At 45.7% G+C, this 106,744-nt stretch overlaps 5 protein-coding genes and 2 long non-coding RNA genes across 22 annotated transcripts; 3 read left to right on the forward strand and 4 right to left on the reverse strand.

Annotated features, from left to right (window-relative positions):
* The first annotated feature begins 1,729 nt into the window (after window positions 1-1,729).
* On the forward strand, window positions 1,730-22,468 carry Smarcc2 (SWI/SNF related, matrix associated, actin dependent regulator of chromatin subfamily c member 2). Of its 5 annotated transcripts, none has more exons than XM_048807514.1 (29): window positions 1,730-1,918; window positions 2,672-2,757; window positions 3,203-3,284; window positions 3,385-3,477; window positions 4,597-4,666; window positions 4,899-4,968; window positions 6,863-6,938; window positions 7,087-7,218; window positions 7,320-7,435; window positions 7,808-7,932; window positions 9,845-9,904; window positions 10,050-10,087; window positions 10,330-10,460; window positions 10,731-10,802; window positions 14,080-14,193; window positions 14,756-14,909; window positions 15,599-15,691; window positions 15,924-16,043; window positions 16,135-16,197; window positions 16,559-16,817; window positions 17,024-17,185; window positions 17,456-17,520; window positions 17,724-17,856; window positions 17,936-18,102; window positions 18,852-18,986; window positions 20,010-20,391; window positions 20,709-20,792; window positions 21,070-21,135; window positions 21,692-22,468. In XM_048807514.1, the coding sequence occupies exons 1-29, from the start codon at window positions 1,745-1,747 to the stop codon at window positions 21,766-21,768; spliced, it is 3,399 nt and encodes a 1,132-aa protein (XP_048663471.1). In that variant the 5' UTR covers window positions 1,730-1,744; the 3' UTR covers window positions 21,769-22,468. The 5 variants fall into 5 exon arrangements, with proteins under 5 accessions (XP_048663471.1, XP_048663476.1, XP_048663484.1 ...); XM_048807519.1 differs by having other exon boundaries at window positions 15,927-16,043; XM_048807527.1 differs by lacking the exon at window positions 21,070-21,135.
* Window positions 22,469-23,866: 1,398 nt separating this feature from the next.
* Window positions 23,867-28,013, reverse strand: Myl6 (myosin light chain 6). 3 transcript variants are annotated; one of them, XM_015483233.2, is made up of 8 exons: window positions 27,999-28,013; window positions 26,961-27,011; window positions 26,702-26,729; window positions 25,692-25,835; window positions 25,295-25,468; window positions 25,123-25,200; window positions 24,777-24,821; window positions 23,867-24,057 (listed from the first exon to the last, which is right to left on the reverse strand). In XM_015483233.2, exons 2-7 carry the CDS (start codon window positions 26,961-26,963, stop codon window positions 24,793-24,795), a joined length of 456 nt encoding a protein of 151 aa, XP_015338719.1. In that variant the 5' UTR covers window positions 26,964-27,011; window positions 27,999-28,013; the 3' UTR covers window positions 23,867-24,057; window positions 24,777-24,792. The 3 variants fall into 3 exon arrangements, with proteins under 3 accessions (XP_015338719.1, XP_015338718.1, XP_048663534.1); XM_015483232.2 differs by lacking the exon at window positions 24,777-24,821; XM_048807577.1 differs by lacking the exons at window positions 24,777-24,821; window positions 26,702-26,729; window positions 26,961-27,011; window positions 27,999-28,013 and adding an exon at window positions 26,492-26,511.
* On the reverse strand, window positions 27,323-31,357 carry Myl6b (myosin light chain 6B). Of its 2 annotated transcripts, none has more exons than XM_015483231.2 (8): window positions 31,223-31,357; window positions 29,812-30,028; window positions 29,092-29,119; window positions 28,724-28,867; window positions 28,235-28,408; window positions 27,746-27,823; window positions 27,569-27,606; window positions 27,323-27,428 (listed from the first exon to the last, which is right to left on the reverse strand). In XM_015483231.2, exons 2-7 carry the CDS (start codon window positions 29,980-29,982, stop codon window positions 27,578-27,580), a joined length of 624 nt encoding a protein of 207 aa, XP_015338717.1. In that variant the 5' UTR covers window positions 29,983-30,028; window positions 31,223-31,357; the 3' UTR covers window positions 27,323-27,428; window positions 27,569-27,577. The 2 variants fall into 2 exon arrangements, with proteins under 2 accessions (XP_015338717.1, XP_048663512.1); XM_048807555.1 differs by having other exon boundaries at window positions 29,812-30,009; window positions 31,223-31,300.
* Window positions 31,358-41,653: 10,296 nt separating this feature from the next.
* On the reverse strand, window positions 41,654-55,377 carry Esyt1 (extended synaptotagmin 1). Its single transcript, XM_015483234.2, has 31 exons — window positions 54,791-55,377; window positions 52,699-52,740; window positions 52,376-52,510; window positions 52,200-52,273; window positions 52,009-52,081; window positions 51,779-51,868; window positions 51,574-51,629; window positions 51,047-51,170; window positions 50,778-50,954; window positions 50,569-50,651; window positions 50,275-50,323; window positions 50,056-50,142; window positions 49,868-49,960; window positions 49,570-49,641; window positions 49,344-49,430; window positions 47,355-47,504; window positions 46,710-46,856; window positions 46,417-46,593; window positions 45,876-45,958; window positions 45,703-45,751; window positions 45,507-45,596; window positions 45,283-45,378; window positions 44,950-45,021; window positions 44,772-44,858; window positions 43,869-44,009; window positions 43,564-43,718; window positions 43,360-43,458; window positions 43,146-43,277; window positions 42,964-43,069; window positions 42,707-42,756; window positions 41,654-42,514 (listed from the first exon to the last, which is right to left on the reverse strand). The coding sequence occupies exons 1-31, from the start codon at window positions 55,184-55,186 to the stop codon at window positions 42,475-42,477; spliced, it is 3,312 nt and encodes a 1,103-aa protein (XP_015338720.1). The 5' UTR covers window positions 55,187-55,377; the 3' UTR covers window positions 41,654-42,474.
* Window positions 48,455-74,072, forward strand: LOC125618043. Its single transcript, XR_007349252.1, has 3 exons — window positions 48,455-48,581; window positions 69,902-69,913; window positions 74,062-74,072. It is a non-coding gene; the product is annotated as an uncharacterized LOC125618043 (long non-coding RNA).
* On the reverse strand, window positions 48,469-98,301 carry LOC107140188 (proliferation-associated protein 2G4). Of its 9 annotated transcripts, XM_015483237.2 has the most exons (30): window positions 97,800-98,077; window positions 94,217-94,368; window positions 93,236-93,422; window positions 92,421-92,546; window positions 91,726-91,791; window positions 91,464-91,582; window positions 91,217-91,358; window positions 90,706-90,819; window positions 90,490-90,610; window positions 88,315-88,388; window positions 88,050-88,140; window positions 87,590-87,795; window positions 87,250-87,382; window positions 86,765-86,855; window positions 86,392-86,546; window positions 85,975-86,028; window positions 85,604-85,739; window positions 84,512-84,631; window positions 84,079-84,177; window positions 83,688-83,873; window positions 83,370-83,525; window positions 83,049-83,124; window positions 82,729-82,875; window positions 82,532-82,629; window positions 82,251-82,439; window positions 82,034-82,105; window positions 81,525-81,831; window positions 79,182-81,348; window positions 70,289-70,299; window positions 48,469-48,549 (listed from the first exon to the last, which is right to left on the reverse strand). In XM_015483237.2, the coding sequence occupies exons 1-28, from the start codon at window positions 97,879-97,881 to the stop codon at window positions 80,822-80,824; spliced, it is 4,026 nt and encodes a 1,341-aa protein (XP_015338723.1). In that variant the 5' UTR covers window positions 97,882-98,077; the 3' UTR covers window positions 48,469-48,549; window positions 70,289-70,299; window positions 79,182-80,821. The 9 variants fall into 9 exon arrangements, with proteins under 9 accessions (XP_015338723.1, XP_048663429.1, XP_048663426.1 ...); XM_048807459.1 differs by lacking the exons at window positions 48,469-48,549; window positions 70,289-70,299; window positions 87,250-87,382 and having other exon boundaries at window positions 80,646-81,348; window positions 87,553-87,795; window positions 97,800-98,079; XM_015483238.2 differs by lacking the exons at window positions 48,469-48,549; window positions 70,289-70,299; window positions 79,182-81,348 and having other exon boundaries at window positions 81,593-81,831; window positions 82,034-82,119; window positions 97,800-98,078.
* Window positions 77,963-78,713, forward strand: LOC125618045. The gene is made up of 2 exons (XR_007349271.1): window positions 77,963-78,152; window positions 78,282-78,713. It is a non-coding gene; the product is annotated as an uncharacterized LOC125618045 (long non-coding RNA).
* Window positions 98,302-106,744: the final 8,443 nt, after the last annotated feature.

Genomic DNA, 106,744 nt, shown 5'->3' on the forward strand with positions numbered 1-106,744 from the left:
CCCCGCCCCCACCGCTGTGCCCTCTGTCCCTGTTTTTCTCCACTGTCGGATGCCTGCAGCCCACCCTCCCTTAAGCCATCGCCTTCACGGCTTTCCCCAGAGAGACTGCGGGCCGGGGGTGGACGAGGTGCCGAATGGGCGCCTTCCCCCTCCTCTCCAGTGTACCCGCCACTGCGCCCGCCAGGGCTCCCTACGGAGCCAGGTACCAGCGGGGCTAAGGCCTCCCTGGTGCTTTGTGTATGTTCTGAGAGAGATGATGAAAGCAGGAGGGTAAACAGCCACAGAGCAGGCCGAAAGGGTCTCTACCCGGGTATCACCTGTCTCCATGGCTCATCACCCACCTCGCCTCCATCTAAAGGGCAACAAAACCTCCCAGGGGGAGGGGTACCGAGTTTCTGGGCAGTGGTCCCTTCTAAGACCAGTCCTAGGCTTCACAAAGAAGTCACCGGCAGCCTAGATTTGCATTGCTTTGGGTTTAGGGTCCAGAGGCACAGATAAGCTTTATATCTCCAGCCCCCACCCCATAACTGGGGATAATGAAGTAGTGAACAAAAAAAAAAAAAGCTTAAGAAACCTTACCTGTCTTCTACCAGGCCTCTTCCTGATGCCTTCTTTGTGTCTAAGCCCGATTTTTTCTGTAGATGGCCTGCCTGTCTTCCTTCTCACTGTCCCCAGTTATGGGTTCTTTTTCCTAGCTTTTTTCAGCTCCCCAATTCTTACTGCCCAGCTTTGTTGCCTGTCAGAAGTGTGATGGGTGATTTAGGAGAACTCCACACTAATCCTGGTTATGAGCCTGCCCCTGATATCCCTCCAGGTTTCGCTGGAGTCAGAATCCTGACAAACAGCTGCCAGGCTGTGGCTTGTCTGTACCCCAATGTGAGGCTCTAGTTCCCAGACTTCTGAAACCTTTAACCTTTTGAAGGGAGATCAATCAGTCTAGGGGTTTAGACTCAGCCCTGGGGGGATTGAAAGCTTGTGACCTGGTTCATCTTTCATGCTTTTAGCTCTTTGTCATTTACCTTTCCCTTTACAGATCTTTTTATACCTCCCACTGAGAGGTGTCCTTTTCTCAGTGGAAACAAGGGTCAATAGGTAAAGAGAAAGTCTCCTGAGTTTTAAATTAGAACAGAAGGCTAGGATGCTATGTAGTATGATAGGGAAGTTTTTAAGAAGGCCCAAGGTTGCTTGTCTTGGATATAGCTTCCTCAGGATAGACATCTCCTCATCAGGCTTGGGAGTAGATAGTCCTTCCCAGCTAGGAGGGCCTAGGAAGACATTTATGCCCAGGTCTAGCAGAAGCAGAATGCACAAGCTCACTCAGCTTGACCTACCTTACTTCCTTGCTTCTTTTTCTTTAGACTACATGGTAAGGGTAATTGTTGCATTCTCAAAGTTCCCCTAAGAAATACACTGTTGTCCTCACTTAGAGCATCTAAGGGGTGTTGCTTCTCTGGCCTGAACTTAATAGTTTTAGAATTTTACAACCCTCTGTGCTGTTGGCTGGAGATCAGATGCCAAGATAACAGGATCCTGCAACTCCAATTTCAGGGTGTAGCTGAGGAAGAGTAGGACGCTTTCCTTACTGTCAGCATCCAATCCTGGCAGCCTAGGCTAGTAGCAGCAGAATCCAGTTTTCTGGTTAAAGGTTTCTAGGGTCTCCTTTCTACCATATTCTTTGGAAGAGAAAGACACCATTTTCTATGCCCCAGAGTCTTCCAGAGCCCCTGGGGAAGAAATATGGGAGATGATAAACCATTATCTGGGTCTATTTTTCTTTCCTTTCTCTGCCTTTTCCCAGTATATACAAGCTGAACCACCTACTAACAAGTCCCTGTCTAGTCTGGTCGTACAGTTGCTACAATTTCAGGAAGAAGTTTTTGGCAAACATGTCAGCAATGCACCGCTCACTAAACTGCCGGTGAGTGCAAAAAAAGGAGATCAGCCCTCCAAATAGGAGAGGGAATTGTATTTGTGAAAATATTTGAAATTTTCATTATTTTTAAAATTGGGGTTGTTACCTATTACAGTCTCTATCCTTGGTCAGGGTATGGTGGTTTGGCCTTGTCCCCAGTTTACTATTCCCTTAGTAATAGTTGTGTAACAAGTTACCTTGCATCTCTTGATATAGTTAAAAGGGTTTAAGATTGAAATTTGCACAGGTTTGTGTTCAAATCTTGGCTTTGCCATTTGATGGCTCAGTGATCTTGAGCAACCTTTGTGTGTCTTGGTTCCTTCATCTCTAGATGGAATTAATATACTTACTTATAGGATTTCTGCAATAGTAAATGAGGTAACCCAGTAAAGTGGTTGGCACAAGGTGGTGCTTTGTATACATTGGTTTCTTTCTCTTCTAGGCCATATAACCCTTTATATTGTCTCAAGGGTTAAATAATTCCAGCTTTAAGAGGGAGATCAGTTCAACATGAATTTTTTAAAATATTTTTTAGTTGTTGATGGTGTCCACATGGTGACACCATACCTTTATTTTATTTTTTATGTGGTACTGACATAAAAATAATTGAACCCAGTACCTCACATGTACTAGGCAGGTGCTCCACCATTGAGCCAAAACCTCAGCCCTCAACATGGGATTTTGAGAAAGGATTTTTAAGTGATAAAGAGAATTTACAATTTAACTCTCATATACTTCTTCCCTGTCTGGATTTTATAGATCAAATGTTTCCTAGATTTCAAAGCAGGAGGCTCCTTATGCCACATACTTGCAGCTGCCTACAAATTCAAGAGTGACCAGGGATGGTGAGATGCCTTATCTCTATGCTTCTTATATTTAGATTAAAGAGAAACTCCTATTTCAATTCCCTGGGGTCTTTCTGGGGTGGGGGAACATAGGTAGAAATGCTATGTGTCTCTTATTTTGTTAGATCAGTCAGAAAAATAGTTGGGAGCCAGAGCAAAAAGAGATTCCAAGAGTGAATGTGGGTGTGTCTATGTGTGTATCTCAGCATGTATGTTATAGAGAAAGAGAGATTCTTAGGTTGGTATCTCAAGCTTTTCTTCACTCTTTTAGACTAAGTATAGAAGGATTTATGGAGTTGAGATCAGGAATCCCAGATCTCGGGTTCTTTTGGCAACATCTGTGACCAAGAGTACCTCCTAATTTCCCATGTTAAGGAGTTACATACCCTCACCTTATCCCCAGACATGAGCTATATCACTCACTAGATTATTGTCTCTTCACAAGGCGGCGTTACGATTTCCAGAATCCATCACGCATGGACCGCAATGTAGAAATGTTCATGACCATTGAGAAGTCTTTGGTACAGGTAATACTCACGAACCTTCCCCATGCATCATCTTCCCTCAGTGAGAATCCAAAGGACTCCTTCCGCATAACCTCATCTCATCTATTTCTTCATCCCACAGAATAATTGCCTGTCTCGACCTAACATTTTTCTGTGCCCAGAAATTGAGCCTAAATTGCTGGGGAAATTAAAGGACATTATCAAGAGACACCAGGTGAGTGGCAGGTCAGGAGAGGTTTCAGAAATTCCATGACTCTTTTCCTACTATTTTCCATATCAAGAAGCAGCTCCAAAAAAGACAGTAGAATGACTCGGACATAACTTTTCTATGTTCTTATATGATACACTACCAGTATAACTCTGCATCATGTACAACCACAAAAATGGAAAGTTATATTCCATCTACAATATGTCAAAATACATTCTACTGTCATATATAACTAAAAAGAACAAATCAAAAATAAAGAAAGAAATCGTAGGAAGTAATGTTAATTAAAAATACTTTTTAATTGTCAAAAAAAAAGCAACACTTAAATACCACTTTCTACTACATAGGTGGATTTCTCTACTTGGCAAAGACTAGAGTTAAAGCATTGAGCTTGGGCTGGGGATGTAATTCAGTGTTAAGAGTTCTTGCCTAGCATTCATGAGGCCCTGGGTTCAATTCCTAGTACTAGAAGAAAAAAAAAAAAGTATTGAGCCTTTTATTCCTGTTTCTCCCATTTCCCAATGCTGACACTTTTGATCACTGTTCCTAGAGACTGAATTGGCCTGGGGGAAGAAATATCCACTTCCACTAAACTAGAGATTGCCTGATTTCATACAAATGAAATCTCTGTTCTTTAGAACTAAATAATAACAAGCAGATGCCATTAATATGAACATTTAGTCAACTTAAAAATTTCCCCGGTGTGGATTATCTATTCAGAGGATTATCTATAGCAATACTTTTTTGTATTGGTATTTTTTAAAACATTTTTTTGTAGTTGTTGATTTACAGAATGCCTTTATTTTATTTGTTTATTTTTATGTGGTGTTGAGGAGTGAATCCAGTGCCTCACGCGTGCTGGGCAAGCTCTCTGCCACAGAGCTATAGCCCCAACCCTGTATTGGTATTTTTTGTAGCAATATTTTTTAAATTTTTCTCCTTTAACCATAATCCCAGGTGTTTTCCTCTGCCCCTCAACTGGTGTGTGCTAGGAACTAACTTTAATACCACTCTAAGCAGAGTATTAAGCAGACACATCTATGGTTACATCTTAAATTGGTTTATTTACACTAAAGATTAATTCAAATAGAACTATATTGATCTGCTTCTCCTTATGCCATTCAGGGAACAGTCACTGAGGATAAGAACAATGCCTCCCATGTTGTGTATCCCGTCCCAGGGAACCTAGAAGAAGGTAAGACCTGGGTTTTACTGGCCTCTGCAGTGGACAGCTTGTACTAGGAGGTGAAGGATCACCATGTAGCACCTAGGCTTCTCTCTCTTTTCAGCCCTGAATCTTCCTATCTTAAGTTCCTATTACCAAGTCCCCTGCTGCAACTGGAGAGTGCTCAGTTAGACTTTTTCCAGAGTTACTTTTTGTGTTCCCCTTTAGCTTACTTGTCTCCCTTTTCTCTCTCTATCCCCAGAGGAATGGGTACGACCAGTCATGAAGAGGGATAAGCAGGTTCTTCTGCACTGGGGCTACTATCCTGACAGGTGAGGATGGGTTCCTGGGGCAGGTTTAAGTACAAGAGCCAGAACCAGAAGTCCTAGAACATATTGAAGAGCGAAAAAAGCACTCTTTGGAGGTTATTTTTAGGTAACTTAATTTGTTCTCCAACCTAATATGTGAGTCCTCTGTCTTGTGGGAGATTTAGACTTATTGGACAAGGCTTAGGCTAAAAGGATTTGAGCTTTATGTGTGAAATGATTATCTGTGTGTGTGTGTATTTTGGATGGTTTTCTTTACTTGAGTTCTGGAAACAGCTAAGCAAATTCCATACCACTGAACTATACCCCCAGTTCCCCAGTATAATTTCTGATAAGTGTTAAAATAATCTGACAATAGGAAAATGTTTTAACAAATTTGTATATCTACTCAGTGGGCTATTATATGGCCTTTAAGGTGATATAAAATAATATGGATAATTTATAGATGAAAATAATGGCAAAAAGTAGCATGTAAGTCAGGCACAATGGTGTGGACTTATAGTCCCAGCTACTCTGGAGGCTAAGGCAAGGGAATTATTTGAACCCATGAGTTCATAAAGCCCCACAGCAAGACCCCATCTTATAATAAATAAATAAATCTAGGGGCTGATTTTATATAGCTCATGAGGTCTGAGTTCTATCCCCAGGATTACAAAGGAACTGCAACAAAATAATATCTACTATGATACAATTGTGTAAAACCAAATTGGTACAGGAAAGTGTTTCCAGGAAAAATATGTATACTGAGTGTCAAGAGTAGTTATATTAGGTTGATTCTTTTTGTTTGTTTTTGTTTTAATTTGGTACCTGGAATTGAACTCTGGGACACTTAACCACTGAGAAACATCTCCAACCCTTTTTATTTTTTATTTTGAAACAGAGTCTTACTGAGTTGCTTAGGGTCTTGCTGAGTTGCTGATACTGGCCTCAAATTTGCAGTCCTACTGCCTCAGCCTTCCAAGTTGCTGGGATTATAGGCATACACCACCATACCCAGATCATTCAATTTTTTAAGTCTACTTTTAGTTGATAAATTACAATTGTACATGTCCATGGCATACAGAGTTTTTTTGTTGTAATTGTTGTTTTGCAGTACTGGCTGACACATGCTAGCAATCTGCCATTGATTTACACCACAGCCCTTTAAAAAATATATTTTTTGAGTCAGGCCCAGTGGTACAAACCTATAATCCCAGGTGCTTAGGAGGTTGAGGTAGGAGGGTTCCAAGTTCAAGGCCAGGCTGGGTAATTTACTGAGTCCCTGAATCAAAAAATAAAAAGGGCTGGGGATGCCAGGCATGGTGGGCACACACCTGTAATCTTAGCAGCTCGGGAGGCCAAGGCAGGAGGATCGGGAATTCAAAACCAGCCTCAACAACTTAGTGAGGCACTTAGCAACTCAGCGAGACCCTGTCTCTAAATAAAATATAAAAAAAGGGTTGCGGGGTATAGGTCAGTGGTAAAGAGCCTCTTGTAAAGATAGAATGAAATAGCATAGAATACAATAAAATTTTATTTTATTTTATTTTGAGACATTCATCCAGACTGGCCTCAAACTTGTAATCTTCCTGCCTCAGCCTCCTAAGTAGCTGGGATTATAGGTATGCACCACCCCACCTGGCCACAATGTGTTATTTTGACATACATATACAGTGTACACAGATCAAATTAGGATCATTAGCATATCCATCAACTCAAACATCGTTGTCTATTTTTTAAATGTTTTACAGTATGCTTCTATTACTTTATAGTGAAAAGAATCCCAACATTAATTGTGAAATAATTGTATCCAAAAAAAGCCAACAACCCAATACTTTTTTGAAAAATATAAAAATCTGCACTTTTCTATTTTACAACTCCATTCCATTAATTGTACTTCACACTCAATTTTTCCCGGCAGTTATGACACATGGATCCCAGCCAGTGAAATTGAAGCATCTGTGGAAGATGCCCCAACTCCCGAGAAACCTAGGAAGGTGAGTTTTTCTTATACCCCCTACCCCAGGAAAAATGCTAGGACCAGACCACTCTGGAGGTAAAGTGAGGGCTCTGTCCTCTTAAGGGTCGCTAGATAGAGCTGTGACTTCTAGGCTGTCTCCAACAGAGTCTGCTTTTGTACTTTAGGTTCATGCTAAATGGATCCTAGACACAGACTCCTTCAATGAATGGATGAATGAGGAAGATTATGAAGTAAATGATGACAAAAACCCTGTCTCTCGCCGGAAGAAAATTTCAGCTAAGACATTGACAGATGAGGTGAAAATTCTATTCTTTCCAGGAGCCCTTAGCCTAAGTCTCAAAACAAATCTTCACTGAGGATTATAGACTGACATTTGTCTCAATTCTTTGTCCTTCAGGTGAATAGCCCAGATTCAGATCGAAGGGACAAGAAAGGAGGGAATTATAAGAAGAGAAAGCGCTCCCCCTCTCCTTCACCAACCCCAGAAGCTAAGAAGAAAAATGCTAAGAAAGGGTATGCCGACCCCTAACCTGTCGCCACTTTCACTGTTCTTTCCACACCATGTCAAAGGAAAAATGGATAAATCCCTTTCTATAATCCCCGGGCCCTGACCTGTGTATGCCATAACACTACAGCTGTACTGAAAGAAATAGATGAGATTTTTAGGGGCCCAGTTGTTAGTTCTAGTCCCAGCCACCAGTAAGTTTAAAAGAGGTCTTAATCACCAAATAAAAAGGCTTTGCCATCTCCCATCACTCTGCAGTTACTGATTTCTGTTTGTGCTCAGCTCTACCCTTGGGATTCTCTCTAGTTTCCCTTCACTTGAGCCCCAATTTTCAGGGGCACTTTGTGCAAGGATGACCAGGTATTTTCTTTCATTCTCAGTCCCTCAACACCTTACACTAAGTCAAAGCGTGGCCACAGAGAGGAAGAGCAAGAAGACCTGACAAAGGACATGGATGAGCCCTCTCCAGTCCCCAATGTAGAAGAAGTGACCCTGCCCAAAACAGGTACAGGCCAAGCCAAGCTCCTGGGACCCATACCTACTCCCTATCCTACCACTCCAGTGCCAAACTCCTGAGCGGGCTGATTTCCCAGGTTTAGCTCCAAGTCTACAAGTTGCTTTCCCTTCAATCTAGCTGGTTATTGAAATTGTTATCATTACCATGGAAAATCCTCTCACTTCACATTCATATATGGTTGTGGACTTGTTTTGTGCCTAGTAATAGCTGTCTCCAAATACACACACACACACACACACACACAAACTCTCTCTTTTTTTGGTGCAATCATGAGTATCAAATCCAGGGCCTCACATGTGCTAGGCATATACTGTAGTGCTGAGCTACATCACTAGCCCTTACATGTACTATTAAGCCACTACTTTGGAACCATTATAAAACACATGCAAATATTATCTTGAAAAATGGAAAAGTGGGTACTAGGGTTGTAGCTCAGTGGTGGAGCGCTTGCCTCACACAAGTGAGGCACTGGGTTCAATCCTTGGTACCACATAAAAAAATAAAATAAGGTAAAGAAAATAAAGGGGCTGGGGATGTGGCTCAAGCGGTAGCGCGCTCGCCTGGCATGCGTGCGGCCTGAGTTCGATCCTCAGCACTACATACAAACAAAGATGTTGTGTCTGCCGAAAAATAAATATTAAAATTCTCTCTCTCTCTCTCTCTCTTAAAAAAAAAAAACCCTCTATAAAAAAAAGAAAAGGTATTGTGTCTATCTACAACTAAAATAATTTTTTTAAAAAATGGAAAAATGTAAAGGATAATAAAAACAAAGGTAAAGACAAGTTCTAATAGTTTCTTCCTATAGGTGATCCTAAAGTGGATCATCTTTTGTGTCCTACCGGAGAATCCAACTTTGGATACCATTGCTCTATAATACTGGTTTATAATCTGTATTCCATAGACTAGCCCCAAGTATTCCAGAAATATATCTGAGGGATAGAGTTTGGAAAGTTGCTGAGAGAGAAGTATTCCCCACTTCTTCCCTCCTCAGATCAACTCACCTCTGTATCTATGTTTTGTCCCAAGATTTTGTCTATAAATTTAGTTTATGAAACTCCTCTGCTTTCAGAAATGTTTGAGGTCTGGCTGGGGGTGTATCTCAGTGGTAGAGCATGTTCCTATCACGCATGAGGCTGGGTTCAATCCCCTGAACCAAAAAAAATAGAGCGGGGATAGTCAAGATCACAGGATCACAATTAGTAGGCAGGGGATAAGGTTTAGTGGTAGTGTTTGCCTAGCATGTGCAAGACCTTGAGTTCAGTTCCTAGCACCACAAAAAAAAAGAAATTAAAAAAAAAGAAAGGTGAGAAAAAAAAGTTTTAAGATCTAACCACTTATTCCCCTACAGAGTGACTTTGTTCAGACTCTGTCTCAGTCCATTAAGAGTAAGTGAGTTTAGCCGGGTGCAGGGTGATATGTGCCTATAATCCCACAGGCTCAGGAGGCTGAGGCAGGGGGATCACGAGTTCAAAGCCAGCCTCAGCAAAAGCAAGGTGGTAAGCAACTCAATGAGACCCTGTCTCCAAATAAAATACAAAATAGGGCTGAGGATATGGCTTAGTGGTTAAGTGCCCCTGAGTTCAATCCCTGGTACCAAAGAAAAAAAAACAAAAGTGAGTTTATAGATATATAAGTGATAGAGATAAGGATCTATCAAAGACAAGAATGACTTTTACGTATACATAGATAAAGAAGTTAATTGAATTTTTGGTTGAAGACATGAGTAAAGTAGCAAGTGAGTTTCAAGCTCTAGATTGATTGTAACCAGAGGGCGTTAGTATATTTTGTGATCAAATGGAGAAAATTATTAAGAGAAAGTGAGATCTCTAGAACTATTAACAGTGGAGGATAAGATATTGGTTTTGGCAGTGTCTGATAAAATGACTTTTTCTTCTGGCAGTCAATACTAAGAAGGACTCGGAGTCAGCCCCAGTCAAAGGAGGCACCATGACTGACCTAGGTAAGATGGGAGCTGCAGCAAGGCAGGCACGAGGCTCCAGTAGGGCTCAGCTGCCACCTTCCCCTAACCTGACAAGGTTTTCCATTAGGACCCTCCTGCCCCTTAGTAGGCTCCAGCCTTACATCTTGCTCTCTTTCTCTTTCAGATGAGCAGGAGGATGAAGGCATGGAGACCACGGGCAAGGTGGAGCCAGTTTAGAGAGGCCCTACCTCTCTATGTGATTCTGATTTGTGATTATAAGTTCCTTCTACCACCATAGACTAATCCTAGCTGTTGCTCAAAACTCTTACCCCTTCCATGTCCTGGGGCCCATTATGCTCAACCTATCACCCATTCTCAGTGTCCACATTCCTGGGCTGTGGGAACAGCAAAGGGTTGCTGGGGGGAAGTGGGAATGTTGTGTCCAGCAGCCTCCATACTCATAGGATGAGGATGAAAGCAGTACGGGGAACAAGGGGGAGCAGACCAAGAATCCAGACCTGCATGAGGACAATGTGACTGAGCAGACCCACCACATCATCATTCCTAGCTATGCTGCCTGGTTTGATTACAACAGGTATTATCATTAGGTTCTTATTTTCCTTCTTCCAGGGGTCAGTGGGTTGTTTTTTCCCCCTGCCTTATCCAAACAAATATTTTCTTCCATGAGATAGACCAGGGTGTGCTTCAGTTTTAGAAAAGCTCCTGGTTTCTTGAAAATTCTCAAGTTTCTCATTTCTTCCTAGTTTTGAACTGTTTGCCTCCCCACCTTGTAGACTTTTCCTCCTTTTTGGACTTTTCTCCCTCCCCCCGGCACCTTCTGAATCTATCTTGCCTTCTCTTGCAGTGTTCATGCCATTGAGCGGAGGGCTCTCCCTGAGTTCTTTAACGGCAAGAATAAGTCCAAGACTCCAGAGATGTAAGGAAATTTCAACTCATGATTTTTTTCTTCTTCCTATCCCCATTCATCCTTCCTTATCCAGACTGTTCAGTTAAGCAAACTTTTCTTGAACTTCATCTACCTCAGGCATTGTGCTAAGCTTATGAAAACATGATACCTGCTGTAGCCCAGCACTTAGATGCATGTTCTTTAGAAGGGTTTACCTAAGGATGATGGATTTTAAAGTGTATTCTTCTGTGTAAAACAAATGCCTGTTCCAGTGCTTCAAATTCTGTACAGGGTACAGAGCTTTTAAATCCAAAAATCATGTATAACCGTAGCATAGGCAATAGCTTTGACTAAAGGGTAAATGTTTATTATCAGGCTGTCTCTGAGAATAGTTTTTTTTTTTTTTTTTAGTTGTAGATGGACACAATATCTTTATTTATTTATTTTTGTGTGGTTCTGAGGAATCGAACCCAGTGCCTCACGCATGCAAGGCAGGCCCTCCACCACTGAGCCGTAGCCCCAGCCCATATGAGAGTATATTTTGCTAGGAAAAACAAGAGAAGGAACCAAGGGAAGACCAATCTGTGAATTAAGAGATGAAGAGTGCTCTCTGAGAGAGAAATATGTAAAGTACAGGCTTGGGGCTCAGGAGGATTTATCTCCTTTAAGGTTTGGCTATGTCAAACTGGCTTTAGATGAGATTTGGCAATCTTCCGAGGTTGTGGATACTTCAGAATAGATATATGATGAGGTGGATGAGAGCCAGGGGATCTACCACTGGCCCACATCTCTAGCCCTTTTTATTTTTTAAGAAAGTGTCTTGCTAAATTGCCCAGGCTGTCTTTGAACCTGTAATCCTCCTACCTCAACCTCCCAAATCGCTGGGATTACAGGTATGCATTACCACACCTAACTTGGAGGCGGGGTCTGGCCTCCAACTTGTGGTCCTCCTGCCTCAGCCTCCTGAGTCACTGGGATCACAGGTGTGCACCACAAACAACCAGTTTTTTCCTTTTTGTAAGATATTGGGGATAGAACCCAGGGCCTTGTGCTTGCTAGATAAGCACTCTACCACTGAGCTACATCCTTAGCCTTTTTTTTTTTTTTTTTTTTTTTTGGTACCATGAATTGAACCCAGGGGTGTTTAACTGCTGAGCCATATCCCCAGCCCTTTTTATTTTGAGACAGGGTCTCTTTAAGTTGCCTGGGGCCTCACTAAATTGCTGAGGCTGACTTTGAACTTGCCAGCCTCCTATCTCAGCCTCCCAAATTGCTGGGATTACAGGTGTGTGCCATCATGCCTGGCTATCCTCAGTCCCTCTTAAAGGCTTTCTGTATTTTGAGATGAGTGTCACTAATTTTCCCAGGCTGATTTCTAACTTTTGATCCTTCTGCCTAAGCCTCCTGAGTTGCTGGATTATAGGCATACTACACTGCACCCAGCCATTAATTTAATCTTTTTTTTTTTTTTCTTGGTCCCAGGATTGAACTTGGGGCACTTGGCCACTGAGTCACATCCCCAGCCCTAATTTGTATTTTATTTAGAAACAGGGTCTCACTGAGTTGCTAATTAGCGTCTTGGTGCAATTTCTGAGGCTGGCTTTGAACTCACGATTCTCCTGTCTCAGCCTCCCAAACCTCTGGGATTACAGGCGTGAGCCACTGTGCCCGGTCAGTCCTATTTTTGTATTTTATTTAGAGACAGTGTCTTACTGAGTTGCTTAGTGCCTTGCCATTGCTGAGGCTGGCTTTAAACTCACGATCTTTCTGTTTCAGCTTCTCAAGCTGTTTTGGTTACAGGTGTGTGCCACCACATGCAGCTAATTTAATCTTTACATTAACCTCAGAGGTGGTTACTGTTATTACCTCCAGTTTACAGATTAGGAAACTAGGGTATAAATATCTACGTCACTTGCAGGTAAGTTCACAGTCAGTAAAACCGGAATCCGTATCCTTTAGTCTGGTTTTATTCTCAAACTTTACACTGTACCTTATAACAGCTACTAATTTTTGAGCTCCTGCAATATATCAGACACTATACTAGTACTTTACAGACCTCTTTAATCCTCAGTGGACATTTCATTTTATAGAGCGGCGGAATCTGAGTTTCAAGAAAGAGCAGTAATTTGCCAAGACCATCATAGTAGATTGGGGATTTGAATGTAAATCTTTCTAACTTCAAAGCCTAAATTCTTTCTCTGAAATCATGCTGACGACCTGGATGCATGGATAAAAACTTCATTTTAACATCTGATTTTGGAAACAAAGGCACTTTTTCTTACTTTTAGGTTCCTTGTTCAAAAGTTGGGTAAAACATCCCCAATTATAACTAAGTTAATAGTTCATTAACCTAAAAAAATCCCACAAAGCCAAATGTGATGGTAACTTAATTAAAATCTTGTGTCAAAAAATAGAAAGGGTTGAGGATGTAGCTAGGTGTGGTGGTGCATTCCTGTAATCCTAGCAACTTGGGAGACTGAAGCATGAGGACCACAAGTGTGTGGGAATGTAGCTCACTTGTAGAACATTCTTAGGTTCAATCCCTAGTACCCTAAACAAAAAAGTAAATAAGGCTGGGCACGGTGGAGCATGCCTTTAATACTAGCAGCTCTGGAGATTGATACAGGAGAATCACAAGTTCAAAGCCAGCCTCACAATTTAGCAAGGCACTTAGCAACTCAGCAAGACCCTGTCTCTAAGTAAAATATTAAAAAGGGCTGGGGTAGGAAAAATGGTAGAATGAGATGAACATCATTACCTTAGGTACGTGTATGACTGCTCTTATGGTGTGACTCCACATCATGTACAACCAGGGAAATGAAAAGTTGTGCTCCATTTATGTACAATAAATCAAAATGCATTCTGCTGTCATGTATAACTAATTAGAACAAGTAAAAAAAAAAAAGTTTGAATCCCTTGCATTTAACATATAGCAGGCACTCAGTATTTTTTTTATTTGTTCTTTTTAGTTATACTTGATGGTAGAATGTATTTTGATGTATTATACATATATGGAATATAACTTCCCATTCTTGTGGTTGTACACGAGGTGGAGAGGCACTGTTTAAATACTGGCACTCCAGTATTTATTGACTCAAAAAATCTACTCTTTTCCATCATTCTCATGCAGAATGGGTCTTTAGTTTTGTTCTTGTTGCAGATTGAACCTAAGGCCTCACACATGCTAGGCAAACATTCTACCACTGAACTACATCTTCAGCTGAGTCATTAGTTCTTATCATTTTTCCTACCCTTCAGCCCTCACCCAGCATTTATTTTTCTTCTTGTTTTCTCTGTCTCTTGTAAGCTACCTGGCCTATCGAAACTTCATGATTGACACTTACCGACTGAACCCTCAGGAATATCTCACCTCGACTGCCTGCCGTCGGAACCTGGCAGGTGACGTCTGTGCCATCATGAGGTAGGTCTTGCAGCTGAGGCAAAGGGGTATGGGAGTATGTCTCCCTGTGGATGTCTTGGCAGAACTAGAGATGCCTGCAAGAAACATAGGGGAACCAGCAGGAGAGTACCTCTAGAGAAAGACCAAGTACAGGATAGAGGAATAAGTGACTTGAGGGATTGGAAATGTAGAATAGAAGGAGAAAGAAGGAACGTGTTTGTAGCTGAAAGATAGTGGTTTGGGGTTTTTTGGTTTTTGTTTTTGTTTTTGTAGTTGTAAATGGACAGAATGCTTTTATTTGGTTATTTTTATGTAGTGCTGAGGATCAAACACAGTGCCTTGCACATGTTAGGCAAGTGCTCCACCACTAAGCTACAGCCCCAACCTGTGGTTCAGTTTTACTAGTTATTAATTGGTAGTTGCTATGGAGGAGGGTCCAGGGTAGAGTGAGTGCTTAGGTGTCACTGGTGAATGATGGGAATAGAATGAACAAAGAACAGGGTAACGGGGAGAGGCCTCCAGCCTCCTCCTCATGTACCTTTCTGACTATGCTGTGTAACACTGACTGTCTTTCTTCTCATAGGGTCCATGCCTTCCTAGAACAATGGGGTCTTATTAACTACCAGGTGGATGCTGAGAGTCGACCAACCCCAATGGGGCCTCCACCCACTTCTCACTTCCATGTCTTGGCTGACACGCCATCAGGGCTGGTACCTCTGCAGCCCAAAACCCCACAGGTAGGGTGAGGGACTGTGGGGACAGGATAGGGGTGGGTAAGATTGGGTCTCTTTGGACTTTTCTTTTTCTGGTTTATAGGGTAATGTTTCAGGAGTGCTTTGAGGCTTCTTCCTTTTCCATGGTATGCACAGGGCCACAGGAATCAGCCCCATGTGTTTAGCACCTTCCCTCAGCCTCAGTATTTAAGGCCATGAGGACTTGCTGAGGGAGAAGAGTCACTTCGTGTCCTCAGGAAGCAGACAGGCTAATGTAGGGGATGAAGCAGATAGAGAAAAATGTCTCAAAATTAGTATCTCAAAATTAACTTGTGTGAACTTTTAAAATTTTGTCATTTTCCACATTTTTTTAATTTTTGCCTCATAATTATTACCACCTCCATTTTTTTTTTAACATTTCCATTTCACTGAATACAAAATTTAAGAGGAGAAAGGCTATGTGGCTTGCCCAAGGTCACAGAGTATCAAATCTAAGATTTGAACCTAATTGTCCAGCTCCTAAGAGAACCTATAAAGGTACATGTGAATTCAAGTGAATATCATGCCAACTACCTGTGTAATTAATCATGGAGGGAGCTTGGAACAGTGGCATGAATGCCCCCATGAATGCCCAGCATTGGTTTTGAGGCCTCCAGGGCCTTGGCCTGGCCATTTCCTGCCCAGCCTCCATGACGCCAAGCTCTGTCCCCCAGGGCCGCCAGGTTGATGCTGATACCAAGGCTGGGCGGAAGGGCAAAGAGCTGGATGACCTGGTGCCAGAGACGGCTAAGGGCAAGCCAGAGCTGGTAGGTGGGGTGCAGACCCCGCTGGGCTTCTTATTTGCCCCTTTATTGGGGGGGCCCTGCCTGGGAAGAAGAGACATGAGAGCAGAGGAGCTACAGCAGTGAGGGAGGAAGTCCCACCCAGAGCATCCCTGGCTTTGGGAAGGAAGCTCCTTCTGTCTGTTTTCTCTTTCTGTCTGCCCCTGGCTCCCTGTGGTCACCTCCACTCACCTCTTTCTTTCCCCTCCACAAATAGCAGAGCTCTGCTTCCCAACAAATGCTCAACTTTCCTGACAAAGGCAAAGAGAAACCAACAGACATGCAGAACTTTGGACTGCGCACAGACATGTACACAAAGAAGAATGTTCCCTCCAAGGTATGAGTTGTGGCTAACCTGGGGTAGAGGACCTTTCCTCCCCACAGGTCCCAGGCTCCTCTCTCCTGACCCGTCCATGTTTCTCCTGTAGAGCAAAGCTGCAGCCAGTGCTACTCGAGAGTGGACAGAACAGGAAACCCTGCTACTCCTGGAGGTAATTGGGGCAAGAAAAGGAGAATTCTGCAAAAGCAAAAATGGCTGGGGTGCCAGTCATGCTTGTGAGTGAGGAGGGCTTATAGAATCTGCTGTGAGCCGAGAAAAATTGTGCCCTGGTCCCCCGCATCCCACTACCCGTAGCATCTGCCCAGGAATGGCTCCAGACCAAGGATTGGAGCCATTTTACTAACTTTATATCCTTTCTTAGTGCTACTTGGAGATCCCCTTTGGACCCAGCAGAGTACTCAAAAAACAGAACACAGAGAGCTTTGAAGCCAGCTGCCCTTAGTAGGATGGGGGTTTTGACCTTCGAGAAAGTGGCTAAGTAAATGGAGTTGTGTCTCCACCACTACCACCAGGCCCTGGAAATGTACAAGGATGACTGGAACAAAGTATCCGAGCATGTGGGAAGCCGTACGCAGGACGAATGTATCTTGCATTTTCTTCGCCTTCCCATTGAAGACCCCTACCTGGAAGACTCAGAGGCCTCCCTGGGCCCCCTGGCCTACCAGCCCATCCCCTTCAGTCAGTCGGGCAACCCTGTTATGAGCACGGTTGCCTTTCTGGCCTCTGTCGTCGATCCCCGAGTCGCTTCTGCAGCTGCAAAGTCAGCCCTAGGTATTTGGGGGTGGTGGTGACCCAGCCTTCTTAGTTTGCTTTGAAACCCTCAAAAGTTTGGCTGCCCTGCTGACCTCAGCTTAGGAACCTGTCTAGGCTCTATTCTGGTCTTTGAAGAAAAGCTGGGCTTGTGAGGAAGCTTTCATAGGGATAGCTAGAACTGCCCACCTGGGCCATCTCAGCCTTATCTCCTCTGGGTCTTACAGAAGAGTTTTCCAAAATGAAGGAAGAGGTGCCCACAGCCTTGGTGGAGGCCCATGTTCGGAAAGTGGAAGAAGCAGCCAAAGTGACAGGCAAGGCTGACCCAGCTTTTGGTCTGGAAAGCAGTGGCATTGCAGGAACCACCTCCGATGAGCCTGAGCGCATTGGTAAGGCCTGGCAAGTTTCTAGGTTTCTCCCCTTTTCCCAAGAGTCAGAGTCACCTTGCATCCCTATGTTGTCCCTGCTCCACCGTGGCATCAGGGCACAATTCCAGTGGGAGAATTGGTGGGGTTTTTATTTTCCCCAGGATTTCACGTTAGGGGCTTTGGCTACTACTGGTCCTCTCACTGAGATTTTGGCTGGTAAAGGGTTGTTGGAAAAGTGTCATTCGCATGCTTTGACACCTCCCCTTTCTTTACCTTTCCCCTTGGGCCCAGAGGAGAGCGGGACCGATGAGGCACGGGCAGAGGGCCAGGCCACAGATGAAAAGAAGGAGCCCAAGGTATAGAGGGATTGACCTCGAGCTGGGAGGGGGTGCCAGGCACAGCTTGGTGGTGATGGGGAAGCTGGTGGCAAGGGCAGTCTCCTAAAGCCAGATCACCCCTGAAGTAAAAGGAGTAAAGTCAGTCCCCAGTCTAGGCCCTTTGTATAAGAGCTAGTCTCCCCAGCTCCTTATGTCTTTCTTTTCTTCTGCTGGGATGTCAGGAACCCCGAGAAGGAGGGGTTGTAGAGGAGGAAGCAAAGGAGAAAACAAGTGAGGCTCCCAAGAAGGATGAAGAGAAAGGAAAAGAAGGCGACAGTGAGAAGGAGTCAGAGAAGAGTGATGGGGACCCGATAGGTAAGCCTCCCTGAATGGTGGGTGTGGGTACAAAAAGATGTAAAGGTAGAGGGCTAACGCAGTTCTTGTCCTGGTCCAGTTGACTCTGAGAAGGAGAAGGAACCAAAGGAAGGACAGGAGGAAATATTAAAGGAAGTGGTGGAGTCGGAGGGGGAAAGGAAGACAAAGGTGGAACGGGATATTGGTGAGGGTAACCTCTCCACTGCTGCCGCTGCTGCTCTGGCTGCCGCTGCAGTGAAGGCCAAGGTGAGACCAGTTCCCAAAGATCCTGAGAAGAAGTGGCCCACTTCTCTAATCATTTCGCTTAGAGGAAGTCCTTCCTTGCTCATCCCTTAAACAATTTTATTTTCCGTTTTATTCTGAGAGTTAGTCATCTCTACTCTAAGCATTTTAAAGCTCTTAATATTGGGCCTGTTTCCAGCTCTGCATTTGACTTTGTCTTATCCTTATCACTCTATTTTTCTTCATGCTGGTTTTTTTTTTCTAAGATTTATTTTTTTGTTGTTGTAGTTGGACACGATACCTTCATTTTATTTATTTATTTTTATGTGGTGCTGAGAATTGAACCCAGGGCTGCACACATGTGATGCAATCACTCCACCGCTGAGCCACAACCCCAGCCCCTCTTCACGCTGTTTTTAAAAAAAAAAAAAAAAAAATCAAGCCTGGGTTGTGACCACAGAAATTAGGGTGGGATTGTTCGTTTGTTTGTTTTGGTACTGGAGATTAACCTAGGAGTGCTTTGCCACTAAGCTACATACTCAATTCATTTTATTTTTTATTTTGAGATAGTGTCTCACTAAATTGCTAATGCTGGCCTTAAACTTGTGACCTTCCTGCCTCAGCCTCCTGAGTCGCTCGGATTATAGGCATATGCCACTATGCCCAGCCAAGTTCATTCTTAAACCTACCAGCATCCACCCTACCCTGTCTCCCCAGAAACGTCTGCAGCTAGGTTCTCCCCTTGACATACTATACCACCCCTCCTTGTCTAGCACTTGGCTGCTGTTGAGGAAAGAAAGATCAAATCTTTGGTGGCCCTGCTGGTGGAGACCCAGATGAAAAAACTGGAGATCAAACTTCGACACTTTGAGGAGCTGGAGACAATAATGGACCGGGAGCGGGAAGCAGTGAGTAGCCTCCCCTAGGGGGTCATCAGGAGCTTGGAACCACATCTAGAGACTGAACTGGGTGTGAGAGAGAAAAAGGAGGAGAGAGGGAGAGGGAGAAACAGTAGGGTAGAAAGCCTGAGAATGACAAGGCTCTAAAGCAAAAGGGAGAGCAGCAGGTCAAGGCAGAGAGAGCCAGTCTCAGGCAATCAAGGAAAAGTGGCCTCATACATGAAGCTGTAGACTGAGGTCCTACAAAAGTCAGCTCCATGGAACAGAGATGCCAGTCAGGCTTTTTGGTTACTGCATCTCCAGGTCCTAGAACAGAGTTTGGTTTGCCCCATAGTAGACTCAATAAATCTTTGTCAAGTTATTGAATGGGTTGGAGAGATGATGAGAGGTTGGGGATTTCAGATTCAAAACATGAACTTGGAAAGGGAATGGGCCAGACAGGTTATTGAACCAATTTGTTTCTGAAAGGACTTTAAAAGAAATAGAAGATAGGGATCCTACCCTCAGAATTTTAGTTGGAGACATCAAATGTATGATAGGGAGACATCTGAAACAGTTAACAATGCTTAAAGTATCTGGCCAGTTCAAATTGAGAGGTTTCGTATACAGTATATAAGCCTGAGAAATCACAGAAAAAAAGTCAAAGCTCAGAGGCTAGTGAATTGAGCTCGGATGGCTTCTTAAAAATAGTAAGTTTCTAGCCAATTTTGGAGGAAGAAAAGAACTTCAGTTGACAAGAACTGGAAACATTTTCCAAATCAAGTTAAAATTAAGTTAAAAGTTTGGGAGCTGAAATGAGCCAGGGCTACCACCAGAGTGACTAGAATGCAGTAAGAAGTGATGTGGGCAGCAAGGAGACAAAAAAGGTCATGGAATTTATAGGAGGTGAAATGGGGAGGGACAGAGGAAGCACAAGGGTTAGATTTGGGGAAGCACCAGCATGGAGATGGGGTCTTTGAGAAAGCAGAGGGTGAGACATTTGCCTAGGGGTCATATGAAAAGCCAATAACAACATTGAATTGCCACTGGCAGCTGGAGTATCAGAGGCAGCAGCTCCTAGCAGACCGACAAGCCTTCCACATGGAGCAGCTGAAGTATGCGGAGATGAGGGCACGGCAGCAGCACTTCCAGCAGATGCACCAACAGCAGCAGCAGCCACCACCAACCCTGCCTCCAGGCTCCCAGCCCATACCCCCCTCAGGGGCTGCTGGGCCACCCACAGTTCATGGCCTAGCTGTGGCTTCAGCCTCTGTGGCCCCTGCTCCTGCTGGCAGTGGGGCCCCTCCTGGAAGCTTGGGCCCTTCTGAACAGATTGGGCAGGCAGGACCAACAGCAGGGCCACAGCAGCCACAACCAACTGGAGCCCCCCAGCCTGGGGCAGTCCCACCAGGGGTACCCCCCCCTGGACCCCATGGTAAGTGGTAGGTTTGGGAACTGGCTCCCTAGGAGCCAGGTGAACATTACAGTTGCCCACAGAGGGAAGACATGATGGGCCTAGAGATAATGGATTAGCTTTTTCCTATAGATGGTCCTACTTCTATTATGTCCTTAAGCCAGCAGGCATTTCTCCCCAAACCCAGACCTTTGGAATTTTGTTCTAAGAGTTACCCTTTATTCTAGTGTCAGGAAAATGGAACGTGGCACCAAGCAGTGGCTAGAGTGTCCTTGTTGTGAAAGTGAATAGGTGAGTGAGATTTTACTCCTCTAACCTTCCTCTCTCTTCATTGCCAGGCCCCTCACCGTTCCCCAACCAACAAACTCCTCCCTCAATGATGCCAGGGGCAGTGCCAGGCAGCGGGCACCCAGGCGTGGCGGGTAATGCTCCTTTGGGTTTGCCTTTTGGCATGCCGCCTCCTCCTCCTCCTGCTCCATCCATCATCCCATTTGGTAGTCTAGCTGACTCCATCAGTATTAACCTTCCCCCCTCCTCCTAACCTGCATGGGCATCATCACCATCTCCCGTTCGCCCCGGGCACACTCCCCCCACCTAACCTGCCTGTGTCCATGGCGAACCCTCTACATCCTAACCTGCCGGCGACCACCACCATGCCATCTTCCTTGCCTCTCGGGCCGGGGCTCGAATCCGCCGCAGCCCAGAGCCCTGCCATTGTGGCAGCTGTTCAGGGCAACCTCCTGCCCAGTGCCAGCCCACTGCCAGGTGAGAAGGGGCTAAGAGGGGAGAAGGGTGAGGGAGAGGGGTCCACATGGAGGGAGGGAGGGTTGGTGCGGAAGGGGTCAGGTACTAGAATTTCCACAATCTTTTTTTGAATATTCTGGTAAAATTAGAATGCAGGAGGAAGGGCCTTTCTGGCTGTCCTCTACCATTCCCCAACCTGGCAGCTGCCAACTCTGGGATGACGTTGGGGCCTTTCACTGGTGGGTCACGGAGGAGTCCTGTGGCAGAGAGCATCTCAGTCGTAAACTTGAAACACAGCTGTCTGTTTGCATGATGATTAGCATCCCTTGGCTTGTTCCCATCACATTCAATGCCCCATTTAGAGTTCCTTTTGGGGCAAGAAGATGACTTAGGGTATTATCAGTTTTTCCAATGGTGAGGTAGAAGAGGGTTTTGGGAAAAGGAAGTTGTACACTGTGGGTACCTCATTCATCTACCCACCCACTGCATGCCCTGCCTGGTTGGTTGTATGTGGAACCTGGGTCTATATCCCTCTCAACTGCTTATCCCAACTGATTCCTCTTCCTTTTCTCCACAGACCCAGGCACTCCCCTGCCTCCAGACCCCACGGCCCCAAGTCCAGGGACAGTCACCCCTGTACCACCTCCACAGTGAGGATCCAGCCAGACATCTCTCCCCCTTGCCCCCCACGGAGATCACAGTTCCAGGAACAGCCCTTCCCCACTGGGACCCTTCCCCAGCTGGAGAGTTCATCACTACGTAAGGAAAGCTCCTCCTGCCCCTCCACAGCCCCTTCCATGCCCAGCAGAGGCATGTACTTTTATATTGGATTATTCAAGGACTTCTGTTTAAAAGATGTTTCTAATGTCTGGGAGAGAGGATGGGATGGGATTGCTGCCCTCAAAGGAAGGAAGGGCCGGGGAAGGGTGTTTATACAAGGTTCTACTTAACCACTTCTAAGGGTGCACCCCCCTCAAAACTACTGCATTTTTTTACAGATAAAAAAAAATTAAGCCCTTCAAAAGGAAGATTTTAAAAAGCCACATTGGAGCTCCCTTTAGCTCACTAAAAAACAACCAACTTTTACACTTTTTTGAGGGGGGAGGGTAAGTTTTAAGAAAGGGAAATTATGGTTCTAAGGGGAGCTCTGGGGATGGAGTAAGGTTCCAAACCTTTCGCCCCAAGCCCCTTGGGAATAACTGAGTCAGCTCCCCTCACCCACTGCCTGATCATTCGTACCCATTCTCTCCTGCTTCCTCAGTGTGGCTGATTAGGCCGCCCTAACTCAGCCACTGATCCCTTTCCCTCTGAATGTCAGTTTCGTGTTTGTTTTAAAAGTCACCTGCTTAGTTGATGTCAGCGTATGTGTATTTGGTGGGTAAATAATTTTGGGGGGGACTCCTGTGGTAGGTAAAAGAAGAAGAAAGGGCGCTAGGAGCTGTTCTTCCTCCCTTCTCCGAGTTGTATCCATAAGCTTCTACGAGGTATGGAAGGGGGAGCTGTAAGACAATGGGAACTTTTTAAAACCTGAAGATTTCGAAAAGCACTTAAGCACCTCCTTCTTAAGACTTGGCTGGGGCACTCCCAAACTCTGCCCTCTCCCACCAAGACTGGCAGACCTCACTAATAGGGTTTCTCCAGATGAGGACCCAGGTTTGGGAACATCACAGCTTGGCTTCGCTCCCTGGATTCCAGTGCCTCCCCATTCCAGGTGCCCCCTCCTCCCCCTGCCCCTTGATATGGAGGCAAGTGGGATTCCAGGCTCTACACCAGTTCTTGGTTCCTCCTACCAGGCCCTTTGTTCCTCATGTCCCCATGTTTCTCTTCCTGTGCATCTTGGCACCTTTCTTCTGTTCAAAGTTTTCTGTAAATTTTCTCTTTTCTTCCCTTTTTTTTTTTCTTTTTTCTTTTTTTTTTTTTTTCTTTTTTTATAAATTAATTTGCTTTCAGTTCCATCTTGTGGATGCCTCTGTGTTCTCTTACCTGTGACTGTTAGGCAGGGGGATCGGGCTGGGGGTAGCATTCCTAGAGTCCCTCACAGGGGCATTCACCATTCATGGGGCTGGAGAGGCACTTTGCAAACTACAAGGCCTACAGACACTGTGCGGTTCTCCACTGAAGGCAGACGAGCTGTCAGGACTGGGCACTGCTGTAGCAGCAGAGACTCTCACCTGCCCTAAAAATAGCTGCTTGAGACTTGGAAGGACATGCCCATAACATAGAGATTTTGTATCTTTATCCTTTAGAAGTAGAAGCTTCATTCCTTCCCTTATTAGGGAGGAAGCAGTCTCTCACTTCTGTTGTTATTGGCCCCCAGCCCAGTGTGATGGACACGCTCAGGAAGTGCTAACATGGCTTGGCTTTAGCCCTAGTCAACAATCCCAGGCTCCTCCCACAAAAAGCCTTCCGTGCTTGGAAGGGTGGGGGATAGGTTTAAGGAGCCTGAAGGCTAGAAGATTCAGCCTGATATGGGATGGAACTGAAGGATTCCCTCCCCTGCCAGAAAAAAAAAAGGCAAAAAAAAAAGCCTTGGTCCAATAAGGATTTAGGGATCTACAGCTTTCCTGATCCCCAGGGGGGGTTGCCTTTGCAACATGCAACATTTCAATATCAGTACAAGGCTCTTTCCAACTTTCCCCCAAACTCTGGCCCACTGTTCTTGGGCTCTGGGCTCTCTGTCTCAGGGCAGAAATCATCACCATCTCACCTTTTCCCCATTTAACCCTGCTTAGGAAGAAAAGTAGAACTGAAATGTGGGCCAAAAAAACAGGTTTATTTGGTGAATGCTGATGGCAAACATCATCCATGAAAGACCAGGTGGGAAAGGTGTTTTGACAGGGGAGCCTAGGAAGCCTCCAGGGTCACCATACAAATACAGGGCAAGGCACAGGCTCAGGGAATACCAGCAATGTCCTCAGCCATTCAGCACCATCCGGACAAGCTCTGTGGAAATGAAAGGAGGGGTGAGCCCAGGTAACAGGGCTGGGGAGGGGTTACACCATGGACCAGGAGACTACAAGACCATGAAGGTAGCATGAGAGGGAGCATGCCCACAGCAACCAACCTTGGGGTCAGTTTGCAGAAAAGCCACCTTAAGTCTAACCAGTTCTCTCTGGCCCTGGCTCCCCTCCCACCAGCTGTTAGTCACCCACCCCACCTTGAGCAGCAAGAACACAGCAGAGGCAGAAAGGTTCTCAACTACACCTACAGCTACTATCAGCCACTGGAGGGAGGAGAGGATAGTTTTGGGTTAGGGTACCTCTAAGCTGCCCAGCAGAGGGATGGGGATAGGGCTGTTCAGCTATAGCAGCAGAATGGGGCAGGCAGCCTACCCACCTATGCCAATTCTCCATGCTCCAGGGCCAAAGGACTACCCGAAAGCAAGATTAGCTACAGGCTGGTATGAGTTCCCAGACACCAGTACCCAGGGCCCTATAAGCAAAACCTCAGACCATTCTAGGAGAGAGGTGGGAGGTACCATACCCCCAAGCTGCCTTCCTCTTTGAGGAATCCCTCCCCTCCCTAGCCAGCTCCATGCACAAACATGCCAGAAAGAAGTCAGATGGTAGTAGGGTAAGGGCAAGGGCTAGAGAGCAGTTTGGGAAGAAAAAGAAACACTGGGGGAGATCATCTACAGAAGGAGAGGCTGGGAGGAGCCGTACCCGCCCCACGGGCCCGTCACCCCGACAGGATATGCCTCACAAACGCTGCAGGAAGGAAGAGACATTAAATGGTGAAGACAAGACAGACATGGGGTGAAGGGTTCAGGCAGTGGGGAAACAGACATTCCATTTACTTCCCATTCCTTTGCCCTTCATTATCCCTTACTTTCCCGTTATCCCTGCCCCCGCCCCCTGCACAAACTCCCCACTCCTGGCTGGGCTGGGCCCTGCCTCTTGCCTCCTGGCTCTTTTTGGAGCCCAAATCCAGGGACAAGGAAAGCCCCAGAAGCTGTCCATAACATGCCCGCTATATGCTAACTGTGAAAGCCCCCAATTTACCCCTCACCTTCATAGTTGATACAACCATTGCTGTCCTCATGCCCTGCCACCAGCATCTCCACTTCTTCCTCTGTCATCTTCTCACCTACAGAGGGTGAAAGTACATTTTTGGATCTGGGTGGGAAGTGAAGTACCCCAGGGTGGCACCTTAGTTCCAGGACAAGGGCACAGGGCCTTACCCAGTGTGACAAGGACATGACGGATTTCAGCGCCCATGACAGTACCATTCCCTTCCTTGTCAAACACCCGAAGACCTTCAACATAATCTTCATAGGTTCCCTGGTCCTTGTTCTTGGCTACAGTCTGCAGCATGGGCAAGAAGTGCTCAAAGTCCAGCACCTTTACATTCATCTCTGCCATATGGGAAGTGGAAAAGTGTCAGCCAGAGAAGTCACAAAATTCCCCAGGAGAGGGAATTATGGGGGTCCACAACAGATGTTCCCATCCAAAGAGGAATTCTGTGGGATTTACTAATCAAGACAAGATTTGGTTGAGCCTGGGTCCTATGGCAATAAAGTTCAGCTGAAGTACTGTGGACCTACTACACCACACTGAATTGTTCATAAGGATGCTCACCATCACTCTTGGGGTTCCCCAGGACCTTGAGAACCTCGGCGTTGGTGGGGTTCTGGCCCAGAGCCCTCATCACATCCCCACACTGGCTGTACAGGATCTTGCCATCACCTGTTCGGTCAAACAGCTGGAAGGCCTCCTTGAATTCTGAGGATTCAAATGAACATGAGCACTTGGAATGAGGGGTCAGCTCAGATCCTACTTCAGAGATCTGCTGCCTGGTCAACTTTGATCACACTCTGGAAACCAGATACTACCCTGCTGCACTCACAAGTCAGCTAAGAACGATCTACTTCTCCCAACTCAAAATGTCCCAATTAAAAATACAGTCTTTCTCCTATCCCCACCTTGTCAGCACGGTAATATTATATATACACCCCCCTCTGCCTACAGCAGGTCAGGCCCAGCCTCTTCACTACTACTACACAGGGCAGGAATTTGCCACCGCCCCATCTGGGTCCAGACCTTATAAGGAAGTGAGAACAGTGGCCTGGGGTCATTCTAGCCTGCCACTTCCCACCCTTCCTCTACAAAGAGACCTTCCAGAGGGTGGAGCTGCAGTTAATCCTTAGCATACTCTCCCAGTCCCCAACTTCACAAAAATATTAGGTCACTCTTTGCAATCTTCACAAATCCAAGCTGGGAGAGGAGGACAGTTGCCAACAGGACAACAGAAGAAGCAGAAGTCACTGATTAAGGGACAGAGGAGCACAAACAGCTTAATACACCCTCCCCAAATCTCACATACATCAGGCATTAGGTAACTCAAGTTGTTTCACATACCCACAGCACCTAAAACTCACCCAGTGCTTGGGGCTCAGATCTAGAGTGGAAGGGGAAGGAAGAAAGAATGAGAAAAGAAAATGGAGGACGCAGGAGGAAGGGAGAAGGGAATCCAGGAGGTACTTTCCTGGGGAGTGCGAGAAAGATGACAGGTTGGGGTTAGAGGATAAGTGCCAGGGGGGTGTCCCTCTCCCTAAGGGCGACCTCAGTTGTGATCAGAGACTGCCTACCTGCGGTCTGATCCTCCGTGAAGTCACACTGCTCGGAGAAGAAGGGAGTGGTCAGCATCTGAATTCCAGTCCCACAAGCGAACATCCCAGTCCCACAAACTCCTGTTGTTCACGCTGGAGACTCTCTTCCCCGCAGGACTGGACCCTAAACTTTCCAACCCCATCGCCAACCTTTCAAGCCCTCAGGCCCCTTTTGCCCCCGACCCCTGCCTCCCCTCCTCGCCCCACATCCCGCTTATCCCCAGGCCTCGGGCCCCACCATCTTGACGGCTCAGCTCTGCGGGACCTTTTCCTGCAGTAATGGCTCCGACTCCAAGGCCAACCCTAGTCTTAGTACGTCCTAATGACGTCACCCTCCTCGAATTCAGCCAATAGGAACCCCGGGCCGGATTTATGCAGATGACAATGCTGCATCTGTAATGAGGTGGGCGGGCCGGCTGTGGTCCCTTCTGCGCTGCAGCCCTACCTGGGCGCAGAAGCCGCGCAAGGGGGTGGGGTGGAGTGCACAGTGTCCGCTTCTCCGAACACCCTAAAGATCCGAGGATGTCAGCTTTGGGAGAGGAGAGGGCCCACCCTTTACTCCTACCCCGTTCCTCTGAAGAAAACAAGTCTGAGACCAAGCAAGGAACCATGTCTTTATTTTGACACAATAGGTGGCCGCCTAGTGGCAGAAACGTGCCTCCGTCTGCCTGGGAGAGGGAAGGCAAGTGTCCGGGCCCCACAGGATCTGTGGAAAAAAATGAAAGTTGCCAAGCCCTGGCGCTTTCGCAGTGATTGGACAGGAAAACGCACTCCCCTGCTTTCGTGCTGGCCGAGGGAAGAGGAGTCTTGCCCCTCAAGCCGAGCTGGGGAGGCTGGAGGGCCTACCTGTAGAGCTCAGACACTTAGGATGTGCTTCAGGAAGGCTGCAGAGAGAGCAGGCAAGAAGGCTTCAGAAGCAGACCCTTGGATAATCCATCCAACTGTAGGTAATCCAGGATGCCCCGCTCCCACCGGGCACTCCTCTTCCACCCCTGGACCCTCTGCGCCTCTGACTACCCTTACCCTCATAGTTGATGCAGCCATTACTGTCCTCATGTCCTGCCAGAACCGTCTCCACCTCCTCCTCAGTCATCTTCTCTCCTGAATCCCAAACACAGCATTGGAGCCCCCTGCCTTTCCTCCCTCTCTTAACCAGGCCAGCTCTTCCCACCCTGCATCTTGCTTTCCATATCGCCAGCCTGAACACAGGGTCTAGGACCCAGTGAAACCTTTGACAGGAAATTGAAGCCCCAAGGATTGACTTAAATGGAATCACAGAGCACAAGTATTGCTTCCAAAGCTAGAACTTTAGGGCTTCCACCACATTCTCTTTCTGTCCCTTTTAGAAAGCATTTTAGTCTTGAGAAGTCCCTCAGATTCTGCCCTCATGGATTTGACCTTCTCAATCTACTGTCTATGACCTGCAAGATAATAATCCCCTCCCTGGCTCTGCCTAGCTTGCCAACCTTCTTACTGATCTACTCTCTCCTCAATTTCTGGTCCCTGCCTTACCCAGGGTGGTGAGGACATGTCTGAGCTCTGCGCCCATCACTTTGCCATTCCCCTCCTTGTCAAACACCCGAAGCCCTTCCAAGTAGTCCTCATATGTGCCTTGGTCCCGGTTCTTGGCCACTGCTTGGAGCATGGGCAGGAACGTCTCAAAGTCCACACGCCTGGTCTTCAGCTCTGGAGGTCAGAAAGAGGTGAGAGAGAGGTCATTGTGGTATCACCCAGGACCCAGCTCTCATCCCTACCACATCTTTCATCCCCTTCAGCATTCAGGATGTTTTTCTGCCCCTTTGTTTAAGTTTTTGAAGTCCTGAGGTCCACCCCAGCATTCTTTGTCACCTTACCAACATTCTACCATTGCAAATTGATGACTGAGTATGTAGCTCAGTGGTAGAATGCTTGGGTAGCATGAATAAGACCCTGGGTTTGATCCCCCAGAGGTCCTGCAAAAAAAAAAAAAAGAATACCCACTTGTTCCAAAGCTCCTCTTACCATCACTCTTGGGATTCCCCAGGACCTTGAGCACCTCAGCGTTAGTCGGGTTCTGACCCAGAGCCCTCATCACATCCCCACACTGGCTGTACAGGATCTTGCCATCACCTACTCGGTCAAACAGCTCAAAGGCCTCCTTGAACTCTGAGATGTAAGGAGGGATCAGTGTTGATCAGTGGTGCCCATTCCTCCACCCCCCCTCAAGGAAGGATCAGAAACGGTGTGGTAGACCTGGGTGCAACAAAGTTGGAAAAAGGACTAGTGTGGGAGGTTTCAAGGTCGGGACTGGAGTTATGGGAACAGAGAAGGGATCTGAGCAGGGTTGCTTGGGACTGGACAGTGGGCTAAAGGAACCAGCTTCTCCTCACCCTCCAGCTGGTCCTTGTTAAACTCGATCTGTGGAAGAAAAGAGCAGGTGAGGAGAGATGACAGGGTTTATTCAATCCCTCTCCAGCACTCCTCCCAACCAGCTGGCAGCCACTTCTGGGGAGGGGCCCAAAGGGACCAAGCTGGGAGCCCAGCCACCTCAGTCCCATTCCCAGCTCTGGGCCTTGGGAGAATCCCAAGAGGAGGAATTATAGTGGGGAGGGTTTCCTGGGAACAGGGTTAATCCCATGCCACCTGTTTCCCTCCCTCCACTGCCCTGGGCCCTGCATCCCTCACATAACTGGGGGCTGAACAAAGGCTAAATTTACCCCTGGCCCCCAGCTGTGATTGTCTAACAAGCCTGTCCTCTTCAGCCTCCCCTCCTGGGGTTCAAATCTGAGGCCTTTTGAATTGAATAGCCAGCCAGAAGCAGGCAGCAGCTCCTTGCTTTCACCTTGAAACTGTCCCCAGAACCCAGGTGTTCCCCACCTCACAGTCCCTGCCTCCACCAGGGGGTCAGCAAGTATGTACATATGGTACACATATGTCATAGGATAAAAGGACAGACGACAGTAAAGACAACAGCAGAATCATAAGCCCAATAGGGGACTGCAGGGAACCCCCAATCTCATTCATCCCTACCTTCTATGTACTCCCTAATCCTCTAGGCAGAATCAGACCCTGAATTACTCTCTCCACACTGTCGCTTTCTGGGGACTCACCACCACTTTGGAGAGATCCACAGGGGGCTCCTGGGTTTTCACAGGCGCCTGGGGAACAGCAGGCTCAGCCTTGGTCTTGGCTGGAGGGGCCCCTGCTGCTGGCTTGGCAGCAGGCTTAGAGATGGAGGGCCCTGCTGGTTTCTTCACGGGAACATCCTTCTTGGGAGGCATGATGTCCGGTGACCAAAGGACAGTGTGCTGATGGGGGCACCCATCTCTGTTTAAATAGCCAGGGAGTCTGGGATGTCAAGGGGCGGGGGCAGGGGCAGGGAGCCAGTTGGCGGTGGTGAGGGTGAGGTAGGAGAGATATGCCTGCCTGTCCTCACTCCCCTGGCCTACTATGGTTCAGAACTCCTGCCCCAAGGTTTTCTTTCCTCTGCCCACTCCTCCCTAAAAGATGACCAGAATATTGTTCCCTTTGGGGGCAGAGGGAGTAAGCCAGAGACTGCCCAGAATGAGGGAGTTAACCTCCGGGGTAAGGATAGGATGCTTGCCAGTGACACTGAGATAGGGGTGAAGCAAACAAGTGAAGCCAGAAGTTCTAGACTCTAGAAAGCTCAGGGAGGGGTGGGAGTCGGGGAGGCGGGAGAGCCTGGAGAGGTTTGTGTGAAGTGGGAACATTTAAAGGGTGATCTGGAAACAGTGAAAGGTGAAAAAACAAGCAGCCTGTCCAGCCCCCCTGACCATGAATGAGGGGCAGGGATAGCTGACCCCATAGTCTAATAATTCCCAGTACTTGTAGTCTCTGGGCCCCCCAGTCTAGGCCTGAAACTGTGCATAGTAATAGGGGAGTGTGAGGCTCTCCATTGTCTCCTGTATCTAGTACTGATTTAGGGGTGGGGGTACAGCTAAGAATCAGGTTTAACACCCACCACCCACACCCATACTTTCAAAGAAGGAATCTTCTTCCACAAGCCCACAATCATTCAAGTCAGACAAAAGGCAGGGTGCCTGCTGAAAATGGTGGCACCTGGGGGTAAGGGCCGCTCTAGGAGACAAAAGGCCTAGATTCTGTAATCCAAAAGGATATGGAAACTCCTATGGGCTCCATGAGTACTCATCCCTGACTCTGGCTCCAGGTTACAAAACCTTGCGGGGTGCGGGGTGGGGCAGAGAAGAAGGGACAAAGTGGGGGGTGTGAGGAAGGGGTGCTGGCCACTTTTGTTCTGGGAAAAAAGGAGAGGATTTAGGCAGCAATCTGAGGAAGAGAGTAGTGATTCCACTTGGGCCCTGGGGTTCAGATTGATGCTGGGTTCCCATTTGCAAAAAAGCCTCTGAATCTCATTACAGCAAATTGTCTTAATTTTGGAAAATAAGAAATCATTCCTCCCACAAATAATACATCCATCTTACGCACGCATATCCCTAAGCCTTAAAGGAAAGAAGCCCTCCCCAGTCCCCCAAAACTCACCCTGCAGGGTCCGGGTAAGGGGCGGGGACCGAAGGCAGCGCGGCTCCGGGCCCTGAAGGGTTAATTCCGTCAGCCGCGGAGCATGCCGGGAGTCGTAGTCCGCCCGCGGGCTCACGGGAAACTTTCCAACTCTGAAGTGACGCGAGGGTGTGGGCAGGGCATCCGGACCGCGACCGCAGTTAGTGACTCAGGCTCTGCGGAGCGGACTTATCTTGAGCAGTCCCCTCCCTTGACCCTAAAACGTTGCGGGGCTGCTCAGGATATCCGCTGTGCCTAGCCCTGTGGTGAGTTTAGAGCGGCAAGGGTGTTTTTCTGCATCTCACCAAAGGTGAGAGGACTCAAAACCAGAGGAAAAATTGCAGCCGGCGGTTTGAAGATCAGATAGCTGAAAGCACTGTCCCGCAGAGAGTAGCTGTGATGTCTTTCGCTTCCTCGAGCAATTTGATAGAGGGAAAACAGGCTAATTGTTGTGTGGCTTGGAGCAGTTAACTTTCAAAGTGTATTTTTATTTTTGAAATAAACTGGTCGCTGAGGTAAATGAGATTTACAGTTAAGCCCGGTCACCTTCCCTCAGACTCTCCGAATCGAAGCTTCTGCCTCTGCAGCCACTTTTGCACCATTCAGTGCCCTGGCGAGGCACCTCGCGCTGGAAGCCAGGGCTATGGGTATGCAAAGAGTGGCTCAGAATAGAAAACCGACCGGATCCCCAGAGTGAGGCCCAAGTGAACTTTATGGGCTGTAAGTGAAGTTTACTGGTTGGGGAAAGCTTCTCAGAAGAGTAGAAATGGAAGGGTTAGGGATATGGCTCAGAGGTCCTGGCTTCGATCCACCACCCCCCAAAAAAAGAAGAGTAGTAGAAAAGTTCTGTAGGACACAAATAACCTGATGAAGCCAGGCTGGGGCCAGAGGATGGCAGATTTAAGGCCAATCTGGAATGATATAGTTAGAAACCACTCTCGAGAGCTAAATTAGAGAAGCAGCATTGGTCCACTCTCATTAGAATCTGTAAAATAGAAGTTTTAAGAGAACCCATGTTTGGAGGGGCAACACCATAAGGGACTTGTGTCTTTCCAGGGGCTGGTGGGGCTCAAACCCAGGACCTCCTTCTTGCTAGGCATGTGCTGGACCACTGAACTACATAACCTGCCCAATTTATTTTTTCTTGTTTTGCAGTACTGGGGATTGAACTGAGCTACATCTCCAGCCCTTTTTATGTATTATTTTTAAAATTTTTGAGATAGGGTCTGGCTAAGTTGCTGAGACTGGACTTGGATCATGCCATCCTCCTACCTCAGCTCCCTCTCCCCCAGTCTCTGAGATTACAGACAGGTGTCACCACACCTGGCTTCTGTCCAATTTCAAAGATGTGGGTCTACCTATTTTTTTTTTTTTTTTTTTTTTTTTACTTACCCTCCTTTCCTCTAGCTGTGGTCCACTTTAGGCATTTGCCTAGTATGAGATTTATGGCCTCAGTGGACTTGCTACAATTTTCTGTTTGCTTTATAGAGAAGTAGTGCAAGGAGAAGAGACAAAGACCATTGACAAATAGATTGAAAAACTATCCTCGTGTGTGCACGTGTGCACGTGTACACACATGCACACACCATTCCTGCTTTTTTTCATTTTTAAATTTTTGAGACAGAGTCTCACTACATTGCCCAGGTTGCCCTCGAACTTTCCATCCTCCTGCCTCAGCCTCTCAAGTAACTAGCTGGGATCACAGGTGGGTACCACCATGCCCAGCTCAAGTTATATTTATAGACCTGTACTAGATGCAAAATATAAACAGAAAAAATAGTTTTATGGTAAGTAAAGCTAGCTTCATATTTGTAATGTTCTTTACTAGTAGTTCACAGATTTAGCTACTTTTCAGAATCTCCTAGGAATTTGTAAGCAGACAGACTTCCAGACTCTCTCCTCTGAATTTCTAGGGAGTGGAAATGTTTTTGTGGGGTGTGTGTGGGTATGTGGGTGTGTGCACAGTGATTGAGTGCCCCTGGTGATTGATTATCTTTTTTTGATAAAGATTTAATCCTGAGGCTAGGTATAGGTGAGAGAGAGCTTCCCTAGCATGTGCAAGACCCTGGGTTCAAAACCCATCACTACACAAAAATAAATAGAATCACTCTTTAGTGTCTCACAAAAGCACTCCTTTTTTGTAACAGCCACACCTACCAGCTTGCAGTATTTCATACATGTCCTGTGTCCTCATTGCTCAGGTTCCCTTTCTATTATGATCCTATACACCTCCCCATCCCCACACATATGGTATATCCAGGGCCAGGCAGAACCAAGCACATATTAAGTTCTGAAATATTTGTAGAAAGAATGCATATCTCAGTGAAGGGGAAGAGTCAAGGATGGACACCCATACTACTAAGTCAATAGGAAGGTACGTTGGAGATTAAAGGGATTGAGAAAGTTCCCATTATTGAACTCTTTATTTTTACTTTGAAATGGAAAGTGAGCCAGGTGTGGTGGCACACATCTGTAATCCTAGCAACTCAGGAGGCTGAGGCAGGAGGATCACAAGTTCAAAGCCCGCCTCAGCAACTTAAGGCCATAAGCAACTTAGTGAGACCCTGTGTCAAAATAAAAAATAAAAGGGCTGAGGATGTATGTGACTCAATGGTTAAATGCCCCTGGGTTCAATCCCTAGTATCAAAAAGAAAAAGAAATAAAAGGTGAAATGATTTGATTTGCTAAGAGAAGTAGGAGATAAGTTGAGAAAGTAGTAAAGATTTGAGGTAGGTATTGTAAAAAATGGGAAATGACTTATTTGTTTAGTAAACATTTACCAAGTGCTAAGCACTTGTACTAAGCACTTGTACTTCATGCTGAGTAGCATGAAGAGTAGTTGCAATGGAAAATCATGAATTTGCTTTTTTTTTGGGGGGGGTGGTTTTGGGGGGTTAAACCCAGAGCCTTGCACATGCTAAGCAAGCGCTCTCTCACCAAGCTCCATCCCTAGCCTGTAATTCCTGCCCATGAATTTGGAATAGTGCCAGTATATAAGGTGCTAAGTTCCTTCTTCCAGCAGCACTTTGCCATGTGCACAATTGAGCCAGATAAAAGAGTCAACTGGAATGGTCAGATCTTGGCATTTTATGGAATAGGGACAATGGATGAACATGAGATAAAGGGAGTTGAGATTCTAGGTAAAAATAGGGTTTATGGTCTAGGCCCCAAAGAGAAGGAATAAGTATAGAGGAGTGGGCTGTTAGATTGAGAGAATATAGAGAGTCATTACAGGCAGAAATTTCAGTGAGGTTGAATAAGTAAGATAGTTGAGCCTGGTGCAGTTGTACACGCATATAATCCAGGCTACTGGGGAGGCTGAGGCAGGAAGATGGCAAGTTCTAGACTAACCTCAGCAATTTAGTGGGACATGGCCTCAAAATGAAAAATAAAAGGGGCTGGGAATGTAGCTCAGCAATAGAGCATCCCTGATTCAATTCCTGATACCACTTTAAAAAAATGAGATAGTTGAAGACATTAGTGTTGTAGTGAAGAAAATAGTGCATTTGAGATTAAAATTTTGAAGAATATAGTGGAAGCCAGGAACCAGGGTGAATGGCTATGGGTAGAGATGATTGAGAGATGAATGGGGTGAAGGTTATTAGTTTTTTTTGTTTGGTACCTGGGGTGCTTAACCCCTGAGTCACATCCCCAGCCCTTTTTATTTTTTATTTTGAGACAGGATCTCACTAAGTTGCTTAGGGCCTCGCTAAATTGCTGTGAGGCTGTCTTTGAACTTGTGATCCTCCTGCCACAGCCTCTTGAGCTGTTGGGATTACAGACGTGCACAGCCACACCCACACGGTCATTAGTTTTGATAAAATCCGTTAGTGTTCTTTCAATTGAGAGTTTCAAAAATCTGGCTAAACAATAAGGGGATTTATTGGCTTATGTAATTGAAAAGTCAAGAATCGGGTAGGCTTTAGATTTATTTTGACCCAGGAATTCACAACAAAACAAAGGGATTCATTCTTTAATACTCTTGGCTCCCTCCTCCATGTGTCAAGAGAATGAACTTCTCAGTTCCTCCAGCACTTATTTTTTATTTTGAGACAGAGTCTTGTTAATTTTCCCAGGCTGGCCTCAAATGTGAGAATGAACTTCTTCTGACCATTGGAATAAATTCCTGGATTTTACCTTGACTGGACCCACTTGGAAAAATGCCCATTTACCCTTGAACTAATTGCTCTGGCAGGATATGTTTTGATTGGCTTAGGCATGGCTTATTGCCCACCCCTGTAGCAAGGTAGATGGTGTGTTCTTCTGATTCACTTAGGCCACTTAAGGTGTGTCCCTGACACTGGAGGTAGATTGGGGTCAATCTAAATGGAAAGGAGTGGAAAGAATACTGGCGAGGAAACCAACAATGTCAACCACAGTGAGGAACTGTGATGCTAGTTATTGAATAACCGCCTATGCTGTGCACTGAAGGCGGTAGGAGGGTAGCAAGATTTTGAATGCCAAACCCATCAGTAAATACTGAGGAATAACCAAGTTTTTAGTGAATAACAGAAATGACAGAAGACGGAAACAATATATAATTCTCCCATCATCTCCAAAAGAGCTGAGATTTTTGCTGACCTGAGAGTAATGATGAAGAATCTTCTTTGAGGAGCAAACTGCCCCCATTGCAGGATAAATATATGGGATTCAGGATAAGGAGCAACCCCTAGAGGGTGCTACAGGTGAACAGAATCTCTCCAGAGGTGAGCCAGGTTTAAAGGGAGGCTGGAATAAGCTTGTGTCAGTACAGTTAAAGAATACCGGGTAGATAGAGTGGGTGGGAAGTGTTCTGTGGAACGAGGCTTGCAGAGGGCACAGAGGTAAAGTTTGAGGGGAAGGGGAACAGAAGGAGATTATTTTAGGGCCCTTCAGCTGCTCTTTTAGGGCATCTTTATTCTTTATTCCTTTCTTATGTTCAATTATTTACTATAGTTTTACTTGCCTAAGCACCCTACTCCTTTTCGTTTGGGGTTTATAGTTTTTTTAGGGTAGGCAGTCTTGCTTTTTTTTTTTTTTTTCTTGTACCAGGGATTGAATCCCAGGGGCACTTAACTTACTGAGTCCATGTCCCCAATGTCCCCAGCCCTTTTTATATTTTATTTTGGGACAGGGTCTTGCTGAGTTGATCAGGGCCTTGCTAAAATTCTGAGGCTGGCTTTGAACTCATGATCCTCCTGCCTCAGCCTCCCAAGGCCCTGGGATTACAGGCATGGGCTACTGCATCCAAGAGTACTTGTCTGGCATGCTTGAAGCTCTGGGTTTGATTCCCAACACTGCAAAACAAAACAAACCCTGTATATTTCCAGTAGCACCAACTGTGAAATACTACACAAGTTTTATGGAATTCCATCCAAATATGAGAAAATTAGCAGGTAGATTACTGCTGGAGAAAGGGCTTGACTGACATCAACAAGAAAGGACAGTTGTTAGTCTCACTGTGAAGGAAGACTTAGGAAAATCTATAAAAGTAAAAATTTACACATCCATTGGCATGATTTTCATAATATTCAGGATTGGAGAGAATATAGGAAAGCAATTTTCACATGACAAAGGCACATATGAGATACATGCATTATAATCTTCTTAAATTGCAGTTTAGAAGAATGCAGTAAATGTCATTAAAGTACAGTGGTTGAGAGCTGGGGTTGTGGCTCAGTGGTAGAGCACTCCTCTAGCACGTGTGAGGCACTGAGTTCAATCCTCAACACCACATAAAAATAAATAAATAAAATAAAGGTATTGCATCTAACTACAACTAAAAAAAAATTTTTTTTAAAGTACAGAAGTTGACCCAGTAATCCCACTTATCCTAATTAAAGCATTTGAGGGGGCTGGGGATGTGGCTCAAGTGGTAGCGCGCTCGTCTGGCATGCGTGCGGCCCGGGTTCGATCCTCAGCACCACATACCAACAAAGATGTTGTGTCTGCCGATAACTAAAAAAATAAATAAATATTTTAAAAAAATAATAATAATAAAGCATTTGAGACATATATAAATATTGTTTGTGTCTATTGCCAGTGATTAGCAAAATATTGGGAACTATCTTTATGCCTCACAATAGATCAGCGAAACTATTCATTCTGTGGCATTATATACAACTATTATATATTTTTTTCATGATACTAAGAATTGAGTTGAACCCAGGTCCTTACGCATGCTAGGCAAATACTGTACTACTGAGATACATCCTCAGCTGTATACATTATGATTTCAAAGAATAGTTTATGAAGTATAAAAATGCTTCTGTGCTAAGTGAATAAAGTAGGTTATACTATGATCCTAATTTGTAAATTTGTATTCCTGTAATCATGTTAGCTTTCCTTGTGTGTTGGTCACTTTTTGGTCTTAAAATAGGTTGCTAGCCAGGCATGGAAGCACATACCTAGCTACTTGGGAGGCTAAGACAGGAAGATCACAAATTCAAGCCCAACATGGGCAACTTAGTGAGATCTGTCTCAAAATAAAATGAAAAGAACTGGGTATATAGCTCAGTTAAAAAAAAAAAAAGTGCTATAGTTCCAGACATCACATCCTGATACTAATGACCTAAAAAGGAAGGGGTTGAGAGGTTCTGAGTTTAATCTCCAGCACCACAACCCCCCCACCCCCCAAAAGGAAGAGATATGAAGGCTTTCTTTTATTTTGTTTTGGTTCTGGGGATTGGACTCATGGGTGCTGTACCACTGAGCTATATCCTTATTCCTAAAATTGCTAAGGCTGCTAAATTGCGGAGGCTGGCCTCAAACTTGTGATCTTCCTGCCTCAGCCTTCTGAGTCCCTGCTATCAGGCGTACACCACTAGGCCCAGCATGACTTCTTTTGATGCTCCAGTCCCCAACTGACTTCCTTTTACACTTTTACTAGAACTGGGTCAGAATTATCCCAAGTTATAGAGGAGTCTGGGAAAATGAGTATCCAGTAAAGAGGATTGTGATTAATCCCATGGGGCTGGCACACTGTCACTTGGAATTCTCTGGGGTTCTCTATGTAGGGAAGAGGAGAAAGCTATTGGGTAGCCATCTGTGTTGCTACACCCGGTTAGTTAACTACAGCACATTAGTTCAGTAGAGCCACATCCTATGAAGTAGCATTTGCAAAAGGCCATGACAATGTCCCCATATGCAGTCATACCTGTCTTTCTCTGGAAAAAGTGCAACATGCATCACAGATATCAAAAATGAAACTATTTTGATATATAACAAGAATATTTAATCCCTCTGACTAATGACTTGGTTCATCTTCCTGTACATAAAAGAACTATGTATTGACTTGCCGGGTGTGGTGACACATGCCTGTTACTCCAGCAGGTCAGGAGGCTGAAGCAGGAGGACAGGAGTTCAAAGCCAGCCTCTGCAGTAGCGAGATACTAAGCAACTCAAATCCTGTCTCTAAATAAAATACAATTAGGGATGGGGATGTGGCTCAGTGGCTCAGTGCCCTGAGTTCTTAACTCCCCCACCCAAATAAAGAACTACATTGGGCTGGGGATATAGCTCAGTTGGTAGAGTGCTTGCCTTGCATGCACAAGGCTCTGGGTTCTAATCCCCAGCACCACACACACACCAAAAAAAAAAAATGTACTGAATACTGAAGTGTGTGTGATATTTAATATGTAGATTGGTTCTCTCTCTCTCTCTCTCTCTCCATATATATATATATATATANATATATATATATATATATATATATATATATATATATATATTTAACATGTAGATTGGTACTCCTCCCTATTGTATCCTGAACTTTCGAAAGGTAAAGAAAGAGTAGGGACCCTTCCAGAGGACATGGCACAAATTTTCTCAGGACTGAGAAAATTTATGCCATGTCCTCTGGTTTCTAGAAATATAATTACTTAAAGTGATTTCTTAAAATCATGTAGAGCAAAATCCCTGGTGTATTATCTGAAGCCAGCTAGACCAGCAGGTCTTGGGTCACATGCCCAGTATCCAATAGTTAAGTAAGAAACCTTAAAAATGTAAGTTCTTCTGCCCTGTGTCTTTGGAGTTTACCCCACTAAGGGTCTGGAGTGGTCAGGAGGAAGCAACAGTAAGTGAGACCTCTTTCTCATGGCAAAGCTTGGGGTGCTCTTAAATTGATGAGAAGGAAGATGCAGGAGAACCAGCAATCAGTACAAAGGGATCACTGAAAACAAAGCAGCTAAGTCAGTGGACAATATAGATGTTAAATTCAGTTTTTGCCAATAAAGAGAATTGTGAAAAATTAGGCTGGCCCAAACTTGAGATTCTCCTGCCTCAGCCTCCCTAGTCAACTGGGATTATAAGCATGCACACTAGGATAAGATTTTTATCATTTTAGAGAAAATGATAAAGCGTATGAGGCACTAAGAAAATCTCCAAATTCCTATTCCAGTGACCCTGTTTTTAGTAGTAACTTTTCATCCATGTCACTCTCCTTTCATTTAGCAGTTAGAACACATGGAACACATCCCTAGAGCCTGCATTCCAGAATGGCTCCTGTGAGGAGCAGAGTTCAAAGTGAGCATGGGTATTAAAATGGATATGGGGCTGAGGTTGTGGCTCAGTGGTAGAAAATTTGTGAAAAATTATGGAATTGAGCTTAGTCTCCTCCCCTGAATCTTTCCCCTCTTCACACTGGGAGCATCCTAAGTTTTTGTTTTTGTTTTGCAGTCCTGGGGATTGAAGCCAAGGCCTTGCACATGCTCCAATGGTAGATAAGTGCTCTGTCAAGGACAGGAGTTCAAAGCCAGCCTCCGCAGTGGCGAGATGCTAAGCAACTCAAATCCTGTCTCTAAATAAAATACAATTAGGGATGGGGATGTGGCTCAGTGAAGCACTGGGTTCAATCCTCAGCACCACATTAAAATAAATTAATTAAATAAAGGTATCGGGTTCATCTACAACTAAAAAAATTTAAAAAATAAAAAAAATAAAATGGGTATGAAATCTAAGTTGCTGGTCAGATGAACCTGAAACCCTTTTGGATGTGACTGAGCAGGCCCTGGCCCTGATGGCACTGAGACTACAAGCTTATGCTGTGGCACTGAGCTTCCAGGTTTACCAGGTTTAGGAATCCTTTCCCCAGCCAGCCATGAGAGGACAGTGATCAGCAGACAGGCTGGATCAACAAAACTTCATCACTGACTGGAAATAAGTCTTACCTGAAACTCAGCACCTGCTTCACACAAGGCCCTTGACCATCCTCAATGAAACCAATATTCTTGGTGACTATGATCTCTCTCTCTCTCTCTTTTTTTTTTTTTATCATCAGGGATAGAATTCGGGGACGGTTAACTACTGAGTCACATCTCCAGCCCTTTTTTATTTTTTATTTTGAGACAGGGTCTCCCTGAGTTGCTTAGGGCCTCACTAAATTGCTGAGACTGGCTTTGTACTTGTAATCCTCTTGCCTCAGCCTCCCAAGCCGCTGGGATTATAGGTGTGAGCACTGTGCCTGGTGGTGACTGTGATCTTAATAGGTTTGGGGTTTTTTTTAAAAAAAAAAAAAAACACCTTTTTTTAGTTGTCAATGGACCCTTTTTTTTTTTATTATTTATATGTAGTGAGTGCTGAGAATCAAACCCAGTGCCTCATATATGCCAGGCAAGTGCGCTACTGCTGAGCCCCAGCCCCAGCCCCCTTCAATAGGTTTTTGTTTTGTTTTTTAACTGTAGATGGTTACATTCCTTTATGATGTTTATTTAGGTGTTTTTTTTTTTTTTTAAAAAAAACCCCAAACCTATTAAGATCACAGTCACCNAATAGGTTTTTGTTTTGTTTTTTAACTGTAGATGGTTACATTCCTTTATGATGTTTATTTAGGTGTTTTTTTTTTTTTTTTTTTAATATGGTACTGGGGATGGAACCCATGCTAGGCAAGCCTTTCACCTCTCCATGGGCCACAACTCCAGCCCCCCTCAGCAGGTTTTCACAATTGACATGACTTGTGACTGAATGAAGGCTTTTTTTTTTTTTTAATATTTTTTAAGCTGTCAATGGACCTTTATTTTATTTATTTATATGCAGTTCTGAGAATTGAACCCAGTGCCTTACACATTCTAGGCAAGAGGTCTACCACTGAGCCCCACCACAGCCCTTGAATGAAGGCTTTTGACAGTTATAATAAACTTTTATAATAAACTTCTGATAGTTAGGCTAGAGTCCCAATTTTTATTGTTTTCTTTCTTTCTTTTTTTTTTTGGTATTAGGGATCTAACCCAGGGGCATTTTACCATACAGTTACATACCCAGCCCCTTTTATATTTTGAGACAGGATCTCACTAAGTTGCTGAAGTCTTGCTATGTTGCTGAGGCTGGCCTTGAACTTGCATTCCTCCTGTCTTAGCCTCCCAAGTTGCTGGAATGATTATAGACATGTGCCACCATGCCCAGGATGGATTCCCAATTCTTAAGGAAAACAGCCACAGCTGGTTTGAGTATTATGTTTAATATAAGATAGTAGATTGACAGAGTTGGTGCAGAACTAAGAGTATCAGGTTCAGTTCTAGTCAATGAGTTTATAACCTAGGCACTTGAACAAAAAATTGGCCCTGCTGTCCCGAATCCTTTAAGACCATCTGCATATCACCAGCTTGGGGCTCCAAGACTGGTATCTTGCTACTTGGTGGCTTGAGTAGAATCCACATGTTCTGGATTGACAATGAATCTGGAGGCTGGTGCTAGGAATTATAGCAGGTGTATTTGTAGGGCAGGCTTGATGAAGGAGAGGACAGAACTGGACACAGAGCCCAGGTTGCTGGACATCTGCTACATGCAGTAGTCCAAAAGGCTCACAGCTTGAGAGTTTAGCCTATCTACCTTCCCACACATGTCTATCCTTGTCATGATAGCAAAGAAGGTGACCAACCAGCTAAAGAAGAAAGATCTTTCCAAAAGCTGTATTTGGCATAAGCTAATGCCACTGCTAGTGCTGCCAGTGGCCAGGCACAGGTACAGAAGGCCCTGAGGAGTTGGGAGGAAGGGAGAACAATATGCAGAAAGAGCAGGAAATAGTCAGCTCAGGTCCCTGCCCCAGGAACCCAAGGGATAAAGGCCATGCAGTAAAGGGTAACATATGGTCCTTCTCTTTGGTCAGGCAAAGGCCCTAGTATGGGCCTGAAAGGCAAAAAGGGCTGAAGAGTACAGGCTCAGCCCTGGGGCCCTGGCTTTAGGCTCATCATATTGGAGGCGGGGATGCTGTAAGAGGCAAGGCAAGAAGGCAGCCAAGTTGGGCTGGTCACCACCAGCTCCTAGGAGCTGCCCTTGTCTTTGTCATCCATCAGATCATACCTGGAGAGATAAGGAAAGGGCTCAAACAGAATGATGATCCTTATGTCCTTTTAAAAATGAGACATAATCCTAGGATTCCTAATGTCAGAATCAATGGTTCTCAGTTCAGATTATATCCTTTTTCTCTTTCCTGAGATTGGGATTTCTTCTACCTAAATATTCAGCCCCAGCCCCACCCATGCAGACACTTACCACTGGGCTGCACCCTGGGAAAGGTCTATCTCAGCCAGGTCCAGCTGCACCTGGGTTGGAGGATGGTAGGGGATAAGATGTTATTTTGATGTGTTCAAAGACTGTGTCCCATCATCATTACACACTACTGGTCCCAAATAACTGCAGAGGTGATGGAGTCACCTCCAAAGTTTCACCTGGGATACTCCCCCATTATTAGTGCCTAACAGCCTTGGTCCCAGCAGCACTCCTTTCCCTGGCCATCTCTGCCCTCTTACCTTCCCCAGAAGCTCACGCTCTCTTGACATGAAGGAGGAGTTAGACTTCACCGAGACATCCAGCTTTCGCCTGAGGGCCTCATCTAGGGGCAGTTCCCACTCAAACCTGGGGAGGGGTGGGTGTTAGGGCCAGGGTGCCTCCCAAGCCTTTCACCTCTCTATCTGAATGCCCACTCACTGACCGTTCGTTGAATTCAGGATTGAGGGTCTTCTTCTTCTGCGAGGTCTTCCTCTTGGTACCTCGATTCTTGTCTGGCAGTAGCAACAGTGACACATAGGGGTCAGGGGAATCCCGTCCATTTTGTCGAAGGGCCCTGCAACAGGAGGCTGTAGGTGATGAAGTGATCGAAGGAAAGGCATGCAGGGAAGCTGGGGGACATGATGCAGGGGTCTCACCGGCAGCTGTGAATAATGCTGACCAGCTTCCGTTCTTCACTGTAGTACCATACTGTCAACTTCACCTGGCCCAGAGGCCCAGAAGGAGCCTCGAGGGGACTGTGAAGAAATGGAAATAGGTCTGGGAGAAGGTAACACCTGGGGAGGCTTAAACTCACCCTCTATACTCCTACTGGTCTCCAGTCTTCTGTTTCAGCCCTTCACCTGTCACCACGTGTTAGGCGCTGCCGGAGCTCTGGAGCTGAGGAGGTGATGTGAGGGGGTCCCCCACCAAGCTCTGCTGCTTCACTCAGCGAGGAGGAGCTGTGGCTGGAGCTGTGGCTATGAGCTTCCACTCCTGAGTGCTGGGACGCCAGGATCTGGGAGTAAGAAAGCTGTAAGCTGGGCATAGTTCTCCCAACTCTCGTGCGGTAAGGATACTGCCCTCTGTTCCCACCCTCTTGGTGTCCTTCAGCCAGAAAGGCCTTCTCCTCTCCCTCTAGGCCCACCCACCATCTCCTGGCACTTACCCCTAGCTGTGCTCTCAGTAGCACCTGCCCCTGACCATTGGTAAGTGCAAACCAACGGTCCAAGCAGAGCCCATCTGCCTCGAGGAGGTCAGAGAGGGGCAGGAATAAGGAGCCCAAGGCACCAGTCCCTTCGCCTCGAACCTGTGGAGCAACAGGGCTGTGTTCAGAGGCAAATGCATCATCAATACATTATTTTATCTGATGTTCAAAGTCTAAACACTTGGACACTTTGGTAGTTTTGGTAAGAGAAGCTTTGTGAAGGGCAAGGAAGCCATGATAACAATTGCTGGTCCCTCTTTCATTCCTCTCTTATCCAAAGTAGAGTATACTATCTATTTCCTAAATCTTCACATATTTTACCAATAGTAAAATTTTTACCTGAAGAGTGAAGAGTGGCAAAAATGAAATGTTCCCTGTTCACCCTGCTCTCATTTCCATATTCCATATGTACAACTTTTAAAACCCTCCTGTTGGGCTAGATTGTAGCTCAGTTACACATGCTTAGAATGTACAAGGTCCTGGGTTCAATCCCAAGCAAATAAATAAATATAATTTATTTTTTGTTTTGTTTTTTTCTAGTATAATTCTAATATGCCAGGCTGGGGCTGGGGCTCAGCAGTAGTGCACTTGCCTGGCATATGTGAGGCACTGGGTTCAATCCTTAGCACCACATAAAATAAACAAATAAAATAAAGGCATTCTGTCCATCTACAACTACAAAATTTTTTTTTAAATTCTAATATGCCTGTATCTTTTTCATGATTTATCAACTTTATGTAGTGATTCCCTACTATGAAAGATGAGGAGTTGAGAGCTCATTTATACCTCTTCTCTACCTCTGCTAGCATTAAGTTAGGTTAATTAGAGAACCTGATAAGTATTTGTAGAATAAATTTATAGTACCTGCAACTCCAGGCTCTCAGTGTGTGGCTTCCTGATGAGAAAGGAGGCATTCTCATCCCACACAGGGGCTGAGGTTTGGGAAACAGTCTGGTGGGGAGGAAGTGTTAAGATCAGTGGTTGATACTTCCTCCTCTCTTCTTTTCCCTCTATCTCTTAACCCTGCAACAGTTCCCAATACCTTGGTTTTATGGGCAGTCTCTCCCACGGTAAGAATAGCATAAGTACTAGGAGGTTTGGTGCCTTTTCGGAGCTGGAAAGAAAATATTGTGTTAGTCTTAAATTTGGACTTAGTTAAGCAGCTCCTTACCTCACAAATTATAGCCACAGCCAGTGGCCATGTCTCCATTTTCACTTGACAGCCATTACTGTCACAACCTTGGATAATCATCCCACCCTAGCACCACCCTCAAAAATAAAGGAGCCATTTACTATTCCAAATTCACGAGGAACATTCACACCTGAAGGAGGTAGAAGGGCCAGGGAGCTGTGGGGTGTGGGGAACAGCTCTCACCGGCAAGTCCTCTGCCCGCTCCACATAGACTGACAGCAGGGCTGCCGCCAGCTCTGCGCTCTTCTGTGTCTGGATCAGACTGTTCACCTGTAGCACCTGGAGGAGGACACACAGGGGACAGAGGTGGGAACTGATAACCTAGTGTCGGACACAAGCCTTGGAAGCTGAGAAGAGCTCACCCTGCCTCCTCCTGGGTTCCTTTCTTCCTCCAGTCTCCTCCTTACCTCCTCTAACTCAGCAGCAGTGGGCCGGGGAGTCAGACGCTCCAGGCGCAAGTGCAGACGGCCAGATGGGACATCCTCCAGGGTCAGCCACTGTGGAAGGAGGCAGTGAAAAACTTGAGGATGTGGGGATAAAAACAAAGAGAACAAGGCTTGGGTCAAGATCAGAAAGGATTGTTGGTTCTAATCCCATGCCCACCTCATCAAGGAAGCCACTGTTTAGCACTGCGGTGAGACTCACTTTACATCTGTGGAGAAGAAAGATGAAGACAAGAGGCAGATGATCAAACCAACACTCCCTTTCCCTGAGGTCAGACTCCATGATTTACAGGGATCCAGCCTGTCTGCCCACTTGAACTCCCACCCTCTCACCTGCCCAGAAAGTCATCCTTGTCCAAGTCCTTGTCAAAGACTTCAACCTCTAACTCTTGGCCTGGAATTGATGTGACAATCACCTAGTAGGGGGAAATTGGGTGAATGAACTCAGGGACATTTTACTACTAAGCTACTTCCCAACTTTTTTTGAGACAGGATCTTGATAAATTGGAGGCTGGCCTCAAACTTGAGATCGTTCTGCCTCAGCCTCCTTAGCTGTTGGGATTACAGGTGTGTGCCACCATACCCAGCTAGCAACTCCAGAAGTTTATGAACTACTCTCAGAACTGGGGGGGCAGGGAGAATGGGGCAGGCTGAGGCTCAGTCAATTCTTTTTTTTTAAGAGAGAGAGCGCTCGCGAGAGAGAGAGAGAAAGAGAGAGAGAGAGAGAATTTTATTATTTATTCTTTAGTTTTCGGCGGACACAGCATCTTTATTTGTATGTGGTGCTGAGGATCGAACCCAGGCCGCACGCATGCCAGGCGAGCGCGCTACCGCTTGAGCCACATCCCCAGCTCCAGGCTCAGTCAATTCTGACCTCAAAAACCTCATTCCAGCGAGGGTTGAGATCTTCCCGAACAACACGGCTCCGGAAACTTCGTCCTGCCAGCTTTAGCTTGACATAGGGGTCTGACTTGCCCTTCACCAATCCCCCCAAGAAACGGTCTTTGGCAATCAGGTCCTGGGCCTCTAATACATGGAGCCGAAGCACATTCTGCAAAAAGGACAGATGGGGCACCAAGTGGCAGTTAAAGGAACCACAATTTCTCAGAACCATTGCTTACTTAGGGTATACAAATAGACCCTAGTGCTTTCCAGATATTAACTTACTTCAGTCCCAAAGTGGCTGTCAGGAGTTGTGTGACTGGGCCGAGGCGGAGCGTCCACACTGCTGCCTGTCTGGGGGCTCTCATTGTCTAGGTCCCAAGAACCAGACCCAGTGGGAAAGCAGATTTCTGATGAATTCAAGTACAAGATCTGGGAGGGTAGTATGGTTGCCAAATCAAGGAGGTGCAGTTAGCCATCAGCAGGCAAAGGTAAGCGGGGATTGGTAGACAGAGCCCTGGCTCTGACAGGGGAACCAGGTCCCTGACTTGGTTGGGCATATCTCTATAAGGTTGTTTTCACACCTATCCCCACCAGACCTCCCCCTGTCACATTAATCAACAAACTTTTTTTTTTTTTTTTTCTATTGGGGAATGAACCCAGGAGAGCTTCACCCACTGAATCACATCCCCAGTCCTTTATTTTTCATTTGAGACAAGGTCTTGCTAAATTGCTGAGGCTGGCCTTGAACTTGAGATCCTTCTGCCTCAGTCCCTTGAGTTCCTGGGATTACAGGTGTGTGCTACCCCAACAAAAATTGCCTGATAGCTGCTTCTACATATACCAGCTCACTTAGTCTTAGCAGGCTCCCCTTCCTTACTCTGACTACTGAGGAATCCACAATCCTCAGCACTTCTTCCATTTCCATACCCGCATGACTAGTTTCATGTAGAGCCTGGAGTTTAGGCCAGAGCTGCTGAGCTGGAACCACTGGTCCAGGGTAAGTTCAGGGGCAGTGAGCAGACGAGCCAGAGGCAGAGTTAGTGACCCTAAAGTCAGGGCCCTGGAGTCATCCTTCACCTACAGGTACAGGAGGAAGAAATGTAGTGAAGGAATTAGGGTAAAGGGAGACACATGGGAAATCATAACACAGCCCCAGTTTCATTCCTCTTTCTACCAACACAAACTTTTTTTTTTTTTAATATTTATTTTTTGGTTATCGGCGGACACAACATCTTTGTTTGTATGTGGTGCTGAGGATCGAACCCGGGCCGCATGCATGCCAGGCGAGCACGCTACCACTTGAGCCACATCCCCAGCCCCTCTACCAACACAAACTTTTGTTCCCTTCAGAGCTATCTCTTTACAGTCCTCTAGCCATGCCAGGGTCCCTCTTACCTTTGCTCATTCTGTTCCCATTACTTGGAAAATTCTCATTTTCCTCCACCCTGCCTATTTAAATCCTACATATACTTCAGGGCTCAATTAAAAGTCTACTTCCGCAGGGTATGGTGGCACACACCCGTAATCCCAGCAGCTTGGGAGGCTGAGGCAGGAGGATTGCGAGTTCAATGACAGTCTCAGCAACTTAACAAGGCCCTAAGCAAGTCAGTGAGACCCTGTCTCTAAATAAAATACAAAAGGGGCTGGGATTTGGCTCAGTGGTTAAGACCCCCTGGGTTTAATTCCTAGTATAAAACCAAAACCCAAACTAAAACACTGGCCAGTAAGTGCTATAAAGGTAGACACTGTTTCATGCTTTTCTGTTTTTCTTTCTTCTTTTTTCTCTAATAGTGGAGATAGAACCCAGGGCCTTGTGCATGCTAGGGAGCACTTTACGACTGAGCTACATCATATACATCATTCATATAATGCTTCTTCTTGTTCTTGGCAATACTGGGGATTGAATCTATGGGTTGGGTGCTCTATCAACCACTGACTCTACCACTGAACTACATCTGCAGCCCTCTATATTATTTATTTCAAGACAATGTCGCCCAGTGGCACACATCTGTAATCCCAGCATTTGGACCTTGAGAGCTTGTTTGGAGGTTCTAGCAGGGGAGCGCAGCTACTCGTATACCCTTGACCGAAGAACGATCCTCCTCTATCGGGGAAGGTCGTCCTCTTCGACTGAGCGCGCAGCTTCGAGAGGACGTACATGGAGCAGTGAGGGAGGAAGGGGACACCTGCCTAGCCAGCCAGATCAGCTGAATCAACCCTGGCGATCAATGGGGTGACAGATGTCGCAGCCAGATGGCCCTCACATCCTAATCCCAGCATTTGGGAAGCTGAGTCAGGAGGATTGCATGTTTTTTTTTTTAGTTGTAGATGGAATTCATTCATTCATTCATTCATTCATTCATTCATTCATTTGTATGTGGTGCTGAAGTTCAAACCCAGTGCCTCACACATGCAAGGCAAGCAATCTACCACTGAGTTATAGCCCCAGCCCGAGGATTGCAAATTTGAGGCCAGGCTTGGCAACTTAGTAAGACCCTGTCTCAAAAATAAATAAAAAGGACTGGGATATAGCTCAGTGGTAAAGCACCTCTGGGTTCAAGCCACCATACTTAAATAAAAAAGGGGGTCTCACTAAATTTCCCAAGCTAGACTTAAATCTGTGATCCCCCTGCCTTAGCCTCCCAGCAGCTGGGAATATATTACATTCTGCCATCACATCTGGCAAAAATCACTCATCTTAAGTATACAACTGTCAATTATAAAAACTGATTCTGGGACTGGGGGGTGTAGCTCAGTAGTAGAGTACTTGCCTAGCAAACAAACGGTCCTTGGGTTCCATACTAAGCACCACACCACACACAAAAAAGAAAAGAAAGAAAGTAAATAGGGATCAAAGGAGAGAAGCAATAGCATAGATTTGGGAAAAAAGAATAAGGTGAATAGTGATTATCTCACCTGAACATCGAGCTCCTGGTTTCGAGGGTCTTGCAGGAAGAACCGGAAAGCTTCCTCCCATACTGGGCTGTTGGTGCTATAGACAGTCTGGAGATGGGGAGGATGGTATGAATGACAGCCCCATTCCCATTTCTCCATAAAGTACCTGCAGGCTTTCTGAAGGGAAGCCTTCATCTCAAGAACAGGCCCCCTCCCATGTCACACCCCCACATGTCCTGACTTTTACCTTGCTCTCATGAGTCACATCCTGAATTGACAGTTGTACCATGGGGTTGGGTTCCTTGTTCATCTTCTTCAGCTGTGGGGGTAGAATTGAAAGGTCAGCATCTTGGGAGTTTGGATTTTGGTGAAGGAAGGTAGGATAACACCAAAACTCTTCCCTGAGGTGGACCTTTGTGGAACCCCTGCATTACATGTCCCTGCTTCTACAGCAAGGAAGTCAAGGACATTTGAGTCCTCAGCAAAAGAGTATGGGAATGCTGCAGCCAAGGCTCCCCATTCATCCACACTAGAAGCAAACTCACAGGAAGATCTTGGGCCCGATCCAGGTAGACAACTAGGATGGCAGCTGATGGGGGATCTGGTCGAGACGAGACTCCCCGATTCCACTGTAGAACCTAGGAAACAGGAAGTAAAAGTCAGACCCTGTTTCTCTTAATCCTACTTTCAATATCTCTTCCCTGCTGGCTTCCTTTTTCCCCGTATGGCTTACCTGCTCCAGTTTTTCTGCATCTGGCAAAAGTGACAGCCATTCTAGCCTCAGGTGAACTTGGCCTTGCCCACCTTGTAGAGGGAACCACTGAAGGGAGAAGTAGAAGAAAGTGAGGTGTAGTGGAGGTCAGATACCTACCCAACCACTTTCCCACCATTGAAGCAGCTAGTGTCTGCCAAAGGGTTCGATCTCTCCCATTTTTCTCTTTCCTCAACTTACATCATCCAGTACTCCAGCCTGTAATACCTTTCCTACATCCAGCTTCATTCTGGGAGGCAGGGAGAAGAAAAGGTATGGAGAGGGAGAAAAGGGGAGTGTTGTAATTTGTAGCATGTCAATGACCCTTCACTCACCCACCCAGAAATAACTGGCAGATCACCAACACCCTTCTCTGAGATATTTGTGTGTGTGTGTCCATGGGTGGGGAAGGAAAATGAAATGTGAATCCCAGTCCCAGAAAATGACTATAATTACCTCTGGGGTCTCAGAATCTTAACATAAGCAGAGACTTACCTGCCCAGAAAGTCATCTTTATCTGGATCCTTGTCAAACACCTCCACCTCAATTTCCTGCCCTGGGACCTCATGTACTATCACCTGGAAGCACAGATGGATAAAGGTCTCATGGGCTGCAACTGTGAGGATAATACAATCAGCATCTTCTCCCACAACCTCTCAGGGCCTTCCCATTTCGCACAGGCCTCCTCGCCCTTGGCTTCCTACCTCATATGTCTCTCCCCACTTAGGGTTGAGTTCCTCATCGATGACACGACTGCAGAATGTCTGGGTGCCCACACGCACAAGTGCATAGGGATCTGACTTGCCTTCAATTAGGCCCTTCACATATTTGTCCTTGGAACTCAGCCCTTGAGCAGCCAGCAGATGAATACGAATAATGCCCTGGGGTTAGGAATCAGTTGGTGAGAAACTTAAGAACCCAGCACAGGTTTTTTTTTAAAAGAAGGATCTATCTGAATGGGGAGAGGCCATACCCTGGGCAGAGGGGAACGCAACTGGGCCACATCTTGAAGGTCAGGTACAAGAGGCACCAATAGTCGGTTGGGCAATACAAGGAAGGCAGCAATGGAATCCATGATCATGGTGTCAGAGAGTGAGCTAAATAGGGGAGTGGAAAAGAAATATAGCCCCACCTTCCATTTTTCCCTCAAATCCAAATTTTTTACTGCAAAGAGAGACCTAAAGTTATAAGGAAGTCTTTTCTTGAAAATCCTTTTGCTACTCTTATATCCAAATTTCTCACCTACTGCTCTATATCTTCTTCATCACCATCCCAGCTTTTCTCTTTTTTGCCCTGCTTGAGCAGTCTTCAACCCTCTTTATTCCCTACCAAAATGCATGCTCTTCCCATAGAAGAAAAACCACAGTATTAAACTTTCAGGAATATTTTTCTTATCTCCCCAACTACAGGGGACAAGCTATATCTTTTACTGTTTTATAGTCCTTAAACCCTCAACCCAGGGCTAGGATACTTAGCAGGTGCTCAGTAAACCCATAATACCTAAGTCCTGGGATATCCAGCAGGTTAGTCATCCCTGTCCAGTTGATGTCCAGGGTCTGGAAGGAAAGGGCAGGGGGTCAGGCTAGCACCTATGGGTCACAGTCACACCCAACCAATAATCACTAGGCCTCTCCGCTTTTTGTCAATTGCCTTCTCACCCTCCAAATCCTGCTTCTCCACCTCCCCCCTCAATGTTTTCCCTTACCGGGCGTCGAATAAAGAACATTGACACAGCTCCCACAATAGGAAGGTCCCCCACGAGTGGCTCAAGAATCACCCGCAAGATGCCATGTAGCTAAGGCAAGAAGACCAAAGCTTTCCCTCAGAAAAGGCATGCAGACTTCCCCAACCTTGGTTTTTCCAACCTCCCACTTCCTCATATCCCATTAATTTCCCTCCCAATTCTAGTATGAGGGCTCCTGACATCTGTCCTACCTGCATGCCTTTTATTCCTGCTTTGCAGAAATATTTTTTTACTTCCACATCAATCTGCACATCACCTACATAGCTGAGGGTTGGTGAAGAAAAGAAAGAAGGTTAACACTAGGCTGAAGTGGGGTAGGGGGTGTGTGAAGCAGCCAGGAGTGACCAGGACCCACTGCAGGAAGAGTGATGAATGGCATTACCTAATGTTCAAGTCCAGCAAGATCTGGTCTTTTCTCTGACTAGGGTGAACTTTGACTCCTATGATGCGCAATGGCTAGAGAGAGAGGAAATCTCAAGAGAGGCAGAAGCACCTCACCTCAGCCTTCTCCAGCCTGCTCCCCTTCATCCTCCCTGTCCCATCTCCTCCTACATATACCTTTTCACCCAGTTCCACTCGTGTAAATGTAAAAGTTTGCAGATGAGGGTTAGATCCCCGAACAGCTGGGGCCACAGTTTCAGCCAGAAGTTTTTCCATATACTGGCCCAGGAAGGGCCAAACCTGTGCAACAATCTGGGAGGAAAGGGAGATGGTCAGAGGAGAGGCCCATTTACCCTCTAAAGACAAGTTCCTCCAGAATCCTACCCATGGGAAGTACTGGGGACTAGACTCAGGCTAGAATTAAAGTGTGGCAAGGCCTGGCCAAAGGAACAAATACCCATTGTCCCTTCATTGGAAATAAATATCAGGATAGTCCTCACCTTGTTTAGCCATTCAGCCTTTTCCACATCTGGGAAGCTGACCTGCAGGTAGGGAAGGCAATGACAGTGTCAAACACATCTTCCATCTATGTTTCCTAAGAAGTTTGTGGAATGCCCACAAGAAGAGGGAACATGTCCATACAACTGGGACGCCTCACACCCAGAACTGGCAGGGGTGGGAGTGTCCTAAGGTTTCATTTCTCAGAATTTGGGGGATCTGAAGCTCTCAAATAAGGGGAGCCAGAAGGGCATGGGCCATGTAAAGATGCTTTGTGGATAGCTCAATGATGTGAAATGACAGCTGTTGGGTCAGAGGAGGAGTGGAGAAGGGCACATTGCTTCTGGAGGGAGAGGTCCTATCAAATCAGAGCTGAGGGAATCCTGGGATTGACAAAATCCTGATTCCTTTGTTCAGCCTTCCCTTCTTCCTTTGGACTAGACTGGGACCTCCATCCCAAGCAGGTGAAAAAGAAAGCAAATCCTTAATGAGAGAGGGGCTAGAAGATCTGTTCAGGCTGTGTATGTGTGTGTGTGTGTGTCTGTCTGTCACTCTTACCTCTCTAAAGCATTTGTTTGCAGTTCTTCTTTGTCTGCAGGATAGGAGGACAATGGTATCTGCCTTCCCTCCCTGTGCAACCTCTCCCCCAACACACACACTGTTTTGGCTTTTTTTTTTTCTCCTTCTTTTTTTGAGTCAGCACTTAAATTGCTGAAGCTGGTGTGGAACCTTCAATCCTCCTGCCTCAGACCTCAGGCTCCTCAGTAGCTGGGATTACAGGTGTGAGCTACCTCACTCAGCTTTCCTTCATTGTCTTGGAAAAGGGATGCTGTGGCCTAGCAAATCCCACCATACCCATATACCCATATATACGTTTTCTTTTCTTTTTTTTTTTTTTTTTAATATTTTTGTTTTTTATTTTTTAGTTTTCGGCAGACACAACATCTTTGTTTGTATGTGGTGCTGAGGATCGAACCAGGGCCGCACGCATGCCAGGCGAGCGTGCTACCACTTGAGCCACATCCCCAGCCCCATATATACGTTTTCTTCAGCCCTTTCCTCAAGCATATCCTCTTTGTTTTTCTGTCTTCCTGGGTGACTCCTTTCATGGGAAAGGGCACCTGTGCTATGAATGGATGTATGGGATGAGGAGTAGCTGGAACAGACAGTTGCTGCCTAGGCTACAAGTCCCTAGGACCATTTCTCCTCCTTTCTCCTCTCCAGTCCAGCCTGGAAATGTGCCTATATGTGCGTAGTTTCAACTTGATTCCTCTCTTCTGCCATCTCCCACTAGACTGTACCTCTGCTGGGAGGAGCAGGAAGGGAGGCTAGGAGGGGCGGGTAAACCGCCTTGCCTCTGCAAGGCCAGAGAGAAGGCATCTGCCTCAGCACTGGAGAGGAGAGCAGAAATAAGGGTTTGGGTCAACCGAACAAGAGAACAAGCACAACGACAATCCGGAAAAGGGTGGGGCCAGACAGGAGCCAGTGCAGTGGGGGCAGCGGGAATTGCAGCAGCACACTGTCCTCTTCCCAGCACCCGCTCCCTTGACCCAGCAGCCCTCTCGGCTACACTGCAGCCGGGCTGCTAGAGGCTGAAAGGCAACCGCAGAGGGTCAGTCCAGGTTTTGGGGATCACTTAAGCAATGCTCTGAGGGCTGGGGATAAGACCAGGAAAAGGGGAAAACCAAATAAAAAGTCTTGAGGAGACAAGGAAAGGGGAGGGAACCTCTGAGCAGTAATGGGGACCGAAATACCCAGGGGCAGAGTAGCAAGGGCGTCAGGGGTACCAACAACCAGGAGTAGCGTTCAAGATGGCCTGGCTTGGGACCAGATATTGTCTGGCTATTGCCCAAGAGTAGAGGAAGAAGTCCTGATTCTGTGAAAGGACCCGATTCGGGTGTGCGGAAAGGGTGGGTGGGGAGAGTTGGGTAGTCCTTCCAACTGTGGCGAGTCCCAACAGGCAAGCGGCTAGCGGGGCAAGAGGTATAAATCTGGGGCTCACTGTCCCAAGTTGGGGAGCTGACTCTAGGAGTAGGGGCAGAGCTCAAGAACAGATGGGGCTGTGCTGCACAAGGACTGAAGTGGGTAGCTCACCCAGGCAGGTAGCTCTCGATGACTCATATAAAGGGTTTTTGCTGTGAGCCGCTCCTCGTCGTCCAGTAGCTGCCTTGCTGCCCGAAGGCTCTTCTCTTTCTCGTCGCGGACCCGGCGCCAACCCAGGTAGAGGGCAAGGCCGAAGAGTACAAAACCCACGCTGAGCCCCACTGCCCCAGCCAGGTACACGGGTACCAGCACCAACAATCGTCGCCCGAAGGAAGTCAGCACCGCCAGCACCTCACCCGCCGCGCCTGGGCCAGCAGGTGGGACCCCAGAACCTGGGTCCGGCTTAGTGTGAGCAGCAGGGGGCTGGTCAGGGGGCTCTGAGAGAGCAGCGGGCTGGTCCACCAGGTTGGACCTGGGACTAGGGCCCTCTCCAGGAGACCGCTCCATGGTGCCAACTCTGGGAGGACCCTCCCGACGCAGTCACCGGCTAAAGATTTCCTAGTGTTGAGACCAGCTCCCCCCTTGCAAGCAGTGATCCCCAGGTTGGGGGAGGGGACCCAGGCCACGCCCCTATCCCTGACAGTTTGGGTTGGTTCGCGCTGCATTTACCGAGGTGGAGTCAAAAGGTTGAAACTCCGCCCGTCTTCTGCGGGAAAGGGAGCGAGCTTCGGAGAGGCAGGACCTCCCTGATTGGACAAGAGTGTCAAGATAAGCGGTCTGGGATGGCGGGAAAAGGAGGAAAGGGGCTAAAGGACGGCATTCTATTGGCTGTAAAGAGGAGAAGGAGCGGCACACTATTTAAAGCTGGGCGGGACTAAGTGCTCCTCCCACGTGGGATATAGCGCCTGTGGTATGACGTCATGCAGAGCCACAACGCCAATTACTCGGTTTTCGAGAGGAGATGGGTTTGTTAAGTTGAGGGGTTGTGGGTGAGTTAATATTTCCCTCCACCCATTCAGACGGTTGGGCAGGATTTAGTCTGGGATTCTTATATGTTCACTTTTCAACTTTTCCTAGTTTCGATTCTAAACACATTCCTTTATCCTTCAAAAAAAAATTTTTTTTTTCCTGGCTGCCCTTATAAAAAGAAACGAAATGACCCTATTTGGAATGGATATGTTCGACGACGGATCCTGTCTATCCTGTTCCCAGTCCTCTACCTTGTCTGTGCAGTGTAAGGGCTGACTAGAGAAAACTAGAGAATCAGAGTTGAGATAATACAGCCTAGGGAGTGGGGAGTAAAGGAGTAAATAATTGAGGCTTGATTTCCTTTTGAAAATCTCCAAGAGTTGCAAACGCCCGGCAGATCTTTATTATAGATCGAGACCAAATTGGCCCCAAGAAGGGGGGAGGACTCACTGCAGAAATAACTACAAGAAATTCCAAGAATTTCTTGACTTTGAGGAGCTTCTAGGACATTAAAATGAGAAATCGAGATAGTGAGAGGATTCAGTTTCTCATTTTTTCTGAATTAGAAGATTTGGAATATAGTCAGGTGTAGAATTAACATATTCTACATAGTACTGTGTAGGTTTAGGAAGGAAAAAGTTCAAGGTACACTGATGACTATTGTTACCAATTTACTTGCCTTAGAAATATAGTGTTGTCCAGGGACCTAGAAATTAGATTAATTGGAAACTAAGGGAAGGTTTTACCATAAAATGATTACCTCTTAACGACGCACATTTGGTCTTGTGTAATTTAGTCTGATGCAGCAGGGGAACTAGAGTTGTTTATTGGGGAGAGACGAGATCTGCAGCTGGAAAATTTTATCTGGCTCTGCAGGGCATAGATTTCATCAGGCTGTTTCATCAAAGCTACTTAAAGCTTCCCTCCCTTAATCTTTTCTCACTTCCCTTTCTGTACTTCCCTGGGGCTGCCAATATCTAGACTGCTTTACTCTGTGTGCTGAACGGTATAAAGAATAATTTTCTATCTGATGCCCATGTTCTCCATATTCCCAGAGATGAACAGGTAGAAAAGGGAAACAAGCAGCTTGGAGGAGGGAATGTGCTTTGAATTGATGAAGCAGAACTACAGCTAGGAAATGAATAAACCTCCTTAGAAGATGACTCCCTAGAAAATGAAATTTGCTGTTAGGGATGGGATTCCAAAAGCTGGAGAAATGGGCAAGGTGACCTGTGGAAGCTCCTTTCCAAAACTTCTGCCCTTCTTCACTCCATCCAGATTATCAGACCCTCCTACTTAAGACATAACTTCATCCTCAAAAAGGTTTTTGTCCCAACTGGGAACCAGGAACCACCGAATTGGCAGCCAAAATGAAGGTAACAGCACAAACAGGGTGGGTCTCCACCCACTGACAATTCTGCTTCCCAGGTGCCACCTGGTGGTGAAAAGTAGTAAGCGGCTAACAGGAAGGGATGGCCATTTGTTAGAGGAAGTGTCTTACAGGGTGGAGCTTCAGGGAGGGGAGAGATTATCTACACTTCCTGGACTTGAAATCTATAATTGCTTTCTAGGGGAGACAGAGGGTCAGATGTGGTATTCTGGTCTCAGCCCACTCATAAAGATGGGAAAGCAACAGGATGTGAGGATATTTTCTTCTGTATTATTTACTGCCAGGTATTGGTTATCCCATCGTTGGATGGCTCTATCAGAACTCTTTTATAACAAGTCTGGAGTTAAGACTGAATAGATTCTTGACCCCATTACTTACTAGCTGTGGAACCCTGGACAGATTGATCTATCTATCTATCTGTCTAATCTATTTATTTTATTTATGGTATCAGGGTGCTTAAGAGGGTCTTAACCACTGAGCCACATTCCCACCCTTTTTAAATTTTTGAGACAGGGTCTTGTTAAGTTGCTTAGAGCCTTGCTAAGTTGCTGAGGCTGGCTTTGAACTTGCAATCTTTCTGCTTCAGCCTCCTGTCCTCCCAAGCCACTGGGAGGCGTGCACCATTGTACCTGGCCAGATTACTTTTTAAACCTGCTTTCTCCTCTGCAAAATGTAAGGTAATATCATCCACTGGGTCAGTAAATACTTCATGGAAAATGTCTTGCACAGTACCTTGCCTTACATTAAGCACTCAGAAATGCTAGCTGTTATTCTAGAACTCCCTGTTTATTTCCTGTGCAGCAACATAGGACCTTCTTCCTTTTGGCAGCCCTTTAAACATTTGAAGACATCTATTGAATTTCCCCTAAGTCTTCTCTTGCCTTCCCACCCCACTCCCTGCCCAGCTACTACCCCTCTGCCTTGTCAATGTCCCTCTTTAAAATTTATATTAAAGCCGAGAGTGGTGGCACACACCTTGGGAGGCTGACACAGGAGGACTGAAAGTTGAGACCAGACTCAGCAACTAAGTGAGGCTCTAAGCTACTTGGTGAGACCCTGACTCAAAAAATACAAAAAAGGAATGGCTCAGTGGCAAAGCGCCTCTGGGTGCAATTCCCAGGACCAAAAAGAAAAAAAAAAAAAAATCAGAAGAACACACAATAGCTGGGCATGGTGGTGCACACCTATAATCCTAGCAACTCAGGAGGCTGAGGCAGAAGCACAGCAAGTTTGAAGCCAGACCTGTCTTAAAATAAAAAGGGCTAGGGATTTAACTCAGTGGTAAAGCACACCTGGGTTCAAGCTCCAGTACTCCCCCACACCAAAAAAAGAAAAGGAAAAAAAAAAAAAAAAGAAGAAAAATTCACAGTACTTAGAAATAGTTCCATGAAGTCCATGAAGCTGGGCGCAATGTTGCATGCCTACAATTCCAGTGGCTCAGGAGGCTGAGGCAGGAGGATAGTGAGGTTCAAAACCAGCCTCAGCATTGGCAGGACAAGGCGCTAAGCAACTCAGTGAGACCCTCTCTCTAAATAAAATACAAAAATAGGGCTGGGGATGTGGCTCAGTTGTTGAGTGCCCCTGGGTTCAATCCCAAGTACCAAAATAAATAAATAAATAAGGAAACGGTTACATGGTTCCACTTAGGCAGAACACAGAACTACTTTATTTACAACCCACATGACTAAGGCTCAACTATCCTTATGGATCTCCTAAAGATGTACCTAGAACCTAGCATGCTCTTAATATTTATGAATTGACATTATGAGGACTATTAAAAAAAAAGTTATTGTGGGGGAATTAAGCAAGCACTCTGCCAATCTCTGCCAATGAGCTATACTCCCATCCAAGATCTTAATTTTTGTAGCCAACTGGAAGTCCCAGACCCTCAAGTGAATTAAACATTATTATTCAGTCAAGCTCAAGGCTTTATCCTTAAGCCATATTTTGAGGGAAGAAGGGTCCAGTGTTTACTCAGTCCAAATTATGGGCTTTTTCATTATTATTTTATTTATTTATTTTTCAATCCCCAGTAGTACTAGGGATTGAACCTGGAGCCTTGCGCAAGCGTTCAACCACTGAACCATATACCCCCAGCCCTTAAATTATGTTTTTCTAATATTCTTATCAAAGTTGGGGTATTACCTCCACTTTTAAAAAAATAATATAAAACATAGCCACTGGGCATATCACCACAGTCTAGAGATTTCTTGAACATGAATTCTCTAATCATCATTCATTAGCTACTAATGTTCATTACCACTGAATTACATCCCCAGCCCTTTAAAAAACAAAAATTCTAGTTGTAGATGGACACAGTACTTTATTTAGTTATTTTTATGTGGAGCTAAGGATGGAACCCAGAGCCTCGAACATGTGAGGCAATTGCTCTACCACTAAGCCACAACCCCAGCCTCCCCAGCCCTTTTTTTTTTTTTTTTGAGATAGTCTTACTAAATTGCCAGACTGGCCTTGAAGTTGCAGTGTTCCTGCCTCAGTCTCCCAGAAGTAGTTTGGATTACAGATATGTGCCACTATGCCCAGCTCCATAATTTTTTTCTTATTTGCGATGATTCACAAGTGAGAGACAAAAGCCAGCTCCTGACATCTGGTAACTAACCTGATACAGCCAGCCACACTTTGGAATCACTAGGGTTGACCTGGTGCTCACAGCTAAGCCAATGAGTTCTTAGGTTGGATACAATCTCACAAAACACCACATGAGACAAAGTCACTCAGTGACTGTGATGAAGTGAGACCAAAAAGCAAGATCATTTCACAATGTCTTTTAAGCACAAAATGATCAATGTGCAAACCACAAAATAGAAACATCCCCAACTCCCAAATGCAGCCTTAGCTTCATTCTAGTCTGCCCTCTTTCTAATTAATAATCATAGAATGACCCCTGCTTCCTTTGGCAGCACCCACTCCAGAGGATACCCACTTCCTTGAACCTTTCCCAAAATGTGTTCACCAAAGTCCAAGTCCTCTGAGACCTTTCTAACACCCTCTTTGCTGAGACACACCATGATTCCTAGTGGTATAATCAATCTCTCCTTCACTGCAATAAGCATTGAACTGTATTTGGTGTACTACATGTATATTCCTGGTGATCTTTAGCTGGAGTGCATGAATACAAGACATACAATGTCCACAGTTTCCCAAATTCACTTCTTTGGAGATACTTGACAAGAAGGAAATAAGGTTGGGACCTGACTTGAGAATTCATGGTATCTATAATCATATTCCTCTCTAAATATTCATAAATCATCTTTTTTAATAATCCAGAATTGTGCCAGAAGATGAACATTAAACTTATCATGTGTTGTTTCTAAAATTCATAAACAATACTTGCCCACGTTTTTTGTCTTTAGGCCACCCCCCATCTTTATTTTGAGACAGGGTCTCACTATGTTGTCTAGACTAGTCTCCCAACTCCTGGGCTCAAGTGACCCTCCTACCTTAGCCTCCCTAGTAGCTGGGACTACACGCGTGTGCCACTGCTCCCGATTTCATTTTTTTAAGTGACCAGCCTTGATCTAGCCCACCATCTCCAACCCCAGGTGTATAATCTGAGTGATTAACCACACCAGAGCAAAAGGTAGCAGGAGATACAATTAAGGAAGCACATCCAGGACCACTTACTCTACCCCCAATTTTAGAACAGATACCTGAGTTGTTTCCCCTACGGCAGCCATGAGCTAAGGAGGGACTGAAGTTTGGCTACTGGGCCTCTGGACTTAATGACCCTTAAGTGGATTTTAAACCTCTGGTCCTTTATGCAGATAGAAGAAAGAAAGGGATAAACCCTGAGGCTTGTGTCCCCAGAAGAACTCCCTTTTCCCAGCACCTCCCAAGCCTTGAAGGCTTAAGAGACTGGCCACTGAGAAAGGGCTGGGGTAGAAGGGACAGTAAATGCCATCAACAACTAAGAGAGGTAACTGCCACCTGCCTTGCTCTTTGAATAAGGGAAGGATTTGTCAACTACATAACACCTCATCCCCATTTCTCAGCACATACACCCTCTTTAGTACTTGCCCCCCTAAATGACCCTAGGAGCCCTGGTTACTAAGGCAACCTGGGAACAGCACATGCAGACAGAGATCAGAAACAGATGGGACTATTTTTAAACTAGACTAGGTGGCTCCAATGCTTTTCCCCACAAAGTGCTTTCCTCAAAGCCCCATTTGGTCTTGTTCTGCATACCTACCCTTTGCTGATTTTCATCCAACTTACCCAAGCTTTGTGAGGGTGGGGTCCTTACCCCATTTTGGCATGAGACCTACTTTATGCTCCCTTCTTCCAGAAAATTTCTAAGCAAGTTTTCACTGCCTCCATTTGTTAAAAATAATTGCTCTTTTATTTCTTTGGAAAGTAGTGGGCCCTGCCCTACAGATTTCCAGGCCAAGCTAGGTATGTGAAGGCTCCCCTAGTCTTTGAGCTGGAATACTATGGTCCCGATCTTTTCAGGGGCCCAGCAGTAGTTCCTGTATTATCTAACCCAACTGGGCCCCAAATCGTCTCCTATGAGGCCTTCTCTCCTGGCCATCCACTTCCCAATTCTTTCCTGGCTCTCCCTCTGTGTGGGGATTTTTTTTCTTCCAAAACCAGTGCTAGGACCTGTGCTGTTCACAAGAGGACAAAATCAAGGATGTCCCCAACTTCTGTAAGAGGACATATCCCTTCACTTAGTCAGTCCTTCCTCTCACTGGTTTCAGTCTGCATTCCTATGAAAGCCCCGACTTGATTGAGGCCTGAATAAAGGACAAGAAGACCCCCTTAAAAGGGTGGTGACAGAACACACCAACCCAACCCCACCTCAGGAAATGCTCCTCAGAAGCATACTCCTTATAGTCTCTTGTCCTAGTCCTTGAGTGAGCCCTTCAGACAGGGCCTGGGAGGGCTAGGGGGGTAGGTAAGGACCCCTCAAACCCAGCCCTGAGAGGCTATACCAGGGGAGTATCCATTAGCCCCATCAATGTGGCATGGCTGTGATGCGCATGCTCTGGGAAGCAATGGGGTAAGTCACCATGGGAGTGGTGGTGTGGCTCATTGTGATTCCTGCCAAGGGTTGGGCCATCGATACAGCCACAGGAGCCACAGGAGCCACAGATACAGCCACAGGAGCCATGGAGACAGGTGGTGGTGCCATTCCCTGGGCGATTGTTTGAGCCAGAGCAGCTGACAGTGGTGTGATCTCTGGGTTCAAGTGTGGGGGTGGGGGTGGTGGAGCAGCAGGAGGTGCAGCATTAGTTGGGGGAGCAGCTGGAGCTCCAGTGGGGGCCACCAGTTCTTGCTGGGACACAGGACGAGGCTGTAGAGCCTGGCTGCTGAGAGTAGTGTGAGTCTGGGCAATGCCATGATTAAAAGTGGCAACAGTGCCCACAGTGGGGGCCAGAGTTTGCTCAGTTGCTGGTGCAGTAGAACTCAAGGTCATGACCTTGGCTTGATTGCGGAACTGGGCATTTTGTTCCAGAAGTACCTCATTAGTAGCCAACAGGTTGCTGACCTGCTTCTTTAGCTCTTCTACACGCTTCCTGAGCATAGCATTTTCCTCCTCTAGCAGTCTGCATTCTACTCCTCGGGGTGGAGCCAAACTATATTCATATGATTCAAAATGGGGGCCATCAGGAGGGCAGCATCCACCTCTCCGGCGCTTGGGCCCTGGCTCATGGTCCTCAAAGCCCCTGTCAGGTAGGTCATAGATATCATAGAGATCATGGCGTCGTCCTGGGGGCACTGAGCCTGTTGAGCCTCCACCACCAGTACCTCCTCCACCCCGAGCATCAAACTCAAAATCCCTTTGCAGGTGACGGAACTTGCACTTGGCTCCTCTCTGACAGTCACCCTTGAGAAAGTCACGGCAGATAGGAACCTCCTCCTTGCCATTTGGTAGGTCAGCTGGTGAAAGCCCCAGGCCAGCAGCTACTTTCTGCCTCAGCCGAGGTGGAAGCTCTCCTGTCTTCTTATAGCCATCCTCATCCTCCTTGGAACCATGAATGAAACGGCAGTTTGGGCGGCTACACTCTTTGTTCTGGAAGTCATGGCAGAAGATGAATTCATTTTTGCTTACCCCCAAGTTGGATACCTCACTCATGTCTGGGTGGCGATATCGACAACGCTTTCCTCTCTTGCACACATTCCTCAGGAAGTCTCTACAGATGGCATCTGAGCTGGCCCCACCAGTGCCTGCTGCTGCTCCAGTGGCCTCCTCACTGCTACCACCTCCAGGGCCTCCACCGCTGCTGCCGGTACCGTTGGTATAGCTGTCCCGGTCAGGCATTCTGGCCCCCTCCAACTCAGGGCCTTCCTCCTTCTCTTGCCACTCTTGGTGACTGCTAAAAAAAGAGAATTGTATTATATAGGAGTCCTTCAGAGATCCCACTTGTCCTGACTATAGAGCAGACAGTCCAGTAGGGCAATGGCTTTGTAGATGGTACATGTAAAGAACGAGAATTCTGGCTGGACTGGTTGATTTGCCAGAAGTCCTGCCCAGGCTGTTGTGCACCTGGTCTTGGTCAGAATGATTCACACTTGCCTGGCTAACAGAGGAGGGAGTTGAGATGAAGCCACCTCATCTCACTAATGGTGATAGGTCAGGGGTAGTGGCAGAGGGAGAGCATAGTGTGGATTTTATCTTCCCTTCTGGGCTGACCTTATTAAAGTTGTGGAAGTGAAATTAAAACTGCTATTGGTTTCTGAATAGGTTGGGAGGAGACCGGGAATAGTGCCCAAGCTGGGCTGCTTAGCTGCTAGGACTTGTGGAGACGGGACACTGGTAATAAAACGTCTCAACTCTTTTCCATGAAATCTTAGGGGAAGGCTCTGAATGCATCGTATCTCTAGAACCCAAGAAATCCTGGGTAAAGGGATTGATGTCACCAGCTTGAGGGTAGTCCCTAAACCTACCAATTTTTTTTTTTTTTTTTTTAATTTATTTTTTAGTTTTCTGCGGACACAACATCTTTGTTTGTATGTGGTGCTGAGGATCGAACCCGGGCCGCACACATGCCAGGCGAGTGCGCTACCGCTTGAGCCACATACCCAGCCCCCCTACCAATTTTTAATATCCTTTTGTAGTCTACTATCATTCTCAATTCCAGGAAAATCAGCTTCCTCCACTTTAGGGGAGGAGTTCTAAGCTGGAATCTCCACTTCTGGACCCCCTAAACATTGGTAAGGTCAAGATAGGAAAGAGTTAATGTTACAGGAACAAGTGACCTTTCTTTTTCTATTCCCCACCCACCTTTTACCTCTCCATGAAAAGATCCCACAGACATCAAACCACACCATCCCTTACCCCATAAAGATCCTTTTATTTATAGACTCTATAAAAGCTTTTTAAGTCTCCTATTTCCCAAGAGAGCTCTGGAATGTCAGTCCACTGCCCTAGTTATAGCCCTCCCCTCTCTCCACCCCCAAGAAGACAGGGAGTCCCTGCCACCACGTGTCTTAACTTCCTAAACCTTTCCTAGGCAGTGTTCAGGCTCCCTCTGCTGTTCAAATAGGAAAATTTCATATTATTTCCCCTTAAACTTAGGGGAATCTCTTCTGATATCTCTGGACAGTCTACTGACCTATCTTGGTGTTTATATCTTCCTAAATAACCGACCAGGTCAGAGGCCAGAGTTACACAAGAATCTATATTAAAAAAAAAAAAAAAAAAGATCCTCTTCCTTCAAATGGAGGTAGCCCTAAAATAATACAAATGATAAAAGATACAAACTTACTGAAAGGAAAATGACCAAATGATCCATGTGTTGCAAATACCACCAGACAGATAACTTGGTATGATACTCCACCCCACCAAACTCTCCCAGAATTGATACCTGAGGTAGCTCAGGTGAAGTCCGGGGCTCCTGTGGGTCTCCACCTCCACATCACTGCTGGGTTCTGAACAGAAAAAAAATAGACACGTGGGTGGGAGAAAGAGTAAGAGTGGAGGACCAAGAGGTGGTTGTCAACCAGAAAGAACTCTGAAAACAGTAAAAGCACTGGAAACTTAAGAATTTCCTTAGGGTTCAAACTGAACTTCACCTGTCAAAGGGAGAAGTCGCCAGTAAGAGGAGTAAGAAATAGAACTGATTCAGAAAACCTGAAAGGATGGACTGAAAAACCTGTCCTTCAGTGAACCAAAGGGTGAGGGGGAGCCCTGACTCAAGATGAAGGAGGACATAGGGACCAAAGCCCTGCTTAGGACTGGAGTTACGAACGCTAAATGGCAGCAACTGACAGTGCAGCGGGAAGGCAGATTAGACTTGGGGGCGGTGATTATGACGCTTCCAAGCACCCTAGAGTTTGCGAAAAGTCTAGGAGTTTCCCCGCAGCAAGTCTTCTAGGTTGGTAGGTTCCATGTAGCGCTGCGCTCACTCAGCAGAGGACCAGGTGAATAGGGCATTAAGGAAACACAAAGTAAAGCGGGGAAAGGGAGCCCTAGATGACATCAAGCTGAGATGGGCAGGGCTGTGACGTCACGGAGCTGGCGTTTGCTCGCTAAGCGGGGTCAGTCAGAAAAGGGGGTCTTCCTGGGGTGTGAGGAAGAGCCAGCTCCATTCTGAGGGGCTTGTGAGGCCCGGCAGAGCCCAGTCGCTGGGCCGGCCGACTCCTCCCCTCCGGGCGCGGCCTCCACCTAAGTCTCCCGCCTCCCTCACCTGCCGCCGCCGCCGTAGTTGCTGCTGCCGCCTGCCGGTCCTCTAGCTTCGACAAAGAGCCGCCCACCCTGTCGCTCTTCCGCTTCCTGCGGAAGAAGTGACGCTCTAGTCACCAGACCCGGAACTACACTCTATAGTGCGCGGAGTAGTTCAGAGAAGCGACACAGGAAGTTCCCAGCAAGCTTTGCGTGTTGCCATGGCAACCCGTTTTAACACCACAGTGAAGTACTCCTCAAGCACAATTCCGCAAGCGTACGTCCCAGGCCAAGTAGGGGTGATGCCGGAATTTTCCCAAAACCTGCCCGCGAACCTCAAAAAGGTTTCAAGCGCACACAACACCCTCCTCAGCTCCATCCATATGTAGACCACATCATACACCCCAGGCTTTGGCTTTATGTTTCTTAGCATTCTCCACAGCAAAGGCAGGGAACCGGTACAAACTATGACAGAATGCCCACCCAAAGGAATCGAAATAAACACGGAAAAAACGATTTGAATTCTTCAGCTAAAACAGAAGGGATGATTTATTGTACACGCGTTACACTGGCCACAACTGAGAAACGAGTTAGTCCAGAATGCCAAAGGTCCCGGGCAAAGGACCAACAGGGGATGTTAAAAGCAAGGTGGGTCTTCTCTCAGTGGTGATCTTGACGATGAGGTGGCGATGTAAGTTCTTAAATCCACCGAGACAAAATGTGGACAGTAGGAGGCAGCCCAACTTGTACCAACGTCCCCGGCCCCTGGCACTCCTTTGGCCTCCACGGTGCACAAGCTAGTTTACTTGGACCTCTGCCTCATCTTTCTTCTTTTGCGCTTCAGCCTGAAAAGGAGACACAAGAATACATCTGCCCACACACACACAGTTGTTTTTCCTTCCCACATTACCAACTGTCCTGTGTTCAGTCCCTGGTTTGCCAAGGCAATGCTCTGTAACATTTTTCTCCTACAGTTTTCTTCAAGTTTTACATTTAAACCAAATGTTCCTAGGCGACTTTTTTCAAGGTGAATCCCCTACCATCCTCACCCTGGGCCGATTATGTTAACATACCTGCGCATTCGCTTCTTCCTCCACTAGAAATCAATCACAAGAGACATAAGGGGGGGAAAAAAAGAGAATGTCTTATTAAAAGGTTTAAGTAAGGCTTTTAGTCCACTATTTAGAATCGGATAGGTTCCTCACCAAATATTAAAGCCTGGTCACAACAATCACATCAGTATTAGACACATTTACATTCGCATGAAGCTCCAATTCTGCGTTTGTCTACACTTGCCCTACCCAGGACTTCGCTGTCTTCTGCTTCTCCTCCAAACTATGCTACCTTCTCCCACCATTTCTTGGGCACTTTTGAGAACCCAGCAATTGGAAACTATGGCGGACTTTCCTTGCCAACTCCTACCTCCCCAAGTTCCCTGGTAGGGACCGCTCACCTTGGCTCTCATGGCGCAGAGGTTTCTACAGGGAAAGAGAAAAAGGCTAGAGTTAGTTTGCTGTGATGATGGTAAATATAGAGCTCAGATGTTAACGGATTGTACGCGGAGTCCGGACAGACATCACTAACACTCACCCGAGAAGATGGCGCTAAGGCCGAGAGAGCGCCAAAGTTCCGCTTGCAGCTATTTAATGGAACGATCGTAGTCGTCACTTCCGCCGGCCGGCCCTGCCCCTAGAGGTGGGGCTGCCCAATGAAAGCAATAATGGCTTTCTTCCGCCCTCAGTTAAGTGATCCAACGGTTCTCTTGGGTAGCAGAGTGTTTTGAATGGGAGTTCCCAGTTTCCCCCTCCCCAGCCATTTTTGAGGACTTCGTATTATTTCAGCGTGGACATCTATTTCCAATACAGGACCGAGACATGCAGACGGGAAAAAGATAATGGCTTCCGCCTTCCCTCATTGCTTCTTGGGAGTTGCAGTATCTTAGCGAAGTCCTCCATTTTATTATGGATTGGTGGGGGCTGTACAAAAAATTCTGATGTATTTTACTGGTTTGTTTTATTTTCTAAGGTAATTTGCTGCAGGGAAATTTGATATAGGAGCTTGCAGGTTCTTAAGAACATGGAAGGATGTAAAGTGGGGAGTCAGGAGGCTAAAAAGAGACCCTTATCACTCACTGTTTGAGATACGTCAACTTTTTTCTACAACTTTTTTCAACAATAATGAAATGGCTGAGTGTGGTCTTTCCCCCACAAAGCCTGAGATAGAATGTCACTAGAGACTCCTGGTCACAATTGTTGCATAATTTGTACAGAGAACTGTTAGGGTTGTTTTTAATTTTTGAGATTGGGGATTGAACTGAAGGACACTCTACAACTGAGTTACATCCCCCAGCCCTTTTTATTTTTTATTTTGAGACGGTTCAAATTGCCATGGATCCTCAAATTTGCAGTCCTCCTGCCTTAGCCTCCGGAGTCGCTGAATTACAGACTAGGGAATGCAAGATTAGCTAACATCTTTAGGGAAAATATGACATTTGATGTTAAAGAACCTTAATCTTATGGTATAGTCAGGTGAGATACACTGAAAACAACCTCAAAGATTTGGATACAGAGTAATTAAGGATAAAAAAGAACCCTTAGCCAAACAAGGCATTTTACCACTTAAAATAGTTAAGATTTTTGTGTCTATAATTCCTTCTTCTTTTGAGCGGTTTCCCAAGGTTTTTAAAACTAAGGGTTCTTGTTCCACATGTTTAGGTAGTTCTAGAATTGTCACAAAAAAAAAAATAATGAAACTTTTAAAAATAAAATAAAAACCCTAGCAATTATATCAGATCCACCAGGATTGCCAACTAGTCTATAAACTCTGAGGGGAAATGTCACTTTTTTTGCCCGTTCTTCCTCTGGGGATTGAACCCAGGGGCATTCTGCCACCAAATCACACCCCTCACCCAGCTCTATTTTATTTATTTATTTAGTGGTGTTGGGGATTGAACCCAGGCAGGGCCTTGTGCTTGTAAGGCAAGCACTCCACCAACTAAGCTATATCCCCAGCCCTTATTTATTTATTTATTTAGAGACAGATCTTCCTAATTGCTTACAGCCTCTTAAATTCAAGGCTGGCCTTGAATTTGCAATCCTGCCTCAGCCTGCTGGGTTATAGGTGTATACCACCATGCCTGGCCCTTTTTAAAAATTTGAGACAGGGTCTCACTAAATTGACTGCCTTGAACTCAAATCCTCATGCTTCTGTCTCCCAAGTGGCTGGGACTGCAGGTCATGTACCTCCATCCCTGGCTTTTAACTACTTTTTAAAACATTTATCACAGCAAAACTAAAAGTAGAGAGATTTCCCAAAATGGCACAAACCTGTAATCCCAACTACTCAAGAGGCTTAGATGAATCACAAGCTTGAGGCCAGCCTGGGCCATTTAGCAAGATCCTGTCTCAAAAAAATAAGAGCTAGGGTATAACTCGGTGGTATAATGCCCCTATGTCCCATCCCCAGTACCTCAAAAAATTTATTTCCTCCACATATTCCCTGCCCTCACAGTCAGAGTCACCCTCCTTAACAATATCCCCAGTGATATGTTACAACTGACAATCCACATTCACACCAACACCCAAAGAACCACTACTTCAGACTAGTAGGGTTCACTTTTGGTGATGTATGAGTTTAGACAAATACTTACAGTATTGTTTTGGTTTTGGTACTAAGAACTGAACTCAGAGGCAGTTAACCACTGAGGCACACTCCAGCCATCTTTATATTTTGTTTAAAGACAGGGTCTCAGTTTCTTAGAGCCTGGCTAAATTGGTGAGGCTGGCATTGAACTTGCAGATGATCCTCCTGCCTGGGTTTCCTGAGCTGCTGGGATTACAGGAGAGTGCCACCATGCCTAGCCAATTGTTTTTTGTAGTATACATTAATTGTCCCTAGTCCTGAACAAATGACAGCAATGAAGGATGCTTCTGCTTCAGAAAATCAAATCACAACCAAAATGCCAGATTAGTTATCTTCAAAGAATCTAGGATTCATGTAAACCCACCATCCCCAATCAATCCTTGTTTCAGAATGGTACAGTGCAGCATTATAGAATTTCAAGTTAATCATCACTGCCTGGACTTATATTCTTCCTACCTTTGTTAAAATAAGAGTAACATACAAAGGCACAATATTATGAGCAAATCCAAATTTATTTTAATGCTATATCATCTTCAATGTGTTTAAAAACCTCATAAGTTAGTGGGAGCCCTGATTCCCTGGGACAGCATGCCAGAGGTACTGAAATGTCATCTTTCTCTATAAACCCCCAGCAATTCATCCAATCCAGGTCCATAGCTTCAGAAAGCCAGGAGTTCTCTCTTCAGTCTACTCCTCTGGTTCCAGGTATTTCTTTCAGGGGAGGGAGGTCAAAATATTTCAAACAGGGAATAAAACCACAGTTGAACTTCCAGCTTAGGTTTTTTTGTAAATGGAGGAGCAAGGAAGGCCCCACTGACTCCAGAGAAAAGGACAGGTGAGATGGTTTATTTCTTTACAGTTTTGTCAAGGATGGGGGTGGGGGGGTGAGCCTGAAGAACAAAAACAACTAAAAAGATTTACAAATGGGAATCCATTTGATAGATGAGAATTTCTTCAGAAATGGAGACTTCAACTCCTAAACATGGGAAGGGCCTGACTAGACAACCTGGATCAGATGAGGAATCTGCTACATATGAATAAAAAACAATCTGAAGAACAGCTCCTCTTAATTTTGAGAGCATAAAATACTTGGGGAGAGTGAGAAATCAGACAGAAAAACCCAAGATGGATAAGAAAATGTTGACATCAGAGTGGTATAAAATATTTCAGCTGAGTTTTTAGTGGTGGTGGCTAATTTAGCCTCCTCCCTGTTCACAAACCTTGATTAAGCATAGTAGAAAAGGCTAGAAAGAGGGCTTGAAGACGATGGATTTTGACTCCTGATTTTATTATTCAATTTCTTTCTTTCTTTTTTTTTCAATTTAAAGTAGTCTTCGGTGGCTGGGAAGCCTGGCCTCCCAAAACCAGAGTCAGTTGGAGCTGGTTGTTGTTGGAAGGGGGTGGGCAGGGGGACTGGGATGAGGGCAGGGAGACCCTGCTCTGCTGGCGGTCCTGGGTGGAGAAGATGAACTGCACTTCACAGAGCCTGGGGTGTAGTGGGAAGGGGATGAGGCTGGAGCAGCAAGATGGGGATATGGGACCCACCTCAGTCCCCAGCTTCATTCTCTTCTAATGTTTCCCCACTGGTGGCATTTTCTGCAGTCTTGGAGGCCTACATTTCAAGAAAAGGAGAAGAAGGCACATCAGTTTCTAAATACTTCAGGAATAGTGTCTGGGGGGACCAAAACTAAAAATATCTTGATCCTCTCCATCAAGGCTAAGAGGAGTAATATCAGGATATGCAGAAATCTATACTCCACCAAGACACAGGAAGGTAGAATAAAGAGTACTCAGGTTCCCCTGCCAGAAGAGGACGATCAGAACACACCTTCTTTTTCTTTTTTTTCTGGGTTTTCCGACTTGCAGAACTCTGCAGGAGGGCCTAAAAAACAGAACAAAGGCGGCAACAATTTTTGAGGAAACAGCGTTATTGCTAGCACTGCAGCACTTCTCAAGGGTTTCATCACAGGACATGTGCCACATGTTCATCACTCTCCATTCCACACTAACCTTAAGCTCTGCATCCTGGACCTCCATCTCAGACTTATAGAGGTCAGGCTCAAAGGGACCACTGGTTATCCGCATGGGGCCATTGGGCATGAGCAGAACTGTAAATTTAAACTGGGCAACAAATTCACCTATGAGGAAAATGAAGATTATTTCGATAAAACATTCCTTTGTCAATCTAGCTCTTTTGTGAAGCTATGGGAAAAGGATGCCATATAATCAGGGGCTCCAAAGTGAAAATCTCATCTCAGAACTCACCCTCCTTCTCATAGAGAACATTAAATGGTTGCAGCAGCTCATGTTTGGCACATTCCACCACACCCATCCGAGCCTTCTTCTCATCTTCAAATGCTCTGGGTAGGGATAAATGGAATTCAGAGATTTCCTTGACTCCCCACCAAAAGATGGCTTACTTTTTTTTTGGTGGTGGTGGTGCTGGGGATTACACACAGGGCCTCACATGTATTAGGCAAGTGCTCTACCATTGAGTTATACCCCTAGCCCCATTTTGCTCATGTTTTTGGATCACGCCTACCCTCAGGCAGAAATCATGTTTAGGATTGCTCTTTTATATTACCTTCAATGAGGAGACAGGGAGAGAGTGGAAGGGAGGGAGCTAGTGTATGCATGCACCAGCTACAAGTCTGGGCAGGAGGGAAGAGGAAGGGAAGGATGTAGGAGGGAAAAGCGTTCCTGAGTACAGGTTCTGAGTCAGAATGGTTTCAAGTCCTGTTTTTACTAAAAGCAGTACCTTAAAGTAAATGGCATGGCATCAAAACGCCTTTCCACCTCACTGAAAAAGGCACGTGAAGTTTTCATTTTCAGGCCATACTGTTTAGAAGGGTCTCGTTTGTAAATGGTGGTTCTCTGTCCCGCATCCTTGGCCTAAAAGAGTTAAGTCAGGTCACACTTATCTGGTGAACATACCCTCAGCCAGCCATCCCTTCTGCTAACTCTGCTGCTCTCCTCACCTTGCCCTCTCCTGAGCTGACGAGAACATCCACAGCATATACTTCATGTACCTCAAATTCGGCCTTTTCATGGTCCTTCCTAAAATGAATAGAGAAAACGTGAACCATTGAGAAGAATAAGTAGCTTAGTGACTACTCCGGTATGGTAGACAGTGAAGAGTGGGGTTGGTACCTACTTCTGTTGGTCTGTGGGATTCTGAATGATGGTTTTCTCTCCATCGATGACATGCTGCTTCAACTGGTGTGACAGCATACCTGTGGACAGGACAAGGCCCGTGGTACCAGCTATCCAGAATCAAAAAGGATTCCAAATCCACCCATTTTTGACAGTGTAAACAATGTGCCTGGTTATGGAAAGAGGGCACTGAGGTTTCTGGCTTAGACTGAGCTAAAGCCAGGATGGATCCTTAAGAGAGCAAAATCCCTAAGTCTGCTAAACCACTCATTCTTAGACCCTCAACCCTGTTATCTGAGGTCTCACCTTCTATTGGCGTGCAATTAAATGAATGGGCAACTTTGTTCCAGGCTTCTGTCACTTGTGTGTTCTAGAAGTACAAGATCAAATAAAAGGTGAGATATCAGGGGCTAATAAGTTCTCTATCATAAGAACAAGAAGCATAAAAGTTGGAATTCTAATATCCTTCAAGTGCCAACAATTCTCATTCATTGGTTTTTCATTTCATCATCCCTAGGCTAAAAATCTTATATTTACATATTATTCTATGAAACACTTTCACAAAGATGATCTAATGAGAACAATTCTCAAAGGGGAAAAGGACAGAACTATATCTATACAGAAGATGAGGAAACTGAGGCTTAGAAAGACTGACTGACTTGCCCAAGGTTAAACAAGGAAGAACCTTCCTTAACAGGAAGAACCTGATCATAAACCTGGGTTTTTCTGTTGTGAAGTCCAGTTTTTATTCCTTTATGTCAGTCATTTTATCCGTTGAAAGGGGACAGCAAGACCTTTTTTCTTCTTTACCTCTTTCACATGTGATCTGATCCTCACCTAAGCTACTAATTTAGACCCCCCCAAATTCATTCTCACAACTCTGCAAACAAGGCAAAATTTTATTTTTCCCATTTCACAGATGAGTTCAAGAATTGAGTTCAAGATTATTTTAATCAATAAGAGTTGATGATAGGGTAAAGAACCCATCTGATTTCAGTTAACAGCAGCCACAATACCACCTTCCTATGAAAATATATCACATATATAAATATATAAAATAAAACTAACACCTAATTCAGGAGTTTACTATACATGTAGCAGAGTTTAAAGGGTTCTATAACAACTCTAAAGTTAGATATCATTATAAGGAAATTAAACAGTAGGAAAAAATGCAATTAAACGAGGATGAAGTACAAATTAATTAAAAATGCGAGGAAAAAAAAGTACAAAGAAAGAAATTTTTAAAAGATAATGCTGGCGGGGCTGGGGATGTGGCTCAAGCTGTAGCGCGCTCGCCTGGCATGGGTGCGGCCGGGGTTCGATCCTCAGCACCACATACAAAGAAAGATGTTGTGTGTGCCAAAAACTAAAATGTAAATAAAATATTAAAAAAAAAAGATAATGCTGGGGCAGGAGTAGCAGCTCAGTGATAGAGTGCTTACATAGCATGTGTAAAGTACTGGATTGGATGCCCAATACCAAAAAAAAAAGGGGGGGGGGGCACCAATGCTTTTAAGTATTAAATGGGTCTCTGGAAATATCTCTATTGATAACCTGTTTAATTCTTTTAGTTCATGAGAACTGAGGATCAAGAGTTCAAAGCCAGCCACAGCAAAAGCGAGGTGCTAAGCAACTCAGTAAGACCCTGTCTTTAAATAAAAATACAAAATAGGGCTGGGGATGTGGATCAGTGGTTGAGTGAACTTAAAGTGCAGAACAAATTTTGTCCTCTCTTTGACATCAGTGTATTGGTACTATTGTCTCTTTCCTATTATTTTTATGACTTTTATAAGCTTTTAAGTTGGGGTTTTAAAAAATTTGTTTTACTGTTAGCTCATATTTTTGAGAAAGATGCACATATAAACAAGAAAGGACCACTATAGGCTGGCTCCATATATCCATATATGGGCTCATATATCCCCAGATACTGTCTGTGATAGGTACTCATAGTTAAACTGCTGTTTAGTATCAAGCACTTTAGTTACTGCCTCTCCTCTTTAAGAAATTCCATTTCAAGATACAATTAAAAAAAAAAAAGATACAATTCCACACATAGTAGCTATAGATGTCTAATGCATCTTTGGTTCCATCAAGGTTTGAGTTAAGAGAAAACACCTTACCTGGTTTCCAGGTTTGACCAGGCGCAGGGCAGCTTCAGCACAAAGGTGAGCTGCCTTAATGACATCTGCTTTCCGTCCTGTTACTTGGGTCCCCTGTAGATAAGGAAATATAAACAGTGATTTCCTGAAAAGCTTGCTAATGCAGCTGGCTATTTAGCTAATATATTTCTGTACTTATATACAAGGCCAACCAATAAACATGTGAAAAAAACCCTTTTTCTAGGCACTGTCAAAATTGATGTACTAGAAGATGGGGATAAAAGGCAAATGATAATACATCTCCCCACCAAGACTGAGTAGAGTTCAAGAACAGGGCACCTACCTCAGCTACACCAACCACAAAAGTATGAGCCACATTAGCAATGAAGCCATCCACATGGACCCCAAGGTCACTGAAAGGCAAGAGCAGAGCACTGCATTGGAACTGGCACTATGTAAATGCTCAGGAAAAAAACAAATACTCTAGAATGGTTTAACCTTACATTTTTACCAAGTCACCTTCCTTGAGAATATAGTCCTGGTCACTCTTCAAAGGGGAGAAGTGACATACACAGTTATTTACCGAAATGCTGGTAGGAAAGGCAATACCTGTAAAAAGAATCACCAGCCTTACTATCTTGCTCTCTCTCCAGAGCCCTGTTGCCCTTTAGAAAAATGAAAAGTTCTTTGTTTTTTAGTTTTTTTTCCAGGGACTTGCTTAAGCTCAGTAAGTTTGGATTGGGTAGGAAACGCTATCCTACCTGGCACTCCAAATTTTCAAATACCTCAAACATAGCTGGGGTGGGGATCACACAATTACAATGGATAAAACAAAAACAGAGGACCAAATAAGGGTCAAACTTGGTAAATTAGGGAGGGAATCTTTTTTTTTTTTCCTTACCTTTCTTCATTTCCTTTTCTTTCTTAAAGATTTTCCCTGTTTCTTCCATAATCATGTCATCGCCTTTCTCACACAGGCTCAGTACCGACACACCTGAACTGGATGCTTCCACCAAAGATCGAAGTACCCCTGGGGACACAATACCACCATCTCAGCTGTGCATATATTTATTATCTAGTTACCACGCAAGTTGGACTCAAAAATTTTAATACTCCCTAGTGTCACTGTCCTGACGTTGAAGGAGAAAACAATTCTTGACTTTTGGAATCTACTTACAATCTCTAATTTCTATCTTCTTTTCCTAAAAATAGAAAAACCCAACACTCCTTTTTCTCCCTCACATTATGTGACAACTGGGTATATGTAATCTGTCTCCTTAGGCAAGGCCTCAAACTTTCCAAAGATCCCTTTGTGTGTTAAGATAGAATTATGAAGTTCAGCAGGCTCTTGCCAAGGTACCCCACATACATGCCAAGCAGATTAGAAGAAATTTATAGGCATCAGAGACAATGGGAAGGTAGACAGAATTGCTGACTCGAAGCTGATGCACTGTTAAATGTTACCTTCTTCTCTCCTCGTCACTCTAATTAGGTGTTAGTAATCGCAATTATATGTAGACTTTTTCTTCATAAATAAGTATATAAGCCAAGGGGACTTAATCTAAGGATCCTGAGCTCCAGGGGGGCTCGTGGGCTATAACTTTCAGCAGATCTCAAAGAGGTATGAGATCTCAATTTCAAAATTGGTACCTGAGATCACCAGTGCTTCAAATTCTGCATTGCAAGAAAGAGGAAAAACTTCTTTTTTCAGATTTAAACCATGAGTATCAACACTAAAACACATCAAAAAGGAGTCTATTCATTTCCTATTATCATCCATCCTGAAATTTAGGTTTGATTTTTTTTTTAAGAGAGAATTTTAATATTTATTTTTTAGTTTTCGGGGGACACAACATCTTTATTTGTATATGGTGCTGAGGATCGAACCCTAGCTGCACTCATGCCAGGCAAGTGCACTACCACTTGAGCCACATCCCCAGCCCCTTAGGTTTGATTTTTGAGATCTGTTTTGATGATTGTTTGGAAGCCATAAAACCTGAAATTTTCAGCCACAGGACTAAAAGCATTCCAGATATCTCCTCCCAAATATCTTTACTGTCAAATTACTTAAAAAGTTCAAGGACAAGCAGTTTCTATCTCCCTAAGTGGGTTTTAAATTTTAAAAGTGGAATTGGAAAGAGAGAAAACAGAAAGTGAGACATCTGTCCAGAGTAGCAGGCAACTGCTCAGAAAACAAATGGAATAAAGACAACTTATGACAATTCTATAATCAGTCTCCCCTTTTCTAGTACTGTTCACAAACTTGCCTAGTTGGAAGGAGAGCAGAACCTCAAAACACTGTCAAATCCCTGAGAACAATCAAATTTAAAGGCTAAGGCCATCTGCACAGATTGGAGCGATGGTAAAAATGAATAACTTCCAGAAAAGCAGACATTATCTCCAGGAGTTGTGTCAGAAGGTCCAGGAGTGCCTTCCAACGGTCCCCAGTGCTAAACCTAGGGTAAAAGGGGGCCCCCACCAGGGTAAAAGCCGAAGTAAAGAAGGAAAGGCTCTAGTAAAGCACGTGGTGGAAGCTGGTGTCAGGGACTGTAGCAAAGGAAGAGAGAAGACAGCGACTCGCATGGGGTCTAAGCAACACGTGCCGGCTCGGCTCCGGACCGCCGGGAACCGCAACAAAACAGAGTGCTTCTGACGCCAGCAGCTGGGCGCTTCCTTTTGGAGGTGGCCTCGCTGCTGCCAGAACCAGAGAAGGCTGAGAACAGGAGTGAAGGGTGAGGGGCTGTAAAGGACGCGCCTTGCCTCCTTACCAACGGCCTAGAGTCTGGGCCTGCCGGGGGCCCCTCTCTGCTCTCCTCCCGGACGCAGGCCCGCACCTCCAGACTCCAGCCCAGGCCGGGCCACTGCGTCCCCGGCGCGACACCGGGTCTTCCCACCACGCCGCCCCCCGCGGGCCGGTGCGCTCCCCTCGGTAGCTCACTCCGCAAGACCCCGCCGCTCCAGCCCCTTTGGGGATAGACCGGCACCTCTCCCTCTCAGCCTCGACTCCCAGACCCCTGAGGCCGCACTCACGGTTGGCGATGTCGCCCCCCATCTTATACTTGGTCACGACCAGGTCCTCGGCGATAGTTTGCTCCTGCTGCTCGTCCTCGCCCGACATCTTCTTACTACCACCACCAATGCAGCCTCCTTTCCCCTGAGCCGCCGCCTGTCTCCCCTCACGGCCGCACGCAGTGGCCAAAGCCTCCTCGATCCGCGAGCAGAGCGCGAGCGAAAGCGCGAGCAAGCAAGGGAGCGGGCGGGCAAGCAGCGAGAGCGAGAAGCTGCGAGCGCGCGGGTAGAGGCGCAGAGCACGCTGGGACAACGAGTCCAGCCTTCCGCCAGCCTCCAGCTGCCCTCGTGCACAGGAGAACTACAACTCCCAGCCTGCCCCTCGCGCCCCTCCGCCAGGCCCTGGGGCCTTGCCCTCCCAGGGCCTAGCACGCCGGAATCGCCGGGCACTCTGGGAAGGGTCAGGCTCCGGCGGGAAGGCGGAGCCGTTGGGGAGCATGAAGGAAAGCGTGGTCTCTCCGGGAAAAACCACATCCACCCGAGCGCTGACCCGGAGCCCGTAACAGAAGGAGGCGGGCTGAGGAAGTAGGGGCGGAGCTGCGCGGGGAATGGGTTTAGAGTTGGTAGGGGCAGGGTGGAGCCGAGGTGGATGGGCAATGTCTACACCTAGGGCGGGGAGCCTGGTCGCACAGCCTTTGGTCTCTGGATCTACAGGCGCGACCGGCCCAGCCGGTCTAATCGTCCTCGAATGCTGGGGAGGAGCACAGCGGACGTGGAAGGACAAGGAAGGGTGCTGAGAGCAGGGACTGGGCAGCGAGGCCAACTTGGGCAGCCAGACTCTGAGGGATTGTCTCTTTACTATGTCCTCCCTACGCTGAGGCTCCAGACTCCCACAGAAGATGGCATTTATTATTCCAACAATAGCCTTTGATGGAACACCTCAGGGAAATGTTCAAGAAGAGAGATTTGTTCACTCTAAAGAGAACTGTTCTGAAGTATCCTAGGTTTCATTATTACACTTGTGAAGGAGAAAGCCCATCTATAAAGCTTTTTCTAACTTTCCTAAGCATGTGGTTTTTTGTTTTGTTATTCCTAGTTGTTGCCTGTGTAATGAGTCCTAGTAAAACCCTTAAAAAAAAAAAAAAAGACTGTCCTCCATGATTGCTTTAAAGGAATACAAATAAAAATGGTATTGGAGAAAGTTGGATGGGATAGAGTAGGAATGTCTGGAGACAGAGAAAAGCAGCTATTCACTTCTGAGGAGCAAAGAAAAGGAATGCTTTCTTATCTTACAAAGTTTTCATTTGACAAACAGGAAGTTGAAAAAACTTGGGCATTTTTATTCAGACATGTATAAAAACAAAACAAAAAACTTCACTGATACAACATTTTTCCCCAGTCCCATCTAAGAGGACAGAGGTCTGAAAATAGGACTTCTTTATGTTCCACCTGAAAGCTTCTCATTACTGGATCAGAATAGCTCCTGAAAGTGCGTCTTGGAGACCTTTGTGAATCAGTTCATAAGGAGTGGAGATCATTGACAACACAAATGAGCTATGGTCTACACAAAGTGTCCAGTTGTATTTCTTTCTGAGCCCGCCGCGCCATGCATACACACTTCCTGAAAGCACAAATCTGAGTGTAGAATGAGGATGTGGCTATTGGGGTTGGGTTTAATTCAGTGCAAAACCAAGAAAACAATGCCTTTTACAAGGGCTCCATCATACAGTTTTCCTTGACACCTTATAAGAGTGAATGCACTGGGACTGAAAAATTTTGAATCTTCCATCTGCTGCTTCATTAATTTCTTCAAAGCTCAGTCCCCACTTACGGTTTTTCTTTCTGCAATTTCATTATCTGTAGTCAACTACAGGTTGAAGATGATAAATGGAAAATAAATAATTTATATAAACTGTACACCATTCTGAGTTGCATGATGTAATTGCACACCATCCTGCTGTCCTGAGAGGTGAATCACCCCTTTGCCCAGTGTGTCCACACACAGTATAGGCTACCTGCCCCTTTGTCACTTAGCAGTCCTCCATTAGACTTTTGTAGTATCACAGTGATTGTTTACCCTTATTTTACTTAATAATAGCCCCAAAGCACAAGAGCTGTGGTGCTAATAATTCAGACATGCCAAATAGAAGCCATAAAAGACTTCCTTTAAAATGAAAAGATGAAAGTCCTCAATAAGGAAAGAAAAAGAATAATATGCTAAGGTTGCTAAGATTCATGGTAAGAACATAACTATCTGAAATTGTGAAAGGGGAAAAGAAATTAGTACTAGTTTTGCTGTCATGCTTCCAACTGCAAAACTTATGGCCATAATGCATAAATGCTTAGTTAAGATGGAAAAGGCATTAAATTATAGGGCTTGGTACTATTTGCATTTTCAGGAATTGACTGGGTTTTAAGTTGTTGTTGGTTTTGGTACTAAGGATTGAACCCAGAGGTATTCTATTGTTGAACTATATCCCCAGACCTTTTCATTTTGTTTGAGACGGTATCACTAAATTGTCCAGGCTGGCCTCAAACTTGTGATCCTCCTGCTTCAGCCTCCTGAGTTACTTGGATTACAGGTATGTTACTACCTACTCCCAGTTTCACTAGAGTACCTGATGGAACTACTATATAAGTAAAGTGAGATAAAATCTACCTTACAAAATTGTAATGATTCAAAAGGATTATGTGAGATAATGTAGGCAAAGTTTAGCATGATGATTGGCTCATAATAAATGCTCAATTGATAGTAGTATCTCCTGTTTCTTCATTCCACAAAATTTTAAGCTTCCCAGTCTTTCCAGAGGCTTAAGAGTCATAAACCAAAAATTTACTTTCCTCTTCCAGGTTTCCCCCTATCTTTTCCTTAGGACAGTCTGATGGGAAGTAAAAGCACACATAACAGTCTAATCCAAATAAGTAAGAGCCTGAGAGAAAGGGACCAGGGGAGTGATCCTTCATATCTCCAGGGTGTTCCCCCTGAGGAAGCTGAGGAATGGGATTGGAAAAGCACACAAAATAGGAAAACCTTCTTCTTTCCTGGGGTTGGGAAAGAGAAGAAAGTGCACAGCCAGGTACATACCACAAAATTTTTGTGTCAAAGTCTTTAAAAGCCTCCAAAGGGTTGAATGGAATTGTCTATGACTGGAGAAATAGGGCTGAAAAGGGGAGAGGGAGTACAGAGAAGAGGGGTACCCTCTAGAGGCACTAGCTGCCATCAAATGCTCCTTGAATGTCTCAGGGAGCAGAGGTTATGTTCTCTGGGCATTAGCCTTAGGGAAAAGCCTGCTATGCCAATAATCGGGATTATCAAAAGCGGAGTCAGTAGCTTCTAAGCTACGTAGAGTTTTGAGGCGGGCATAACGAACATGAGGAGTTTGGTGTCCAGGTCCCTGGAAAGCTCTCATTTCTTCATACCCTTGTTCAGATGCTGGACAGGCCCCCATGGTTGCATATTCCCCACCTGGACCACTTCCACCACGCCGCCGATTCATATATTCATAGTCTTCATCTGGAGTTGTGCCAGCAGTAGGCATGATGGGCACAGGGTGGAGTGGGCAACTCTGTGTGCTGCCCAGCGAGGCACTAAGGTCTGATCCCACATCCATGTACTCATAACCCAGCTCCTCAAGGGAACCAGGCCTAGGAGGACAAGATGGACTGCGCCTTCTCTTCCGGTTCATGTATTCATACTCCTCATCTTCATCTTCTTCTTCAGTACCCAGGACAGAACTGAGACCCACTGAAGAAAGAGTGCCTTCCCGGGAGGAAGAAGTACCTAGGATTGAGAAGAAAGAACAGGAATGTGAACTTCATGGCAATGGGCAGAAATGGGTAGGGTAAATTAGAAAAAATGAATAGAGAGGGATGTGATCAGAGAAGAGAAAGAATTAACAGGACCTCTGATAAAGGATTAGAGGAAGATTTGAGGAAAGCCATGGAAAAGTCAGGCACCTTTGAGGTGTGTATCTGGCATAACATAACCATTGATATCCTCTTCTTCTACCCCTGGTGGGGAGAGTGGGGTGACAGGAGTAAGCAGGCTATGGCGCTGGGAATGGTAGGCGCTATCTCCACGTGGCCGTGGGCTCCGGCTCCGGCTCCTGCTCCGGCTTCTACACATTGACACCTTCTCTGTGAACTCAACCTCAGATCCTGTCACATGGCCCTCTGATGACTCTGATGCCAGGCGTGCTCGTGGCACTGGGTGCAGAGAGACTGGACGGGGACACCAATCATTTCCCCCACAAGCTGCAGAATCCTAAGGAGGAAAATAATATAAGGAGATTTATACAAAGATGAGGAAAGGAGATGTTTGTTTAGAAGGTTAGGATGTTCAGTTCCTTCATTTTTTCAGGATACAGATTCAACCTTAAAGGTTTCTAATGTCTCCCACACTACCCCTATCAACCCTATCAAATCCCTAAGACTCTGCCACCCTGCCCCTCGGCAGCAGACCTTACCTGGCAAGCCTCCCCAAGGTTACTCTGATTCATGGGCATGTATCCAGATGATGGACTTAAAAGGCTCTGGCTCTAGAATGAAAAAACTAATGAAAGGTTAAAATGAAGAGAGAAATCTATTTTTACCATAGGATCCTTTGATTAGTTAATCTGGTATCTATGTGGTTAATGAGGGCTCAGGGCACACAGTATCTTGGGCAATTAGAAGGTGTCTTACCCCACGTGGCCGACTAAGTGTTCCAACTGGTAGGCTGAGGGCAGAGCCCAGTGTGGTTGCCAGGCTGTCCTCCTCTGCCTCCAAGTCTAGGTCTAGGTCAAGTTCTGGCTCCAACTCTACTTCCTCCAGTTCCTTGTTTGACAAAGCAGGGGGCTCCGCCCCAGGTGGTATTCCAGGTCCACTCTCTCTCTATAGGGGAAGGTGATTGTTACAGTTGATCCAGATTCCAGCCAAGTTCTCTTTTCTCTAAATGTCCTTGAAATCTCCTAGTCCCTACTCACCTTTATGACAAGATACCTTGGTGGATCACGGGCCATCCTGGTAAACTCATTGGCTAGTTCTTTAAAGGTTGGGCGAATATTCTCATCAATCATCCAACCTGGGGGTAAGATGGAGCAGGTAGTATGAGAAAAGGGAATACAGCCATAGAGGAATAGGAAGGGAAGTCAGAAATGGCTGAGGTCAACAGGTAACTCACACTTGACCATAACCATGTAGACATCAATGGTGCAGATCTGGGGCTGTGCTAACCGCTCCCCCTTCTCTAGCAGGTCTGGTACTTCAGCCAGTCGGAGCCCTGCATAGGGCTCTGCCCCAAAGGTCATCAACTCCCAAACTGTCACACCTGGTACAGGAAGAAATTGACTAGTCAGTACAAAAACAGTAGACATGGGCACGATGTAAAGGGAAGGCAGAACTTGATCTGATACAAGGATCTGAAAGGCTTATAGTTTATAAGAGGAGGTGACTCAAAAGGCAGTTGTGGATTTTATATAGAGGTCACCCAGATGCACTGACCATAGCTCCAGACGTCACTCTGGTGTGTGTATTTCCCAAAGTGGATACTCTCAAGGGCCATCCACTTAATTGGAGTCTGAGGATTAAAGATAAAGGTGCCACCAGTTGATTTCCATAAATCTCTTAGCATTTCCAAGCCCCAAGTTATCTATCATATTTTTTCTTTGTTGCTCTCTGAACTTAAATTTCTGGCATCTCCAGTTTCCTCTCCTTGAATTCACCATAAAGTATCTGCTTACCTCAGAAAGAGACCACTGACTGCTCCCTTTCCCCTTGCTTCACTCCACCCCACCTCCTTTCCCAGCCACTGTGTCACCTCACCTTGGCCTCACTGTGTAAGAGCTGCTTATCATCAGGTGGCAGCAGGTCAGCCACACCAAAATCTGCCACTTGAACCTGACTGGGTGACTTGAGTAACACATTTCGGGCAGCCAGGTTCCTGTGCACCATACCATGTTCCTCAAGGTAGTACATACCCTGCAGGAGAAAGAAATAATCTAAGGATTGGGGAGTCAGTTTTTGAGAATCCCCTCTAAACTCTGAAGGCCCTCTCACAACTTAAAAACGTCAGACTTCCCGACCCTTCCTGACTACCTCCAGCTTGGCAGTTATTATAGAAATATTCCATGCCCCTCTCACCTTGGCAATTTGTACTCCCCAGTTGAGTAGCAGCTGTGGCCCCAGTGCTCCCCGGTGTTGTCTCACATGATCCAGTAGGGAACCCAGAGGCAAGTACTGAGTGACAAGTTGCAGAGATGACCCTGGGCATAGTCCCAGCAACCGAACAATGTGTGCATGGTCTAGGCTGCCAATGGCCAGCATATGCTACAAAATACAAGAGGTGTTTATCCAGGGAACAAACAGGTTCATGTATACTCAACACACACACCCAGACCATGATTTTCCCTAAAGCCAAATATTGTAGCATGGTTAACATGGTATCTGCTAACACAGGACTCTGATTCTATATGACTATATGTAATATTGTCCTCTCTCCTAGTGGCATACAGAATCCCCTTCCTTCACTTACATCTGTTACATCTTGGAAACTTTGCCGTCCACTCTTGTCCTCAATGACTTTAATGCAAACTGGAATCTTGATTGATTCACCTTCGGGGATCCATACTCCCTGGAAAGTTAAGGGTGGGAGTCAAAGTCATTTTCCCCAGGTCAGTCCTTTTCCAGAATTTTTTTTCCCCCTTTGGTAGTACTGGGGATTGAACTCAGGTGTGCTCTACCACTGAGCTACATTCCCAGCGCTTTTTATTTTTTATTTTGAGACAGGGTCTCACTAAGTTGGCAACACTGGTCTCCAACTTGCAATCCTTCTGTTTCAGCCTCCCATCTCACTGGGTTTATAGATATGTGCCACCACACCAGGTAAGGAAATCCTTTGCCAAAATCTTTCTTCCCTCTGCCCTAGATCCTTTTTCCACCTCCCCATACTTCTGTAGGTCACTCACTTTGTGCACTGTTCCAAAGACACCTGAACCGAGTACTTTAAGCTTCCTCAGCTCTGTCTCTTTGAAGATTCTGGCGAAGACTTTGTTAGCTTTCTCACTGGGATCCAGAGGCTCTATACTCTGAGGAGTGGATGGGAAGGAGTTTCTCAGGAAAGCCCAGTCTCATGTCCCTCTCCTACCTGCTCCCCATAGATGGATACTAAAGGCAGCAGAGCCCAATGAACTAAGGGCAGGAAGAGGAATAGTCATTAGTCCTGGGAAACATCATAAGCAGATTGAGGAATAATAGGCCCTGAGAATTGAGGAAGTTTTTTGTGCTTTTTTTTTTAATATTTATTTTTTAGTTGTAGTTGAACACAATACCTTTATTTTATTTATTTATATGTGGCGCTGAGGATCAAACCCAGGGCCTCGCACATGCTAGACGAGCATTTTACTGCTGAGCCACAATCCCAGCCCCTGTTTTTGCTTTTTAAATCAGGAGTCAAGCAGTTTGGGTTTCCCCTTTGAGAGAATAGTAGGAGGGGGCTGAGGAAACTTAGTCATACTATCACCTTAAGGGTCTTTTACACAATGTTCTGGCTTTGGAAAGCATTTTCACATACATTATCCCCTTTCACCCACCCTAGAAAGAAGAATGTTAATTTCTCTGTATAGATTCTTAAACTGAGGCACAGAGAAGGCACATAACTTCTTCAAAGTCACATAGCAAAATATTATCTTTGTGTGTGTGTGTATAGTACTGGGGATTGAACCCAGGGATGTTCTACCACTGAGCTATAGCCCCAACCCTTTTTTATTTTGAGCAAGGGTCTTGCTAGGTTGCCTGGGATAACCTTGAACTTTAGAAGCCTCTATCTCAACTTCCTAAGTAGTTGGGATTACAGGCATGCACCACCGTACCCAGCTCCTCATATGGCAAATTAATGGCAAAATCAGAAATATAATGTAAGCCTCCCAATTCCCAGTGTTCTTTCTAGTGGACCATACTATTTCCTTGAAGAAAGGGATTAAATCTCCAGAGAAAGAAGAGGAAAGCCTCATCCCATCATTTATCCCTGGGTACCTCTCAAAATTAAGCTAAATACTCACCTCACCCCGTTCCAAATAGCGTCTCATAGCCCTTTTATTCTGAATCCGGCGCCCACGCCAATACAGAAAAGTGCCACCCAGAATCAGGAAAATCACTGCCAATCCTACTGTCAAAGCCATTGCCAGATGGGTTTTGCTATGGAATACAAAGAAACCTAGGTGTATTTACATCTCCCTCACAAACGTCATCTATATTTGTGTTAAAGGTATAGTGCAAATCTGGAGCAAGTTAACATTTACATATATATATATTCTTGAGCAATGAAGGGGTTAACCTAAATCTTGGCTCTCCCCAACTCAAGTTAACCACCCTCTCTCCCTAGTTTCTCTCCCAAATATACCAGCTTCCAAAATCTCCAAGCCCATCTTACCTGATCAGCACCAGTGTTTGGCCTAAACAATCTTTTAGCTCTGGTCCCTTACACCTAGAGAAGAAAATCACCCTCTTAGATAGGCACTTGGACAACAGAGACTTAAATCCAACAGCTTAACATTAAAAGCTTATTTCAGAACCTACTATGGGATCCCATCCTGGGCTCCAAAGTCTATCCCAAGACTCAGTTTCCATCTTCAGCTTACCAGCCCTCTCCAATCCTCCCTTAAATGACCCAGAGCTGAGGTTATTCCAGGTTCCTAAAACTGAGTTTGCCTTCTTCCTCCAATCCATTACTACAGAGCTGGGAGTGATTCTTAAATCACAGTCCCTGTCTTACTTCTATTCCACTTACCCTAGATCTGTGCTTCTACCCTTTTCCCTGACCCCCTCTTCTTATCATCCCATCACTAACCCCTGGGTGCAGTTCTCATGGCAGGGCCGACATTCATTCTGAACATCCGGGTATTTGTAGATGGGGCCCTTAGCACCTAGGACTCCATGAGGGCAGCTGCTCACACAGTGGGGCCCATCTCGAAAATGGGCACACTGGGCACAAGCATCAGAGCCCTGGGTAGAAGAGAGAAGGTCAGGATCTTAGAATGGGATCCTAATGTTAATTCCATACCTTCTAGCAAGAACCAACCCAGCCATTCAGATGTATTTACAGGATCCTCCACACACTCTATCATTGTCTGGTCTCTTTATGCCATGATGGGAATTTGAATATATCATTCCTTGGACACTCTAAGTCTTGCCCTTCCCTGTCTCCCTTAGAGGTACTATACCGAGCCATTGCATGTGGCAATGCCCTCCATGGGTTGGCATTCCGGGTGGCAGGAGAAGCATTCAGCCTCCTGGGCAAACTCACGAGGCTCTCTGCAGTGAGGGATAAAGGAAGAGGGGTCACTTCCAAGTCCTGAATTTAATTCCCTGATCTTGCATGAGGATCTCCTACTTCATTGCCACCAAGGCTGTCAGGTGCCACCTGGACAGCTACATCCCAGGCCTACCCAACCCCTTTTTTTGCAGGGGGTGTATAGAGGATTGAACCATCCAGTGGGTAAGTGCCCAGTGCCCACATTCCCAGCCCTTTTTATTTTTCATTTTGAGACAGGGTGTCACTGAATTGCTTAGGGCCTCACTAAGTGGCTGAGGCTGGCTTTGAACTTGCAAACTGCCTGTCTCAGCTTCCCAAGTCATAGGGATTATAGGCATATACCACAGTGCCCAGCACACCCCATCCCTTCTTGACTGCCTCCCCTCACTGTACCCATTTAGAAAGTTGCAGTGGGTCACACAGACACCCCCTCGGCTGTAGTTTCGACAGGATAAGCATTGACCAGGGCCTGGGCCCCAGCATCCTCCAGAGGAGCACAGTGGGTCACACACTTTGCCCTCTGCCACTGGAAAAGAAGGGATAAATTAGGAGAGGAGTCTGAGGACTTCTGGAAAGCCCCCTCCTGAATCCTTCCTCATTATTTCTAGCCTAACACCCCCCTTCTCTTTGGTTCCATCCCCCAACACTACTACCACATCTGGGACAGAATAGTCCTTACATCCTTGCCTTCCTGACTCCTTATTCTCACCACCCACTGGGCCTTTTCCCTCACCACAGTCTCTGCGGGGCCGATTATGCTTGATGTCTAGTCTTTCTTCTGCAGGCCCCCGAAGCAGCCTGGTCCAGTTCAGAGAGTGATGGTAGCAGAGCTGCCGATTGGCACTTATGTAGATACGCCCAGCACTAATTTCCTTTAGGGATCGCAGGCCCAGAGATGTGACATTCAAGTTCTTCATAATCAATAATGAGAAGCCCCGGCTGAGAATAAGGAGACAGGATGAGAGGGCAGACTACAAATGGAAAATTAAACATGTAGAGGATTCATTTTTCATTCAACAAATCTGTTCTGGGTTAGTCAGACCCACAAAGGAAATCTCCCTCCTTTTCCTTTTTCCCCTTTCCCCATCAAATTTGGAGAACCTTTGGGCCTGCTGCATGAGACGTTACTGTATATTTTTAAAAAGATTACTCAACTGTCTGGAGCTGCTACCACCTCCAGACCCCTTACTCACTTGTAAAGGCTTCTGCCTCCAATGGTTGTCAGGTTGGAAAAAACACTGAAGTTATGCATGTGAGGAGGCCAAGACTGGATGTTCAGGTAACCTGAGGGATTAAAGAAACGCATATGAGCAAGGAGCCATCTCCCCTTCCTCTTTTGTAGTTCTTTTGGCCCCTCGCCTATTCCTTGGGACATGATTTTCTCAAGCAGATACACAGCAGTTTTTACCAATGGGTCATCTATTCCTCCAAGAGAAGGCAGCTTCTTCTCCCACTCACCTGTGATCTCTCGTACTGTCCGGAAGACATTGAGCTTCTCAGGGTCCAGTGCAGGGATCTTGTGCCAGGGATCTCTGGGGAGAACAGTAAAAACTGGTCAATAAGGTGGAGATATAACTCGGTAGTAGGGAGTACACTTGCTAGGCAAGTGCTCTACCACTGAACTCACCCCTAACCCAACTGAACTTGATTTCTAAAAGCCATTTTCTACCCAAATAAAACAGGGCTCTTTGAAGAAAAGATTTCAGCAGGGAAAATATAATCTGAGCCTACAGACCTTGTGCTAGAAAAGAAAGGAAGTGCTCAAAGAATGCAGGATACCCATGCAAAGAGCAGGGAGCCAGCTTGAAAGGGCTCCCAATGGCCAAAGGAAAGGACACCCAAACAATAAAATAAATAATGACTGTAAAGGTTCATAAACAATTGAATATTAAGTATCCACACTGATAAAATAAATCAGGGTTGGGAGTGTAGCTGGAACACTTGCCTAGCAGGTACAAGGGTCTGGGTTCAACACCTAGCACCATTAAATAAATAAATAAATAAATAGGAAGGAGAGACTCTTCCTAATTCTAGAATGCCAACGAATAAATGCAGAAGGAATAAGAGAATTAATTTATCATCCTTAGGCATAATAAATTATTCAAGCAAATGTCTCTTAATATATTAATTGCAAAGGGGCATAATAGTAATTATAGTGGAAAAAACTATTAGATATCTCCTTACCCAAGTTAGGAAGATTATCATCAGCAATGGAACAAATCAACAACATCCTTTGTATCCTTGATATGATGTACCACAAATACAACATCTGAGATACGGCTATCAAAAATGCCTAATTTGGCTAGGGATATATAGCTCAATGATAGAACCCTTGTCTAGCATGTGTGAGGCCCAGAATAATTAGATCCATGCCACCAAAAAAAGAAAGAAGGAAAAAAAAAAAAAAGAATGAGGATACATCCAACAAATCCAAATTGAAAAATATTATACTAGTTACCTGACCTGTACTCATCAACAATGTCAATGTCATGAAAGATAAGCAAAAACTGAGGAACTATTATAGATTAAAGGAGATTAAAGAGACATAGTAACTGTATGTAGGACATTAGTAGAACAATTAGTGGATTCTGAGAAAGGTCTATAAACTAGATAATATTTGATTACAATGTTTTTTGTTTATTTTGGGTTTTTCTTGGGGAGTTGTGGTACTGGGGTTTGACCTCAGGGACACTCTAACACTGAGCTACTCCCCTAGGCCTTTTAATTTTGAGGGGGAGACAGGGTCTCGCTAAATTGCCAAGGCTGGTCTCAAATTTATGATCCCCCTGCTTCAGTCTGTACTGTTGGGATTACAGGCATGCACCACAGCACCCAGCCTCAATATTAATTTTTTTATTTACATACAACTACACTTTGGTTAGATAAAAAATGTTCTTAGGGCGGGTGTAACTCAATGGTAGAACAAACACTGAGCAGGTGCAAGGCCCTGGGTTCAATCCCTAGTACCAAAAGAAAAGAAATGTTATTGTTTTCAAAGAATACACACTGAAATATAACAGAGTTAAGGGAGCATATGTCTGAAGCTTCACCCTCCAGTGGTTCAGAAACACAATACTCTTGAGTAGTGTGTATGAGTAGAGAGGAATGATAAAATCATGTGTGGTATGTTAACATTCGGGTAATGTGAATAAAGAGTGTATAGAAAATATATCATTCTTGCAACTGCAGTGTAGATCTAAAATTATGTGCAAGTAAAAAGTGAAAACAGCAGGTGGCTATAGTCTTCCCCATCCCATTCCTACATACACAGTTTAAGTGCTAACCTATGGATCAGAAAGTCCCTTTGCCCTTTGTTGTTCCAAGGAGGAGAACTAGAGAAAAGAGCTAGAACAGCATATTTCTATCTGAAATTGAAAGACAAACTTTTAGACACTGTCCCTGTACAGCATCAGTCCTCAGAGTGACACTGGATTGCTAAAGGATGTTCCCTGAGGGGATTCAAGCCCAGGATAGGAGGTTGAGTTCAGCATTCTCTCAGTTCCTTTACCACTGCTAAAGTTTTATGACTTACATTCCTGATCAGCTCTACATAGGGAAGGTTTAGGCTGATTAAATGAACTGTGTGGGTGGTTGGGGTAGGACCTGGGGAGAGAAGGCACAATCTCTACTAACCCATTGAGGCCAGTGATAAGAAAGTCCAGGTTGCCCAGGATCTTGGTGCAATTCACAAACCCATCGATGTTGCTGGAGTCCACAGTCTGGAAGCGGCTCCCAGAGCCTGTCCCCTCACAGGCTGCAAATACAAAAGAAGCTCAGTGAAGGGAGGTGGCCTGACTAGTCTCAGAGAAAAGGATGTCTCGTCATAATTTCTTACCATCTCCTACTCACCCTTAGGGCATAGCCCACCACAAGGCTCACATATCTTCAGCCCATTTTTATCTACTTCCATCTTGTCAGGAGGACATGCTCTGACACAGGAGGTCTGATCCACCACAAAGTTATCTAGAGAAGAAGGCACCACTAGAGATGAGCGGGGAACACTGCCAACATACCAATGGAATGCCTCCTCTGAGTCCTTGCTCTGCTCTGCACTAAATTTGCCCCATTTTAGGTTACTTAAGTGCTATCCTATAGATTAGAAAGTCCTTTTGCTCTATGCAGCTCCTAAGGGCCATAGCTGGAGGTCATGCAGATGGAACAATGAAGTCTGCTCTTTGTTGCTGCTAAAGGCCATAGTTGCTAGGAGGATAGGACACAGAGGTCACTCATGGGGGAAGTTAGTGATCACAACCATTTACTGTCTAGGTTTCCTATTTGTCACCTAACTCAGTCCATTTTGACTCTCAAAAGTATGTCTAAAAACCTGCATCCACTATCCTTGTTCCTTCCTGTCACTTACGAGGACAACTGGCTACACAAACTCCTCCATACTGGTACTTGGTGTGAGGATTGGGTTCCAGCTGGAAAGTTAGCTTGTTGTACACAAGGGGCTGTGGGCACCGGGGCACACAGGCTCCACTGTCATTGAAGTGTCGGCAGGCCTAAGAACACAGATTGAAAATTTGTGGCACATACACAGTACCCTATTTCCTCCCCCAAATCCACATCCCCATTTCAGAACCCAGGCACACAGAGTGAATACGTACAAAGCAGTCAGTGTCCTGAGGGCCTGAGCAGCCCCCTGCACACTCATCATGACAGCACTGGTTGGGGTTGGGCCCAAAGCAGTGGCCATTACATTGAGGGGCACAGATGGTCTTGGTTACTATGGAAGAAGAGAAAGCATGGCTGTCAGGACTCTTTGGATTGAATTCTGAACCCTTAGTCCATTCCTACCCTCAGACTGACACAGGCTTGGGTAGGCAGGAATATGAAACTTGAAGTTTTTAGAGGGAAATTCAAACCCACATGTCTGGCAGTCTTCTGGTCCAGGACCCCAACATCGCCCTTTGCAGACCTCATGACAGGGGAGACCTGATGGGGAGGAAGAGAACGCAGGGGCTGTCAGGTCTAAGATAGGCTTGCTTGCTTGAATCAACAGGGTATGATGTCAGCACACAGGCACCTCAATCCCGGGAAGCAAAAGTCAGGGCAGTGTCCCTCCCCGCCCTTGGAGAGCAGGGCTGGGCTCAAGTGAACCTGTCAACAATGGGTGGAGCCCCCGCCTCCACACCGCCCACTGGGCAGCTGAATGGGAGGGACTGGGGCAAATGCCAAGCTCTGCCCCAACCCCAACCCAGGAACTCAGTTCTTTCTGGGCAAACTGAACCCAGCAGAAATTGTCCCTGTGAATGAACAGGGAGTACTAGATTCTGGTCAGTGTAGGCAGGGAGATCTTAGATCAGAAAGAGTAATGGATGTGCAGTGCAAAGACCTGGCTTCCCTGATTAGTACCCGGAGATTTTGGCCCCCTTTCCTAATACACTGCTTCTGTGGTTTGGATTCCAGGAGACTGACCTGGTATCTTCTGACAGGCTTTTGGGCCTAGGGCTTGAGGTGACTGTTTAGTGGAGGGGCAGGTTCAGACTAGGGATGTAATGAACATGGGAAAGGAGTCATTGATTTGGTGGGACAGGATCATAGCCTTGATCATAGCCACTCACAGTTTCTGCCATTGTCCTTCACCACTATCTCAGCATCTCGGTCTCTCACGATGTCCCTCCAGTCAATTGTGTCCATGTGGCAAAGCTTATCATTCTTCTCAATATAAACGCCCCCTGACAGAATCTCTGAGGTAGGGAAAAGAAGTGACAAGCTAAGGAATACAGCATTCCTTTTCCCTACCTCCCGACAAGTCCAAAAGGACACCAGGGACCCGGGAGCAGGGGAAACACGGCAGACAGTCCAATCAGATCCTTCACTGCAGGAAAGGCTTGCCTTCTAAGAGGAGGAGTCAGGCCAAAGAAACTCCCGCCTCTTCAGACACCTGTCCAGATCCGGTTTAGCCAGTGGAGGAGGGGAAGGAAAAGAAAGGACATCTCTGACTCAATGCCCCCTCCCCCAGGGCCTACCTGAGTGTTTTCCAACTGACTGGGACAGGGAGAGTAGAAGGTTGCCTGATGGTATTTAATCCCTACAGTCCTCCATCTTGTGGGGATTGGAGAGGGACTGAAGGTAGGATTCCAGGGAAGGAGGCGTATCAAGGTACACTGTACTTTGCAACAAAAGGCATGGGTAATAAACCCAGCTCCAACTCCAGCCCCACCATGACATAAGGACCCACTCTCCTGAACAGATGCCCTGAGCTTCCTACTGGAATCCTCTACTTAATGAATGGAGAGTCTTTAGACCATACTGGTCAAGGTGTTGAGCATCTTAGAAAGAGCACTTAGAGTGAGGAGTCTTGGGTCATCATCAAGGAGGTGCCTGCCAGCAGGATGGCTGAGGGCAAGGCCAGAAGGAATCATCAGGAACTGACCGGTGAGCTGAGTGAAGCGGAGCTGGCGCAGAGCGTGGCTAGAGTTGGTGTTGTAGTTCAACATGACGAAGATGGCGAACTTCCCATCATAGACCTGGGTCCCTCTCACCACTCGGAGGTTGGGCAATGGTAGAGTAGAAAATTCATTCATGGCCACAAGGACATAGCCTGTCACCTCTCGGATCCACTGTGAGGGGGCAGATTATGTCAATGAGAGAGACAATGGAGCAAAAGAACTTAGTCCCCTTTCCCTCCTTAAGGAATTAAGAAATCCCTAACTCTTCTTTTTTGTTTCAGTGCTGGGGATATAACACAGGGATATAACACATGTTATAACACATGATATAACACATGTTAGGCAAGCACTCTATCTCTGAGCCACACCCCTACCCCCACTCTGGCATCCTTAACTCATTGCCCAGGTTGGCCTCCCAGGCTTAAGTGATTGTCCTGCCTCAGCCACATGAGTAGCTGGGATTACAGCATGTGCCATTGTGCCTGACCTCTTTGAATTCCTATTCTGGAGTAGGGGGTAAGCTATGTCACATTACTGTGTCATTTTGGTTAGTGAAAAAGGCAGTAAAAATAACTGAGGAATTCAAGTTTGCTACCCTATTCTTCTCAGACCTCCTCATACTAGGGAGGAGGGTCCTGGCTTAGTCCCTTCCCCATCTCTCCAAGTGCCTCTGGGTCCTCAGGTCCTTAAGTGTCTCCCTGTATTAGTCCCTAATTACTTTGTACCACCATCTGCCCCTGTCCCTGCCTAATGGCCAGTACCTACACATCCTTGGCTACAGCCTTCAGATCAGAGGTCCCAGATTCCAGCCACTGTCTCCAAAATTACATAGCTTTGAATCTTAGGACTTACCACTGAGTCTTAAGAATGCTAAACTCAGCAAAGGATGGTCCTAAAGGAGGGAAGGAGTCTCCTTTGTACAGAATAAGGGAGAACAGGTTGAAGAAGGGATCAGACACTCTCACCTGTAAGAAGCTGAGGTCAGCATTGTGTCCTGTGAGCACAATCTCAAGGTTCCCCATCACCACCTCACATCGCTCGTAGAGCTTGTGTAGTGTCTGGTATTGGTTCTCAGCATCACCAGTCACACTCAGCCCATTCAGGGTCCCGGGACACACTATTCAAAACAGAGGAAAAGTGGCAGAGGGCTGGATACAAAGTTTTCAGTCCCATCTGCCATCCCCCAACAACACTCCTTTGGTTGCCCTCTTCTAGTAACATTAAAGAAGGATCAAAAGGCAGCTGCCGCTGACTCTTCCTACTAGGGACAGACAGAGGTGCCAATCATGGCCTAAGAGTCTCCTCCCTTTTCAGAATGCCCTCACCATCCCCTGAATGGAAAGTTGACAAGATTTTCTTTTTCTACCAGGGCCCTCTGGAAGTCTTTTTCAGGTTCTACTTTGGGTACAAAAGGGTTAATCCAGAAGGAAGACATAAGGGACTGTTCCCCTCCTGGAGGGAGAAGTTAGGCAAGGACCACAACTTTGATTACCCTCCTCTCCCCCTCAACCAGGCCACTGACTTTTCTACCCCTGTCCTGCCTCTCTCTAGGTCCTGGAATAAATATCTCTTTGGGGTTAGCACACAGCCCCTATTGTGTCTACTGAGGGTGGGATGGGGGCAGAGGTGGGGGCAGTGCCCGGGGCCACAGTTCAGCCCACAATGAAGCAATTCTATCCAGGAGGAGGGGGCTGCCCCACCCTGTCCCAGATGCCGGTCCTCTGCAGAGTTTGCACCCCCCTTCACACATACCCCTCCACCCTGGAGCTTTGGGCTCAGACAAGTGACCTCACTATAGGGGGGAGCTCTGCTGGTGATGGTGGTAGGGTCAATGGCAGCTTTGTCTTTAAAGCTGGAAGATAAGAAGCTGGCAGCTTCCCTCCTCCTAAACTCTGGCTTCCCTTCTCACTCCCTTCCCCTATCCCAATATATTCCACTCACTCAGCATCCCTTTCCAGCCCTAAATACAGAGAAGCCTGGAGGGAAACAGCAGAAGACACTGCCACACACACACTCCCAAGCCTCCTACCAATCTCATTGTCAGAAGAGCTTCATTAAGCCGACTTCCAACGTGGCACTCCTCTCCACACAGTGGAGGACAGCCTAGACAAGGGTGCAAGCACCTAGCAGGCAGTCTTGGGTTTTCACTTTCCTTTGTAAATATGAAAGACAATGGGCAATGGGAAATCTTGGACCCTGAAGCCTTATGTATACCTGTCTCTTTTCTCTGGCTCAGTGAAAGGCCGGTGTGGAGGGTGGAGAGTAGGGGAATAGATACCACCTGTTCCAGCCACCCTTCCCTGAGGCAGTGGCAGCCCAGTGGGAGGCAAGAGTACAAAACAGAGGAGAGGGAGATTGAGAGGCTCCAACGCCTCCTGCTAGATACATCCCTAGTCTGACCACTTGATCTTTGAGGGTTCCTCTTCCTATCACTCCCCTTGAAGGGAAGGGGTGGGCTAGTCTCAGCCAAGAGGAGTAAACAGGCAGGGAGGTCCCAGAGGAGACTGGGAATTCTAGGGTCCTTGGACTGAATTGAAAGAGACTAGGAAGGTTAGTCATTTCTGGAACAGTCCCACCCCAACCCCCTTCCTGGAAGGACACCCCCTTTTCTAAGTTAAGGCGCCAACCCTTCTTCCCAGATAAGGGAGGAGCCAAGATTTCTTCACAGGGAAGTGATATGTGCATGGGTACAAGCACAACAAACACACACGTGAACACAGCTTCCCTGCTGGCCCAGAAATCGACATTGGTCTGCCCTTAGGATCCTTATCAGGAAGTATTGCAGGTGGCAGCATCCATCCCACCTGCCCACAGCTCGGATGCAGACTTTATGTCTGTGTGTGGAAGGCAATAGTTCTATAGTCCCAGTTGTCTGACACCCTGAGGGTAAAGTCCATGTTTCACACAGGGGGCAAAGGGCCTGGGCAGGAAGGGAGTATAAACAACAACTCTGGGGAGGAACCAGGCAACATGGGGAGTAGGGCAGGAGGAAGGGAATTATAAAAACCCCTGCTGTACCCAGGAACCAGGAAAGCATAGGAGAGCCAGTGTCCCTCCTTTAGTAGAAAACATTGGGGGTGGGAGACAAGAATGTCCAGCCCCCCCTCAACCAGAGGCCTCCCCTCTGATGTCCCCCACCCCCATCACAGTAGGGACAAAGGGGCTATAGAAGGCCTGAGACAGGGCCGGATGCCCAGAGGCTACAGGATCCAGATAAAGGGTAAAGACTCAACCTTGTCTGCCTCCTGCCTCTCTTATGGAGGGTAGCTAGAATCTGGGACTCTTGGGTTCAGGGTTAAAGATTCCAGGGGTCTGGATGGGACAGTGATAGTCATTCCACTGGCCCCTCCCACTCCAGTCCCCAGACCACCTCCCTCCACCAGCAGGGAGTGTTCACATCTCAAGATCCCAGGGGCTAAATTTAGGCCCAGCAACTGTGGGGGAAGCACAGGTGGTTTCTCCCACTCCCATCCTGGGGAAGGGGCCCTAGCTGTGCCAAACCCCAAGCAGAGATCTGGGGGGAGGGGGGAGACTAACAAAACTCTAATCCCACCACTCTTCAGGTGTCCATAGTCCCAGAGACCCTCACATGGTTGGGCTCAGATGGCATGGGACCGGGAAGAGGAATAGAGATGAGTAACCCAGGACTCTGGAGTTAGACAATAAACAGAATGAGAGAGGGGTAGGAGTAAGGCCTAGGAATGACTTTCCAGGACAGAAGGTTCAGAAGTAGGCAAAGTACCCACTTGGTCCTCAGGGAAGAGAAAAAGTGAACAGAAATAAAGTCTGAATGTCATTTCCCCTACAACATTTCCCCTACCTGGCCCTGTATATAGTAGATGCTCAATAAATATTAGTTGAATTGACTAAGTGTTGACAAAGAGAGGTTGGTCAAGTTGGGGTCTAGCCAGCTTTATGTTGAGGATAAGCAGGCAGCCAGCCTCTGTTGGGCCTCTCACCCTGGTGTCACCTGGACTTGGCCCAGTAGTTAATCTCAGTACTCCCCAGGGCAGGCCCCAGGAAGAGGAGGTGCCATTCCTGTTTTTCCAACACCAGAAAACAACAACCCCCTCCAACCCTCCCACAGCTCCGCCCCTGTGGGCAAAACAACGAAACTGGGGGTTGACGAAACCCAGGGTGGGGTGAGAGCCAGGGGTGCCAGAAATCAAGATGGGGCCCTTCCGCCAAGGACCACTGCCCACCGTACCCACAACAGCTCCCATGTTTACAGAAAGGAGAATCCTGCTCTTCTCCCTGCAAAGCCCCTCAGAAGTGTGAAATACTGTTTCAACATCAATCTTATCAGGGGAGACCAATTAGAGGATCTGCGACGCCCTGAAGAAGAAGGGGTGAGCCGTCCAAGAATGCAGTCTCTGTCCGCACCACGCCGAGAACCCAAGCCTAACCGACCCCTCCCAGGTGGTCACAGCAGACTCAGGGTCGCACCCCCAGCCTGGCACTCCTTTGCCCTCGCCCCTGCCCTCAGGGTCTGCACGCATTCGGTCCGGCTCCCAGATTCCAGCCAGTTGGTGCACCCACGCCACTTACCTGCCTGCGAGTTGCCCACCTCGGAGCCCCGAGCCAGGCTGAGAAGGAAACCCAGCACCTGCAGAGCCCGATTTGCCTTCATGACTCCAGCGGAGAGCGAAGAGGGCCCAGCCGAGTCCGGCCCGGGGGCCCCTGGACTAGGACATCGAAGCGACAGCCACCTGAGCCGCCAGCGAATTGGTGGCGGCGGCGGCGGAGGAGGTTGCAAACTGCAATCGGAGCCGGAGCCGAAGTCCGGAGCGGGATGGCAGGGGAGGGTGTACGTCTGGGAGAGAGGGAGGGAGGGAGGGAACGTAGAGGGAAGGGGGTGAGTCACGGCCGCGCCCCCTCCCGTGCGAGGCTGGAGTAGGGATTGCCGCAGTCTCCGACAGCGGCCCAGAGCGTGGCACCCGCGCCCCACCGACCCGCAGCGCGGCCAAGCAGATCGAACCGGGTGTCACTCTAAAATTTCTTTAGGAGCTGGGCTAAGGGAAGATCGAGATTCGAAATGCCCCCAATTCGGGGAAGGCATTGAATGCGGTTGGGGAGAGAGCTCTAAAGCCCGGCCCCCTGAAAGTTGGCCTCGCCCCTTATCCAAATCACTCAACTCCCCTAGCCGGTTGGGTCACTTGAGGGATTTTCTCTGAATGTGAATATTTCTCTGTGTGTTTTTGAGTGGGGAGGGTCGGACCCCCCGCCCTCTCACGCTCAGTCCACCTCAGTTTCCCCGAGACTCAAAGCCCCATAATTCATCCACCCTGCCCGGGAACCCGAGCCCCAGAGGCCGCGTGAAATTGCACTGTCTCCGGCCGCTTCCTCCTCCAGACCCGGCGCCGGCCCGGCCTCTCCGGGGGATTTGGTTGGGAGGCGGGGGGTGGTTTCCAGCCTGGGAACAGACCCCAGAGCCCGCCTTCCCACTTCGACTCGGGGAAGGGCTCCCGCACCTGTCGCTGTCCCCTCTGCTGCCCCTCACGGCTGCCTGGGCGAACAGCTGCCTCCCCTTCCACTCTGGAGTGTGTGTGACCGCGCCGTCCGGGCGGTTGAAGTTTCCGCCGCTCTTTTAGGGACCCAGATGGGCAGCCCGACCCCACCACAGTCTCTGGCACCCTCCCAGGCGCGAGAAAGGAAAGAGAAGGGAGCAGTGAAGGGGAACGCGAATAGGTCACCAGAGACTGAGTGCACTAAACGCACGAACCCCTGGGACCTCCTACATCAGCTCCTGCATCCAAGTACTGAGGTTGTCGGCCGCGCGGGGGTTTTTGCCCCAAACCCTGCTAGTTCCCGAAGGAATCCGACTGGCGCCCCCTTGTGCACAACCCGCGACAGTGAAGCCCCACAAGACGTTGTATTTCAAATCCTTTAAATTGGCTTCACAAGATCTTGAACAGAAAGCCTAATTATTTTCCCAGAGACTTGGAAAACAATAGACTCCCCGCCCCTCTGGTACTGGGGATTGAACCCAGGATTGAGCCCAGAAAAGCGTTCTACCACTGAGCTACATTCCCAGACTTTTTTTTTTTTTTTTTTTTGGAGACAGTCACGCTAAGTTTTCTAACTGGCCTGGAATTTGCCACACTCCTGCGTCCCAAGTTTCAGAGATAGGTTCGCTCGTGGATTCTTGAGGAAGAAACACCCACTACCACCACACACATGCCTCAAGACTAGAGGCTAAAATTCTTTCCTGCTCAGTATGGAAATATACCCAGAGGATTCATTCTTTGCCAAAGGTCACCTTCCCAGGAGGTTGGCCTCACCTGGACCTGGACCTCTTGCCCAACAGTGTTACTAGTAACAATAGCAGCAAAACCATTACCATGTATATATATTACCATGAAACAGTTCGTTTGCAAAGCATTTCCCCAAACTTAGTGCCTTAGAGAATGTGCTACTTAACATGAAAAACATGTGAGTTAGGCTACATCACTCTCCATTTTACCAGAAATGGAACTTAGGATTTTTCTTCAAGTTCATCTACCTGGAGACAGTGGTCTACTGATTGCGAAGAGAGGCTCAGTGGTCTACTGATTTTACCTAGAATTTCTTATGTCCTGAGACTGGAGCTTCATCCACTGGGATTCAAACACTCATCAGGTAACTGTGCTAATACCATTTAAAGTGCTCCTACCTGCTCTATCCAGATGAAAGGTCTTTCATTTTTATTACTGACTCATGGAAACCTACTGTTCAGGGCCCTGGTTCTGAAGGAGAAAACACTCCTTGGTTTCCTTGTTTAAAAGTGATAGGGCTCCCTGGCTGCCATGATGCTTGCCCATAATCCCAGCAATTCAGAAGGCTGATGCAGGAGGATTGTAAATTCAAGGCCAGTCTCCACAATTTATGGAGACCTTGTCTCAAAAATAACAATAATAACAAAAAGGGCTGGGTGTATAGATCAGTGGTAAAGTGCCCTTGGGTTCCTTGGGTTCAACCACACACACACACACACACACACACACATTGTAGGACCCGGGTGTATTTCAGAGGTAGACTGCTTGCTTAACCCATGAGAGGCCCTGGGTTCGATTCCCTAGCACTGCAGAAAAGAACAACAAAAAGAAAAAAAAAATCTCCAGTTATGTCAGTTTATAAAGTTGTTGGGGTTTTTCCCCCCACCCACAGTACTGGAGATTGAAACCAGGGATGCTCTACCATTGATTCTACCATTGAACTTCATCTCCAGCCTTTAAAAATTATTTATTTATTTGTTTATTTATTTATGTTTTGAGAGAGGTCTTGCTAAATTACAAGAGGCTGGCCTTGAACATGCAATCCTCCTGCTTCAGCCTCTGGAATCCCTGGAGTTACACACTGCACCACTGTGCTCAACAGGTTGTTTGGCTTTAAAGAGGAATTATTGTGGTATGCTCTACTTTAAGTAACATTCAGTGAATGCTAGCTCTATCTATTCCCATTATCTTTAACCCTAACTACCCTTCCTAGCTAGATCCCAAGATAGGTTTGCTGGTATCTGTTCATTCTTCAGCACTTAGAGAAACAGTACACAGGGCTGCCATGGAGCTGGCAGCTTAACAGAAATGTTAAGGACTACCATAAATGAATAAATGAAAGGGAGGCTTTACAGAATGCTCTATCTAGTCCTCCAGCATCCCTTTTTCCTTTTCTTTCTCTTAGCCAGTGATTTTGGGTTTTATTTTACTATAAAATTAAAGGTTAATCAGCTAGGCACAGGGGTGCACACCTGTAATGAGAATCAAGTTCCAGGTCAGCTTCAGCAATTTAGTGAGACCCAATCTCAAAAGTACAAAATGTAAAGGGCTGGGCTCAGTGGTTGAACACACCTGGGCTTAATCCCCAATACCAAAACAAACAAAACCAAAAATAAAACAAAATGAACTTTTTTGACCTCCAAGACCTTCTAGTCCATTGTTCCTAACTCCTGCAAGATATTCTATTACAAGATTCCTACTACTTTGTTTGCTATCCCAGTGATGGAACTTAGATTGTCTCCAACTTACTGCCGCCATCTCAATGCTGCAATAAATATCCTCATATCTGTGTTTGGTCCTGTGATAATTTCTTGTGCACACGGGGCTCCTGACTCTGGAATATCCACCTATTTATACTCCCACAATCAGTGATAGAATTTCAATTTCTCCAAACTTTGTTGCCAATACTTGACATTATTTAAGTTTCCAAAGGGTTTTAAATATCTCATTGTGGTCCTGGGGATTGAACCCAGGACCTTGTACATGCAAGGCAAATACTCTACCGACTGAGCTATATCCCCAGTCCCATCTCATTACAATTTTAATGTTTAATATGTTTGATGGTCTTCTCAAACTTTCTTAATTTTGGTTTCTCTCATTCTCTCTCTTTTCCTTCTGTGCTAGAGATTGAAACTCATGCATACTAGGCAAGTGCTCTTCCATCAAGCTACACGATTGAACAGAAGTTAGGCTGTAGAATAGTAGCAATGTTTCATCTAATCCTGAAGGGAACTCTGAAATAAGATTAATATCCCACCCTCTTGACAGCAGGTTTTACCAAGGTATCAGGACATACCTGCCATTTATTTCCTGCTCAATGGTTCTTTGCCTGATGTTATCAATATAGCAGATCAATAGTGATGGTACGAGAGAAGTCCTGCTGGTTAGATGTCTTCAGATTATTTTATGATAGAGGACAGGAGAGTTAACATAGCCCTGGAGAAAGACTATAAATGTATTTGTTGTCTTTTCCAAGTGAATGTAAACTCTTTCTATTCTCTGTAGGGTAGATAAAAATAGCTTCCCTCCATCCTTCTAGGTCCTTTGGTTGAGCTATAAATTAAATTGATGTAAAGCAGATTAACAGGAAAAAACTCACATTGAATTACATAAATATGCATGGAGTTCCACAAATTTTCAGACTGGAGGAAGGATCAGATGAGTGAAGCTTAATAGCACCATGAGCTACAGAAAGATATAGTGGCTTGAGGGTTATTGGGGACAGTGGCAGTACAGGTGATGGGAAGGTGAAGGAAGGAAATGCACTGTGAATGTTTTTACATGAATAGTATCTCAGGTAATAAAAGTATCTCAGAGCCAGGCACAGTGGCCATACCCCTAGCAACTCAAGGATGAGTAACCTACAGAGACTCCATCTCAAAGAAAGGACTGAGCTCAGAAGTACAGTGCTCCTGGGTTCAATCCTCAGACTGAAGGAAAAAAAATGAAAGGTACAAATCAATCAATCTATCTATCTATCCATCCATCCATCTATCTATCTATGTATCTATCTATCTATCTATCTATCTATCTATCTATCTATCTATATCTACTAGAATAAATGAGTTTACCAAGGTAGCTGGAGTCAATGCTAATTTTGAGGGGGGTACCGGGCATTGAACTCAGGCATATTTGACCACACAATCACATCCCCAGCTCTATTTTTATTTAGAAACAGGGTCTCACTGAGTTGCTTAGCATCTCACTTTTTGCTGAGGCTGGATTTGAACTCATGATCCTCCTGCCTCAGCCTCCTGAGCCACTGGGATTATAGGTGTGTGCCACCACATGGAGCCTCGAGGCTAATTTTTTTTTTTTTAATTTTTTTTTTTTATATTTATTTTTTAGCTTTTGGCTGACACAACATCTTTGTTTGTATGTGGTGCTGAGGATCGAACCCGGGCCGCACGCATGCCAGAGGAGCGTGCTACCGCTTGAGCCACATCCCCAGCCCATCGAGGCTAATTTTAATTTTATTTTTTTTAAATATTCTTTTAGTTATAGAAGGACACACAATATCTTTGGGGTTTTTCTAAGGATTTTAAAAAAATATTTAAAAATATTTAATATTTTTGGTTTTTTAGGTGGACACAATATCTTTATTTTATTTTTATGTGGTACTGAGGATCAAACCCAGTGCCTCACGCATGCCAGGCAAGCACGCTTCCACTTGAGCCACACCCCCAGCCCTGTTTATTATTTTTTTTAAATAACTTTTTTAGTTGTTGATAGACACAATACTTTTATTTATTTTTATGTGGTGCTGAGGATTGAACCCAGTGCCTCACAGGTGTGAGTCAAGTGCTCTGCCACTAAGATACAGCTGCATCTCCAGGGCCAATTAAAAAAAAAAAAAAAGCAATTATATTTCAATATACCAGCACCACAGGAATGGAAAATGAAATTTTGAAATAATATAATTTGCAATAGGTAGCATTAAAAAAATCAAATATGTGCTAGGGATATGCTATGTTTAGTGGCATGGCACTAACCTAGCATGTACAAATCCCTGAGTTCAACCCCAGCACCATGGAAAAAAATAATTTCCAGGTGGGTTGTAGATAGAATTACAATGAGTAAAAGAAAAAGTTTCTAGAAGAAAATATAGGAGACTATCTTCATGATTACAGCATGTACACAGTTTTCTTAAACAGGACACAAAAAGCACCAAGCATAAAGAAAGAAATTAATAAATCATTAATATTAGAAACTTCTATCTAGACCAGTGGTACAGTCCTATAATCCTAGGAATTTTTATTTATTTACTTATTTTTGTGCTGTGGATAGAACCTGGGGACTCTGCCACTGAGCTACATCCCCANGAGAGAGAGAGAGAGAGAGAGAGAGAGAGAGAGAGAGAGAGAGAGAGAATATGTAGTATTGCTAGGTGTGGCAGAGCACAGCTGGTATACCAGCGGCTGGTGATTGAACCTCAGTGTTAACATGTCCTGGGTTCAGTCTCGGTGTTGTTTTTCCCCTCATTGTTTATTTGTTTTTAAGAGATAGGATCTAGCTAGGTTGTCCAGTCTGACCTCAAACTCCTGGGCTCAAGCCATCCTCCTGCCTCAGCCCCCCAAGTAGTTGGGACTATAGGGGCTTATCACTGCTTCCAGCTCAGTGTTTTAAATGTAACTCTGCCAATTTGTGTGTGTGTGTGTGTGTGTGTGTAGGCATGTGTCATAACAGTGCATGCTGCTAGGAATAGAACAACCCAGGGCCTTGGCATGCTAGACAAGTGCTGTATCATTGAGCTACACCCCCAGCTCTCGGCCAATTCTTTTATTTAGAAGCCTGTTGTTATTTTTATATTCCATGAAATTTTGTTGCCAAGAAAGTCAAGATTGCTTTTTTTTTTTTTTTTGCCTAACAGATTGAGTTGGTAGAGTGTATTCTTGGTTATCAAAATACTCATAAAGCTTTGGATTTTGAACTGGTAAATATGCATGATGAAAGCATGACACACACTGCAGTTTTAGTCACATAGAACTGGATGTCTGGGTGTTCACACATAGGCCCTAGAGGACTGGTCAAACTGTAAACTGCTCGTGATGGTGGATGGTCTTTTCTCTTTTCTTTGCTTTTGTGATTTTCAGATCCCTATAATGCACATATTAACTTATAAAAAGTAGAGGTCATTTTATAAACCTTGTAAAAAAGAAAGGGAGAGAGAGAGAGGAAGGAAGGAAGGAAGATAGGCAGGTAGGTAAATTGATTTGCTCAGCTGAACACCCAAGATCATCCCTCATAAATTCTTCCTTCCACAAAATACAAGAACACAATTCAGCAATGTTCTTTCCACATTATAATAAGGACCATCTTTCTTCCAGTTTCCAATAACATGTCCCTATATCCATCGAGATCTCACCAGAAACCCCTTAATAGTGTGTGTGTGTGTGTATATATATATATGGCATATAACTATATAACTATATTCATATCAATATCGGTATACGTAACTACACACACACACACACACACATATATATATATATATATATATATATATATATATAGAGAGAGAGAGAGAGAGAGAGAGAGAAGAGAAGAGAAGAGAAGAGAAGAGAAGAAAAGATTGAACCCAGAACCTTGCACATGCTAGGCAAGTGCTCAACCACTAAACTATACCCTGGACATTGTTCATATTTCTAACAGCATTTTGTTTATGATCATGTATGTATTCTCTGAGGTAATAGGAGCTTTCCCTACAGTTCTCCCCCCCACCCCTCCGAGCCCTTTTGATTTCCATGAGGTTCATAGCAAGTCTACATTTTTATTTCTAGTTTTAGTTATTTGTGTATCTCTTTTTTTGTTAATTGGGCTAGCTAAAGGTTTGTCAACTTTGTTGATCTTTTCAAAGAACCAACTTTTGGTTTTGTTTATTCTTTCTTTTTTCTTTATTTTGGTTTTCTTTATTCTATTGTTTTTTAAATTCACCATTTCTTTTATCTCTGCTCTAGTCATTATTTCTTCCTTTTGCTAACTTTGGGTCTTGTTTGCTCTTTTCTAGTTCCTTGAGATACAAAGTTATTGATTTGAGATCTTCCTGGGTTTTTTTCCCCCTTTTGGGGTGCTGAGGATCAAACCCAGGGCCTACTGCATGTTAGTCAAATGCTCTACCACTGAGCAATATCCCCAGCCCTTTCTCTTCTCTCTCTCTCTCTCTTTCTCTCTTAGATCTAGATGGACAGTATGCCTTTATTATTTATTTATATTTTAATATTTATTTTTTACTTGTAGTTGGACACAACTGAATTGAACCCAGTGCCTCACACATGCTAGGCAAACTCTCTTCCACTGAGCTATAGTCTCAGCCCTCTTTCTCTTCTTTTTGACTTCTAAATGGTGGAGAGTTCCAAGACTCGGTGGATGAACTGTTTCATCACCTACTTTCACTTTCTGGATTAGGAACAGGAAGAAGATCAAGTAGAGAGAGAATGTATATTCAGTGAAGTAGAAAGAAAACTAAGAGAGAGGGGTGTCCCAAAAGACAAAAGAAAAAGATTTCAAAGAAGCAGAGACAAATGCTTCTGAAAAGGCAGTAAAGATGAGATCTGAGAATTGGCGCAGGATTTGATCACATCTAGAGATTTTTGATGACCTTGACAAGTTTCTCTCAAATGATAGGGATTAAACCTGCTATATGTGGGTTGAAGAGAGAATGGGAGTATCTCCCAAAGACTATTAATGTTGTTGCCAAAGGCTTCAAGAGCCATCCTGAAGAGTCTCCTAATGTCATTATCAACAAGGATAATAACCACAATGGATTAGAACATATTGAATAGATTTAAATCTATGAGTCTTTCTTTCTTCCTTCCTTCCTTCCTTCCTTCCTTCCTTCCTTCCTTCCTTCTTCCTTCCTTCCTTTCTTTCTTTCTGTACTGAGGATTGAACCCAGGGGTACTTTACCATTGAGCTACATCTCTGTTCCTTTTTATTTTTTTATTTTTATTTGAGACAGGGTCTCACTAAGTTGCTGAGGCTGACCCCAAATTTGTGATCCTCCCACCTCAGTCTCCTGAGTTACTGGGATTACATGTGTGAAACATCATGCTGAACTTTAAATCCATGAATTGTTTTTTATTTGTTTATTTTTATTGATACTGGGGATTGAACCCTGGAGTGCTTAGCCTTTTTTAAAATTTTTTTTTTTTTTTTTTGAGACAGGGTGTTGTTAAATTGCTTAGGACCTTGCTAAATTGCTGAGGCTGTTTTTGAACTTTTTTTTTTTTTTTTTTTTTT

Source organism: Marmota marmota, unplaced genomic scaffold, assembly GCF_001458135.2.
Source record: "Marmota marmota marmota unplaced genomic scaffold, marMar, whole genome shotgun sequence".
NCBI classification, from domain to species: Eukaryota; Metazoa; Chordata; class Mammalia; order Rodentia; family Sciuridae; genus Marmota; species Marmota marmota.

Excerpts from the sequence above, each read along its gene's own strand:
- Smarcc2 (XM_048807514.1), top strand. The coding sequence starts at position 1,745 with ATGATAAACCATTATCTGGGTCTATTTTTCTTTCCTTTCTCTGCCTTT. Across the intron at positions 6,939-7,086 it reads CTCCCGAGAAACCTAGGAAG|GTTCATGCTAAATGGATCCT; the intron begins GTGAGTTTTTCT and ends TTTGTACTTTAG. Across the intron at positions 20,793-21,069 it reads CGGGCACCCAGGCGTGGCGG|CCCAGAGCCCTGCCATTGTG; the intron begins GTAATGCTCCTT and ends AATCCGCCGCAG.
- Myl6 (XM_015483232.2), bottom strand. Across the intron at positions 25,469-25,691 it reads GGGGAACCCCAAGAGTGATG|AGATGAATGTAAAGGTGCTG; the intron begins GTGAGCATCCTT and ends CCCATATGGCAG. Across the intron at positions 24,058-25,122 it reads TGGTTGTATCAACTATGAAG|AGCTTGTCCGGATGGTGCTG; the intron begins GTGAGGGGTAAA and ends TCATTTCCACAG.
- Myl6b (XM_015483231.2), bottom strand. The coding sequence starts at position 29,982 with ATGCCTCCCAAGAAGGATGTTCCCGTGAAGAAACCAGCAGGGCCCTCC. Across the intron at positions 29,120-29,811 it reads TGGATCTCTCCAAAGTGGTG|ATCGAGTTTAACAAGGACCA; the intron begins GTGAGTCCCCAG and ends TTTCTTCCACAG. Across the intron at positions 28,868-29,091 it reads TAACAAGGACCAGCTGGAGG|AGTTCAAGGAGGCCTTTGAG; the intron begins GTGAGGAGAAGC and ends CTTACATCTCAG.
- Esyt1 (XM_015483234.2), bottom strand. The coding sequence starts at position 55,186 with ATGGAGCGGTCTCCTGGAGAGGGCCCTAGTCCCAGGTCCAACCTGGTG. Across the intron at positions 49,961-50,055 it reads ATGCAGAAAAACTGGAGCAG|GTTCTACAGTGGAATCGGGG; the intron begins GTAAGCCATACG and ends CCTGTTTCCTAG. Across the intron at positions 47,505-49,343 it reads ACCAGGAGCTCGATGTTCAG|GTGAAGGATGACTCCAGGGC; the intron begins GTGAGATAATCA and ends CTGTACCTGTAG.
- LOC107140188 (XM_015483237.2), bottom strand. The coding sequence starts at position 97,881 with ATGAAGGCAAATCGGGCTCTGCAGGTGCTGGGTTTCCTTCTCAGCCTG. Across the intron at positions 84,632-85,603 it reads GCTATTTGGAACGGGGTGAG|AGTATAGAGCCTCTGGATCC; the intron begins GTGAGTATTTAG and ends TCCACTCCTCAG. Across the intron at positions 81,832-82,033 it reads ACCTTGGGGAGGCTTGCCAG|GATTCTGCAGCTTGTGGGGG; the intron begins GTAAGGTCTGCT and ends TTTCCTCCTTAG.